The sequence below is a fragment of the Sapajus apella genome, unplaced genomic scaffold (assembly GCF_009761245.1).
Source record: "Sapajus apella isolate SASKATOON/1434 unplaced genomic scaffold, GSC_monkey_1.0 scaffold51, whole genome shotgun sequence".
NCBI classification, from domain to species: Eukaryota; Metazoa; Chordata; class Mammalia; order Primates; family Cebidae; genus Sapajus; species Sapajus apella.
The window spans coordinates 8,791,380-8,935,558 of NW_022436991.1; the positions used below are offsets into that span (position 1 = coordinate 8,791,380).

General features: G+C 43.0%; 3 protein-coding genes and 1 pseudogene across 18 annotated transcripts in view; 3 read left to right on the plus strand and 1 right to left on the minus strand.

Annotated features, from left to right (window-relative positions):
* Positions 1-12,869, plus strand: part of POLR3E (RNA polymerase III subunit E) — a 35,472-nt gene extending 22,603 nt beyond the window's left edge. For 9 of the 11 annotated variants that reach the window (XM_032242917.1, XM_032242919.1, XM_032242923.1 and 6 more), the window contains 9 exons: positions 24-144; positions 4,871-4,952; positions 5,229-5,288; positions 5,376-5,533; positions 6,133-6,194; positions 6,643-7,154; positions 8,555-8,632; positions 11,128-11,253; positions 12,095-12,869. In XM_032242917.1, coding sequence (XP_032098808.1) covers positions 24-144; positions 4,871-4,952; positions 5,229-5,288; positions 5,376-5,533; positions 6,133-6,194; positions 6,643-7,154; positions 8,555-8,632; positions 11,128-11,253; positions 12,095-12,151 — 1,256 coding nt within the window. In that variant the 3' untranslated portion in view covers positions 12,152-12,869. Of the gene's footprint in view, positions 1-23; positions 145-4,870; positions 4,953-5,228; positions 5,289-5,375; positions 5,534-6,132; positions 6,195-6,642; positions 7,155-8,554; positions 8,633-10,637; positions 11,254-12,094 lie in introns of those variants that run through there. The other 2 variants (XM_032242915.1, XM_032242922.1) reach the window with 2 other exon arrangements.
* A 14,023-nt stretch (positions 12,870-26,892) lies between these two features.
* Positions 26,893-104,026, minus strand: CDR2 (cerebellar degeneration related protein 2). Of its 2 annotated transcripts, none has more exons than XM_032242928.1 (5): positions 103,921-104,026; positions 46,539-46,651; positions 30,354-30,502; positions 29,933-30,097; positions 26,893-28,784 (listed from the first exon to the last, which is right to left on the minus strand). In XM_032242928.1, the coding sequence occupies exons 1-5, from the start codon at positions 103,940-103,942 to the stop codon at positions 27,926-27,928; spliced, it is 1,308 nt and encodes a 435-aa protein (XP_032098819.1). In that variant the 5' UTR covers positions 103,943-104,026; the 3' UTR covers positions 26,893-27,925. The 2 variants fall into 2 exon arrangements, with proteins under 2 accessions (XP_032098819.1, XP_032098820.1); XM_032242929.1 differs by lacking the exon at positions 103,921-104,026 and adding an exon at positions 57,105-57,475.
* On the plus strand, positions 49,821-50,581 carry LOC116526554 (annotated as a pseudogene).
* A 36,980-nt stretch (positions 104,027-141,006) lies between the features above and the next one.
* The window catches only part of METTL9 (methyltransferase like 9), a 50,162-nt gene continuing 46,989 nt past the window's right edge, over positions 141,007-144,179 (plus strand). For all 5 annotated transcript variants that reach the window (XM_032242932.1, XM_032242930.1, XM_032242933.1 and 2 more), the window contains exon 1: positions 141,007-141,424. In XM_032242932.1, coding sequence (XP_032098823.1) covers positions 141,023-141,424 — 402 coding nt within the window. In that variant the 5' untranslated portion in view covers positions 141,007-141,022. The remainder of the gene's footprint in view (positions 141,425-144,179) is intronic.

Here is a 144,179-nt window from a genome sequence, read left to right on the forward strand (position 1 = left end):
GATGTCTCCTGCTTCCTCCTCAGTGAAGGTCATGCCTTTCGCCAACTTGATGAGCCTCCTGGGCCCCTCCATCGATTCTGTGGCTGTTCTGCGGGGCATCCAGAAGGTGGCGATGTTGGTCCAAGGGAACTGGGTGGTGAAGAGGTGAGTTGCGGTTTTTTGTTTCTTCTTAAGGCAGAGTTTTGCTCCTGTTGCCCAGGCTGGAGCGCAGTGGTGCGATCCTGACTCACTGCAACCTCTGCCTCCGAGGTTCAAGCGATTCTCCTGCCTCAGCCTTCCGAGTAGTTGGGATTACAGGTGCGCACCACCACACCCAGCTAGTTTTTGTATTTTTAGTAGAGACAGGATTTCACTATGTTGGCCAGGCTGGTCTCAAATCCTGACCTCAAGTGATCCACCCACCGCAACCTCCCAAAGTGTTGGGATTACAGGCGTGAGCCACTGCGCCCGGCCTATGCTGTATTCTCTTAATGGGAGCATTTGCTCCATTTAAATCTAATGCAGGCCGGGCTCAAGCCTGTAATCCCAGCACTTTGGGAGGCCGAGGCGGGTGGATCACGAGGTCAAGAGATCGAGACCATCCCGGTCAACATGGTGAAACCCCGTCTCTACTAAAACTACAAAAAATTAGCTGGGCATGGTGGCGCGTGCCTGTAGTCCCAGCTACTCAGGAGGCTGAGGCAGGAGAATTGCCTGAACCCAGGAGGCGGAGGTTGCGGTGAGCTGAGATCGCGCCATTGCACTCCAGCCTGGGTAACGAGCGAAACTCCGTCTCCAAAAAAAAAAAAAAAAAAAATCTAATGCAGTTACTGGTGCTTTGGGTTTAAATCTACAGTGCTGTTTGTCCTGCCTATATTGCATTTAAACGTTTTTTAAATTGACAAATAATGTACATATTTATGGGGGGCAGTGTGAAATCTCAATATGTGTATACGATGTCATGATCAAATTAGGGCAATTAACATATCACCTCAAACATTTCTCATTTCTTTGTGTTGAGCACATTCAAACTTCACTTTTCTAGCTATTTGAAAATATACAATAGAGTGTTCTTAATTATAATCACCCGATAGTACCCTTTGTCCTGCCTACATTGGATTTTTATATCATTCTTACCATCTGCTGGATTCATTTCTGGTTTTTTTTTTTTTTCCTGCTAACTTGGAAGGCTCATATATTGATCACCCTCGTTAATTGCTGCTTTTCACCCCGTTCCAAACTATTCAGAGATCTTAGAGTATTTCATGTCTGTCCTTCTTTCTACTTATATGCTGCTGGATTGGGGTGTGTGTGTATTTTTAATTTACCAGTCTTCTCTATCGTTCCAATTTTAGTATATGTGCTGCCGAAGAGAGCACATGATTGGTGTGTTTTATTTTTTATTTTTTTATTTCTTTTGAGACAGGGTCTCTCTCACTCTGTCGCCCAGGCTGGAGTGCCAATGGTGCCGTCTTGGCTCACTGCAACCTCTGCCTTCCGGGCTCAAGCAGTTCTCCTGCCTCAGCCTTCCAAGTAGCTGGGGTTACAGGTGCCCACCACCGCGCCCGGCTAATTTTTATATATATATTTTTTTTTTTTTTTGAGACAGAGTTTTGCTCTTGTTACCCAGGCTGGAGTGCAATGGCGCGATCTCGGCTCACCGCAACCTCCGCCTCCTGGGTTCAGGCAATTCTCCTGCCTCAGCCTCCTGAGTAGCTGGGATTACAGGCACGCGCCACCAGGCCCAGCTGATTTTTTGTAGTTTTAGTAGAGACGGGGTTTCACCGTGTTGACCAGGATGGTCTCGATCTCTTGACCTCGTGATCCACCTGCCTCGGCCTCCCAAAGTGCTGGGATTACAGGCTTGAGCCACCGTGCCCGGCTAATTTTTATATTTTTAGTAGAGGTAGGGGTTGTGCTGTGTTGACCAGGCTGGTCTCCAACTTCTGACCTCAGGTGATGCATCTGCCTTGGCCTTCCAAAGTGCTGGGATTACAGGCGTGAACCACTGCACCTGGCCAGATATATGTTAATTCTCTATATTTTCAACCCCATAAGACATTACTGTATTCAGTCAGTCAATAAGCTTTACTCACATGTTTATGATTTAGTTATCATTCCTTTCTGCATCTCTGAGTTTCTATTGGGATCATTTCCTTCTGTCTAAAGAATGCTGTAGTATTTCTTTGAATGTGGGTCTGTTGATAATGCATTTCCTTGGTTTGTGTGTATTTGGAAATGTCTATTTCACCTTTGTTCTATAATTCTAGATTGGAGGTGATTTTCCTTTCCACCCATTGATGTAGTTTTGTTATATTCTGATTTAATTGCTTCTCTTGGCAGTTTTGTTCTTATTTCTTTGAAGGCAGTTTACCTTTGTTTTCTTCTGGCTGCTTTTGGGAATTCTTCTTTGTTTTTGGCTTTCTATGGGTTGATTCAGATGTGTCCAAGGGTAAAATTTTTTCTTTTTTTGAGACTGAATCTTGCTCTGTCACCCAGGCTGGAGGGCAGTGGCAAAAACTGCACCCTCCGCCTCCCGGGTTCAGGGGATCCTCCTGCCTCAGCCTCCTGAGTATCTGGGATTACAGGCGCCCGCCACCACACCCAGCTAATTTTTGTATTTTTAGTAGAGATGAGGTTTCACCATGTTGACCAGGCTGGTCTTGAACTCCTGACCTCAGGTGACCCACCCGTCTCGATCTCCCAAAGTGCTGGGATTACAGGTGTGAGGCACTGTGCCCAGCCCCAAGGGTGAATTTTTTACATACTCTGCTGGGGATCACAGGTCTTGAGTGTGTGGCTTGACGCCTTTCAGTAGTTTCTCTTCTCCTGTGAATCCTCCCCAAGACCCATCTCCCGCCTCCACTAGACTATCAGTTTCAAAGGACTGAGGATGTCTGTTTTGACTCCCCCTTTATGTCCCCAGTACCCAGGAAAATGCCTGGATATTAGCAATGCAGACCTTTGGTAAATAATGTGGCTACATTTTGCTTGAATTCTATTAATTCTAAATGGTGTAGTATAAACTATATTAATAACTCACTTTTTAAGGTGAGCAATGTGAGAAAATGTGAAATGCTGCTCATTTAAAAAAAAATGCAGGGCCGGGCGCGGTGGCTCACACCTGTAATCCCAGCACTTTGGGAGGCCGAGGCGGGTGGATCACGAGGTCAAGAGATCGAGACCATCCTGGTCAACATGGTGAAACCCCGTCTCTACTAAAAATACAAAAAATCAGCTGGGCATGGTGGCACGTGCCTGTAATCCCAGCTACTCAGGAGGCTGAGGCAGGAGAATTGCCTGAACCCAGGAGGCGGAGGCTGCGGTGAGCCGAGATTGCGCCATTGCACTCCAGCCTGGGTAACGAGAGCGAAACTCAGTCTCAAAAAAAAAAAAAAAAAAATGCAATGCCAAAAGCTTATCTCATAGTCGTGGATTATATTTGTGTTACGGCCACGTGGTGGCGCCCTTGTACTGCGCCACAGATGCCCAGCGCACTTTGTCAGCGCTTTGTGGCTGTCCTCCTGTGTTACATGGTTTTCATCACGGAAGGCTTTTGCAATGGTACATCACATGTTACATGGGACCACCTATGTATATTTATATCATGAAAGAATGAAAGCCAGAGGGGTCCTACTGTCACACACCTGAGGACTGTCACACACTGGCCCAGAGAGGCATGGGACTTGCCAAAAGTCTTGCAGCAAGGTAGCCGCAGAGCCGGGTTAGAGTCCAACCCTCGTGGCTCAGCCCTGGACTCTGCACCCAGTATGGCATGTGTTCCCTGGAGGTGCTGCTCCTCTTAGTTACTACGCCCTGTCCTGGGGACTATTAGGTAGGAACTCGGGGACTGTGGGCATTCTGTCTGTTCCGGTGCTTCTGAGCCCTGCTCTGCTGCTGCCCACACTGCCACGTCAGGGACCCCTGGGTGAGAGTCCTCTGTGTCCCTGTGAGGAGACAACACAAAATCCATGCCGCCTTTTAGTCACTGTGGCCAGACTGCTCGTTCTGTGCCATGGACAGGACTCTCATTCAGACACTGCCCCTGAGGACGGGGCTGTTACAGTTGAGCTCCCTGAATGCAGAGGTCATGGACCAGGCTTGTTACGTCAGCACACACTTAAGAGGTACCTTCACTGTGGTGGCAGCGATGAGCCATGTTGGCAGAGTTCCTGTCCCCAGAGAGAGTGGCCTTGCAGGATGAGCGACAGTTGGCTGCCCGGTGGACCTGAGCAGGGGCAAGGGGAAGGCCTGCAGCAGAGGGAGCAGCAGTCAGAACACACGCGGCCGGGGCTGACCTGGGCTGCAGGGCCTGCGGCTGGAGCTGGGTCAGGGCTACACTTGGAGAGCCTCGTGCCCTGCTGTCAGACCCTGGACTTTACCCTGAAGTTCCCTGAGCCTTGAGTGCTGGGCCTCTTCTCTCGCAGGGATAACACGCCTCCCCTGCCTCTGGCCTCGGTTCATACCTACCCTTCAGCAGGTGGCCAAGAGCTTGCGGATGGCTTCATCCCCTTTTCTCTTGGTGTCCTGCACAGGGACCATTTGTCTTCCAGCGTCTTGGGCTCCTTGAGGTCCCGGGCTGTTCCTCGCCTTGTCTGTCTCTGAGCCCGTGACCTCTCCCTGAACGCGCAGGGGCTTAAGATGAGGCTAGTGTACATGGTGGGTTGAGGGGTAATAAGAGGAAGAACTTTTGTGGGGGTGTGTGGGGTAGGGGGGTGCTTCTTTCCCATGTCTGTGTTCACAGATGTGGCTCCTGAGGGGAGCTCTCGGGGCTCAGACCAGTACTCAGCCCACGTTGGAAAGAGGCGTGGGCTGGGGCTCAGCCTGGAGGGGCAGCGGTAAAGGGGGCTCAGGACAGGGACTGACCCACCACCCTCACCTGCTTTGGCAGTGACATCCTGTACCCCAAGGACTCATCCAGCCCTCACAGTGGCGTGCCTGCTGAGGTTCTCTGCAGGGGCCGAGACTTCGTTGTAAGTACTTTGGGTTCTCTGGACCCATGGGAGTGTGGAAGAGGGGGGTGGTGATGCACGGTTTCTGAGAGGAGCCTGGAGCTCCCTTATGGAGGAGAAAAGGAGGGAGGCATAGAGATGAAGGGACTGTCTGAGGCCACACTGCTAGGAAGAACCCACGCCAGGAGCCCAGGTCTGTCCCAGGCTCTGGCTCCCAGGCCCACCAGGTGAGTTTTGGGGACAGTTGTGGGAGCAATCCGTGGCTGCCACTGGAATGCGCTGCTTCTTCTCCCTCAGATGTGGAAGTTCACACAGAGCCGCTGGGTGGTTAGGAAGGAGGTGGCAACAGTGACCAAAGTAAGTGTCTTTGTGGTCTGAGGCCCAGGCTGCTGCTGGAGGGGAGGGGGCCTGGCTGTGCCTCACCTCAGGCCCCCTCCCCTCCAGCTCTGCGCCGAGGACGTGAAGGACTTCCTGGAGCACATGGCCGTGGTGAGGATCAACAAAGGCTGGGAGTTCATTCTGCCTTATGACGGGGAGTTCATCAAGAAGCACCCGGATGTGGTCCAGCGGCAGCACATGCTGTGGACGGGTATCCAGGCCAAGTAAGCGCCTGCGGCCAGGGAGGGGCAGCCCAGTGGTCCCGGCAACCCCGCGTCTTAGGGGAGCAGCATCAGGGCAGATCCAGGCGGTTTCCAGCAACCCCGAGTCCAGGGGTGGGGAGAACTGTCAGGGCCAATCTGGGCAGTCTCTGGAAACCCCACATCTAGGGAAGTGCAGTTGGGCTGGATCTGGGCATGAAGGGCAGGTGGGGGGTCCGCGGGCAGCAAGCTCTCCCCACACTCATAATTGTTGCTGGCTGATCCTGCCCTCCTTTCAGTGCAGGACGCGCAGCCAGTACCCGGTCATCAGGGAGGTAGTGCTCGAAGGGCTCGGGGAAGAGGGATGTGATGGAGACAGGATCACTCAGGAGCGAGCGCAGGGACCTGGGGGCTGAGGGGACGGGAGAGGAGCGTTGCCAGGAGACTGACAGGTCAGAGTGGTGTGCGCTGCCAGAAGAGGGACCCAGGGGAGCTGGCTAAGCTCCAAGCCTGCGCTGTCGTCAGTAACCAGCGCGTCCTGGGCCCTAGGGGTTGGGTGTTTCTCTTGTGAAGCAGATGGTAGGAACATGGTTTAAAGTTAATGGGGTTACTCTTCTTTTCAGACTGGAAAAAGTCTATAATCTTGTAAAGGAAACCATGCCAAAGAAGCCGGATGCACAATCAGGTGTGTGAGGGGCTTTGGGCTGGGTGGCTCCGGAGGGGCTGCTGTTCTAGAGCTTGTCAGGCCGGGACCTGGAAAGGGTGGAGGGCTCTCACCGCTCACCCCTGACCCTCCTTCCTTTCCTGCCACCCACAGACCGCAGCTGGTCCCTTGCACAGCAGCAAAGCCTCAGGGATGGGGGCTTGCAGATTCCAGGGCCAGGTCTGGGTGCTAGACCCATTGGGTCAACAGAAGCAGCCGGGAGGAGCTGCTGGGGGGAACTTGGTGGCACCCATCTCCGCATCCATCCCTGGCACTTGGGGACATGGAGACAGTTCTCACTCCTCCACTGATGGGTGGCTGATTTCCGAGACCGGGATGGGTCTGCTTGCTTCAGCCCCACTGTCCCCTGCTGAGCCTTTGGCTTTGGCTCGCTGTGCCCTCCTGAGCATTGCCGCCTTCCTCCCTGCAGGGCCTGCCGGGCTGGTCTCTGGGGACCAGAGGATCCAAGTAGCCAAAACGAAGGCCCAGCAGAACCACGCGTTGCTGGAGCGGGAGCTGCAGCGGCGGAAGGAGCAGCTGAGGGCGCCGGCGGTCCCGCCCGGTGTGCGAATCAAGGAGGAGCCAGTGAGCGAGGAGGGCGAGGACGACGACGACGAGGAGGAGCCCATGGACACTTCCCCCAGCGGCGGCCTCCACAGCAGACTGGCCAACGGGCTGCCTCCCGGGCGGGCTGTGGGCACGGACAGCTTCAACGGGCATCCACCCCCGGGCTGTGCTAGCGCCCCCGTGGCCCGGGAACTGAGGGCCTTTGTGGAGGCCACCTTTCAGAGACAGTTTGTGCTCACGCTGAGCGAACTCAAGCGCCTCTTCAACCTGCACTTGGCCAGCCTGCCCCCTGGCCACACGCTCTTCAGCGGCATCTCGGACCGCATGCTGCAGGACACGGTGCTGGCCGCTGGTTGCAAGCAGATACTGGTGCCTGTAAGTAGAGCCCGCGCCGCCAGGCCTGGTGGATAAAGGAGGCTGCCCTCAGCCCCTCGGGAGGGCACCTGCGCAAAAAGGAGCCGTGGGGAGATGTCTGCTCAGCTGGTGAAGGCCCTGAGCCCTGCCTGTGGGGGAAGAGGGGAAGAATAGGGGGAACCAGCTGTTGGGAGGCCACGTGGGGACATGGGAGGCTGTTATTGGTGAGCAGCTGCTCTCATGTGGACCTAGATGTGACATAGGCAAGTCAGCCTCTCTCAGGTTCTATCCTCAGAAAGTGGGATCGCGGTGGGTTTTGTTTTGTCATAGAACTGCGGTAGGGGCTAAATATGGTGTCTGAAGGCCCAGCCTGTGGCAGGGCCGAGTGAAGGCAGGTCCCCTGCCTGGTTTCTCACCCCGCCTCCCCCGCCCCCGACCAAGAGCATGTGACCTTTTCCTACTAGCTTTGCCATTGTTTGTAATGATTTGACTTCCAAGGTCATTTGATGTTTGCAATCTGCAGATAAAGAAACTGAGGCTCCAAGGAGTGAAATGAGCATTTAAAGGTCTCTACCTAGGAGGTAGCAGAGCTGGACCTCAGCGTAGCGGCCCTGAGTTTTGAATGCTTTCTGCTAAGATGAGCCGAGTGCCTCCCCCCAGCTGCGCCAGTGCCGCGGTTTGGGCCTGGGTCCCGGGGGCCTCCCTGTGCATTGGAAGCAAGCTGACTAGCACAGCGCTGTGCTCTCAGCACTTGCAGTGCCAGGCCTTGAGTGTGGTGTAGCAAGCCCCCTGCCCCGGCTTTTCTGTCACTGGGAGGGGCCTTGACAGGGAGCGGTGGAGTGCGTGCCGGGGCCTGTTTCACTGCGCTGAGGATGGAGAACACCAGGTGCAGCTTGAGGGATGCGTTTTTGGTACTACTTTCCCACAAGGCTCAGCCCAGACCTGGCAGCAAAACGGGGTGAGGTGGGGCTGTGGCGGTCTCTAAGACAGTGTTGATGTTTGCATTGCCAAGGTCAGGAGTGCTTGCAGCCTTGGGTAATGATCTGAGGCCAAGGCCCATCCCCATATACAAGGAAAAGAAACTAGGACAGGAGGCTCTGTGGAGCCCATGCTGTGCTGTCTCAGGGGATTGGCCCTGCTGGCAGGCAGCCCCCTGGGTGAGGCCTTATGTGGGAAGTACTGGCAGGATTTGCGGCACCTGCCCGCTCAGCACATGGGTCTGGGTCTCCACACGCTCACCTTTCTTCATGAGTTGGGCCAGGCCAGGTAGGGTGCCTGCCTGAGATGAGTGAAGTTGTTCTGGGTTGCTGGAGTAGACCCATGTTCCTCAAACTGGGTTGGTACAGACAGGGAGGGGTGAGGCAAGCAAGTGGATCCATGGAGTAGGACAGACAAGCAACTCACACCTGGGTCTTGGTCAGTTTCCCCCACAGACTGCTGCTTCCCCGGATGAGCAGAAAGTGTTTGCCCTCTGGGAGTCTGGAGATATGAGCGATCAGGTGAGGTGATCTTCACTGCCATCTTCTCCAAGAGTAGGAGGGGTTTCCTGCACGGTTGCAGGCCTTGGGGGACGTGAGGACCTGAAGTGCAGCCACACATTTCAGATTTTCTGGCACACTCGGTTTTAGATGTTCTGCTGCAAGTCTGTACTCTGACAAAATAAGCTGTACGTGCCAATAATTTGAACCTAAACCAGTGGTTCCCAGATGCCAGTCTATGGTCCAACTCCAACAGAATAATCTTTTAAAAAATACAGGCTGGGCACAGCGGTTCATACCTGTATGGGAGGCAGAGGCAGGTAGATCACCTGAGGTCAGGAGTTTGAGACCAGCCTGGCCAACATGGTGAAATCCCTTCTCTACTAAAAATACAAAACAAAAACAATTAGCTGGGCATGGTGGTGTGCGCCTGTAGTCCCAGCTACTCAGGAGGCTGAGACAGGAGAACTGCTTGAACCTGGGAGGTGGAGATTGCAGTGAGACGAGATTGTGCCACTGCACTCCAACCTGGTGACAGCAAGACTCCATCCCAACAAAAACAAAAAAATGCCAGTTGGTCTGACCTTGTCTAGGTCCTGCTCCTAAGGTGTCAGAAAGGGGTGAGCAGAAGTCCTGCTGAGCTCTCTTGTCCCCAGCTGCCTCTTAAGGGGAGCCAGCTGGCAGGGTGAGGATCTAAAGGGCCGGGGCCTTTTCCTGAGCAAGCTTGGGTGCTTTTGGCCAGAAGAGGGCATCTGAAGTACTTTGATAACCAAAAGGAAAAAAGTAAATGCAGATTTTTTAAAAATCAAGTTTTTTCCCTGACAACTGCTAACAAAAAAGTAAAAAGTGTTAATAGGAAAGCTCTTGCACCGCCTGACCTGACTGCCACCCCTAGAGGTGACCACTTTTATTACTACTATTTTTTTAATGGAAACAGGGTCTCACTATGTTGGCCAGGCTAGTCTGGAACTCCTGGCTTCAAGCAGTTCTCCTTCCTTGGTCTCCCCAAGTGTTGGGATCATAGGCATTTAAATCACCAAAAGATACCACTTAAAGAGCTGCCCCATCTTTTAAAAAGTCAGCTTGTTAGCAATGGGCCTCCCGCTGTCGATGAGATTTAGCTCTCAACTATTTTAGGAGAATGTAGAGATGTAAAGATAAGTTATGCCAATTTTTTTTTTTTTTCTTTGAGGCAGCATCTGGCTCTTGCTCTGTCAGCCAGGCTGGAGTGCAGAGGTGCCGTCTCAGCTCACACCTCCTGGGTTGAAGCGATTGTTATGAGTCAGCCACCCAAGTAGCTGGGGTTACAGGCTTGTGCCGCCGCACCCAGCTGATTTTTGTATGTTTAGTAGAGATGGGGTCTCACCATTGTTGGCCAGGCTGGTCTTTACACTTATTTTTTAGTTTAATTGGCCATCATTGTTTATATGTGGCATTGTCATGGAATGAATTGCAAATCTGTTCATTTTAAGGCCAAACATCAGTAATATACAATGATTGCATTTCCTCATTCACTACTTCCTGTTTTCACTTGTGTAATGTTCTGAAAACGTGCGTACCAAGGATGATAACTTTGCTTAATTAAGCTAGTTCCCTGGAAGCTTCTCCAGTGAGACTGGCTCTTCCCCATGTCTGTTGCTGAATTCTAGAATCTCTGCTTCTTCCTTGCTTTAGCTTCTAGAGAGAGATGTTGTCTGCATTCTTTCATGTCTTAAACTGACTTGCTTTTAACCCTCATGTGTTACTATTTGTCTGGGCCTAGAATTTTAAGAGGCAAATAATTTACCTCTTAAAATTCTAGGCCCAGACAAACAGTAATACATGAAGCATCTTTAAGAGAGTTGCCCATTGTTTAAGTTTTCAGACTTGGTCTTTTAGATTTAGTCTGTAGTCTTTCCTTTATCCCAAACTAAGGAAGTTTTCATTATTCTGTATATCAGTACAATTTCAGATGTGCCCTGGTGTGGGTCATTATTATACTAGACAATTGAGTTCTTACAAAATTCTGTTAATTTGTTTTTTTCAGAATTCTTATGACAGATATTAGACATAGTGAATTCAATCTTTTGTATTTAATTATTTTGGGGTGTAACGTATTTTACGACATCCTGTTTCATGGATACATGGCATGTTTGTGCGTTTTCACACCAGTTTTGACACACTGTTCTCATCTCTGTGCAGCTTACATTGTGGCTTCCCCTGCCTGCTAAGTCAGATACACGCCTGCATTTTCCCATGCAGAAATCTGTTCAAGCCACTCATCCTCTCATGCTGGCATATATTTTATTTTTATTTATATTCAAGTTTCCACACACAGCATTACTGCCTTTATTTCTGTACACTGGCATGCTGGTTCTCTACAGATGACTTGGCTCATCTTTAACCAGAAGTGCTGGGTAAGGGTTTTTATCAGAGACTGCAACACAAAGTTACGTGCATGGCTTGGGTGTCTTGTTCGGGGATGTTTCTCTTTTTAGATCACTGTTTCCCATAATAACATGTTTTTGCTACTAAAGCATCGACAGGTTTTGCTTGAAATTTTTTCCAAAAATTACCGAGTACGCCGAAACATGATCCAGTCTCGGTTGACTCAAGAGTGTGGAGAAGATCTCAGTAAACAGGAGGTGGATAAAGTACTGAAGGTACATTTGTTTTGTGCATAACAATACCAAAGCCTCCGCAAGGGGCTGATGGCCTGTAGAAAGGACTCAAGTGTCTTTGTGTATATGAAATCAGGCTTCCCTGGGACCCCTCCCCAGACAGTCTTGTCTTCAGTAACTGTTAATGATCAAACAGTATAGTCACAGGGGAAAGAATATAGCCATGAGTGCTTAGTTCCCCTTTCTGGTTGGGCCAGTAAGGCCCCTTTCTCATCCCTCTCTTCTGTTTATCACTAGAGACAAAAACTAAAAACCATGGGTTCAGGCTGCTAAAAGAAAATAGAACAAAATAAGGTGGGTTGGACGAGCTTGGCAGTGGGTTGGCATCTTCTAACATGACAGGGCCTAGCTGAAAATCCTCACTCCACTCCCCCTTGAATTTTGGATGACTATCCTGATTGTTGCCATAGCCATATATATATATGACTTTCAGTAGAATCCATTTTTAAATTTAAAAAGGAATATCATGTTTACTATAGGAAAGCACCTAATGTACAACCTGTAATGCTTTTCTGAACTGAATGTAGTACAAATATCATATTTGCAGCAACACTGAGACATAGAAAACTGATGACAATGTCTGTTTTGATCTGTTTTTTAAGCACCCTGTTCTGGGCATGTCAGTATTTGTATCTTGTAGGCCCTCACTCTTAAAATACCCCTGAGAGGCTGGTAGTAACCATGGTGGTGTGCTTAGGCAGTTTTTGATTTCCCATTTGTATTGTATTCACTAATCATTAATCAAGTGTCGATACTGTGGACAGACTGTAGTTAACTCCCTTTCCTGCAAAAATCTGCACTTACTCTGTTTCTCTACTCATAGGACTGCTGTGTAAGCTATGGTGGCATGTGGTACCTTAAAGGGACAGTACAGTCTTGACAGTAGTAGCAAACCACTAACACAGCAAATCCAAGCCCAAGGATGTAGGGCGGAACCAGAAGTAAAGCCTCAACTTGCTTCAGACGACAGAGCAAGAGGAACTGACCATCTTATGGTGCAGTGGACAGAAGGGATCCTCCTCAGCCAGTGGCAGGCTCAGTTAGGTCACTCCCAGAAGAGACCAGCTGGGACCTTCTTTGCAGTACAATTTGAAATTCCTGATGTATTTTGCTTATTATTTGGTTTCATTCTCATAATAAAGAGAGTGTATACTGACATGGGCAGGATGATAAAAATTATGGTTTAAGATTTTTTTTTTGGTAAACTTAATGCCAACAAGGTCTAAGTTATGTTTACAACATGAAGAAAACCTCAAAAGTTTTTAATTTTTAAAATGCCTAGAAGACGATATTTAGTCTTGGATTATCTATCTGCTAAGACCGCCACCGATTTCATTAGACCAAATTGAATTGCTCTACTGTTGGGATTCTGTCGCCACTTTACCTTTGACAACAACCTACTTTATGTAGCAGTCTCAACTGTTTACACGAACCATAGCAAAAAAAATTAGAATCAAATCCATCTCCTCTTAATGTTTGCAGAAAGATGCAAACAAAACCAGGTAAGTATGGAACAATGTGTAAGTGAGGTAATCACACTTTGATGTAAAAATTTCTATTTTGTGTATTTTTAAAAATAAATGCTAACACTAAACTAGCATCATGGTGCTATCTTCAAATGGTTACAGGAGGGCAATCTTGGACTCAAGCATTACATGGATCTAGAGGGAATGGAGCCAGTGGAGTGAGAGAGCAGCACTGTCCACTAGGAATGGGCAAGTCACGCAATTTTGAAAGTTTCTAGCAGCCACATTAAAATAGTTTAAAAAGGTCATATTTTAGCATATTAGCCCCAAATATCTAAAACATCAACATTTAACAAAAATATTTACCTTTTTTTGTACCAAGTCTTCAAAATCTGGCATTTTACACTTTCCTCAACACTCTCAATTTGTATAGGGTCCAGCCTTACAGGGTCCTGTGAGTCCCTCTCTGCTGGTGCAGAGACGAGAAACTGGAAAAAAGACACCAAGAGAAAACAGAGTTTGGGCCCAGGGATCCACTGCCAACCAAAGTGTGGAATCCAGCAGTGGCCCCGAGTGCCTGGATGCTCTTTTATTTTCGTACAAAGCAGGGGGAAAGGCAGGTAGGATGAGGTAATGATGGTCAGTGATAGGGTCAGGTAAATAACGCATCTTGGAGACAGGGGCTCAAGACTTTGAAGCAGCTGAGGCGAGGAGAAAACCTAAGGCGTCAGCACTTTTTTCATACTTGTCAAGAAATAATAAGGTCACTAAGATTTATGTTACTAATTCTTACCTTCTAAGAAAAAGAGGAACCAGGTGCAGAAGCAGAACTTGCATGTAGACATGGAATGTGACCGCTGAAGCATAGCACCACAGAGAGACAATTAAGGCTCCGGATGTCTGTGGGCCTCCCCGACAGTCATCAGGCTTACCGGAAGAGCGGAGTTTTCTCCTCACTCCCTCAAGGTAGGAGATGTCTTGGCCATCTTGGACGTCTCCCTCCCTAGCTGGCTAAACAGCAAGCGCTTTCACAACATTGACACTGTCACACGCCGAAGGCGTCCTCCAGCAGCCCTTATGTGGGTGTGACAGAGGACTTACAGCATCTTGCCTTGGGGTCACCTCTTTTTCCAATGCCACTTCAGTCCCATACTTCTTGACCTGAGACTTATTAGTAAGATTAAAGATTATGTAGATGTGTACAGTTATGATTACATATGAATAGCTATGTGATTTATTATATATAAGAATAACTAAGTATCTCTAATTTGTTTCTAATTCTATGTTTATATGAGAATATGCTGAGGCTTCAGGCCCTTGCCTCAGCTCTTGCGGGGTTCCCCCCACCCCCGCCAGTTTGGACTAGCCACAATGTAAAGTGCTCAGATGCCACATGTGGCTATTGGCGACAGTATTGGATAGCACAGCCCTACAGATTGATAGAAAAAATGAGTAAGCTAGGTTGGGTAAGATGTGAATTTTGGTACATAAAGAAGGCTTTTGCCATCTTTTTTGTACAACACAGCCACTAATTATCTGAAGGTTTAAATGACAATCTATGCTATTTTCCCATTCCCCCCAAAATAAAACATCAATATTTTAGCTATAGAATCAGTAAGGTGGCCAGGCGCGGTGGCTCATACCTGTAATCCCAGCACTTTTGGAGAGGCTGAGGCGGGCAGATCACCTGAGGTCAGGAGTTCGAGACCAGGCTGACCAAAATGGAGACACCTCATCTCTGTTAAAAAAAAAAAAAAAAAAAAAAAAAAAAAAAAAATACAAAAAATTAGCTGGGTGTGGTGGCACATGCCTGTAATCCTAGCTACTTGGGAGGCTGAGGCAGGAGAATCGCTTGAACCTGGGAGGCAGAGGTTGCAGTGAGCCGAGATTGCGCCATTGCACTCCAGCCTGGGCAACAAGAGTGAAACTCCATCTCTAGAAAAGAATCACTAAGGCATTGATCAAGGATGTACTTTGCCAAATATGTATTTGGTAACATAGCTTAACAGGTTGATTGTATATTTTGCTCTTGATTCTAATTGTTAACATACATGAACCTGAAACGTAAAGTTACTAAAAGCAATTCGGAATATGTTGCAGCTATTACATCCTAACCTTCCTTCTCGCTTTGAAAGGGGAAATGCTCTTGTGGGACGGCACAGAGCATGTCAGTCCTGTCCCCTTGCAGAACTTAATTGGCCCAGTGGAGAAGTCAGAGCCTTAAATACTTACATTGATAAAAAGAATTTATTAAAACACCAAATTCAAATATCAAGAAAAAAAAACTTAAGGAATATAGTGGGGAACTATTGTTTTAAAAAAACTGAGGGAACTTTGAATGTCAGCAAGATGGCAGGACTTTCCAGCACTCATCCCCCTGCAGAATCATCAATTGAAATAATATCTACACACAAAAATACCTTCACAAGAGCTAAGGAACCACGAGAGATTACAGTACCTCAGTGTACCACAGAAATAAGACGAAGAGGACAGGAAGGACAATTTTACATTACCCAGCTTACCCTGCTCCCCAACCCCTGGTGGCACAGGGTGGAGAGAGATAACCTCCTCCACTTGGAGGAAGGAGAGGAAAGTAAACATTGAACCCCAAAATCATGCCAGGCCTGCACCCATGAGCTCACATTCTAGTAGACTCCCCCCTCCCCAACCCAGTCCAGCCCCATCTGAGTAAACCCCAGCACTGGGTTGGCCCTCATAGACCCAGGCCCTAGGCCAGCCCTCAGAGACCTAGCCTCCAGGCCAGTCTCTACATACCCTAGCTCCAGGCTGGTCTATATGACCCTAGACTAGCACCTACAATCCCAGGCTCCAGTACAATACCTGTGGATTCAAGCTATGTGCCTCAGCACCAGACTCCAGTGGACCCAGGGTCCAGGCACACACCTCAGTAAACCTCAATGCCAGGCAGGCCCTGGCAGACAGGCTCCAGAACAGTCCCAGTGAACCCAGGAACTGGGCCCACCCCTGCAGGTTCAGGCCTTAGGCTGTGGACCTAGGCTTCAGGTCAGCAGGCTCCAAGCCTGCCCTTGTGACCCAGGCTCTGGTTATAGATCCTGCAGACCCAATCAACTGGCCCACTCCACCGGACCTACGTTCCAGGATTAATCCTATGCATGCAAGCACCAAGCTCATCCATCTGCTGACCTAGGTACTAGGTCAGCCTGCCTAAGGACTCCAGCAGCAAGCCTGCCCACAGACCACACCAGACAACTTGCCCAGAATCTCCGGGCTCACTGGTGAAGGGTTGTTCCAGGCAAAGCCAAATTGCAAAGATTAGAATCAATCCTTACACTTCATCAAATGTACAGACATCAACATATGACACAAAGATTAAGATCAGGGAGACATGCTATCACCAAAGGAATAAAATAAAGCACCAGAAATCTACCCTAAGGAAATGGAGATTTATGAATTGGCTGACAATCCAAAACGGTTTTAAGGAAGCTCAGCAAACTTCAAGAAAATACATAGATTTAACTCAATAAAATAAAAAAACCACCAATCAAGAAATCTAATAGACTGAAGTTATGTTTTACAAACCATTCTGAAGCTGAAAAATACAATGAATGAAATGAAAATTGGAATAGTGAGCATCAAAAGAATTGATCAAGCAGAGAATCTATGAACTCAAAGACAGATTATTTGAAAATAAAGCCAGAGGAACAAAAAGAATGAAAAGGAATGCAGAAATAGTATGGGATTTATGGGCCAGCATCAAAAGAGCAAATATTTGAGTTATAGAAATTTACTATAACTAAGTTTATTACTAAGGTGAAGAAAGAAATGAGGGGTTACAAAATAGTAGCAGAAAACTTTCCAAATTTGGAGAAAGACATAAATATCCAGATGCAGGAATGCCAAAGGTCTCCAATCAAATTCAGTATGAACAAGACTATACCATGATATAAGCAGATTGTCAAAAATCAAAAGACAAAGGGAAGACCCTAAAAGCAGCTAGAGAAAACAAGCAGATCTCATATAAGGGAGTTCCAATAAGGCTAGCACTTCTCAGCAGAAACCTTACAGGCCAGGAGAGAGTGGGATGATATATTCAGAGTGCTAAAGGAAAACAAATTGCCAACCACAAATACTTTATTCAGCAAAACTTCAGAAATGGAGAAAAAGACTTTCCCAGATAGACAAAAGCTGAAGCAGTTAGTTCATCACCACCAGCTATGTGTTTACAAAAAATGTGCAAGGGAGTTCTTCAAGCTGGTAGAAAAGGATGTTAATTAGTAACATGAAAACATATGAAAGTATAAAACTGGTAAAAGTACACTGTCAAATTCAGGAATACTCTAATATGGTACTGGTGGTGTGTATATCACTTTAGTATAATGGTTAACAGACAAAACTATTAATAGCTAATTTGTTAAGGGATACACAATATAAAATCTGTAAATTGTGACATCAAAACCAAAATGGGGGGGGTAGAATTAAAAATGTAGTTTTAAAAGCAATCAAAGTTTTCTGCTTAAAATAGTCTGTAATCACTGTTTTACATAAGCCTCATGATAACCACAAAGCAAAAACCTGTAGCAAATACACAAAAGATAAAAAGGAATCAAAGCTTACCTCTAGAAAGAATAACCACAGGCCGGGCGCAGTGGCTCAAGCCTGTAATCCCAGCACTTTGGGAGGCCGAGGAGGGTGGATCACGAGGTCAAGAGATCGAGACCATCCTGGTCAACACGGTGAAACCCCGTCTCTACTAAAAATACAAAACATTAGCTGGGCATGGTGGTGCGTGCCTGTAATCCCAGCTACTCAGGAGGCTGAGGCAGGAGAATTGCCTGAACCCAGGAGGCGGAGGTTGCGGTGAGCCGAGATCGCGCCATTGCACTCCAGCCTGGGTAACATGAGTGCCCCTCCGTCTCAAAAAAAAAAAAAAAAAAAAAAGAAAGAAAGAAAGAATAACCACAAAGGAAGACCATAAGAGAGAAAGGATCTACAAAACAACCAGAAAGCAACAAAACAGCAGTAACTCCTTAGCTACCAATAACAGATAGGTAAGGAGTTACTACTGCAAATGTAAATGGACTAAATTCTACAATCTGGCCAGACACAGTGGCTCATTCCTGTAATCCCAGCACTTTGGGAGGACCAGGTAGGCGGATCATGAAGTCAGGAGTTTGAGACCAGCCTGGCCAACATGGTGAAAGCCCATGTCTACTAAAAATACAACAATTACCTGGGTGTGGTGGCAAGTGCCTGTAATCCCAGCTACTCGGGAGGCTGAGGCAGCAGAATCGTTTGAATCTGGGAAGGGGAGAGGTTGCAGTGAGCTGAGATTGTGCCACTGCACTCCAGCCTGGGCGACAGGGCAAGACTCCATCTGAAGAAAAAAACAAACAAAACTCAAATACATTTACTGTGAATGTAAATGGTTTAGCTCTTACATAATCCAAAGACAAGAGAGTGGCTAGATTAAAAAAAAAAAAAAAGAGAGAGAGATCTAACTATATGCTGCCAAAATGTGTCTCATATAACCTGCAAGGACACAGACTGAAAGTGAAGGAATGGAAAATAATATTCATACAAAGGGAAACCAAAAGAGAAGAAGAGAGCTATACTTACATCAGATAAACTTTAAGTCAAAACTATAAAATGAGACAAAGAAGGTCACTGTGTAATGATAAAGGGGTCACTTACCAATTGTAAATGTTCACCCAACATCTGAGCACCTAAATATAGAAAGCAAGTATGAATAGATCTGAAGGGAAAGAGTGTAATACAATAATAGTAAGTGATTTCAATGTCCCACTTTCAGTAATGGACAGATCAAGGCAAAAAAAAAAAAATCAATAAGAAATCATCAGACTTTAACTACACATTAAACGAAATGGACCTAACAGACATAAACAGGAGATTTCATCCAACAGCAGAATACACATTCTTCTCGAGCATACATGGAACATTCTCCAGGATAGATCGTGTATTAGGGCTCAGTCTTAAGTACCTTGAAACTAGAAATCAGTAACAGGAGGAATTTCAGAAAATTTACAAATGTGTGGAAGTTAAACATGTTCCTGAACCAACAAATGGGCCAAAGAAAAAATTAAGGAAAAAGTTTTTAAATATCTTGAGACAAAAATGGACACAAAACATGAAATACAACAAAAGCAGCTCTGAGACAAAGTTTATACCAATCACCACCCACATCAAAAAGAAAAGACCTAGATAAACAATGCAATGTGACACTGCAAGGAACTCGGGGGGAAAAAAAAAAAAAAAAAAAAAAAAAAGAACTAGGACCAGTTAATAAAAGGAAATAGGCCAGGTGAGGTGGCTCAAGCCTGCAGCACCTTGGGAAGTTGAGGTGGGCACATGACCTGAGGTAGGAGTTCAAGACCAGCCTGGCCAACATAGCAAAACCCTGTCTCTACCAAAAATGCAAAAAAATTAGCCAGGCATGGTGACATGCTCCTGTAGTCCCAGCTACTCAGGAGGCTGATGCAGGAGAATTGCTTGAACACACGAAGTAGAGGTTGCAGTGAGCCGAGACTATGCTACTGCACTCCAGCCTGGCTGACAGAGTAAGACTCCATCTCAAAAATGCATGCATACATACATACATACATGGAAATAATAAAGACCAGAGAGAGACTCTGTCTCAAAAATAAATAAAAGGAAACAAAGACCAGAGCTGAAAAAAATGAAAAGATCAACAAAACTCAAGTTGGTTTCTTGAAAAGAAAAAACTGACAAACTTCTAGCTAAGAAAAAAGAGAGAAGACCCTCACATATTTAGAAATGGAAAAATATAATCCCAGCACTTTGGGAGGCCAAGGCAGGTGTATCTCCTGAGGTCAGGAGATCGAGATCAGCCTGGTCAACATGGTAAGACCTCATCTCTACTGAAAAATACAAAAATTAGCCTGGCATGGTGGCAGGTGCCTGTAATTCCAGCTACTTGGGAGGCTGAGGCAGGAGAATCAAGTACTTGAGCTTGGGAAGGGAAGGCTGCAGTGAGCTGAGATCCCGCCAATGCACTCCAGCTTGGATGACAAAGTGAGAAACCTGTCTCAGAAAAGAAAAAACAAACAATAAAAATGGAAAAAAAAAGGCTGATTACAACTGATACCATAGAAATACAAAGGATCAGGCCGGGCGTGGGGGCTCACACTTACAATCCCAGCACTTTGGGAGGCCGAGACAGGTGGATCACTTAAGCTCAGGAGTTCGAGACCATCCTGGCCAACCCCATGGTGAAACCCCATCTCTACTAAAAATACAAAAACTAACCGGGAGTGGTGGCATATGCCTGTTATACCAGCTACTTGGGAGGCTGAGGCAGGAGAATTGCTGGAACCTGGGAGGTAGAGTTTGCAGTGAGCTGAGACTGTGCTACTGCACTCCAGCCTGGGCGACAGAGTGAGATGCCATCTCAAAAAAAAAAGAAAAAAAAAGAAAATTAGACCAATATCCTTGATTTACGCAGCTGCAAAAACCTCACCGGAACTAGCAAACCAAATTCAACAGCACTTTAAAAGGCTCATTGACTATGATTAAGTGAGATTTATCTTAGCCTGAGCAATATAGCAAAACCCCATCTCTACAAAAAAACCTTTTTTTTTTTTTTTTATTAGCCAGGTATGGTGCTACATACCTATAATCCCAGCTACTTGGAAAGCTGAGGCAGGAAGATTGCTTGAGCCCAGGAGTTCGAGACTGCATTGAGCTATGACCACCACTGCACTCCAGCCTGAGTGACAGAGTGAGATCCTGCCTCCAAAACAAACAAATGTGGATTTATCCTGGGATTCAAGGATGGTTCAATGGTTCAACATATGCAAATCAATAAATGTGATACACCACATTAGCAGAATGAATGACAAAAACCATATAATCATCTCAATAGATGCAGAAAAAGAATCTGAAAATGAACCACTATTCATGATTAAAAAATCAACAAATTAAGTATAGAAGGAATGCCCAGTCTTACCACATCCATTCAACAAAACACTGGAAGTCCTAACTATAGCAATTGCACAAGAAAAATATAAGGCTGGTGGCTCATGCCTGTAATCCCAGCACTTCGGGAGACTGAGCAGGTGGATCACCTGAGGTCAGGAGTTTGAGACCAGCCTGGCCAACATGGTGAAATCCCAACTCTACTAAAACTACAGAAATTAGCCAGGTGTGGTGGTACAAGCCTGTAACCCAGTTACTTGGGAGGCTGAGGCAGAGAACTGCATGAACCCAGGAGGCAGAGGTTGCAGTGGGCCCAGACCATGCCACTGCACTCCAGCCTGGGCAGTAGAGCAAGACTCTCTCAAAAAAAAAAGGGGGGGAGGGCATTTAAATTAGAAAAGAAGTCAAATTGTTCCTGTTTGCAGATGACATTTTACATATAAAAAATGTGTACATCTACATGCAAAAGAATGAAGTTGAACTGTCTATCTTACACCTTACACAAAAATCAACTCAAAATGGATTAAAAACCTATTTTTAGGCTGGGCATGGGGGCTCACACCTGTAATCCCAGCACTTTGGGAGGCCTAGACAAGCAGATCACTTGAGGTCAGGAGTTTGAGACCAGCCTGGCCAGCGTAGCGAAACTCCGTCTCTACTAAAAAAAATACAAAAATTAGCTAGGCATAGTGGAACGTGCCTGTAATCCCAGCTACTCAGGAGACTGAGGCAGGAGAATCACTTGAACCTGAGAGACAGAGGCTGCAGTGAGCCAAGATCACACTACTGCAATCCAGCTTGGGGGACGGAGCGAGACTCCATCTCAAAACCAAACAAAACCTATTTTAAGACCTGAAACCATAAACCTTTAAGGGAAAAAACAGAGGAAAAGGTCTTTAACATTAATCATGGCAATGATTTTTTGGCTGGGACACCAAAAACACAGACAACACAAGCATAAACAAACAGGACTACCTCGGCCAGGTGTGGTGGCTCACGCCTGTAATCCCAGCACTTTGGGAGGCCAAGGCAGGCAGATCACCTGAGGTTAGGAGTTCAAGACTAGCCTGGGCAACATGGTGAAACCTCGTCTCTACTAATAATACAAAAACTAGCTGAGTGTGGTGGCACATGCCTGTAATCCCAGCTACTCGGGAGGCTGGGGTAGGAGAATCGCTCGAACCCAGGAGGCAGAGGTTGTGGTGTACCCAAATTGTGCCACTGCACTCCAGCCTGAGGCAGACAAGAGTGAAACTGTCTCAAAAACCAGCACTACCCTCAAATAAAAGCTTCTGTACAGCAAAGGAAACAAACAACAAAATGAAAAGGCAACCTATGGACTAAGGCAACCTATGGATCTAATAAAGGGTTAATAACCAAGATATATAGGGAACTCTACTAATAGCATTAAAATGAATAACCTGATTTTAAAATGGGCAAACCATCTGAGTAGACATGTCTTCAAAGACATAAAAATGGCCAGTAGGGATATAGGTACTCAACATCACTAATCTTCAGGAAAATGCAAATCAAAACTATACTGAGATACCTCATGTTAGGATGGTTTTTATCAAAAAGATGAGCAGCAGCAAGTGGTGAAGTGGAGAAAACAGTACACTTGTACACTGTTGATCAGAATGCAGATTGGTGCTGCACTGTGTGGGAGGCAAGAATTCTACCACTGACCCACCAATGCCAGCTGTGTGCTGCACTGTGGAAAACAGTATGCGTGCTCTTAAAGACAGAACTACCATATGATACAGCAATCCCTCTTCTGGGCATACACCTAAAGGAAATGAAATCACCACCTTGTAAAGATATCTGTGTTCCCACATTCATTGCAGCAAGCAGTATTCACAGTAGCCAACATATGGAAACAGCCAAGGTGTCCATCAACAGATGAATGGATAAGAGAATTGTGCTATAATATACATGCATACCATGGAACTTCAGCACCAAAAAGGGAAGTCCTGCCATTTGCAACAACAGGGATGAAGCTGGAGGAGGACATCAAGTCAAATAAGCCAGACACAGGAAGAAAAATACTGCATGATCTCACTTGTATGTTGAACCTTAAAAACAAACATCATAATCATCATCATCAACAGTAAAACAGTGGTTATCAGGGGTGGGGGAAATGGGGAGAGGTAAGTCAAAGTTGCAGTTATGTAGGATGGACAAAGCTAAGAGATCTAACAGACAACATGAGGGCTTATAGTTAATACAATTGTATCCTATACTGGTAATTTGCCAAGAGAGTTGATTTTAGGTACTCTTATCTCTCTCTCACACACACACACACACACACAGAGGTATGTTATGATGGGTATGTTAATTTGCTTGATTGTAGTAATCACTGTATATATCAAGGATATCAAAACGTTGAATATATTAAATATATACAATAAGAACATAAAAGTATTTAGATAAGTATAAAACAAAGGAAGGGAAAAAGTGAAAATAAGTTTTATTTGATGAAACACCACCACCACAAAAATGTATAGTTCTTCTTTTTTAAGAGACAGGGTCCCACTCTATTTCCCAGGCTAGACTACAGGGGCTATTCACAGGTGTGGTAATAGTGCATTGCCTCAGCCTGCCACATAGCGGGGACTATAGGTGCACACCACTGTGCGTGTCTCATTTTTGATATAAATTCTTAAAACAGGAATAGATGGATTCCTGATTAATAAAAATCCAGCATTATGCTAAATCAAACAATAGACATATATTTTTAGGATTCAGATGAGCAAGTTTGTTCTCACCATATTTAACACTCTGGATATTTCAGAGCATTTAAACAAGAATAAGTATAAAAATTAAGTAGCCAAACAATATTTTTCCAGGTATGTCAGTCAAATAAGATACTCTCCATGAGAATTCAACAAGACAGCTGAAATCAATAGCTTTTCTATACGCAACTAGTCACAAAATATAACAGAAGAAAAATCTCATTTACAACATCCAAGAGATAAACCTTTAAAAATATGCGAGACCTAAATGGTAAAAATTTGAAAACTCAACGAGACACATAAAGACCATTTAAACAAATGGAAAGACATACAGCCATGTTTTTGGATAGAAGCCTCTGTATGATTAAATCTGTCCTTATTAATCTATTTCTTTAACTTGATCTCAATAGAGTATTAATTTCCCCTCAAGAACCAGACAAGCTAATTTTAAAGTTCATATTGGAAAAAATGCAAGGAAAAAAAAAATCCAGGAAAATTCTGAAAGAGTAATGAGAGAAGTTTAACTTCCCCTTAGCAGTTATGAAAATATAAATAGCCAAGGTACAGCAATTTAAAACTTCAAAATAAGACAATAAAAAGTAAAAATTTAAAATTGCATTAGGTACATGAAAATCAGATCCTAGCACAGAAATAGGTTAAAATTCACATAGATATTTAGTACTAATACGAGTGGCATTTCAAGTGATGCTGGATAGACTTCAGATGGATCAAAGAATTCTCAAACACAGAGAGAGACATGTTAAAGATTCATATACATAAAAGTGGCCAGGTGTGGTGGCTCGCACCTGTATTCCCAGCACTTTGGAGGGCCGAGGCAGGCAGGTCACTTGAGGCCAGGAGTTTGAGACATGGGAAAACCCCATCTCTACTAAAAATACAAAAAGTTAGCTGGGTGTGGTGGCACATGCCTGCAGTCCCAGCTACTCAACTTGGGAAGGCCGAGGCATGAGAATTGCTTGAACGCAGGAGGTGGAGGTTGCAGTGAGTCGAGATCACACTATTGCACTCCAGGCTGGGCAACAGAGTGAGATGCTGTCTCCACCCCCTCCAAAAAAATTCATACACAATTGCCTTTGGAGTTACCTTTGGGAGGCAAAGGCAGGGCAGATTTCTTGAGCCCAGGAGTTCAAGACCAGCCTGGGCAACATGGTGAAATACCATCTCTACAAAAACTTAAAAAATTAGCTGGGCATGGTGGCACATACCTCTAGTAGGAAGGCTGAGGTGGGAGGATTGCTGCGGCCCAGAAGTCCAGGGCTGCAGTGAGCCGTGTTCATGCCATCACACTCCAGACTGGGCAACAGCAAGACCTTCTCAAAAAAAATAAACAACAAAAAAATCAAGATAAAAATTAAGATAATCTGTGACAAAACATTTTCAAACTTCTAACTACACAACTGCATGCATCTTAAGTACTAGAGCTTTTTTTAAAAAATTGGCCAAGGAGACTACAAATGACTAACAGATTTAAAAATATTCAAGTCTTAATAGAAATGCAAATATAAGCTACAAGGAAAACACCATTTTTCTCCTATTAGTTTGGCAAAGGTCAAAAAGTTTCCTGGCACAAATATGAAAAAACAGACATCCTCATCCATTGTTAATAGGAGTATCAAATGCTGGATGACAGTAATGGCCAAATGCCTTTTTACTTAACTTCTAATATGTCTTCTAGACTCACAAATGTCCATAGATATACATAAGGCTGTTTTGCTACTACCAAAGAGTAGCAAAAGACTAGAAACAATCTGCTCACTAGGTGCTATTTAAACAAATTATTATATATTCATAAACTGGAATACTATGTAGCTACTAAAAGTAATGTACATCAACTAAAGATACATGGCTCAATAAAAATGTAAGATGCAGAAGAGTGCTATGCTCATTTGCTTAAAAATGCAGGGTGATAAACATAGCAATTGTGCTAATTTATGCACAGAATATTTTAGAAGAATATACACGAGGACTGGGCGCAATGGCTCACGCCTGTAATCCTAGCACTTTGAGAGGCAGAGACGGGCAGATCACCTGAGGTCAGGAGTTGGAGACCAGCCTGACCAATATGGAAAAACCCTATCTCTACTAAAAATACAAAATTAGCCAGGAGTGGTGGTGCATGCCTACAATCCCAGCCACTCAGGAGGCCGAGGCAGGAGAATGACTTGAACTCAGGAGGCGGAGGTTGCAGTGAGCCGAGATTACACCACTGCACTCCAGCCTGCGCAAAAAGAGCAACAAAACTGCATCTCTCTCTTTTTTTTTTTTTTTGGGACGGAGTTTCGCTCTTGTTACCCAGGCTGGAGTGCAATGGCGCGATCTCAGCTCACTGCAACTTCCGCCTCCTGGGTTCAGGCAATTCTCCTGCCTCAGCCTCCTGAGTCGCTGGGGTTACAGGCACGCACCACCATGCCCAGCTCATTTTTTGTATTTTTAGTAGAGACGGGGTTTCACTATGTTGACCAGGATGGTCTCGATCTCTTGACCTCGTGATCCACCCGCCTCGGCCTCCCAAAGTGCTGGGATTACAGGCTTGAGCCACCGCGCCCGGCCTCAAAACTGCATCTCAAAAAAAAAAAAAAAAAAAAAAAAAAAAAAAAAAAAAAAGGGAATATACATGAAACTGGTAAATAGCTGACTCCAGGGAGGAAATGGACTGAGAAGGGGTCCTATCTCCAGGCTGTCGTCTAGTACTGGTCCATGGCCTACTAGGAACCGGGCTGCGCAGCAGGAGGTGAGCTGCAGGTCAGAGTGAAGCTTCAGCTGTTTTTACAGCTGCTCCCCAACACTCCCATTTCCGCCTGAGCTCCCCCTCCTGTCAGCTCAGCAGTGGCATTAGATCCTCACAGGGAGCTCAAACCCTATTGTGAACTACACATGCGAGGAATCTAGGTTGTGCACTCTTTATGATAACTGATGGCTGATGATCTGAGGTGGAACAGTTTCATCCTGAAACCATCCCGTTATCTTGGGTCTGTGGAAGAAACTGTTCCACAAAGCCAGTACCTGGTGCCAAAAAATTGGGTACTGCTGCTTTACAAAATAAAATTTTAAAAAGACGTTTTACCTGTTTTTAAAAACTTACTCCAAAAGCAAAAGTAATTTAGATTCAATGCCCATTTTAATGTTTGAATATTATAGTTTCTTTGCTATGGTTGATCAAATGTTTTGAGAATCAATTAGTCACATGCTATCAATTCAGAACCAAGTCTGACATTTCTGAAATAGTGAAAATTAAGTAGAGTATATAAATTTGAAAATGTTTGTTCAGAGTAGTTTTAATGAACATTTAGCAATATGAGCAGAATTTGTGCTACTAAGTTACACAAACCCAAGGACTCTATTTAAAATAGGAAAAAAATCACTGTAAATCTTCCTAGCGATATTTGTTGGAAGAAAAAAAATTGAACAGTTGGTTATTAAGAGTGAAATGGATTATACTGAAAGTAAGACACAGTAGATCCATCTGCTCATTTTCATAGGTAGCTTTATTTGGTTTTTAGAAAAATATATACAATAATCAGAACCTCAGTTCTTAAATAGTTTTAAATTAAAAGTATACAAGTGAGAGGATAAGTATGTTTCCACAGTCAGAACACAAATACTGCTTAATAAAGTAGTAGACAGTAATTTCTTCAACAAGTCAAGACATTTACAGGAATGGTAAGAACTCTGCAACAGCAGCTTGTGGCTGGCAAGTCAGCCAGCTCAGAAAACAGGTAGAAGGGGAAGGGGTTTGATCTTTCCCCTTTAGTTTGAATTTGAAAAAGTGATGAAAGATTTACATATTCACCTATCCTAAAGGCTAGAGCTTTGAGTAAAAACATTTGAATGCAGGGCAGAGGCCCTCTAGGGCGTATGCTAACAAACTAACTTGGATCAAACCAAAATTTGCCAGCTCATTTTGGTATTCAGTTCGATTTGGCTATATTAAGATTACTTGTCAGTTACAGTTCAACTAGTTCAGACATAACAAAACTCAAGGACTTGGGAGTATTTGTTAATGACATTTCTTTTGGATTAGATCCCTGCTTTCTCTCAAACATTCTTCTTAATGAATTCACAGTATTCAAACAGTGTTTGCAAAAGATATTTGAGTTTGACAGCTCTCTGACTTTATATCGTTTTGCCCAAGGAAGCAATAGGAATTGCCTTAGCTTTGTTCCAACTTGGCCCTTTACCCCATACTGCAGTAACTCCAGGCCTACTTCTACAGAAGTATAGCTCTTCCCTCCACTGGTCCTTTTCAAGAACTGAAGTTTAATCAGTGCACCAGCCAGACGCCAGTTTGTCATAGGATTTCCTAGGGAGCTTAAATGGAAGTGGATCAGAGAACTGATCAGTCGCCACCTCCTTTCCTCATTGTATGCATTTTCTAAATAAGCAAAGCAATGAGGCGAATATCATGAGCAACATCAGGTTTTGGAGTGTACAAACACTTGTCTGAATGGGAGAGAGACGTGATAGGCAATAGGCAAATTAGTAGTAGAGCTAGAGGTTCAATTAAGAATGAGAGGAGAGTGATCGGTATTTTGTTCTCTGTTCATCTATTTCCTGCTTAGTTTTCTTGATGCAACTAAAGATCTCCTTAAACAATGCTTTGTATTCTGGAGGTGTTGTGGGGGAGCTGAGGGGCTCTGGGTTGACAGAGGCCAGTTCCCAGCCACTGGTGACAGGCTCAGACTGGACATTCACTCCAGTCAGGTCCTTGGCCGGAGCCCGGGAGGTCTGCACAGCCTTGTGTGACAGGGAGTCCTGTTCCCGTTGGCACTTCTTCAGCAGCTCTTCGTACTTCACCTTCAGGGCGCTGTACTGCGTGTCCACTTCGTGCAGAAGGGAGATGCCCCTCTGCTTCACAGCCTTGGCCCTCCTGATGCAGGTCTCCTCGTGGCCCTTCACGATGTCACTCCCTGCCAAGCTGCTTAGGATTGTCTCACTGCTGCTGCGCTTGAGAGGCTTTCTATGTGGTTCCGGCACTGTTAGGAACATCTCTTCCAGCAGGCTCTGGCTGGGCTCTTTGAAAGGAACAAACAGAGAGTCTGGCACCAGCTTCTCAACCCCATTCACAAATGGATGCTCTGACTGCAACATCTGTCGCATCTCTGCCACCTCGGCCTCCAGTTCCAGCGCCCGTGCTCGATAGGCACCTGTGGCTCCCAGCTGCTGCTCCAGTTCATTGTTCTCCTTTAACACGAGCCCATATTCCTCCTCCATAGTCACCCGCTTCTGCCGCTCCAGGCTCAGCTGGGCCTGCAACATTGTCACCGTTTTTTTCAAGTGCTCATTTTTTTCTTCATCAGGGCTTGGCTGACTTTGTAAGGAAGTGATCTTCTCAGCGAACACATGATCATACACAAAGTGTCTAGGGAAAAAAATATTGAAAGAATATATTACACAGGTCCACCAAGAATGAAGCAAGGAAGACTGGTGACTTTTTTCAACTAAATATATTTGAAGAGCTGTGACAGTGACTGATTTTTAGCCACACTGGAGTAGTGGCTAAAATGGAATTGTGTGAGCTGATAAATAAGCACGTGAAGGCAAACTTAATTTTTGCAACTAATATTTTTTTAATGTTAAAAGTACTAGAGAACATCCATTCCCTAAGAATGGCAGTATGACAATGACCTCACATGGGGAACCTTAAAAAGTACTGGTGCCTGGGTCCCTATCCACAGATTCCAACCTAGTTTGTCTGCTACCTGGCCTGAGGGTTTCTGAAGGCTCTCCGAATGATTAAAAATATGTAATTACGGTTGAATCACTACAACAGATCACTGTTGCTGTGGTGATTTTTAACCAGGTTCATTGGAATTGCCTAGGCAGCTTTTTACCCTCACCTGGAAATTCTGATTTAGGCCTGAGGGAATGTGTTGGTATCTGCAGTTTGAAAAACTCCAGAGGTGATCTGATATATAGCAGCCAAGGTTGAGTCCCACTAAATGAGCCACCTGGTTTCTCCTGCTCAGTCTGAGGCAGCTTGTATGACTATTATTTGTCTTTTTATTTGCTTATCTGCTGTTCCGTTAGACTGAAAGATCACAGGGGTAGGAACTCTATTTTGCTCGCCATCCCTCAGGTCTGGCATACAGCTTGCCATACAACAGGTGTTCCATAAATACTTCTTAAAGATTCCGACTTGTAACTCCAATTTATAAAGGCAAAAAAACCTCCTGTTCGTTTGAATGTTTGTTTCACCAAAATTTCTATTTTTCTTCACTCTAATGTAAAACACAACTCTCAAATCTATAGTGTATCAGAAGAAATTCATCTTAAACTATGATTTAACACATTAAAAGCACTGAAATAAGTGCTCTAAGACTTTCAAAACGAGAATTACTAATATCCAAGAACTGTATAATTTGTATATTTAAGTGCTTTTGTTCAAACCAGTGGTAGCTTAATAGCTAAGTGATGTTTCTTCAAATGGTAATTTCAATCTACTGGAATTCACAATGTGTTGACATGAGACAGTCCCTGCTGTAACTCCAGGGTAAGGCAGGCTCTTACTGGCGGAGGTCATATAGCTCCTTCAGACATGCGAAGCTGGGTGCAGCTTTTTCCTGGTCACACTTGCCCTGGCTCCTCATCCCTCGGCCAGACGACTTCAGCTCCTCCACTTGGCTCTGGAGGTGATCAATGTTGGTTTGCAGGCATTCAATCGTTTCAGTCAGGCTGTGAGGAACAGACAGAAGCCACTGCTGCTTGTCATATTCAATCAAGGGCAAAAGCAGTGAGGAGAGATTAGGTACAAGCCACTCACACAGGGCTTTCTTAATTGGAAAGGATGTCTATTTAATCTCCATTCTCCAAAAAGAATTAAATTAAACCTTATCCCATATTGACCCAAACCCACTGCAGCCATGTTCTATTCTAGTTTATACTAAAGAACTTCCCCCAGGCCTTCCTTGAAAGATTCTAGAAAATTTACCTCAGAATCTTTTGCTGTGAGGCCTTGCTGTCAGCAACTAGCTTCTGATTTGTTTCTTCCAGTTCCCTTGCTGTGACGTCTAATTGTTCATAAACCTTTGCATGTTGTTCGTTCATCTGCCGTAGAAGCTCTACCTGCTTGGTCAGATACTGTAAGAGAAGATCAGGGCCAGGTGACACAAACAGGTAAGATACCTGCTGTTCCTTGGCCGGGCGTGGTGGCTCACCCTGTAATCCCAGCACTTTGGGAGGCTGAGGCGGGTGGGTCACCTGACCAGCCTGACCAATATGGTGAAACCACATCTCTACTAAAAATATAAAAATTAGCTGGGCATGGTGGCACATGCATGTAATTCCAGCTACTTGGGAGGCTGAGGCAGGAGAATTGCTTGAACCTGGGAGGCAGAGGTTGCAATGACCCAAGATTGTGCCATTGCACTCCAGCCTGGGCAACAAGAACGCAAACTCCATCTCAAAAGAAAAAAAAGTTACCTGCTATTCCAACACCAATTCTCTATACCAACTATTGTCAGGGTGGAGGCTGGCATACAGTCTCTGTCTCTGGGCCCCCTGCCCTGCCAGCACCACCATGTGTTCCCCAGCCCAGAAGCTCCCTTAGACCCATTTCAGTTTTCTCCAGGCCTTCTCACATCAGCATGATTGATTCAATTGTTGGCCATTGGCGGCTGAACTCAATCTCCAACCCTTCCCTCTATCCAGAGGTTGTGGGGCTGGGATTGATACATCTAACCCCTCTAATCATGTGGTTGGTTCCTCTGGTGACCAGAACTCATTCTATCAGGAAATTCCAAGGGTTTTTTAGAAGCTCTATGCCAGGGACAAAGACCAAATATTAATTTTTATTATACCACAATACCACATATTTTAAGAAAAGAAGAAATTAAACTCCCTGTCTTCATAAGAAATGAGCACAGGCTATCCTTTATATGCTTAGCTCCTCTAATGCCCACCAATACCCCAGTGCATCATGAGGCTAATTTTCCAAAGCATATACCATGCATAAAATATTCAACCGAAAAATCTAAAGTGAGACATAATAACCCCTTAAAAGCATGTAACGTGATCAAAATTTAAGCAAGAACATCACATTTAACAGAAATAAAGTCTAACATGGAGGATTTTTACTTGGAAAAAAGATCAATTTCTCTGAGTGACGCATTCTGGACAAAAAAAATGAAAAGTATGTTGCTTTCACAAGAAAAGTATTTTAGCTTAATATGCTTCAAAGACCCCTGTTATTTTTAATTTTATGAGAATGCTATCACCTTATTCATGAAAAATTTATCAGAGGATTTATTCTGGTCCTGCTAAGACTGCTTCCTAAATGGCCAAGGATAAAGAAGAATAATCCCAACCTTAATGCTGCAGTGTAAGTCACCTTGATTCCCTCCCCTCCTCAGCTCTACCTGAAGACACTAAAACATAATATATATTCCAAAGAAAATATTCACAGTATTTCCCTGGACAGAACCAGAAAGAGAGAAAAGGTTTGAAGCATTGCTGATGAACAAATTGTAAAAGACTCAGAACTTGACTTTAAAAACACTCTTCTTGGCCACGTATGGTGGCTCACACCTGTAATTCCAGCACTTTGGGATGCTGAAATGGGCTGATCACTTAAGGCCAGGAGTTCGAGACCAGCTTGGCCAACATGGCAAAACCCCTTCTCTACTAAAAATACAAAAATTAGGCTGCTGTGGTACATACCTGTAATCCCAGCTACTCAGGAGGCTGAGGCATGAGAATCTTTTGAACCCAGGAGGTGGAGGTTGCAGCGAACCAAGATTGTGCCACTGCACTACAGCCTGGGCAACAGAGTAAGACTCTGTCTCAAACAAAACAAAACACCCTCAACACACTCTTTTTGAGGCTTTTTCTACAACTCTACAAGTATTTGCAAGGCTAACATACTTTGAATAATGGGCTAAATGGCACTCAACAGGCTGCTATTTAAACTGTTAAAAAAAGTATGTTGGGTGCAGCGGCTCACACCTGTAATCCCAGCACTTTGGGAGGCCAAGATGGGCAGATCACCTGAGGTTGGGAGTTTGAGACCAGCCTGACCAACATGGAGAAACCCCGTCTCTACTAAAAATACAAAATTAGCCAGGCATGGTGGCAGGCGCCTGTAATCCCAGCTACTTAGGAAGCTGAGGCAGAAGAACCGCTTGCACCCAGGAGGTGGAGGTTGCGGTGAGCCAAGATCGTGCTATTGCACTCCAGCCTGGGCAACAAGAGTGAAACTCCATGTCAAAAAAAAAAAAAAAAAAAAAAAAAAAAAAAAAAAAAAGCATAAATGGCTTTGTTTTCAAATCTACTTACATAACTCAGCAGCAAAGGGTTGAACAAACACTTAACCTCTCTAACTTCATCTTTCTCATCTAAAACTCTTGGGTCCAAAAGTGTTTTTGGAAAATTTAATTTTAGAAAGACAACATGATGCTGATACTTAATATACACCTGACACTTTATAATATCACCTGTGAGGTCTGGGCATCACCCTGTTATCAAGCATTAATATTTCTGCAACAATAAGTATGAACTAAGACTATAAACAGCCTCACATCAGTTCAGGTAAAGATCTGCTACCAAATGAATCAGCTGCAAATTTAAGGGAAAAAAAAAACCCTTGCTTTATAGAGCTTTTTGAGTTCAGAATTGTTAAGTGGTTGTGAATCTGTTAGTACCTACCATGTAGAACTGGCAGAATTAAATGCAGTGAGCACACAGCATGGTCTGTAAAAGCCTGTGTGTATTCTTCACCACCTCAATTCCTACCAGCTTCTTTTGGTCCTTTGGAAATCAACCACTAATTCTCATGGATGAAGCTTTTCAGAACTAAAGGAGGAGACTCTTAATCCTGCCCTCTGGCTAGCAATGTCATAGTAGGTTGTAGGTTCTTGTCAGTGTTGGAAATCTGTTCAATCTCTTAGGAACTGATGAGATTCCACGGGAATAGAAAAAAGGCTTAGAATCACAGGGATAAACATTAATAGCTGCAGAAATTTTTCAAGCTTTTTGATATCAAGTATAAATTATCAAGTACTCTTTAGGACTCAGAACCTCCTTTAAAAAGGCTAATATATAATTAATTTATTAATATACAACAGGAGCAGTTCCTCCCCAGTGACAACAACATACACATTCCCTATATAGGACATAGCTGCCCCACAAAGGACATGTGAAAGGCCGATTCATTAATGGGAGTCCTGGAATACATGGGATCAGAGAAGCCTGATAGGAGGCAGTGGTATAGTAGCTAAGAGCAGAGGCTTTGGAGTCAGAACCTGGTTTGAGGGCTTGCTTTGCCGTTTATAACTGGGTGACCTACAGCAAGCACATTTTTCTAAGGTGAGGTCTCCTCATCAACTACCTCATAAGGCTGTAAAGATGAATGTGTGTGTGGGAGAGACTGGACTATGTCACCCCAAAGCATGCATCACTGGCATAAAGACAAAGGTTCCTGCCTCCTCCCTCTCTACCAGGGATAACAAAGGTTAATGACTGACGACTTTAGACCTTTATGGGCCAGAAGACAGCACCAGAGGAATCCACACTAACAAGCTTTGCTAAGGGGCCTTCATCACCACTAATTTGCCTTCCCACGATTTGTGCCCCTTGACAAAGTCCTTCTCCTTTGTCTGGTCACTTCTCTAAAAACTTAGCATTCTTTGTTGAAGATACTACATATGCTGGAATTCAAAACCACCTTTGAGAATGACTCATTCCCTGGATATCTCTCACACATATATATCAAATATACATGTTAATAAGCTTGTTTTTCTCTTGTTAATCTTTTGTCACAGGCGGCCTTTCCAACTAAGCACTCATGGAGGCTAAGTAAAAAAATTTTTCCTCCCCAACATATGCAAATGTATACTTTACATAAAAGTTAATATATGTAGAGAGCTCAGCATGAGATTTGGCAGATGGTAAAATTGCTCAATAAGGAGGAGCTATTGTCATCTTTATTTATGTTAGGCGCCTTGCTTGCATAAACAGACCACCAAGCAGGCTTTGTGTGGGCAACAAGGATGTTTTATTTCATGCTTGGGTGCAAGCAGGCCAAGTCCGAGAAAGGAGTCAGGCCAAGTCCAAGAAAGGAGTCGTAGGAAAGGGGACTGGTTACAAAGGTTGGGAAAAATGGTTAAAGGTGACAATCTATTTTAGGGAGGAGAAGGGCATCACGGGATGCATGGTCACAAGGGTAGGGGTATCATAAGGGTGGGGGCTATCAGTTGCAAGCAGAGAGGAAGTGGGGTAAATTACATAGTTACAGGTGTGGGGGTCTTGAGAAACCTAATGTCTAGGGGGAGAATTTTCGCAAGGCTCAGCAGAAACAATGGTTGAAGGCTGCAGGGGGAGGGCAATCAGTTGAGGCAGGAACTAGTTGTCTCACTTCTCTTTGTGGCCATCCGGTTACTTCAGACTTTCTGGCTCCTGGAGACCATCCAGAGGTGTATGTGTGGGTCACCAAGGCTATAATGTCCAAGCTTGGACTCGGAGGCCTGACAATTTAAAGCTACAGTTTTCAAACTTTACATGTGCTAAGATTCACCTTAAAGATTTATTATTCAAGTGTAAGAACCTGGGTCCCTTTCCCTCAAAAGGCTGACACTGGAATAGAGACAGAATTCTGCATTTTTAGCAACAAACCCAGGTGATACTAGTACAAGCAGTCCACAGGTCACACTTAGAGAAATGTTGAACTTGGGCACAGAAAATCCTGGAAGACCCTTGCCCTGACCAGTATCTTTTTCTCTTGGATATAGAGACACAGGCATTCACTGGATCAATGACAACTCGTCAGCTTAATGCTCACCATCTCCTTGCCTATGGCTCAGCTTAGATGCAGTTATCCACCAAGATTAGTTTACATTTTAACTGTACCACATCAGCATTCTTCATCGTAACATTTCACTTTGGTATGTTCTTACAATCATTAATTCCCTGAAATTACTTAACCTCACTTGAGAGATCCTTCCTAACTTCTCAGTCCACCCAAATACTGAATTTCTACAGATGGCTAACATTATCCACTGCATTTTAAAATTTTCTATTGTGGGCCGGGTGTGGTGGCTCATGCCTATGATCCCAGCACTTTGCGAGGCAGAGGCAGGCGGATCACTTGAGATCAGGCGTTCAAAACCAGCCTGGCCAACATGGTGAAACCCCATCTCTACTAAAAATACATACACAAAAATATTAGCCAGGAATGATGGCACATGCATGTAATCCCAGCTACTTGGGAGGCTGAAGCAGGAGAATTGCTTGAACCCAGGAGGCAGAGGTTGCGGTGAGCCAAGGTCGTGCCATTGCGCTCCAGCATGGGCAACTAGAGCAAAACTCCATCCCAAAACAAACAAAAAAACCAAACCAACCAACCAAACAAAAAAATTGGCTTGGCATGCTGGTACACACCTGTAATCCCAGCTACCTGGGAAGCTGAGGCATGAGAATTGCTTGAACCCAGGAGGCAAAGGTTGCAATGAGACAAGATCGTGCCATTTCACTCCAGCCTGGACGACAGAGTGAGATTCTGTCTAATAAATAAATAAAAAAAAAAGGCTGGGTACAGTGGCTCACACCTGTAATCCCAGCACTTTGGGAGGCCGAGGCAGGCAGATCACCTGAGGCTGGGAGTTTGAGACCATCCTGACCAACATGGAGAAACCCTGTCTCTACTAAAAATACAACATTAGCCAGGTGTGGTGGCGCACACCTGTAATCCCAGCCACTTGGGAGGCTGAGGCAGGAGATTCGCTTGAACCCAGGAAGTGGAGGTTGCGGTGAGCCGAGATCGCACCACTGCACTCCAGTTTGGGCAACAAGAGCAAAACTCCATTTCAAAAATAAATAAATAATAAATAAAACTTTCTATTGTGAATAATCTCAAACATATGTACAAGCAAAGAAATGATTTAATGAACCCCCATGTACCCATCAACCAGTTTCAACAATTATCAACATAAAGCCAATCTTATTTCATCTCTAAGCTCCTATTTTCCTCATCCTGAAATCATTTTAAAGCTAATCCAAGACATCTCAACTCAAGTATACATCTTCATACATTTCTAGGACTTTTCATTTTAACCACAATTCCTAAGGGAAAAAAACCTCAATAATTCTTTAACATCTATTATGTTTCAGCATTTTTTCCCAATTGTCTCTTAGTGGTTTTTCCAGCTTCATTTGTTAGCTATTGGATTTTTAAAAAATTTATTTCGTGGCCGGGCGCGGTGGCTCAAGCCTGTAATCCCAGCACTTTGGGAGGCCGAGGCGGGTGGATCACGAGGTCAAGAGATCGAGACCATCCTGGTCAACATGGTGAAACCCCGTCTCTACTAAAAATACAAAAAATTAGCTGGGCATGGTGGCGCGTGCCTGTAATCCCAGCTACTCAGGAGGTTGAGGCAGGAGAATTGCCTGAACCCAGGAGGCGGAGGTTGCGGTGAGCCGAGATCGCGCCATTGCACTCCAGCCTGGGTAACAAGAGCGAAACTCCGTCTCAAAAAAAAAAAAATTTTTTTTATTTCACTTAGGGGAGTTATCTTTGACTTAAAGTTTTGGAGCTGCCCCACTGCAAGGTAAGAGTCTCTCTCCTCTAGCGCCTTTACTCTACCATCCCCTATGCTGCAGGAATGTACTTCTCCTGGCTGGCTCCACCTAAGCCAGCAGCTCTTAGTCTAGGGTCCATGGATAGATTTTAGAGGGTCTGCGAACCTGGATGAATTTAAAGGGTCTGAACAGCTACATCTTCATTTTTGCTAACTTCTAATTGAAATTTGGCATTTCTTTCAATTATTAATAGAGGGTTTAAAATTTAAAGGAGACCATTGGTTTGAACTGAGTCCCTGCCTTACGCCCAACAAACCAAACCAAACCAAAATGGAGTAACTTGTGCTAAAGTTCCATGTTAGCAAGGCAAAACAAAGTTGTTCATCTGACTTCCGAGAAATTAGAAGAGATAATAGCCAAACCCCCAAACATGCCAGTTTTAGCCAGCATAAGGGAGTTCCCTCTGCTTTAACCTTTACAGATAAATTAACTTTGAAACAATCCATTTTTTGTTTTCCGTTTCTGCTTTCCTCAGCTCTTTTCTGTCTATAAAACCAACTTCCTCTGCTCAGCTCATTGAAACCCTCATTCTCTAAGAATGAGGTGTTGCCCAACTTTAGAATCTCAAATAAAAGCCAATTAAGATATTTATACTATATTTGTTGTAATTTTGTCTTTTGGCAGAGGCAACAAACCACCAGTAGTTTTAGGTGTGTTTGTATTCATCACCAATAGAAATCACAGATATTTTCATATTGTACTATAGTTGCAGAAATCTTGATTTACTGCTTACTTTCATCACTATTTGAAATCATGGTAGTTTCTAGATCTTGTCATTAAATATGTTAATACATATCTATATTATTATATCACAAATTTACTTTTTTTTCAATATTTGATAGGTATTTCATAACAGATTTCCTTTGTAATTCAATGAATTTTAAGAGGATTATCAAAGATCTCATTAGATAATCAAAGGGATCCATGGCACCAAAGAAAGATTACGAACTCCAGTTATCCTTCTGGCCTCATTTCAAATGTAACCTCTTCAGAAGCCTTTTAAAACCACCTTAGGGCTGGTCATGGTGGCTCATACCTGTAATCCCAGCACTTTGGGAGGCCAAAGCAGATGGATCACAAGGTCAGGAGCTCAAGACAAGCCTGGCCAAAATGGGTGAAACCCTGTCTCTACTTAAAAACCTCAAACATCAGCCAGGTGTGGTGGCAGGTGTCTGTAATCCCAGCTACTCAGGAGGCTACGGCAGAAGAATCACTTGAACCCGGGAGGCAGAGGTTGCAGTGAGCCGAGATCACGCCACTGCACTCCAGCCGGGGTGACAGAGTGAGACTCTGTATCAAACAAAACAAAAAAAAAAGAAAACCCCCTTGGCTGGGCACTCTGGGAGGCCGAGGTGGGCAGATAACCTGAGGTCAGGAGTTTGAGATCAGCCTAGCCAAGATGGCAAAACCCCATCTCTACTAAAAATACAAAAATTATCCAGGTGAGGTGGTGTGCACCTGTAATCCCAGCTACTCTATTGGACAGGCAGAGGCAGTAGAATTGTTTGAACCTGGGAGGCAGAAGTTGCAGTGAGCCAAGATTGCACTGGGCAACAGAGACTCCAACTCAAACAATTCTACTGCCTCTGCCTGTAAAGACCACCTTAAATCTAAAGCACACCACTCTTAAGGTACCCTAAATTGATTTCTCTCAAAACAATATAACAATATTCAACTTGTTTTTGAGATGGAGTCTCGCTCTGCTGCCCAGGCTGGAGTGCAGGGGCATGATCTCAGCCTCCCAGGTTCAAGTGATTCTCCTGCCTTAGCCTCCTGAGCAGCTGGGATTACAGGCTTGCACCACCATGCCTAATTTTTTTTTTTATTTTTTTTTTTTTGAGACGGAGTTTCACTCATGTTACCCAGGCTGGAGTGCAATGGCACGATCTCGGCTCACCGCAACCTCCGCCTCCTGGGTTCAGGCAATTCTCCTGCCTCAGCCTCCTGAGTAGCTGGGACTACAGGCACGCACCACCATGCCCAGCTAATTTTTTGTATTTTTAGTAGAGACGGGGTTTCACCGTGTTGACCAGGATGGTCTCGATCTCTTGACCTCGTGATCCACCCGCCTCGGCCTCCCAAAGTGCTGGGATTACAGGCTTGAGCCACCGCGCCTGGCCAGCCTGACTAATTTTTGTATTTTTAGTAGAGACTGGGTTTCACTCTGTTGGCTGGGCTGGTCTTGAACGCCTGACTTCAGGAGATCCACCTACCTCAGCCTCCCAAAGTGCTAGGATTATAGGCATGAGCCACTCACCAGGCCAGTATTGTTGTCTTCTAATAATGGAATGCTCTATCTAGTCTATTCCTTACACACAGTAGGGACAAAAAATACTGGCAAAGTGACAACTGCTAGACTTTTCTTCACAACAGCTTACTGTGCTTGGCATAACTCAGACTGTGATATGCCAAGGGGAATTTAACAGCAAGATTTTGAGAAGAGCTTTGATTATACTCCTCTTGGAAAAACAGCCTATTAGCCACTAATTCTCTCCTCCTTTCTCCATTTATAGATTATTTCTCTATACTTATTCCCATGGCCCCAATCGCCCCTGCTAATCTGAAGGGGAGAGTTAGTTTCTACCAGCTACTAGATGGGTCCCAAGTTGTTGCTCTCTTTTAAAGATATGCTCAAGTTAGGGTTGTAGCCAACATCCTAGCAAACAGGTCAATATGCAAATAAGTGTAAAACGGCCATTTAAGAAACTATAGAAAGTTCTTCTTGTTTGATATATAAAAACCTGTGATACCTGTGATAACACAATTAAACCATTTAAGAACTTTGATATTTTGGTCTTGGGGACTTGGCTTTAACAACAATCTGAAGAATGGCAAGGAGCTTGTTTTCACATGGTAGGAGCTTAATCTTATTATACAAAACCAAAATTAATCAGAAAAGTCCTTCACTTCTCTGGGAATCAGTTATAGGGGACCTACAAAAGAGTCTGACAAAACCAGTCAGCAACTTAAAGAAAAATGATGCGATCTTTAAGCAAGTACTGATGGTAAGGCCAGACATCTAGGTCTACGGAGTCAGAGCTTTAAGGCCTCGTCTTGAACCCCTTACGTTACTATTCATTTTTTTCTCAATCTAGAAGGAAATGGGTTAGCTTATTTTCTGCCTCTCAACTCAAGGTACAAACATGCTGTTGACATGCTGTTTTTCTCTTTGATACATAGCCTCCAATGAATCTGACTGTCATAGTAAACAGGAAAGGGAGACATCTGAAGCCTAACAGTGGGGGAAGGGGATCATGGGGTAGCAGAAATGTAGGCTAAAATGTCAACTTATAGCAAGAGTATGAAAGGCAAAATGCCTTGGATTTATCTGTCTAGGAATTTGCACAGACTGTCACCTCAACTATGAGTACAAGGTTCTGGCTATGCACAAAAGCCACAAAAACAGGCCACCTTTACAACTGAGGCAAACCTTTAAAAAACAAAGGTTAGTAGAATTACATTAATACCTATTTGCAATTATGGAATCCTAACCTGGAATGCAGGGAAAGACAGAAACAACCCCAAATAAAAAAACACACAGAAATGGAGTGGAAATCTGGCTTGTAAGCAGTGTTGGGATTATCCTGAAATGAAGGATTATAGCCTAAATCCTCTGAATTTAGTATCAAAATCAACTTCCACAATAGTAAAGAAATATTTTCTGTTACTTTTGAAAAATCTCTTTCCCTTGATGAAAGTAATATAACTCCCCTGTAGAAATTTGGTGGGGGGAGGCATGAATATGAAAATAGAAACCACCTATAATCCCACTATTAAAATTGTGGAATTAGATTGTTTTTAATGTCTGTTTCTTCCAGTAATTCTGGAGGATTTATTTTTTCAGAATTAAGGTTCTTTCATGACTATAGTTAACAATATTTTACGGTATACTTCAAAATGGCTAGAAAAGATATGGAATATTCCCAGCAAAGAAATGACAAAAGTTTGAGGTGATGGATATCTCAGTTACCTAGATTTCATCATTACACATTGTGTGCTTGTATCAAAATATCACATGCACCCCATACATATGTAAAACTATTATATAGCCATAAACATTTTTTTGAGACGGAGTTTCACTCATGATGGAGATTCTCGAGTGCAATGGCGCGATCTCGGCTCACCGCAACCTCCGCCTCCTGGGTTCAGGCAATTCTCCTGCCTCAGCCTCCTGAGTAGCTGGGATTACAGGCACGTGCCACCATGCCCAACTAATTTTTTGTATTTTAGTAGAGACGGGGTTTCACCATGTTGACCAGGATGGTCTCGATCTCTTGACCTCGTGATCCACCCGCCTCGGCCTCCCAAAGTGCTGGGATTACAGGCTTGAGCCACCGCGCCCGGCCTAAATATTTTTTAAAGACTTTTTTTCACTACTAAAATTCTTAAAACATTGGTAAATTATGCAATAATTTATACTGTTCAAAATATATGCTTTCCATAATCTCATCCCCTCAGAAAAATCCTGTACCAAAGTAGTACAAGGATTATCACCATTCTGCAATGGAGCCAACAGAACCTGAGGGGTAATTCGCATGTCTAAATTCTCTAGCTATGTGCAAATAAAATTGAAGGCTTAAACCTGAATCTCCTAAAACAGACGCTAGAGCCCCTTCTGCCTCCCTTAAAAATCTCTACAGGTGGAAACCTACAGTTTAGGAATTATTAAAAGAGCTTTGTAAGCTGTTTCTCCTCTGTTAAAATACTGATTTCAACAAAGTATCAATGACCTACTGTGTGTGGAAAAAAAATCACTAAACACAGCAACAGCCTCACTGTTGCAATAGGAAATAAGGGTAAAGGAGAATAAAGAAAATCAATTAAATATCATATACAGTAGGATATTGATACGTGCAGTAAAAGCAGCACAAAATACTTTTTCATTTCCAAAGGGGACATGAACTCTTGAAAGAAGGGATGCCTTGAAGGCCAGACGATTTTGAGTGCTAGGCACAACTCCTGTGGGGGATAATACAGGTCTTTAAGCGAGAAGTAACCAAAACACATGGCTAGAGGCTGCTTACATGGTTGTAGGAAAATGTAAGTGAATCCAATGGTGTCTGACCTCATTACTCTCCAAAGCAAGAGTTCTCTCCTCTCCTCCCTCCATCCAGAACATAAAAGTTTGCTCTGGATTCTTAAAAAAAAAAAAAAAAAAAGTATCTCAGTTTTTCAAATTAGCACTGAAAAAAAGTAAGACAGGCTACAGGCTTCTCTGAAGCCAGTTTAACCATTATTTTGAATAGTTTGTTTAATCTTTATTTTTATATTAAAAACAATGCCTACCAAAAATACTAATCAATTTTTAGGAGGATTGTTTGAAACTCTCCAACAGTCTTTGAAAGAATATTTGTGGTTCTACTTACAAAATACCCTTTGGCAGTGTCCAAGTTGTCTATTTCCATAATAAGTCAGAGTCTTAGGGATTTTGTCCTAGTATTTTCACCAGTTCCCTGCACTACTTTTCATTTGCTCAGAAAAGTTTGTTCCCACACCATTTTTTGTACTGTCTCATTTTAAATTTCTCTGTTGGTAGGTTAGGAGATTTTTTGGTTTTCAACTACATATTTTTCTGAATTTAAAAAAAATCATGTATTACTTTTTTTTTGAAATGGAGTTTCACTGTTTTGCTGAGGCTGGAGTAAAGTAGCGCAACCTCGGCTCACTGCAACCTCCACCCTGCGGGTCCAAGGGATTCTCCTGCCTCAGCCTCCCAAGTAGCTGGGATTACAGTCAGGCACCACCACCCCCAGCTACTTTTTCTATTTTCAGTAGAGATGGGGTTCCACCATGTTGGCCAGGCTGGTCTCGAACTCCTGACCTCAGGTGATCCACCTGCCTCGGCCTCCCAAAGTACTAGGATTGTAAGCGTGAGCCACCGTGCCTGGCCATGTATTACTTTTCTAATCTAATTCCCAATAAACATCCTAAACAGTTAAGTTTAAAATCTGTACAAGTGATTCCATTCATGTGAAGGTCAAAAACACACTAAACTTATCTAGGGTGATGGGATTAGGATGCTGGTTCACTGGGTGGTGACTGGATGGGCTGATAATGCTCTCAACTCCTTATCTAGGTATAGCTTGCATGGGCATGTTTACTTTATGAAAATTCACCTAACTATACTTCTAGGATTTGTGCCCTTTTCTGTAATGTAGATTTCAATAAAAAGTTTAAGGTAAGGAAAAACATGTTGAAAAGGTTCAAATTCAGGAAGGAGCCCTTATAAAGTTTACAGGGCCTCCTGAAGGTTGCAATAAGAGGAACACAATGTAGGGGTCATCTTTTAGCAAGGAAGTAGGTTCTTTGGTTGCCCAGTGACTTTTATAAGAGCACTGGGCATTCTTTGTTTTAGACTATTAGAGAGGCCTCAGAAATCTACATTGTGATCTCTACGTCTGCCCAGGCACAGTTGTGATGAAGCAAGCAGAAAGGACAGTCTGTGGGAGTCCCCTGGCTAGTAAGTGGGCTTAGCCAGTACTGCCATCTCATCTCCCCTACTGACACTGTAAACTTACATTCAGGAAGCAACTCAGGAAAGAAAAAAGAATGTCAACTGTAAAGGTGGTGAAGAAATCTAAGATAGTGATTATTCTTAGCCAAAAAGCAGTTTTGGATAAAGAATAAAATAATGCATTATGCAATGCTCGGATCTAGGAACCAGTAGACTACATATTACGAATACAAAAGACTCATGAATATGTTTCTCAAAATATTCCAAGATCATGGTCTGAACTGGATTATTTCACCTCCATGATGCTTTGCAAAATCTTTTTATTCTTTTTTTTTTTTTTTTTTGAGACCAAGTTTCGCTCTTATTACCCAGGCTAGAGTGCAATGGCGCGATCTCGGCTCATCGCAACCTCCGCCTCCTGGGTTCAGGCAATTCTCCTGCCTCAGCCTCCAGAGTAGCTGGGATTACAGGCACGCGCCACCATGCCCAGCTAATTTTTTGTATTTTTAGTAGAGACGGGGTTTCACCATGTTGACCAGGATGGTCTCGATCTCTTGACCTCGTGATCCACCCGCCTCGGCCTCCCAAAGTGCTGGGATTACAGGCGTGAGCCACCGCGCCCGGCCCTTTTTTTTAAATTTTATTGCATTTTAGGTTTTGGGGTACATGTGAAGAACATGCAAGATTGTTGCATAGGCACACACGTGGCAGTGTGATCTGCTGCTTTCCTCCCCATCACCCACATCTAGCACTTCTCCCCATGCTATCTCTCCCCAACTCACAATATCTTATGGATAATATTAGATGGCGAAGTGTTATTTGTAGATTTGGAGACTCTTAGATATCTTTGGATACTTGCAGAATAACAATGATCTGTCTTAAATGTCTAATTATCCTTGATAGCACAGAAAACACAGGGAGAAAGATAACTCAGATCATTAACTGTTTGTAATCTCCTACACTAATCAATAGGCATCATTCTCCCAACAAATATTTACACTTCTTTCATCTACACTTGAAAGATATGCTAAAATAAGTATCAGTCATACTGTTTTATAAATGCTTTAACAGGAAACAACAATACAGTGTATTAACTGTTAGCAATAGCTGGGCCTCAGATAAACCTCATAGACTACGATAATACAATTAAGACTGTATCTCTACATAAATGCAAAGAGTGGTGATTGTTTAGGACTATTTTGAAATCTCCCAATGAGTTGGAAAACACAATCTAAGAAACAAAGCAGGAAAGAGTTCCTTGACCACATCGAACATTTGGCTGGCTTAATAGTTTTGTTTTTAGACTAGAGGCAGGGTCTCACTTTGTTGCCCAGGCTGGTCTCAAACCCTAGCCTCGAGTGATTCTTCCACTTTAGTGTCCCAAAGTGCTGGGATTATAGGAAAGACTGTATAATTCTCTACTTGTTGAATTCCCTGGATAAGGAAATAATCAAAGCTTTATGAAGTACTCATTATAAAGAACTGCTTCAATGTTCTAGAGTTTTTTACATTTTTCTGTGCACAGACACAAGAGTCCTGGGTCTACTGTACCAATTTGAGGGGGAGGAACTTGTAATTTAAGTACAGACCCTTCAGACCCTTTCTACGGGGAGCATGGGTTGGGACATGGAGAAAGGTGTTCTGATGGGACACTTTAATATTCACCATTATCTTCTTTCAAGTGGCCTACATATAACTTGAAGGGGACCATTTATAAGATTAGCAGCATGGAAGACCATTTTAATGCCTTAATCTAGCATCTTTCATTTTACTTTGTTAAGCTAGGTAAAGGGTATTATTATTTTTTTTTTATTAAGACAAGGTCTCGCTCCCATCACCCAGACTGGAGTGTAGTAGCATGATCATGGTTCGCTGCAGCCTTGACTTCCTAGGTTCAGGTGATTCTCCCACCTCTGTCGCTCCAGTAGCTGGGACTACAGGCACACACCACCACACCAGCCTAATTTTTGTATTTTTTGGAGAGATGGGGTTTCACCAGGTTGCCCAGGCTGGTCCTCAAATTCCTGAGTTTAACAATCTGTCTCCTTCAGTCTCCTGAAGTGCTGAGATTACAGGTGTAAGCCACTACACTCAGCCAAAAATGTAGTATTTTAATGATAAAATATTCAGCAAAAAAGTAAACAAATTAAGATGATGGCAGAGAAAAAGCAACATGTATTTTATGATTATTTCAATGGAGCAAAAAATTTAAACACATTATGAAATCAGGAACTATAATTTTTTTTTTTTAACTTTTAATCTAAACCCAAATTTAGGATATGGTTTCATAGTAGGTGGGAGGGATATGCCACCAAGGAAGTATAAGTTCCCTCTCTGGTAGGAAGTTCAACAGTGTGGGTAGTCTTCTTTCTTAAGCTAGGTGGTGGGTACGTGGATATTCACTGTATTGTTCTCTTACACTATTCTGTGTATCTTAAATATTGCATTTTTTAAAAGACAAAAACCTGAAAAACTAAGTATAATATTCATAGCTTCAACTGGCCCCACACACTGGCAAACACTGGACCATTTACTTCTAGTACACTTTACCAACGGTGAAGACAGAAATCACTTTCATCACAGTGATTTATGTGTCGGGAAAGACTAAAGGTAGAAATCAACCTCGCTTCCTCTTTGATGGTTCTTATTCTCAAAAAGTCTATCTTAAAAAATTATATGCGGCCGGGCGCGGTGGCTCAAGCCTGTAATCCCAGCACTTTGGGAGGCCGAGGAGGGTGGATCACGAGGTCAAGAGATCGAGACCATCCTGGTCAACATGGTGAAACCCCATCTCTACTAAAAAATACAAAAAATTAGCTGGGCATGGTGGCACGTGCCTGTAATCCCAGCTACTCAGGAGGCTGAGGCAGGAGAATTGTCTGAAACCAGGAGGCGGAGGTTGCGGTGAGCCGAGATTGCGCCATTGTACTCCAGCCTGGGTAACAAGAAAAAAACTCCGTCTCAAAAAAAAAAAAAAAAAAAAAATTATATGCTATTTCTAATTGCAAATGTTATTTTAGCAGTATGTTATTGGCATAACAGCAACACACCACCAAAGTGTCACAAGTATAACTCTCCTGCTGAGTGAATTACCTCAATTTCCTGTAACTGCTCCTGATTGGTTGTATACATCTGCTGAAGAGAGTCCTCCAACTCTGTGTTCCGATCCAGTAATGTCTTCCCAAGCTCAGCAGCAAGTTGGAGATCTAGCACAAAAAATGAATCTTAGAATAATACAAATGATCTCACATCAACAATTTATATTACCCAGTCCTTCAAAAAAGAACATGCAGTTTAAGTCACATCCCAATCGAAGGTGGAGTGGCACAGAAGGAAAACATGAGTTCTACTTAAAATTCAGTTAAACTGAGTCTTCCAGCAGGTCAAGTATTCTCTTATGTACTCCTACGTGTAAGAAGTGAAAAAAAGTCATCTACTTTATGGAGATTTAGTCATTAGTTCAGGAATGATCATTCTGCAGTGTTACTTCTAAAATCCTATTTGCTAGTAGAATGAACGTTTTCATATCTTGACAGTCTACTTTTTTAAATGGATCCCTGAGCCAAAGTATAGGTGAAGCTTTCAAAAATCTTTAAAGTTCCCATGAATCTGGCTGCTGTGAATACACCTGTTAGTTTATTGCCATATATCCTGGACTCCTAAGGGGACTAAAAATTATTATATCAAGAAGCGGAAAAATACATCAGCATTAAGAGCACTGCCCCAGGTCATTCTTTCTACTTCTCTTTATGTCCTTCTGCAAGATAAGCAACCAGAAAATAGCAATGTGGTTTTCGAGGTAACTATATGTCGGTAGCTCATACTTCCATTTAGCACAGAACCATATTTTATTTTAAACCTGCTTTTTTCAACTCTTTCTATTCTTAGGCATAATGTCCATAAAACAGGATTTGTTTATATTATACTCACTCCCAGAAATGAAAATTTAGTTAACAATACAAGAAAGGACACTAGTTGTAACATAGGTCATTGAAATACTTCTTTGTATAGTAAATCTTACGGAGCAGTCCTTTGATACAGTGGGAAATGCACTGCACTCTGGGCAGGAAGGTCTCAGGCCCAGTTCTATCATTTATCAGAGCACTTTCAATATGGTGACTTCAGGGGCCCCTATAGTTAGTATTCTGCTTTAGAGAGATGGCTATCTTATCAAGATAAGATTGTGACAATCAAATGAAGTAATAAAGGAGTACTTTACAAATTAAGTTGCGATACACACGCAAAGTACTACTAACATTCATTGACTCACAAATCAATGTTTTTGTCGCCAGGTACTATACTATACTAAGCATTAGCTACAGAATAGTGAATAGAATGATGTCCTGCTTTGCTGATATTTCCAGATTAGTGGAGGAAGCCAGATACCAAATGAGCAACTAAACTTACAAACCTATAAACACTATTCATGCATGCATGCATATACTCAATAATAGCAGACACTATTCCAGGCACTGGGATGGTGCCCAGGAGCCATAAGGAACTCACATTAAAAAAAAATCCCCACCCTCGTGAAAACATATTCTACTGGGAGAAACAGCATTATAAAACATGACCGCGAGAAGAGGTACAGGAGTACGGATGTGGGAAGCTGAAATTTAAGAGCATGTGACCAAGGCCACATTTGAATCAAGATGTGAAGGAACGAAATCAGTGACCTATATAGATCCATCTAGGGAAAGAGCACTCCAGGCAGAGGCAAGGCAAGTGCAAAGCCCCTGGGAGGAAGCATGATTGAGCCATTAAGGAGGCCAAGGAGGGTGGAACAGAATCTTTTGGGCTGGGGGAATGAGTCAAACCAGAGGGGCTCCAAGATGGCCAGTTTGATAAGGGCCTAACTAAAGAAGTCAAGAGTTTGACTTTTACCCCCAATGCAAAGGAATCCAGTGGAGGCTTGACAGGATCACTCTGTCTACGATGTAAACACAGTGAATGGGACAAAGGTGGGAGCAGAGTGACAGAAAGATACTGCAATTACTTGGGTGAGAGATGATGGTGCTTGGACCAGGATGGCAGAGATCAAGATGGAGAGAAGGGGCAGAATTCTGACATGTTTTGAAAGTAAAGCTAAAATCTGTTGACCAACATGAAGTCTAAAAGATAAAGGGGGGGAAAAACCTGGATTTGGTGATAATGAACAAAAGGCTTTCTTTTTCTGTCTCTTTATTAGACACGGTCTCACTCTGTTGCCAGGCTGGAGTGCAATGGTGTGATCATGGCTCACCACAGTCTTGGACTCCTGGGCTCAAGTCATCTTCCTGCCTCAGCCTTCTAAGTAGCTGAGACTACAGGCATGTACCACCAAACTCAGCTTACTTTTGCATTGATTTATTGTAGAGACAGGGTCTTACAATGCTGCCCAGCATGGTCTCAAACCTCTGGCCTCAACAGATCCTCCCACCTCAACCTCCCAAAATGTTAGGATTACAAGCATAAACCACTGTGCCAAGCCTAGGGCCCAATTTAGAAAGGGAGATCAGGGAAGATCTTTTAGCTGAAGCTTGAAGGATGAAGAACTTGCCATGAATTTGGCATATTCTCCAACCTAACAAGCAGCCAGTACGATAGAAGCATGAGGGATCAGATCATACAGGATTTTATAGCCCATGGCAGGTACAGTTTAAATTTTATTCTAAGTATGATGGAAAGTAATCTCAGTTAATGTAATAAAAGTATTATGAAAAAAAATATTTGTCATAAAAATAAGGAAGCTCACTATATAATGATTTTTAAACTTAATTTTTGAAGGGTGATAAATAAGGCTTAATGGCTACCCACCACTACTGATAGTAAAACTTAACCTAGAGTAAATGGTAACAACAGCATTAGCTGTTGTTATTTGGTAATGCCCACTAAAATGCATAATTAGGATTCTACTTGGGTAGTTTTCACTCTGGAGAAAGCAGCAAAACTTATCACACCCAACTCCAGATTATTTAAAACATTTTACATCCATTTCAATAAAACAGTATACTGTTGGTAGATGGGTGCTAAAATATACTCTCATGTGATTTCAGTATTAACAGTATCTATTACTGTCATTACATTAAGACTTTAGAGGCCAGGTACAGTGGGTCATGCCAGCAATCCCAGCACTTTGGGAGGCTGAGGCAAGTGGACTGCTTGAACTCAGAAGTTCCAGACTAGCCAGGGCAACATGGTGAAATGTCATCTCTACTAAAAATACGGTGAGGCCCTGTTTCAAAAGAAAAAGATTTCTGTTAACAAGTCTATGAAATGACTTGTATTTACAAAACACAGAACTTTTACAAATAGCTCAAGGCATTTAAGAGACGTTAGTCTGGCGCGTGCGCTCGGCTCCATCTGGTGCGGCTGTGGCCAGGAGGCGACTGGAGTATGTAGGCCCCGTTTGAGGAGCGGAGTGGGGTGGTTCTGTGCGGGACCCCGTGGGGCCAGTGGTACCAGACCCTGGAGGAGGTGTTTATTGAAGTTCAGGTGCCGCCAGGCATGCGCGCCCAGGATATCCAGTGCGGCCTGCAAAGCCGGCATGTGGCGCTGGCGGTGGGCGGCCGCAAGATCCTCAAGGGCAAACTCTTTGATTCTACAATAGCTGATGAGGGAACATGGACTTTGGGTAAGGATAGAAAAATGGTTCGTATTGTTCTTACCAAGACAAAGAGAGATACAGCAAATTGTTGGACTTCTCTACTAGAATCTGAATATGCAGTTGATCCTTGGGTACAAGACCAAATGCAGAGAAAGCTTACATTGGAGAGATTCCAAAAAGAAAATCCTGGTTTTGACTTCAGTGGAGCAGAAATCTCAGGAAACTACACTAAAGGTGGACCAGATTTCTCAAACCTTGAGAAATAACTGCTTTTTCTCCTGCGTTCTGTGGATGCTAGCAGATATTGCCAACTTAATCAGAGGAACACATTATGTGATGGAAGAAAAATGGGGATGCCTACAGTTAACAAATTACAAAATATATTTTAAAATGGTTCTAAAAATTGCATTGAAACATGATTTATGTAGGAAACATACTATGCGAACTATTCTATGGATATATGGTAAAGTTTTTTTGGACTTGTTTTTGCTCAGCATGAAGTTTTATATGTTGCATTTTACTAATTCCATATTTAACCATATTTTTAATACAAAAGAACACTGGAACATAGATCATGTGAAATGAAGGATGCCTTCAGGGAAAATTAACTTTTTGATAAATACAATATTCAATAAAGTTTTCTAACTAGGAAAAAAAAAAAAGAGACGTTAGTCTTTTTCTTAACCATTTTTACTTTTTTGGTGTGTGACGAGTCTCACTCTTGTCTCTCAGGCTGGAGTGCAATGGCATGATTTTGGCTCACTGCAACCTCCGCCTCCCAGATTCAAGTGATTCTCCTGCCTCAGCCAGTCAAGTAGCTGGGATTATAGACGCCCACTACCACACCTGGCTAATTTTTGTATTTTTAGTAGAGATGGGGTTTCACTATGTTGGCCAGGCTTGTCTCGAACTCCTGACCTCAAGTGATCTGTCTGCCATAGCCTCCCAAAGTGTTGGGATTACAGGTGTGAGCCACTGCACCCAACCTACTTTTTGTTTTCTAGAGACATTAGTCTTTTTATCTTTAAAGGTATTTAGTCCAGTTTCTCAGATGAGACAACCTGAACCACAAAGCTATTAACTGACCAGATAGATCTCCAAGGTGAGTCACAGATCAGACAGAAACTCTTAGGTCAACAGTTTCTCACTCTCACCATGATTCTTGTTATTCTCATCTGCAAAGTTTTAAGGCAATTGAAAAAGAGGTCCACAGGTTTCTTTGAGAATACAAATTTTCCCCTAGTTGAGGTACTTAATTTCTTCTACTTGTTTTCACAGATTGCAATGAGAAACTAGAGTTCAACTATTTGGGTTTTTATTGCCTGCTTTGCAAGTGAAAGCACATACAACCCCAGGCAAGTTATTATCTTGTTTTCACCAAATAAGGAATTATGTATGGCTGAACATGTTCCAGCAAAAAATTATTTTGCACTCACAGGGTGTGTAATTGTATATACGTACATAGACCCACATGGAAGCTACCACACTGTATTAAGTATAAAAACATTACTGGCTGGGCATGGTGGCTCACATCTGTAATCCCAGCACTTTGGGAGGCTGAGGCGGGAGGGTCATGAGGTCAGGAGACCGAGACCATCCTGGCTAACACGGTGAAACCCTGTCTCTACTAAAAATACAAAAAATTAGTCGGTCATGGTAGCACGTGCCTGTAGTCCCAGTTACTCAGGAGGATGAGGCAGGAGAATCGCTTGAACCCTAGAGATGGAGGTTGCAGTGAGCCAAGATTGTGCCACTGCACTCCAGCCTGGGCAAAGAGTGAGTCTCTTATCTCCAAAAAAAAAAAAAATTACCTAGGTATTACTTAAGTCTTTCCTTCTTAAAAGTGTAAAGTGGTGAGTATTCTTCACTGGGAAGGATCACATTCACCAAAGATGCTCTTAACTGGCAATCAAAATCTGAGCCAAGGGCTGGGTGTGGTGGTTCACACCTGTAATCTCAGCACTTTGGGATGCTGAGGCGGGAGGACTGTTTGAGCCCAAGAGTCCAAGACCAACATGGACAACATAGCAGGACCTCGTCTCTTATAAGAAGAAAACAAACAAAACAAAATCTGAGCCAAAAACTCTCCCAAAATCAAGACTGACTTGTGACTATCACCAATCTCTTTCATTCAGTTATGGAACTATCTGTGCTACTTAAGAGCAGCCAGGAACCTCTTCCTTGCTCCTGCAGAAAGAGATGTCAAGAACAGCACTAGAATTTGAGACTTGTCCTTATCTCAATCCTTATTTTCAGTAAAACAAAGCACCAACCTGGTTCAGAAACCTGAAGTCTCAATCTCCTAAATATTTCATAGGCTGGTAAGGATAGAATTTTAACAAGTCTCAACTACAAGAAAGCTCCTGTGAAGTCACACTATATAAGAGGATATTACTTCATCTGTTAGCTTAAAGACACCAGACTTTTTTTGGTCTTTAAAAAAAGTTCATTTCCTGTTGAGTAGCAGCTGGCTTCCATAACTGAAAGAAGCCAAAAGCTGGCAGTAAGCCCAAGAAGGTTTTCTAAATAATTAGTGGAGGGAACAGAATATTGAATGTCCTTTATAGTTTTAATTAAGACACAAAAGAAAAGGAAATAATATAGTTTCGAAGCCTTGTACACCTGTTCATCTCTATAGGATTACAAAAAGAATTTTCATTAAGAGGGTCTTTTCTAAATCCTATTGAACCGGCCTGGCTTAGGCAACTACTAAAAATACCATAGATTTATTGCAGGCTTCAGAATTGCAACCTATCAATACCTTCATATATTTAATATTCTCTCACTAATGAGTCTTTGTAGGAAATAATACATTTTTAATGGTGCAAACTGTTAGTTTTAAACAGATATTCATTCAGCTCTATGTTTTAGGCAAAAAATGAGCACTGGTAGCCAAGTAATTTTTTTTAAAGAACCTTTCTTCCAGAATTTTGAAACTTTTAAATCCCACTGTGATTAAATTTTTCCCATTTTACTTTAGTTTCTTAAAAAAAAACAACATATTCTCATGATAGCTGGTAGTCTGCTGAGTAATTTAACAACATTAAGGCTGAAAGCTTTTCCTATTACAAAGTCAAATGCGTCATTTAGTGATGCTTCTGTTTAACTCCTGTTGCCAACGTTACTATAATCGGGAAAGCAGAAAACCTGAATATAAACATCAAGAAAAATGATGGTGTCAGTTTTAATAACCCTCCAAACAGTGATTCAGCAAAATAGTTGTACACAAGGAGGATGTACTCATCCTGAAATTTTTGGATTCCTTTAAACTAAGAGTTCATTAACTGATCCACATAACAGAAACCTGACTCCTTTTTCTAAGTTTGCACAGCTCACCAAATGACAATTATAATAGCAGCTGGTTTAAAAGAAAATTCAATCTCTGAAGTCTTTCCACCTTGTTCTCAGGGGCATGTTTCAAAGCAAGCACCATCATTACCTGCACTGAAGGCTCCTGCTGTCCCAGAAAAGATCTTACCCACAGAGATTATTGTCAGTATTCCTACCGTGCCAACTCAGCCCTCTGACAAAAGACAGTCTCTTCATCAAAGTGTTCTGTAACAGCAAAGGGTTTTCTCCTCCTGCCTACACAAAAGCTTTACATGTTTCTAACAAGGTATGAATAGCAGACCAGAGTTTACTGAGGTTAGAATGTTCCAGCAATTTCAATTTAAAAAAGAATATCCTAGGAAACTTTGATATAAAGACTCAATCTATTAAGATCATGGCTTCTACTGCTAAAGGAAAACATTTTGTAGTTGTAAGGTTTTGAGAACAGGATCATAAAAAGTCTTTCTGGCCGGCCCGAGGCTCACACCTGAAATCCCAGCACTTTGGAGGCCGAGGTGGGTGGTTCACAAGATCAGCAGATCAAGACCATCTTGAGCAACATGGTGAAACTACATCTCTACTAAAAATGCAAAAATTAGCTGCGTGTGGTGGTATGCCCCTGTAATCCCAGCTACTCGGGAGGCTGAGGCAGGATAATCGCTTGAAGCTGGGAGGCGGAGGTTGCAGTGAGCCGAGAGCGCACCACTGCACTCCAGCCCGGGGACAGAACGAGACTCCGCCTCAAAAAAAAAAAAAAAAGTTATTTTCAGCAGTTCTCTCCAAATAAGCCTTGCTCAGTAATAATGAGGATGTTAAAAAACTGCAGACAGATGCCTGCACATAAAATCCCACTAGATCTGCTGAATACTTCTGTTTAACAGGGCAGACCTGCTCCCAAACTTAATTCAGCAACAAGTGTCTACTGAGGACCTACAATGTGCCAGGCACTGTAGTGAGCCCATCCCATGAGGTGGCACCTCCAGGCTTCTCCAGTGAATAGATTTACTGGAACATTCACTCTATGGGAGTAGGAGTCCTGCCTATCCTCCCGTGTGGGGAGGCGCTATAGCCCCACTGCCTAGATGAATACCTGGCATAGAGCAGATAATACATTTTTAAGAAATGAATGTTTTAAAATCTGTTAAAAGCTTAGGAGTTAACATATAATTTAGTAAAACTGGGGAAAGGATACCCTTTTATTCACATTATAGCCTTTATTTTTTGACAGGCCATATTCACAAGTTATAATTGTTGGAATTTCACATCCTCTATTCATACCCCATATAGTTACGACAGAGGATTATGTCAAAGTCCACTGTGATAACGTAACAGCCCTTTGAAAAACACAGAAATGCAACTGACAGTAAAGAGGTTCAGACCTGTGTGTTGCTTTTTTTGAGATATAATTTCATTCTTCTTGTCCAGGCTGGAGTGCAATGGTGCCATCTCGGCTCACTGCAACCTCTGCCTCCCAGGTTCAAACGATTCTCCTGCCTCAGCCTCCAGAGTAGCTAGGACTGCAGGCGCCCGCCACCACGCCCAGCTAATTTTGTATTTTTAGTAGAGACAGAGTTTCACCATGTTGGCCAGGCTGGTCTTGAACTCTCAACCTCAGGTGATCCGCCTGCCTCTGCCTCCCAAAGTGCTGAGATTACAGATTTGAGCCACTCTACCCAGCCCAGACCTGTGTTATTAAGGTTAAACTTGAAAAGCTAATGACTTTATTTTGATCAGAGGTTAAAGAGAATTCCACCTGTAACCCTGACACGTTGCACTTGCTTCTCAACAGATTGAAGTGTTACAGGTGGTTGTTCCTAACAACCTCCCACAGCGGGAGAATGCAGCGTGGACTAAGGCACCTGATGGAAGACAGCCATGGAAAACAATTTTGTGAGTGCTTCAGTTTAGTTCAACAAATATTAAAATCGAGCTTCCAGTATGTACCAAGTATTATGCTAGATGCTGGAAATACCTGAAAAAGGAACCTACCCCCTCTATTCCCTTAAAGATTTATGCTTCTTAAATACAGGAAAGAAAAATATTTAGTTGTGATGATACAAATTGCTTAAATTACAGGGAAATATTGCAATGGCACAATGGTTGCCTCATAAATCCTGGAGAAACTATCAAACTAGGCCATCAATCCTTATGGGGAAATCTGAAAACTCGTTTGTTAAAATGTATGACAAATTTGTCTTTTGGACATAAAGAAGATGGTGCCGAACACTGCACTGCAACCACTAAGTAGCTTGGACTCTATAAGCGTAATAAGGTGAATTACTTCGGTTAAAGTGATTGCATGTTAATTTAAGAAATTATCTTCCTCCAAAAGAGGTGCTTATTATCCTTTTCTGACTTATTCAAGTCTAGATTCTTCTGCCACGTTCTGTGGTTAGCATGAACAAGCATCATGATCGCTTAATATTCAACTAAATGAGATGTTAATTTTCACTGCAAGATTAGAGCTGAAAGCATTTACACAAAATTACAGAAACTGAAGATGCCTGGAAAAATTCCTGAGGATTGTTCAGTATTCAGCACAGCGGTTACGAATGTTTGTTCTGGAGTCTTAAGGGGAACCCTAGCACTCCCCAACATTACTACCTCTATTGTGCTACCAGGATTAAATGAGCAACTGTGTTATGGGCTTATCAGTGTTAGGCACATAAAAAGTGTTTCCCAATTGCTAGCTCCTATTAGTATGGAAAAAAAAGGGGGCCTACTGGTCCCAAAGTGTGGGCTGCTCTACGATTGTTCTCTGGAGACACCACCGGCAGGCCTGTATCTAAGTGAAAGCTGGCGTGCAAACTGAAGTGACAGAGGTAGAAGGGCTCTTCTGTCGTTTCAATTGGCATCTGGTGAACTATGCCTAACAGCTTAACGCCCAACTGAAAAAAGCTGTAAACTAGGATGGTAAAGAAGAGATGGGGTTTGAGCAGTGACTACAATTCCGAGTGTGTGGGTTCAAAAAACACTCCCTCCCACACTTAGCTTTAGGCAAGCCACTTAACCGTTTTAACCTCCCCTTTCCCATCTGAAAAATGGGGTAACAAAAGTTACTTTCTTTCAGTGTAATTGGTGTGTTTGTATCTCAATGGATAAATGCTGGAGGGGATGGACTCCCCCGTTCCCCATCACGTGCTTATTTCACAATGCGTGCCTGTATCCAAACATTTCATATACTCCATAAATACATACACCTATTATGTACCCTCAAACATTAAAAAATAATTTTTAAAAAAGTTACTGTCTCCTAGAGTTCCGTTACGTGCGGAGTGCACAGCTCCCGCTAGCCACAAAACCACCACCACCTGCAGCGGCCGGCCCTCCGCGCTGGCCAGGCAAGGCGCTGGGCTCGACAGGCTGCGAGGGGGGCCGCTTCCCGGGTTCGGCCACTTACTGCGGGGCACCTGGCTCATCTGGGTCTGTCTTGGAGGAATGCAGTGAAGATTAAACCAGTTAATCCACGAAAAGCGCTTAAAACGGTGCCTGGCGCGCCGCTGGCCCCCACGCGCCCCGGGGCTGATATTGAACTGCGCATTTGCAGGGCCGTGGGCCCCGCGCCGAGGCTTCCTGCGGGCGGGACCCGCGGGCACCGCCGGCCCCACCGCCAGGTGCGCCCGAGCCCTTCCCGGCACCTGCATCCTCCGCCGCCAAAGAAAGCAACTTTTTAACAGTTCCGTATCGGGGGCCTCCCGGGCCAGGCCGCCGCCCGCCCGCCCGCGGGGCGCCCCCGCCCTCACCTTGCTGGAGGTCCTGGTGGTCGTACCACGGTTCGTCCTCCTTCATCTCAAACTCCTCCACCAGGTTTTCCGCCAGCATCTCGGCTGGGTCCTCCGGGGGCAGCGGCTCCCACAGCCGCCGTCCTGCCTCAGCCGCTGCCCCGGGCTCTCCCCCGGCCCCTCCGCCCTCAGCCAGAGCCGCCCTCGGGCGGGACGCGCCGCAGCCCAGGCTCCGCCACGCCGCCTCAGTCCTGCTCCCGCCGGCGGCCGCTGCCGACCGGCCGGCTCCTTGACTCGCCTCGCGCCACCCAACGGCCCCAACGGCTGGGCGTTCCGACGTGAGCGCCCCTAGCCGGCTCCTCACGCCGCCGCCGGGCCCAACGTGGCACTTTGGCAGAACCCTCCCCGGCCGGGGATGCGATTCAAACCCCCGGCGGCGCCTCAACCAATCGGGAGCGGGCCGCTGGCCGAGCGGCAGCGACTTTGCCCAATCGCGTCTCTCCAAAGGCGCGCGGCTCGCCCGGTCTCGAGCGCAAGCAGCCAATGTCGGGCCCGGAATAAACAAAGAAGGCGGGGAAAGAGTGAAGGGGTGCGGCCGAAAGCCCGCCCCCTGATCTGTGCGGTGCGGCTCCTAGGAGCGCGTTCTGGGTTCTGGGCTGTGGAGCCAGCAGCGCCGCGTCCTACCCCTGTGGTGGGTGTCCCGAGGCCGGCGCGTCAGTGGATAGGCAGCGCGGGCCGGAGGGTCTAGAATTCCGACCTCTGAGAGGCGAGCGGTTGTCCAGGGAAGTCCTTCGTGCCGGCGGGAGGCGCAAGGGTGCCAGAAGCCCTTGGTCCACCGCCCGCTCGCCCCCTCTCGCATCTTGACTCAGATTTGCTCCGAATCTGGCGGGGAAACTCGGGGTCGATCGGCAGTTTAGGGCTAAGAAAACGCCCATTGAGCGGTAGCTTTTGTCTCCTTGACATCTGAGCCCTGGGAATTGTACTGACGCTCCCTAAAACTGTGGGCGCCAGACCCCTTTGAGAATTTGGGGCGGGGACGGATGCCCGAAGCTGTCCACTTGGAAGGAAAAAATTGCAAACAGTGTTGCATACGAGTTTTAAAAGGTATCCATAGACCACAAGTTAAGCATCTGGGGACGTGACATTGCACCTGGAGGGGACAGGCTGCAGCCCCATCACTTGGTAAGCAGCGAGGCAGAGCACGCTGTCTTGTCCTCCACCGACAAAACCCAGCAAATACTGCTCGTGGGTTAAGCTTTTAGCACCATCTTGCAGACAAAGCACCGAAACTCTTAAGCAGGATGACAGACCTGAAGGTCAATGTTCTCTCCTTGACGTAAAGGCAAAGGTGCAGCCGATGGAAGACAGCAGAGCCAGTATCTTGCTAACTTTGAGCAACGAAACAACAACAACAAAATCGAGGTTTAAGTATATAATTCAAAGATTATCTCTAGAACATAAGGTAATAATTGTTAGAAGTGGAGAGGAGTGTTAGTTAAATCCTGATCTATTTTAGCAGTGAGTCGACAGATAATACCTTACATTGATAATCCAACAAATCGTTTCCACAAATACGGAGGGAGCTGCCAGAACTGAAAATGGGAGCAATTAAGAGTTTCCCTAAGGGGAGGATTGAGTTGGGGTTGGGGACTTTTTGTTATAAACCCTTCTGTAATCTTACTTTTTTAGATACTTGCACAATTAAAAATAAGGGAAATTGTAGGGAATGAATTGTAAACTCAAGGCTACTTTTGTCTTTCTGTGTAAAAGAATGAAGACTTGGGTAATTTGAAAGAGGGGGAAAACATCCTAAATAATTCTTGTGGGTAATAAAATTTAGGATGTCTCTCTACCTCCCATCTTTGCCCAGATCAGTGTAATCTCACGCTGATGCCTTATCGAGCGGCACTCGACTCCAGGGTTACCTTACACAAAGGCTGTAGGCTACTCTGGAGAAGTCTTGCCAAGGACAAGAAAACTTCCTCACTGTGGAGTTGTTGCCTGAAGTCCTTAAAGGCGACTGCTGAATAGAGTGGAAAGCACAAGGGACCTCGAGTGAGAAAACCTGGCGTTCTTGCCATACTTAGTACCAGCAGAGAAGCCTTTTCACAAACAGTTTACAGGAAAGATGATTATGTTTGCCTTGCTCACAAAGCTATGTGAATCAAAGACCCTGAAAGCAAGTATTTTGTGCTCTTTTTATATGTAAGGCTGTGTGCTTGTGACGGATACTGTAAAAGTGCAGGTACCCTTGAGGACCAATTATGAGCATCAAAATAATCATAGTAATGGATTATAAACCATTGAATGAAAGAAGAATCCATGAGTCCATACTGATATAAATAAATGAGAGAGAAAAGAAAGCTTTCTTACAGTAGGATGCCAAGCAAAAAATGTAGAAGTAACAACAGTGTTAGAAAGTCATAATAATAATAAAAGAGGAATGGTAAACTCACAAAACCCTTTCTTCAAAAAGACAAAATGTTACTGGTGCACCTGTAGTCCCAGCTACTTGGGAAGCTGGGGTGGGAGAATTGCTTGAGCCCAGGAGTTCCAGGTTACAATGAACTATGATAGGTGACAACAGAGCAAGACCCTGTCTGAAAAAAAAAAAAAAAAAAAAAAAAAGGCCCAGTGCAGGGGCTCACGCCTGTAATCACAGCACTTTGGGAGGCTGAGGTTGGGAGTTTGAGACCAGCCTGGCCAATAAGGTGGCCCATCTCTACTAACAATACAAAAATTAGCCAGGTGTGGTGGCACTCACCTGTAATCCCAGCTATATAGGAGGCCAAGGCATGAAAGTCTTTTGAACCTGGGAGGCAGAGGTTGCACTGCACTCCGGCCTGGGCAATAGAGTGAGACTCTGTCTCAAAAAAAAAAAAAAAGGAAAAGAAAAAAAGAAAGAAACTGAGGTCCCATGTGAAGCCTCTTCTACTGCCCTAGTTCATATTCAGATGGAGATACTAGTTCAGAGTTCAACTAAGATCACTTAAAACCAACTATCTTAATCACTACAGATAGAGCCCTTTGGAAAGAGAGCAAGTTGGGTTTAGGCATTGCCAATGGTGATTTGTGGAAGCTGAAGGGCTAGAATCATGCTCCTGCATGATTCTTATCACTGATCCGCAAGGTTGAAAGTGCTGACTGTTTGCTCCATGGAAAACAAGCTCATTTTGACTTCAAATGTGAATTGAAATATTCTTTTTTTTTTTTTTGGGACGGAGTTTCGCTCTTATTACCCAGGCTGGAGTGCAATGGCGCGATCTCGGCTCACCGCAACCTCCGCCTCCTGGGTTCAGGCAATTCTTCTGCCTCAGCCTCCTGAGTAGCTGGGATTACAGGCACGCGCCACCATGCCCAGCTAATTTTTTGTATTTTTAGTTGAGACGGGGTTTCACCGTGTTGACCAGGATGGTCTCGATCTCTTGACCTCGTGATCCACCCGCCTCGGCCTCCCAAAGTGCTGGGATTACAGGCTTGAGCCACCGCGCCCGGCCCATGAATTGAAATATTCTTTAACAATTCTCCATTTTTTTTTTTTCTTTTAAGAGTCTCACTCTGTGGCCCAGGCTGGAATGCAGTGGCACCATTTCTGCTCACTGTCACCTCCACCTCCTGGGTTCAAGTGATTCTCGTGCCTCAGCCTCCTGAGTAGCTGGAATTACAGGCATGTGCCACCACATTTGGCTAATTTTTGTGTTTTTATAGTAGAGTTGGGGTTTAGCCATGTTGGCCAGGTTGGTCTCAAACTCTTGGTCTCAAGTGATCTGCCTGCCTTGGCCTCCCAAAGTGCTAGGATTACAGGTATGAGCCAGTTCGCCCAGCCAACAATTCTCCTTTAGAAAAAAAAAAAGAAAGGTGGAGAATTAAAGTTACTGATAGTTTAAAGAAGCAGAAAACCCCACAAGTTTTATGTCTTTTGGTGTGTTATTGGCTTCTTCTTAAGGAAACTATTTAAGGAAACTTCTTTTCCCCTGGAAAATTTTGAACAAAAATTGCATTGAAAAACTTGTGTCAGTTTCCAGTGCTAAATTTGGAGGGATTTCCATTGTTCTTTTAGAGTCTACTTAGTCATAGATTAGAAGCAACCATAAGTAACCTCTTCAGCGACATTAATATTATTTGGTTTAGTAGGTTAGTAAATAACTACCCAAGTTGATTCCAAAATGAGAACTTTTTTTTTTAAACTGAATGTTTAATACATTTGTAGGAAGAGAAGGAATGGAGTAAGGATTAAAATAATTACATTAGACATTTATGTAAAAGATGTTTCATTTTTCAAAGACGTTTCCCCCTTTTCCCTATCTTTTTAAATCTTCCTCAGAGCAATAAATAGTAATTACTACATTGGTGGACAAGCTGCTCCACTGTGTTGGACAGTAATTATTACATCTTTATGTTTCACATCGTTATTACCTCCCAAAATTCTACCTTCATTTTCCTGCACAGTTTCACTGCACTCTCTCACAATATAATTGTATTCCACTCAGAAGAGCCCAAAGAAATTAGAGCAAACAGCAGTCAAATTCACATGAATTAGATAGAGAACTAAAGATTTTAAAGTGCTGATTTAGTAATATAATGTCTATTAGGGTAAGCTTTCTATTTAATCATATTATTAAAACAGCAATAATAGAAATGAAAGCTACATCAATGAAAAAGGAACTTAGGAATGAGGTCATTAAAATAGCTAACTACGGCCGGGCGCGGTGGCTCAAGCCTATAATCCCAGCACTTTGGGAGGCCGAGGCGGGTGGATCACGAGGTCAAGAGATCAAGACCATCCTGGTCAACATGGTGAAACCCCGTCTCTACTAAAACAACAAAAAATTAGCTGGGCATGGTGGCACGTGTCTGTAATCCCCGCTACTCAGGAGGCTGAGGCAGGAGAATTGCCTGAACCCAGGAGGCGGAGGTTGCGGTGAGCCGAGATCGCGCCATTGCACTCCAGCCTGGGTAACAAGAGCGAAACTCCGTCTCAAAAAAAAAAAAAAAAAAATAGCTAACTACATTTTACATACAGATGTTTATTACCTGATTAGTATCAGGTAAATATCCAGACTTCTATCCTGAAGTCTGGTCTCAGATAAAAAGAATCATTTAATAATTCACCATTATTTAATGAACTTGCCCAGCTTAAGTAACCATTGCACCATTTTGCTACTTTTTAAGTCTTTCTGTTTTTTTTGTTTTTGAGACAAGATCTCACTCTCACCCAGGTTGGGGTACAGTGGTAGTCAGCTCACTGAAGCTTTCACCTCCCAGGGCTCAGGTGATCCTCCTACCTCAGCCTCCCTAGTAGCTGGGAGTACAGGCATGTGCTACCACACCTGGCTAATTTTTGTATTCTCTGTTGAGATAGGTTTTCACCATGATGCCCACGTTGGTCTTGAACTCTGGGCTCAAACAATCTGCCTGTCTCGGCCTCCCAAAATGCTGGGATTACAGGCCTGAGTCACCATGCCTGGCCAGCTTTTTGTCTTCTATATAAAATATTTTGTGATAAGCAAGATCAGATTCAGAAATCCTTTGTCTTTGGTTGTAAAGAGAAAATGGTCTTGTTCTTTTGTGTTTTATTGCTATGATAAAGTCATGTACGGTTTTTAGGTAGCAATGGGGGCTTTAAAAAATTGTAAGAAGTGATTTAAGGCAAAATATTAATGGCTCCTTTTGCAGAAGGTAATAAAGATTTTTACTTCCTCCATGCAATATGTAAAAACAAAGAGAAGTTCAGTTTTTTTGTTTGTTTGTTTTTTAAACAGTGTCTCTGTCACCCAGGCTAGAGTGTAGTGGCACGATCTTGGCTCATTGCAACCTCCACCTCTCAGGATCAAGCATTCTCCTGCTCAGCCTCCTGAGTAGCTAGGATTACAGGTGCCTGCCACCACATCCAGGTAATTTTTGTATTTGTTTTTCCTTCCTTCCTTCCTTCCTTCCTTCCTTCCTTCCTTCCTTCCTTCCTCCCTCCCTCCCTCCCTTCCTTCCCTTTCTTTCTTTCTTCTTTCTCTTTTTCTTTCTTTCTCCTTTCTTTTCTTTCTTTCTTTCTTTTCTTTTCTTTCTCTTTCTTTGTTCTTTCTTTCTTTTCTCTCTCTCTCTTTCTCTCTTTCTCTCTCTCTTTCTTTCTTTCTTTCATAAAAAGGGTGAGGCGGTGCCTCACCTGGGAAATGCAAAGGGCTGGGGAACTCCCTCTTGTAGCCAAGGGAAGCCATTAAGGACTGTCCCCTGTACTCCAGCCCAGATACTGCACATTTCCCATGGCCTTCACAACCGGCAGACCAGGAGATAATTTTTGTATTTTTAGTAGCAATGTGGTTCCACCATGTTGGCCAGGCTGATCTTGAACTCCTGACCTCAAGTAATCTGCCCACCTCAGCCTCCCAAAGTGCTGGGATTATAGGCATGAGCCATCACACCCAGCCAAGAAGTTCAGACTATAGAGTTTTTCAAAATGCCATTGAAACCTTATATTCTTACGTTTCATACAGGCTGGGTACTTAAATCTTTGAAAAAAATTTTGAGTTAAACTCTCAGAAAGCTTATGGACTTTTGCAGAATTATAAGTTTACAAATACCTGCCATGTGTCTTAATTATAGATCAGATTAGAAAGGTATGGCATGATTCTTTTTTTTTTTTTTTTGAGATGGAGTCTCGCTCTTGTTACCCAGGGGAATTGCTTGAACCCGGGAGGTGGAGATTGCAGTGAGCCGAGATGATGCCACTGCACTCCAGCCTGGCAACAGAGCGAGACTCCATCTCAAAAAAAGAAAAATGTTGGCTGGCCTCCACACCATAGAAGTTTTGAAGTGCTTAAGAACTGCATCATGATGAAAACAATCAGATTTGTATTTTTTTATCATTACAGGAGAACCTACAAACATTTTAAGAATTCAAGTGCAAGGCTGGGCATGGTGGCTCATGCCTGTAATCCCAGCACTTCGGGAGGTCAAGGCAGGTGGATCACCTGAGGTAGGGAGTTTAAGACCAGCCTGATCAACATGGAAAAACACTGTCTCTACTAAAAATACAAAATTAGCCTGGTATGATGGTATGTGCCTGTAATCCCAGCTACTCGGGAGGCTGAGGCAGAAGAATCACTTGAACCCGGGAGGCGGAAGTTGCGGTGAGCCAAGATTGTGCCATTGCACTCCAGCCTGGGCAACAAGAGTGAAATTCTGTCTCAAAAAAAAAAAAAAAAAAGAATACAAATACACGTGGGCAAAATATTCTTTATTCTGCAGACAATGCTTGGTATGTATATGGGTTTGATAACCCATTTTTGAATAATTTTAGGACCCTACCACTCATAGAATTAGAGTCTTTGTTTTTTTTAATTTGAGAGAGTGTCTTGCTCTGTTGTCCAGGCTGAAGTACACTGGCGAGATCATAGGTCATTGCAACCTCAAACTGCTTGGCTCAACCAATCCACCTACCTCAGGCTCCCAAGTAGCTCAACCAATCCACCTACCTCAGCCTCCCAAGTAGCTAGGACTACAGGTGTGCACCGCCACACCCAGCTGAATTATAATCATTCTTGGGTCTACTTGGTGCAAAGTGAAGTGTAGGAACCTTGAATAATTTGGTCATTTGACCCAAATGCCCACTTCTTCCTTCTGACTTGTCCTCTTTTTCCCTGAGAAATTTGGCAATGTAGACAGAACTGCTTGCTTAATTCTGTTTCTGTATCTCCAGAGTTGAAACAGAGGCCCAAGGATTACTCAAGCAAGTAACATCCTTTGAGTTATCTGAATTTGTGTCTGTTTTCTGACTCAGTAAGATGAGGAGAACTGGCTAAATATTCCAGTAAGCCAGGAATAGAACAGAAAAATCATGGTATCCTCTTTAAACTATAGTCAAGGTCAAAAGGAAGATGAATCTATGCCTTCCTCTTGCTTGGTTAGCCATTTCCTGTTTCCACTTATAAAAATCAAAGGGTAAGACAATAGGCTAGCTTTAAGAGAGGCCTGTACAAGGATCTCAGCAAGGATCAGAATTTGTTATTTCTGTACCCATTGTAGTTATGTCCTTGTGGTCAAAGCTACAGAAGATCATGGATAAGTCTTCAAATGCAAGTCTGTACTACTGAATAAACAACTTTATACTAAGATGAGGGGCTTATTTTCTTTTTGACTTGAGCAAAAGGCTGTTACCTTGTTGTTCTGTTTCTGTTGCACCCTCCCAAGTAGGGAGGATAATAATGGCATAAACATATCTCCTTGACACTAGTTGACCATGTCCAAGCTTTTGGATAAATACCACTTTATTTCACATATTTTTTTGAGGTGGAGTCTTGCTCTGTCGCCTAGGCTAGAATACAGTGGTGCCATCTCAGTTCACTGCAACCTCTGCTTCCCGCATTCAAGTGATTCTTCTGCCTCAGTCTCCTGAGTAGCTGGGACTACAGGTGTGCGCCACCATGCCTGGTTAATTTTTGTATTTTTGTGGAGATGAGGTTTTGCCCTGTTGGCCAGGCTAAAATCCCACTTTATAAGTTCAAAGATATATTAAAAATATAAATGGAGTCATACTCTATGCAAACTTGGTTTCCCGGCAAGCATCTCAAAAAATATTGAGTGAGGAAGAAAGGTGTTAAATCAGGTGACATACTCACAGCTAGTAGGTTTTAGACTCTTATTTAACTAAAATTAAGTACCAGCCAGCAGTGTTTTGCCCCCTTTCCACTACTGCAAACAGTGAATTTTAACCTTTTTTTGTTTTTAAAAAAAGGGAAGAAGGGTTCCTCTGCATGGAAAATGACACTTTTAAATATCTAATCCATTGCTTGGGCATACTCTGTGATGACATTAGGGACTGAAATGCTGAATTCTGTCTTCAGTTTCTACTATGTGAAACTTTTTCTACATCTATAAAAGATTTCAGAAGTGGCCTTTTATCAAGCCCAGGTGAGATGAAATTTTTACTGTCCTTTCACATAGGACAGATCTCCTTCCTTTGAGGGAAAAATACGTTTATATTTTTTATTTTATTTTTTGAGACAGAGTTTTGCTCTGTCACCTAGGCTGGAGTGCAGTGGCAATATCTCGGCAATATTCCACCTCCCCAGTTCAAGTTATTCTCCTGCCTCAGCCTCCCAAATAGCTGGGATTATAGGCCCACACTACCACGCCCAATGAATTGTATTTTCAGTAGAGATGGGGTTTTGCCATGTTGGCCAGGCTGGTCTCCAACTTCTGACTTCAGGTGATCCACCCGCCTCGGCTTCCCAAAGTGCTGGGATTACAGGTGTGAGCCACGGCACCCAGCCAGAAAGAGAAATTTTTAAAAAATTGCTATTTAAAATGTAAAGGCATTAGAATTTAAAAAGTAAGCTTAGGTTGTCTGGAAAATTATGTGGAAAAATCCATATTATTACTAAGATATCCTCTCTCTCTCTCTTTTTTTTTCCTCTGACACTTGGTCTTGCTCTGTTGCCCAGGCTGGTATGCAGTGGTACAATCAATGCTCACTGCGGCCTTGACCTCCCTGGGCTCCAGCAATTCTCTTGGCTAATTTTTATTTTTTATTTTTTGTAGAAATGGGAGTCTCACTGTGTTTTCTAGGGTGGTCTTGAATTCCTGAGCTCAAGCAATCCTCCTGCCTCAGCCTCCCAAAGTGTTGGGATTACAGGCATGAGCCACCGTGCCCAGTCCTAAAATATTCTGTTTTGAAAAGGCCCACAGTATTCACAAATTATATTGTAACTCATTACCAATTAGGTGGTCAGGCTGGAAGAGTTTATGGTTTTAAAGCCCTTCTATTTTATAATGTTACTCATTTATTACCAGTAATAACATACTAATTTAGATTTATTTTGAGATGCCAAACATTGATTTTTTTTTTTTTTTTTTTTTTTTTTGAGACGGAGTTTCACTCATGTTACCCAGGCTGGAGTGCAATGGCGCGATCTCGGCTCACCACAACCTCCGCCTCCTGGGTTCAGGCAATTCTCCTGCCTCAGCCTCCTGAGTAGCTGGGATTACAGGCACGCACCACCATGCCCAGCTGATTTTTTGTATTTTTAGTAGAGACGGGGTTTCACCATGTTGACCAGGATGGCCTCGATCTCTTGACCTCGTGATCCACCCGCCTCGGCCTCCCAAAGTGCTGGGATTACAGGCTTGAGCCACCGCGCCCGGCCCCCAAACATTGATATTTTAACCTTTCCTAATGAAATTATGTAAAACTATGCCTTGGTGTAAACAGGCCATCAGTCTTTGAGGAGGCATGGACCAGCCCTGTTTGCTGTTGCTGTAATGCAGTCTAGCACAATGATTGAAAGCACACGCTGTGGGGTCGTCTACCTTGGGTTAGACCCTGGCTCTGTTGTTTAATAGCTAGGCAAGTTGCTTAATGTCACTGACTCTCAGTTTTCTCATTTGTAAAGTCAGAGTAATATAGTACTTGCTTCAGAGGATTGTTTTTTGTTTGTATGTTTGTTTGTATGTTTGTTTGTTTGTGATGGAAGTCTTGCTCTGTCACCCAGACTGCAGTGCAGTGGTACGATCCTGGTTCACTGCAGCCTCAACCTCCTAGAATCAAGCAGTCCTCTCGCCTCAGCCTCCAAGTAGCTGGGACTACAGGTGCACACCACCATGCCCAGCTAATTAAAAAAAATTTTTTTTGTTTTAGAGATAGGGTCTCGCTATGTTGCCCAGCCTGGTCTTGAACTCCTGGGCTCAAGCAATTCTGGATTGGCCTCCCAAAGTGTTGGGATTACAGATATGAGCCACTGTGCCCGGTTAGGGTATTTAAGGATTTGATAAAATAATGCATGTAAATACTTACACAATGCCTGAACACAAAGTGAATGCACATTGGCTTTTTTTTTTTTTTTTTAGACGGAGTTTCGCTCCTGTTGCCCAGGCTGGAGTGCAATGGCGCGATCTCGGCTCACCGCAACCTCCGCCTCCTGGGTTCAGGCAATTCTCCTGCCTCAGCTTCCTGAGTAGCTGGGATTACAGGCACGCGTCACCATGCCCAGCTAATTTTTTGTAGTTTTAGTAGATACGGGGGTTTCACCGCATTGACCAGGATGGTCTCGATCTCTTGACCTTGTGATCCACCCGCCTCGGCCTCCCAAAGTGCTGGGATTACAGGCGTGAGCCACCGCGCCCGGCGCACATTGGCTTTTGAGTAGTATTCACTGTTACTAAATTTTTCAGCTAGTTCTGAAAACAATGAGCTTTTCTACTGATCAGCTTTGGTTACTTCATATAAGTCAAAAAAAATCAGGTCATTTTTGTCTTATACTGAGTGCAGTAGTTTATCCTACTACACTGAAATAATCCTGTGTGGTTTTTTTCTTCCTAATTTTAATGATCTGGAATGTTCTTAATGACCTGACTGGATATTTTCACAACAACTCTAAGGCCAAATGCTGTTCAGGTCATCATATTTCTGTCTTATACTGTGTACCTTTCTATGCAGTAGCCTTCCTGCTTCCATGGTTCCCTTGGAAATACTATCAAGAAGGTGACTGGCTTGGTGGAATTCACCTGATGGTATCATTATATGCTTTTGATAGCACGCTCACCTGTGTCCAACAAGCCCAATGTAAACTGTTCGCAGAGATTTTCACTAGACTGAAAGTTGGCTTCAGCTTATTAAAATTGACCAAGTGGCATCACTTGCAGGCTCTACCAGTATCCTTTTCTGTGGCATGATCTCCAATAACATGGAAATTTTGCCCCTTTTCCAGGCCATTGTCATTGTCATTGCTTTCCTTGCTGCTGCCAGCCTTTATGCTAGGATGTATAGACGTTTCGAACCTAAAAGAAGCCCCGAAGAGAACCTCCTCTTGGGATCTGAACAGGATCTCGCCGGGACCCCTGTCATCTTATCCGTGAGACCGATCTTGTCCCAGAAATACTTTTTCTGATCATTAATTTCTTTCAAGTCTTTCATTTAACCTTCTTCAGCAACTTCATGATGATCTTTGCAGATAATCTCATTCCCAGAGATGTTCTTTATTCTTCCATAAGGAGCATTATGTATGGGGCAGGCTTTATTTGCCCACAGGTATGAAATAATTCTTTATGTTCTTTATGATTATTATAATTATGTTCTCTATGATTTATAATTTTTGTGATAATTTTTCCTACAGGGATTAGAGATTTAACTCTTAGCTGGGTGATATTATAAACCTGATTTTATCAATAGCTTGGGGATGTGGCACACAGTTTTTTTGTTTGAGACTCCATCTCAAAAGAAAAAAAAAAAAAAGAGAGGCCGGGTGCGGTGGCTCAAGCCTGTAATCCCAGCACTTTGGGAGGCCGAGGCGGGTGGATCACGAGGTCAAGAGATTGAGACCATCCTGGTCAACACGGTGAAACCCCGTCTCTATTAAAAATACAAAAAATTAGCTGGGCATGGTGGCGCGTGCCTGTAATCCCAGCTACTCAGGAGGCTGAGGCAGGAGAATTGCCTGAACCCAGGAGGCGGAGGTTGCGGTGAGCCGAGATCACGCCATTGCACTCCAGCCTGGGTAACAAGAGCGAAACTCTGTCCCAAAAAAAAAAAAAAAAAGAGAGAGACAAAGGAAAAAAAAAGAAAGAAACCCCAATGAGAACTGAACAATGTGATATTTTAAACATTTTTGCTTTGGAATTTTGTTCCTTTCAGCTTTCTCCTTTAAGCCTCCGCAGAACTATGGAAGAAAACAGCTTCCTGTGAGTGTGTCGTTTTCCTTTATTTGGATGTTTAAGATTTCTTTGACTATCACATGGAAGAAGAGTTAGTCAAATTTAAGAACACTTGGCTAAAAGCCTAAGTCCTGGAATTTCAGAGCACTATTAGAATTCCATGGTCATAACTATTATTGTAGAGATCACGTCCTTTTCAAAAAATACTAGTCTGTTGCTTATTTCTTCTTTTTTAAAAAATTTCGCACTAAAAAAAATATTTGGTTCCAATGCAGTCTGCTGCTTATTATACCATTTGGAGAGCCGATATGTTGTTCCCCTTAACCTAAATATATCCTTTAAAAATATGACTTCACCTCACCTGTAATATAGTTTTTTCCTGTTTTCACAAATGATAAGCAAAACATCTTGGCAATACTCTTCAGGGAACAAGTTATTCTAGATAGACTAGTTTTTACTGTTTACTAGTTTTCAAAAATCGTTAAGCCATTTGGGATAGAAATGGTTCCAAAATGTTTTAAGTGTTGCCACAATTTCTTTTATTTTTTTATTTTTTTCTTTTGCTGGACAGTTCAAACCCAGTGAGCCACAATTTCTTTATTTTTATTTATTTATTTATTTTTTAGAGACAGTGTTGTACTCTGTGACTCAGGCTGGAGTGCAGTGGCACAATCATGACTCACTGCAGCCTTGATCTCCTGGGCTCAAGCTTTCCTCCTACTTCAGCCTCCTGAGTAGCTGGGACCACAGGCATGCACCACCGTGCCCAGCCAAGATTTTTTTTTTATTTTTTGTAGAGACGGTTTTTCAAGACCAGCCATGTTGCCCAGGCTGGTCTTGAACTCCCGGGCTCAAGCAGTTCTCCCACCTCAGCTTCCCAAAGTATTGGGATTGCAGGCATGAGCCACAGTGTCCAGCTCACCAAAATTTCTTAAGCAAAGTATATAGGATAGAATTTGCCTGTCTGCTATTATCTCAAGGTCTTTATAATTACCATATATGCTATAATAACGGTAACCCACAGTTTTGAGTGTTTACCATGTGCCATGGACTATTGCCAAGCACATCATGTACCTTACTTGACGTGATCCTTATAACAATCCTGGAGGAAGATATTCTTATTCTTACAGATGAGAAAAGGGAGGTGGTATCTTTAGAGCTGTGTACTTTAAGATTCTGTCTCTAAAATGTACTGTGCTTACATCATTTATTTAGCAGAGTATATCAAATGGAATTTCACGTCTGGTTTATCAATTTAGTTCCAGGTATTGTGTGTGCATGAAAAAATGATGCTCTCCTTTCAAAAAAATTTGAAGTTTGTGAGGCTGTTTGCTCCTCTGTTTAACCACCCAGAATGGGAAGCTGCTTGAGTTCCTGTCTCTACTTGTTATTTGCTATCAGGTTCTGGCCTATACATGCCTTCTTACTCTAAATTACATATAGTACTTGCCTATAGTTTCTCCTCTTCACTAGGTTAAAAGAAAATGTTAAATTCTTATGTGAGGCTGGGCGTGGTGGCTCACGCCTGTAATCCTGGCTCTTTGGTAGGCCAAGGCAGGCGGATTGCTTAAGCCCTGGTGTTCAAGACTAGCCTGGGCAACATGATGAAACCCTGTCTCTACAAAATATACAAAAGTTAGCCAGATGTGGTGGTGTGTTCCTGTAGTCCCAGCTATTCGGGAGGCTGAGGTAGGAGGGATCACCTAAGCCTGGGGAGGTCAAGGCTGCAGTGAGCCAAAATCATGCCTCTGCACTTCAGCACAGGCAACAGAGTGAGACCCTGTTTGTCTCAAAACTAACAAACAAAAACTCTTGTGTAAAACGAAAGGTAAATCTTTTTCTTTCTCAGCTCAAGGACATCCAGGAAAGACAGATTTTTAAAAACAGTTTTGTTGAAATGATTTACGTACCATACAATGACTCATTTAAAACATACAATTCAGTGAATTTGAATATATTCATGGAGTTGAGCAACCAGCACTATAATCACGTTTAGAACACTTTTATCATCCTGAAAAGAACTAGTCAATTCTTGAAGGTTTGAAATTCTTGAAAGTACAATACCATTGCATTTTCCCCTCATCCCCTGGGTACCTATCATCAATCTACCTTCTGTCTCTATGGATTTGCTTGTTCAAGACTTTCATATAATTGAATCTCATAATATGTGGTCTTTTGTGACTAAGCTTCCTTCACTTAGCATTTGTTTTTACATCAGGTGTAAGTTGATGTACACTTAGCATGTTTTAACACTAGCTTCCTTCACTTAGCATTTTTTTTTACACTAGGTGTAATCTGATATACACTTAGCATGTAGCATGATCTCAGCTCACTGCAACCTCTGCCTCTTGGATTCAAGCAATTCTCCTACCTCAACCTTCCGACAGCTGGGATTACAGGCATGTGCTACCATGCCTGGCTAATTTTTGTATTTTTAGCAGAGATGGGTTTTCACCATGTTGGCCAGGCTGGTCTCCAACTCCTGACCTCAAGTGATCCACCCGCCTTGGCCTCCAAAAGTGCTGGGATTACAGGCATGAGCCACTGTGTCCGGCCTCAGGCTGGTTTTCTTTTTAAGGAGTTGAATAAATAAAGGAGAAAACAATGAACAAATGGTCTGTCTCCCTAATAACTGTTGTATAGGTCTGTCACTCTTCCACATTACACTCCCCAGAGAGGCAGAGGAGCAACTGGGTTAAGAGCATGGATCTGCAGTCTGCCCAGGGGGAGCCTGGCTCTCCACTTACTAGCTGTGCAACCTGGGTAAGTTACTCAACTGCTCTGTGCCTCAGTTTCCTCATCTGTAAAATGAGGATCAAAATAGTACCTACTGGGCTGGGCGCCATGGCTCCCAGTACTCTGGGAGGCCAAGGTGGGAGAGTCGCTTGAGCCCAGGAGTTCAAGACCACCCTGGGCAACATAGTGAGACCCGGTTTTTTAAATAAAATATTAAAAAATTAGCCAGGCATAGTGGCACATACCTGGAGTCCCAGCTACTTGGGAGGCCGAAGTGGGAGAATCACTTGAGCCCAGGAGGTTGAAGCTGCAGGAGTGGTGATTGTGCCACTACACTCTAGCCTGAGTGACAGAGTGAGACCCTGTCTCAAAAAAAAAAAAAAAAAAAAAAAAAAAGTGCCTACCTAAGGAAATTATTATGAGGGTTAAATGAATTAAAACATCCAAAGTACTTAAAATGGTTCCTGGCACAAAATAAACCCTCTAAAAATTAGCTCTTATTATACAATTGACTCAATGTAGCAGTTGTCTATTAGACTTTCACTGTGAGCATGGCACTGCCTTCATCCCTCTGTTTTGATGTAGGCTCCTTTGGCATAGGTTTGCCAACACTTATGTTGGAACACACTGTTATATGGGGAGCCAAAATCTTTCATTTGTAGAAGGCTTTATTTTAGTTTTTTAAAAAAGGCAGTCTTTCTCTTTTCTTTCATGATTTTTGTAATACTACTAATCATTGGCTTATATCTTTTTATATATTGGACACAAGAAAAATAGCTACCAATTATTAAGGGCCTTATATGTTGAGTATGGTGCTAGGTAAGAGAAGACAAATGGGGGAGAGTGAGAGAGCGAGACTAAGAGTGAGAGAGAGAGAGAGAAAAAAAATTTGTGTTGGTGGGGAAAATGCCTCTTAGATAAAGTAACTTGTCTGTGAAGACATAGCTGGGAAAAGTGGCAAAGCTGGAATTTAAACCTAGGAACATCTGATTTCAAAATCTTACACTTTTTAGCCAGGCATGGTGGTGATGCCTGTAGTCAACTACTTGTGATGATTGCTTGAGCCCAGGAATTTGACACCAGGCTGGGCAACATAGTAAGACCTTGTCTCTAAGAAAAAATCTTGCACATTCCACTCTACCACATATTTCTTACATTATTAACTTCTTATATTTTGTATGTTTATGTACTAGAGATGGAGAAGCAGCAGCTGCATTTCAGTATGTGGAAATGTGTTACTTTAGAGTATTATAATAATATTTAAGAATAAAATTGGACTTCTTCCTGGGGTGTTTTATATACTTTCTCTTACAGAACTCTAAGAAATGCCTTGGACCACATGAATCACTGATTCATTGTTTTTTAGTACCCCAAAAATGAACTCTTGTTCCTTGAAAGTAGAAAAGTAAGCCAAAAAACTCAGTCGGCGGGGAAAAACCCTTATTAAAGTGCATCTGTATTCTATTTACATCATTCAAAATTCTCTTCTAATTATAATGCAAATACATTTGGTTGGTGAAAACTTTTCAGGGATAAACAATGTATGCTTTTTTATTGAAAACAAAGAGTATCTTCTGATCTTTGTTAATGCATATATGTATACTTAGCATAAACTTTAAGTCTAGAACAGTGAACTTTTTCATTGGTAGCAAGAAATGCAAAAAATCTAAGCCTCAGCTCTTAAAATGAATCTATTAAAATGATAAAATAAATAAGTTAGGCAGGACACAGTAACTAGGAATGCTAAACTCTTGTTTACCTCTGATGCTTGATTTTAGGCTAAAGAGTACATTTCAGGAAGATGCGGTGGCTCATGCCTATAATGTTAACATTTTGGCAGGCTGAGGCAGGCAGATCACTTGAGCCTAGGCGTTTGAGACCAGTCTGGCCAACATAGCGAAATGCTGTCTCTACTAAAGATATAAACGTTAGCCAGGCGCAGTGGTGCATGCCTGTAATCCCAGGTACTCAGGATGCCAAGGCATGAGAATTGCTTGAACCCGGGAGGCAAGGGTTGCAGTAAGCCAAGATCACAGCACTGCACTCCAGTCTGGACAACAGAGTAAGATCCTGCTTCAAAAAAAAAAAAGAATGTTACTATTCAGAATCAATTTTTGATATATATGGATAATAATGGCATTTCTAAGCAGGATAGTTGTGTGTTTCAACTGATAACTATAATTCAGAAACAAATTTATTTATTTTTTACCTATTTTTTGAGTCAGGGTCTTCCTGTGTCACTCAGGTTGGGGTGCAGTGGGTGTGATCATAGCTCACGACAGCCTCAACCTCCTGGGCTGAAGCAATCCTCCCACCTCAGCCTCCCTAGTAGCTGGTACTACAGGCGTATATCACCACGCCCAGCTAATTTTTGTGTTATTTGTAGAGACGGAGTTTCGCCATGTTGCCCAGGCTGGTCATGAACTCCTGGGCTCAAGTAATCCTCCTACCTCGGCCTCCCAACATGCTAGGATTGCAGGCAGGAGCCACTGCACCGGGCTAGCAATTTATTTTGCAATAAGAACCTTTATTTTGTCATAAGCAAGAGTAAGTAAGCTTAATAATGCATGGAGTTCCATCTTAACACACCATTCTGTTTCCATTTCAGTGCCTTGTACTTACTGATCAGTCCTGTCTGAAGGAGTTTGATTACTGTAAGATTATCTTAATTTCTTTCCACCTAGAAGTAACAGCTTCCATTGTAATGTTACTCCTGGGACAGCAATACTATTACTGTTTGGCTCTTTATCTCACTATTATCATGTAAGTAAACGCTGGTTCCAGTCCCAAAATTACACTAAATTTTACCATTCACCCTTTCAAGCAGTGAAACATTTTTGATCTGCACTGAGTTTAATATTCATTTCTAGGCAAGGTCATTGTACCTTTCTGATAAATTGTCTGAATGTTAACGGCTTGTTTTTTGAAGGAATTTCATACATTAAATTTTGTAGTAAACTTACTGTTTTTTAACTCACTAAAAATTTTACTTGGAAGGCTGATGTGGGAGGATTGCTTAGGACCAGGAGTTTGAGACTAGGCTGGGCAACATAGTAAGACCCCATCTTTACAAAAAAAATTTTAAAATTTTTGATGGCATATGCCTGTGGTCTGAGCTACTCCAGTGGCTGAGGTAGAAGGATCATACCTGAGCCCACAAATTCAAGGCTGCAGTGAGTTATGACTGTGCCACTCTACTCCAGCCTAGGTGGTGGAGTGAGACCCTGTCTCAAAAAAATACAGTAAATGCTGCTGCCACATATAAAAGAGGCTGAGCTTCGATTCCTCCTTCAAATCTTCCTCCTATTTCTGCGACTTCTCCTCCTCCCTCAACCACCCACTCTGCCTCCATCACAGGCATCTCAAATTCTGCATGTCCAAATCAAGGATCTTGCTGTCAAATCTGCTCTTTTGCCATTATTTGCCATCTCAGGAAATGGCTCTGCCATCTACTTGTTGCCCAAGTCAGAGACTGAGAAGTTGTCTTTGCCTTTTCTCTCTTCTTTGACATCTAGGTCCAACACACTGCTAATTATTAGCAGTTTTATCTCCCTAATGTGCCTTGAATTCACCCCTCTTCGGTTCCACTGACATTCCTGTAGCTCATCTCTTACATGGAATAGAATATGGTCTTCCCATATGACCCCCTTGTTTATACTCTCCAGTCTCTCCAAATCATCCCATATTGCTTCTAGATAACATGCCCTTCCTTTGCTTAATAATCTTAAGTGCCTTCTCATTGCTTTCAGCATATTTCGAAATGATGACATATGATATCGTGCTATATAGTCCCTCTTTACCTTTTCATCTTCATTTCTTTTTTCTTTTTTTTCTGAGACAGGGTCTTGCTCTGTTGCCCAGGCTGGAGTACAGTGACATGATCATGGCTCACTATAGCTTCCACCTCTTGGGCTCAGGTGATCCTCCCACCTCAGCCTCCTAAGTAGCTGGGAATACACGTGTGCACTACCATGCCCAGCTTAATTTTTACTTTTTGTGGAGATGGGGTTTTGCCATGTTACCATGTTACCCAGGCTGGTGTTGAACTCCTGGGCTCAAGCGTCTGCCCACCTTGGCCTCCCAAAGTGCTGGGATTACAAGTATGAGCCGCTGTGCCTGGCCTTCATCTTCATTTCTTGTTACTCCTCAATTTACACCGTACTCTCTGCCATACAGAAATACGTTGCAGTTCCTGTGCAGACACCTCTGTGTCTGGAAGATGCAGTTCCCTGTATCTTCCCCATTTCTTGTTTGGCTCTCTCCTCATGTGTCTTAGGCCACAGCTCATGTATGTGCTTTTCCAGGAAGCCTTCCCTGATTTCCTTATCTGGATTAGGTACCCCCCTATACGACTCCAGTGCCCTATGCTTATTTCTGCTGTAGTGTTTTCCCTTCTACCTGCGACTACCTGTGGTCCCCACTGGACTGAGTTTATTGTGAATAGGATCTAGTCTTTTATCACTTTTATCACCATTACTTACTGTAGCTCCTGCAAATAGTTGGTCCTTAGAAAATGTGTTTTAGGGCCGGGCGCGGTGGCTCAAGCCTGTAATCCCAGCACTTTGGGAGGCCGAGGCGGGTGGATCACGAGGTCAAGAGATCGAGACCTTCCTGGTCAAGATGGTGAAACCCCGTCTCTACTAAAAATACAAAAAACATTAGCTGGGCATGGTGGCGCGTGCCTGTAATCCCAGCTACTCAGGAGGTTGAGGCAGGAGAATTGCCTGAACCCAGGAGGCGGAGGTTGCGGTGAGCCGAGATAGCGCCATTGCACTCCAGCCTGGGTAACAAGAGCGAAACCCCGTCTCAAAAAAAAAAAAAAAAAAAAAAGAAAGAAAATGTGTTTTAGGCCAGGCATAGTGGCTCATGCCTATAATCCCAAAACTTTAGGAGGCCGAGGTAGGAGGATCACTTGAGCCCAGGAGTTCAAGACCAGCCTGGGCAACATGGCAAAACCCTGTCTCTACAAAAATAAAAATTTAGCTAGGTGTGGTGGTGCACACCTGTAGTCCTAGATACTCAGGAGGCTGAGGTGGGAGGATCACCTGAGCCCAAGAGGTGGAGGCTGCAGTGAGCTGAAATCATGCCACTGCACTCCAGCCTGGGTGACAGAGTGAGTCCCTGCCTCAAAAAATAAAATAAAATTTTGTTTGTTTTTTTGTTTTATTTGAGACAGAGTCCCACTCTTTTGCCCAAGCTGGAGTGCAGTGGCATGATCTCAGCTGACTGCTCTCTCCACCTCCCAGGTTCAAGCAATCCTCCTGCTTCAGCCTCAGAGTAGCTGGGACTACAGGCACCAGCCACTACACTGGGCTAATTTTTGTATTTTTAGTAGAGACGGGGTTTCATCATGTTGGCCAGGCTGGTCTTGAACTCCTGACTAATCCACCTGCCTCAGCCTCCCAAAATGTTGGGATTACAGGCCACTGCACCTGGCCAGAAAATGTGTTTTGAGTGAATGAATTAATAAATTCTATTCCAGGTCCCTGCTGGAAGAACTTGAGAAAATTTTCATGAAGATATATTTGCATTTTGAACAAACTGGTAGTAGAGACTGTAATAATTGACTCAAATGATTGAGTCTCTATGAAACTTTAAGACATTAGAATCCCACGTAGATAACTATTCTATAAGTCTGTAAGAGTGCCCCTGGCTGTATAATATATAAAATGACATTTTATAGTAATTTTTAGAATGAAAATTTTTGTTTGCTTTTTTCACTTAAGCCATCCCCCTCATTTTTATTCTTCTATCATAATTAAAATGCTATATGCCCTTTCCCAGTTCTTAACTTATCCTATTTTTGATATCAAGAGAAAGATGTCTGTGTGATGAATTTCCCTGGCATGTCCTATCCTTTCGAATCTATTAATAATTTAAGCAGATTAAATGAGTTTAGTCATTTGGGATGAGGAAAAAGCATAAAAATCATTTAAAAATTTTCCAAGTGAAAGTAGTTATTTCATTTTTAAAAGAGAATTATATATTAATGGATATAATATAATATTTGGGAGGATATAAGTGTATGCCTAATATAGCTTTCCTTTTTTTTTTTTTTTTTTTGAGACGGAGTCTCACTCTATCACCAGGCTGGAGTGCAGTGGCACGATCTTGGCTCACTGCAACCTCTGCCTCCTGGGTTCAAGTGATTCTCCTGCCTCAGCCTCCTGAGTAGCTGGGATTACAGGCGTGTGCCACCATGCCCAGCTAATTTTTATATTTTTAGTAGAGATGGGGTTTCACCATGTTGGTCAGGCTGGTCTCAAACTCCTGACCTTGGGATCTGCCTGCCTCAGCCTCCCAAAGTGCTGGATTACAGGCTTGAGCCACTGTGCCTGGCAGCTTTACTTTTATAGTATATAATTTCCTCTTATCTTCTTGCAAATCAAATGTTGACTTTCATTTTCTTCTTTTTTAACAAAAGCTATGCCTTCTAGATGTAAAATTTTCATATGTGTTTTAACATTTTTTTCTAGGGTGATTTTGCAAGCTTCAGTTTCATTGTTTATCCTGCCACTAGCTGACATGGTCGATGCAAATTTACTAAAGTTCAATCAGCAGTAAGTATATTTATTCAAATGTTAGCTACAAAAACATCACATGTAGGCAGGACCTATCAAAGTCTGCATATCTCAGTTATATTATCACTACAAATCACATATCTGAAAGAAAATCATAAGAGGCATCGCTAGGAACCAGGGGCCAGAATATAATAAGATATCCATGCTTGTTTGCCCTGGGCAACTTTTCCCCATTTCCGAAAGGACATCACAGTTTTTCATTTCTCAGGTTCACATAGTGAATATTACAACAGGGTTAAATCTCAGAAACCAAAGTGAAATCTCAGTTAGCTTTATGTTCTACATATGGCAATATGCCTTATTACACAGGGCGATTGGGCAAAATGACCTTCACTCTGTGACACTGCAAGAATTAAAATTAAAAATCAAAGTCCATCTTATTCTTTCTTACTTGAGAAAGCCTAAGCTGATGAGAGATTCCATTCTTTGGTATGATTATAAGCATTTTAGATCAGCTATAAAATGTACTTGATTGACAAATATTTTCTTTTTTTTTTTGAGACGGAGTTTCACTCTTGTTACCCAGGCTGGAGTGCAATGGCGCGATCTCGGCTCATCGCAACCTCCGCCTCCTGGGTTCAGGCAATTCTCCTGCCTCAGCCTCCTGAGTAGCTGGGATTACAGGCATGCGCCACCATGCCCAGCTAATTTTTTGTAGTTTTAGTAGAGACGGGGTTTCACCGTGTTGACCAGGATGGTCTCGATCTCTTGACCTCGTGATCCACCCGCCTCGGCCTCCCAAAGTGCTGGGGATTACAGGCGTGAGCCACCGCGCCCGGCCGGCAAATATTTTCTGATATGTGCCCTATTTTACAGATTAGAGAGGAATGCATTATTTTAAGACAGAGGCATATTCTTTATTAGTTCTGCCAAAATGCTTATACTGCAAAGCCTCTTTTTTTTTTTTTTTCCTGAGACAAGGTCTTGCTCTGTTTCTCAAGCTGAAGTGTGGTGGTGTGATCATAGCTCACTTCAGCCTCAAACTCCTGGGCTCAAGGGATCCTCTAGCCTCAATCTCCCGAGTAGCTGGGACTATATAGATGCATGCTACCATGCCCAGCTAATTTTTAAATATAGGTATGTCATAGAGATAGAGATCTTGCTATGTTGCCCAGACTAGTCTTGAACTCCTGGTCTCAATAGATCCTCCTGCTTGGCCTCCCAAAAGTGCTGAGATTATGGCTGTGAACCACTGCACCCAGCCCTCTCTTTAATTTTTAATGCAAATTAAATTGAGGAGAGATTTGTCAGCTACCTGAATTTCTATTTGCATAATTCCTTTCCTGTTGCAAGGTTTTGTTGCTAGCTCATTTTTGGGGTGAGAAGCAAGGTGGTGAGCTTCTTACAGTCCAGGGCCATGACTTCACTTATGTCTCCTTCGTGTCTGGAAAACTGAACAGCTCAAAACTCCTTTTGAATGAATACCTAAACAAACAATAACTTCAGTAAACATCTCTCACCTTTCAAATTCCTTTTGAATTAGATAGGTTACAAATAAATAAAATGTCTTGAACAGTGGGAAAGGGAAAGGCAATAACATTTACCAAATGCCAATGTCCAAATAAGCTTGCATGGCTGTTTGCTCATTCAGGTCTTGCAGCACCCTTGAGTGGTAGATATTGACTTGACAAATATTTATTGATTTTTTTGCTTTGCATCAGGCAATGTGGTAAATGCTGAGGATTTAATACAGTAGGTCTTGTAGTGAACTCTCCAAGTTATCTGATGCTCTTCCTTCTCTCTAAAACAGGGGTCTCCAACTCCTGGGTCACAGACCAGTATTGGTCTATGGCCTGTTAGGAGCTGGTCTGTATAGCAGGAGGTGAGTGGTCAGTGAGCAAACATTACTGCCTGAGCTCCACATCCTGGCAGATCAGCGGTGGTATCAGATTCTCACAGGAGCGCAAATCCTATTGTGAACTGCGCATGTAAGGGATCCAGGTTAAGCACTCCTTGTGAGAATCTAATGCCTGATGATCTGTCATAGTCTCCCATTACCCCCAGATGAGACTGTCTAGTTGCAGGTAAACAAGCTCAGGGCTCCCACTGATTCTACACAATGGTGAGTTATATAATTATGTCCTTATATATTACAATGTAATAATAACAGGAATAAAGTGTACAATAAATGTAATGCATTTGAATCATTCCAAAACCAACTCCCCTGGTCCAGGAAAAATTATCTTCCATTAAACTGGTCCCTGGTGCCAAAATGGTTGGAGACCATTGCTCTAAAACGTACTTATTCACATGGTGTGCACTAGGTTTGTGACAAAATGGCTACTCTTGAGGACACGTGTACTTTTCTACTCCCATGATTTAGTGTATCCTTACCAAGGGTCAGTGCTTTTCATTTCATATCTATTAATGTCAGATGTACTTGTTACGGTAAGTGCAAAATTTAATTGCACTTACATTTTATAACCTTAAGAAATAGATATGGGAAATGAAAGTTACTTTTATGAAAATTAAGTTGAATATTAAGCTTTCTAAAGCTAGAAAGACTCAATAAAGATTGAATTGTAGGGCTGAGCATGGTGGCTCACACCCGTAATCCCAGCACTTTGGGAGGCTGAAGCAGGAGGACTGCTCAAGGCCTGAAGTTTGAGACCAGCCTAGGCAACATTAAAGAAAAAGAAGAAGAAGGAGGAGAAGGAGGGAGGAGGGAAGAGGGAGGAGGGAGGAGGAGGAAATAAATAAATAAAATTAATTAATTAATTGAGTTGTAAATAATTACTATCACATTTGATGTAGCAGAAACTAAATATTTTTGGGGGAAAGTCACAGAAATCTAAAGATATTTTATACTGAGTTTGCTTCTTAAATGACTTTAGGTTCTCTTTATAACTGACAGTAGAAACTGCCTATCATGTAATATGGATCCTATTTATACAAGAAAGATGGCCCAGCACTTTCATCAATGGACCTATACTCAATGAAAAACCCAAAGAAAAGATTGATGAATGAGTATAGTTAAGTTAAAATGGAATGGTTAATGTCTCTTCTTTTAAAAATGATTTTATTTTGGCTGGGCATAGTGGCTCATGCCTATAATCCCAGCAATTTCAGAGGCTGAGGTGGGCAGATCATGAAGTCAGGAGTTCGAGACCAGCAAGTTCGAGCCAGCCTGGCCAACATGGTGAAACCCCGCCTCTACTAAAAATACAAAAATTAGCTGGCTGTGGTGGCACACGCATGTAATCCCAGCTTTGGGAGGCTGAGGCAGAAGAATCGCTTGAACCCAGGAGGTGGAGGTTGCAGTGAGCCAAGATCACACCATAGCACTCCAGCCTAAGTGACAGAGTGAGACTCTGTCTCAGAAAAAAAAAAAAAAAAAAAGAGTTTTTTTTTTTTTTTTTTTTTTTGCTTGAGGAGACTGTCTCACTAATCGTATTGGAGAAGACAAAAACCAGTGAGCAAAATCAGGCATATCCTCTGTCCTCATGATACTTTAGTCTAATGGGGGAGAGAGGTAGCCATTATACTGTCAGACAATCAAAGTTATTTCCATTTTCATGAAACTAAGACTTTCCAGAAATTAATGTCCCCAAGGTAATATAACCAGCAGACTGAAGAACAGAGGATCAAACCCAAGCTCTTATTATAAAATTAAACTTCCTTTAATTCTCAGGCCTTGTCTTTCTTTTATTTTTTTTCCCTCTCTTTCTTCTTCTTTCTTCTCCTTCTTTTTTCTCCTCCTGAGTTGCAAGGTTTCCATCATTAGTTGAAATATGGGAAGATTTCAGTTTATTCAGTCAATGCACTTGATTTACTTTACATGACATGATTATTTAAAAAATTTTATGGAGGATTCTTATCAGGAATACATTAAAGGAGTCCTTAATAAAACGTGGGCAGAAAAATGTAGGCACGAATCCCAGTTTTACCATTTACTAGCTGTGTGACTATGGATGAGTTAATCTGCTTTCCCATCTCTAAAACAGAGCTGGTAATATTTCACTCATGGGATTGTCATGGGATTTAAATGAAATAATAAGAGCACATAACACAGTACAGGACACAAATAGCACTCACTTAATGGGCCTGTAACAGATGTGCTGTGTCTTCTCTTTGGATCTTAGTTTCTTCATCTAAGAGGTTCTGCTGGGTACAGTGTCTTACACCTATAGTCCCAACACTTTGGGAGGCCAGGGTGGGAGGATCGCTTGAGTCCAGGAGATTGAGACCAGCCTGGGAAACATGGAGAGATCCCATCCCTACAAAAAATACAAAAATTAGCCAGGCGTGGTGGCACATGCTAGCAGTCCCAGCTGAGGCTGAGGTGGGAGGATCACTTGGGCCCAGGAACTCAAGGCTGCAGCAAACTAAGATTGTGCTACTGTACCCCCGCCTGGGAGACAGAGTGGGACCCTGTCTAACAACAACAAAAAAGGTTCTGGCCAGGCACAGTGGCTCATGCCTATAATCCCAATACTTTTGGGAGACCACTTTGGGAGGACAGCTTGAGGCCAACAGCTCGAGGCCAACAGTTCAAGGCCAACATAGGCAACGTGGCAAGACTCTGTCTCTAAAAAAAAGAAAAAGAGGCCAGGCACGGTGGCTCACCCTTGTAATCCCAGCACTTTGGGAGGCTGAGGTGGGTGGATCATGAGGTCAGGGGTTTCAGACCAGCCAGACCAACATGATGAAACCCCGTCTCTACTAAAAATACAAATATTAGCTGGGCATGGTGGTGCATGCCTGTAATCCCAGCTACTTGGGAGCTGAGACAGGAGAATCGCTTGATCCCAGGAGGCAGAGGTTGCAGTGAGCAGAGATCACGCCACTGCACACCAGCCTAGGGAATAGAGCAAGACTCCATCTCAAAAAAAAAAAAAGAAAAGAAAGAGAGTTAGGTTTTAGGTTTTTCCCACCATGGCACATGTGTACCTACATAACAAACCTGTATGTTTAGCACAAGTATTCCAGAACTTAAAGTAAAATTAAAAAAAATTTTTTTCAAAGAGTAAGGTTTTTCTAGTCTTATAATATTTTATAACAAAAAGGTTAATATTTTATAATACTATACTATTTTTATTGTCTACTTAGGATCAAGGAAGACTTCATACACAAAGAGATCCTTGATACAAATTGTATATATGGAGATATATATATATATATACACACACACATATGTAATTCATATGTGATATAGACCCATGCTATTTTTGTCTGTTCCAAGTCACCCCTTCCCTCAGTGGTTTTTGGCATTAATGCTTTGTTTACCAAACCTGCCCAGTCTTTAGTGCCCATGGTGATACTCTCCAGTCTAAACTAGTATGAATATGAAAAGACAAATAGCAGGTAAAGTAAAAAAAAAAAAAAAAAAAAAACCTTTTGAAATAACATGGAAGAAACATGAAAACAAACATAACCTTTTACATTAATTACTAAGCAATTATCTTGACCTTTGGATAGTATTAGTCACTAACTCGTATCTTGGGTAAGCTATAATAAAAAGTATTAGTGTCAAATTCATAAGAGTATCTTTAAGTAACTCTTTAAATTATGTACATACTACATGCCTTCACACTAAGCTACATATTGGTTACTTTAAGTTATTCATTCATTTATTATTTCATTTCACAGATGTTTTTGAGTGCCTGCTATTATAATCCAGGTACAAAGGTCCTACAGGATGAATATGAACCTTCTAAGGGGTCATACAGATGACAAATACTGTGATAAGGGACCCACCGGAAGTATAATGAGACTGTGGTAATTCAGAGAAGAGATTCCTATCTGGTTTGCCTAGGGTCAGAGTGAACTTCACAGAAGAGAACAGTTTCTTCAGCTGAGTTTTGGAGGCTGAGTGGGATTTTTCTCCTGACCATGGAGGAATGTGATTCCAAGTGAAAAAAAAAAAAAACAGCATGGAAAATATTTTGAAGCATGAGTAAACTTGCAATAAGCTATTCATTTATTCATCCAATAAATATTGAGAGCCTATCAAGTGTTGAGCTCTATGATATGGCAACGAGGTGTAGCAGTAAACAAAACGGCAAAAATCTCCACCCTCATAGAGCTTACATTCTATTGGGAGGGAGGCAGACCAAGAAATGAAGTAAGTAAAATATACAGTATGTTAGATGGTGATTAATTCTCTGGTAAGAAATAAAGCAAGAAAGAAAATAGGAAGGTTGGGGGAGGCTATATATATATATATATTTAAATTCAGAGACAGGGTCTCATTCTGTTGCCTAGGCTGGAGTGCAGTGGTGCAATCATAGTTCACTGCAGCCTCAAACTCCCGGGCTCAAGTGATCCTCCTGCCTCAGCCTCCCAAGTAGCTGGGACTACAGGCAAGTGCCTCCATGCCCAGCTAATTTTTTAAAGTTTTTTTTTTTTTTTTTTTTTTTTTTTTCTGAGATGGAGTCTCACTTCATTGCCTAGGCTGGAGTGCAATGGCGTGATCTTGGCTCACTGCAACCTCTGCCACCCAGGTTGAAGTGATTCTCCTGCCTCAGTCTCCCAAGTAGCTGGGATTACAGGCACCTGCCGCCGTGCCTGGCTAATTTTTATATTTTTAGTAGAGATGGGGTTTCACCATGTTGGCCAGGCTGGTCTTGAACTCCTAACCTCGTGATCCACCCGGCTCGGCCACCCAAAGTGCTGGGATTACAGGTGTGAGTCACCACTCCTAGCCATCTTTAAAAGTTTTTAATAGAGGCGGGGTTTTGCTGTGTTGCCCAGGCTGGTCTTGAACTCCTGGACTCAAGTAATTCTCCCACTTAGGCTTCCCAAAGCACTAGGATTACAGGCGTGAGCCACTGTGCCCACCCAAAGCTGCATGTTTAATTAGAGTGGTGGGGAAGCCCTCACAAAGAAGGTAACATTTGATTAAAGACCTGAAGGAAGATGGCAGGGAAGCAGGGAGGCTCTCCTGGGGAAGAGTTTTCCTGGAAGAGAACACAGCAGGTGCAAAGGCCCTGAGGGGCAGCATGCCTAGCATTCTAGCTGGCAAGGAGGCCAGCATGGCTGGAGCAGAGTAAGCAAGAGGGAGGGCAGCAGGAATGTGGAGGGAGGCCAGATTGCATAGGGCCTTGCAGCCCTGTTTGTTACTTTGATTTCACCATAAGGTGAAGGAGATGGTGAAATAGTGAGGGATTGACTGATTTAGTAGCTTTTGTTTTTCAAAGCAGTTTTAGATTCACAAAGAAGTTGTGCCAAAAGTATACCCTATCGCCACACATGCACAGCCTCCTCCATCATCAACATCCCCCACCAGAGTGGTACCTTTGTTACAATTGATGAACCTACACTGATACATTATTAGAACCCAAAGTCTGTAATTCACATTAGAGTTCACTCTTGGTGTTGTGCATTCTATGGGCTTCGGCAAATGTATAATGACATGCATCCATGATTGTAGTATCATAAAAGATAGTTTCACTGACCCAAATGTCCTCTGTGCTCTACCTATTCACTCCCCAGTGACCTCAGGAAACCAGTGATCTGTTTTACTGTCTCCCTAATTTTGCCTCTTTTTTTTGCTCTTGTTGCCCAGGCTGGAGTGCAGTGACATGATCTCGGTTCACTGCAACCTCCACTTTCCGGTTCAAGCGATTTTCCTGCCTACGCCCTCTAAATAGCTGGGATTACAGGCATGCACCACCACGCCCAGCTAATTTTGTATTTTTAGTAGAGATGGGGTTTCTCCATGTTGGTCAGGCTGGCCTCTAACTCCAGACCTCAGGTGATCCGCTCACCTTGGCCTCCCAAAGTGCTGGGATTACCGGTGTGAGCCACTGCGCCCAGCACAAAAGTTTTAAAAGTTGTACAGTAATCTACATTCAACTATTTACAACCTACTGTATTAATTTTATCACATATTAATCTATCCATACTTCTATAAATCAAACCATCTTATTTTTCCTCATAACTTTTATTATAAAATTTTCCAAATATAAAAAAAAGCTTTAAAGAAAAATACAGAGAAAATAAATTCATATACCTACTTCTTAGATTCATCAATTGCTGACATTTTGCCATATTTGGTTTATCTGTATCTCTGTGTATATGTGAGTTCTGTTCTCTGGACTATTTATTTATATTTTTATTTTTAGAGATGGGATTCTGCTTTGTCGCCCAGGCTAAGAGGGAAGTGGTAAAATCATAGCTCATTGCAGCCTCAAATTTATTTTATTTTTTTTACAGATGGGGTCTTACTGTGTTGCTCAGCCTGATCTCCAACTCCTGGCCTCAAGCGATCCTCCCACCTCAGTCTCCCTAGCTTTTGGGATTATAGGTGTGAGCCACCGTGTCCAGCCACTTTATATGTTGAAGTCTGTGTCATGTCATGACATAAGGTGCTTTCTCATTCTCATTTTTTTTTTTTTGGAAAAAGGAAAGAAAAAGAGAAAGAAAGAAAGAAAAAGAATGAAAGAGAGAAAGAAAGAGAAAGGGAAAGAGGGAGAGAGAACGGGAGTCTTGCTTTATTGCCCAGGCTAGAATGCAATCTAAAAATGGGTATTAAAAACCCCTTTTATGTCAATAATTGTGCTTAACAATGGAGACAGGAAGGCATAAGGGAGGAAAATAACAAAGAAGCAGCCAACCAATATTTCATTTAAACCTGTGAAATGCTATGCAATTACTGAGGAGTGATTTACTTCCAATTATGTAGTCACTTTTAGAGTAGGTGTGATGTGGTACTGAGAAGAATGTATGTTTTGTGGATTTGGGGTGGAGAGTTCTGTAAATGTTTATTAAGTTTGCTTGGTCCAGGTCTGAGTTCAAGTCCTGGATATCCTTGTTAATTTTCTGTCTCGTTGATCTGTCTAATATTGACAACGTGATGTTAACGTCTCCCACTATTATCGTGTGGGAGTCTAAGTCTCTTTGTAAGTCATTAAGAACTTGTCTTATGTATCTGGGTGTTCTTGTATTGGGTACGTATTATTTAGGATTGTTAGCTCTTCTTGTTGCATTGATCCTTTTACCATTACGTAATGTCCTTCTTTGCCTCTTTTGATCTTTGTTGCTTTAAAGTCTATTTTATGAGAGGCGAGAATTGCAACTCCTGCTTTTTATTATTTTTTTGCTCTTCATTTGGTTGGTAAATCTTCCTCCATCCCTTTATTTTGAGTCTTTGTGTATCCTTGCATGTGAGATGGGTCTAGATGCAGCATACCGATGGGTTTTGGCTTTTTATCCAATTTGCCTGTCTGTGTCTTTTGATTGGCGCATTTAGTTGATTTAAATTTAGGATTCATATTGATATGTGTGAGTTTAATACTGCCATTTAATGCTAGCTTGCTGTTTTGCCCATTAGTTGATGTAGATTCTTCATTATGTTGATGCTCTTTACCTTTTGGTATATTTTTGGAATGGCTGATACTCGTTCCTTTCTATGTGTAGTGCTTCTTTCAGAAGCTCTTATAAAGCAGGCTTGGTGGTGATGAAATCTCTGAGTACTTGCTTGTTCACAAAAGATTTTATTTTTCCTTTACTTATGAAGCTGAGTTTGGCTGGATATGAAATTCTGGGTTGAAAATTCTTTTCTTTAAGGATGCTGAATATTGGCCCCCACTCTCTTCTGGCCTGTAGGGTTTCTGCTGAGAGATCTGCTGTGAGTCTGATGGGCTTCCCTTTGTGGGTAACCTGACCTTTCTCTCTGGCTGCCCTTAGCATTTTCTCCTTCATTTCAACTCTGGTGAATCTGACGATTAGGTGCCTTGGGGTTGCTCTTCTTGAGGAATATCTTTGTGGTGTTCTCTGTATTACCTGGAGTTGAATATTGTCCTGCCTTGCTAGGTTGGGAAGTTTTCCTGAATAATATCCTGAAGAATATTTTCCAGCTTGGATTCATTCTCTTTGTCACATTCAGGTACACCTATCAAACGCAGATTAGGTCTTTTCACATAGTCCCATATTTCTTGGAGACTTTGCTCATTCCTTTTTACCCTTTTTTCTCTAATCTTGTCTTCTCGTTTTATTTCATTGAGTTGGTCTTCGACCTCTGATATTCTTTCATCTGCTTGGTCAATTCGACTGTTAAAACTTGTGCATACTTTGCGAAGTTCTCGTATTGTGTTATTCAGCTCCATTAATTCACTTATATTCCTCTCTAAATTGTCTATTCTTGTTAGCATTTCGTCAAACCTTTTTTCAAGGTTCTTAGTTTCTTTGCATTGGGTTAGAACACGTTCTTTTAGCTCACAGAAGTTTCTTCCTATCCACCTTCTGAAGCCTGATTCTGACAGTTCATCACACTCATTCTCCATCAGGCCTTGTTCCCTTGCTGATGAGGAGTTGTGATTCCCCTGAAGGAGGAGAAGCATTGTGATTTCGGATGTTTTCAGCCTTTTGTGCTGGTTTCTTCCCATCTTTGTGGATTTATCCACCTGTCATCTTTGTAATTGCTGACTTTCGGATTGGGTCTCTGAGTGGACATCCAGCTTGTTGGTGATGATGTTATTTCTGTTTCTTTGTTTTCCTTTGGCGGATGCCCCCTCCCCTACAGAGCTGGACCTTCCCGGGTTCCTTCAAGAACATTTTTTTTTTTTTTAAGAGACAGAGTCACTCTGTTGCCCAGGCTGGGGTGCAGTGGCGCAATCTCATCTCACTGCAAACTCCACCTCCTAGGTTCAAGCGATTCTCGTGTCTCAGCTTCCCAAGTAGCTTGGATTACAGGTGCCTGCCACCATGTCTGGCTAATTTTTGTATTTTTAGTAAAGATGGGTTCCAACATGTTAGCCAGACTGATCTCGAACTCCTGACCTCAAGTGATCTGCCCGCTTTGGCCTCCCAAAGTGCTGGGATTACAGGTGTGAACCATCATGCCTGACACACACACACACACACACACACACACACACACAAATATATATGTATAAAATATATATGTATACATATATAAATAATATATTTATACATAAATATATATATTTACATATATATTTGTTTTTCTGAGACAGGGTCTTGCACTGTCACTCATGCTGAGTATGGTGGTACAATAATAGCTCATTGCAGCTTTGAACTCTGTGCTTAAAGTATCCTTCTGGCTCAGCCTCCCTAGTAGCTGAGACCGAAGGTACACAGCACTGTGCCTGGCTAATTTTTAAAAATTTTTGTAGAGACAGGGTCTCACTAGATTGCCCAGGCTGGTTTCAAACTCCTGGGCTCAAGTGATCCTTCCTCCTTAGCCTCCCAAAGTGCTGGCATTACAGGTGTGAACCATAGCACCCAGCCTTCTCTGAACCATTTTAAGTTAAATTCCAGATCTAATGGTATGTCACTCCTGATAGTTAACCATGCATCTCCTAGAAATAAAACCATGGTTATTGGACAGTTTTGAGCATAGCAGTGACCTGATTTGACTTAATTTTTTTTTTTTTTTTGAGACGGAGTCTCATTCTGTCACCCAGGCAGGCTGGAGTACAGTGGGCGATCTCAGATCACCGCAACCTCCTCCTCCTGGGTTCAAGCGATTCTCCTACCTCAGCCTCCCGAGTAGCTGGGATTACAGGTGTGTGCCACCACAACCAGCTAATTTTTGTATTTTTAGTAGACACGGGGTTTTGCCATGTTGGCTAGGCTGGTCTCAAATTCCTGACCTCAGGTGATCTGCCTGCCTCGGCCTCCCAAAGTGCTGAGATTAAGGCATGAGCCACTGTGCCCGGCTTTGACATACCTCTTAACAGCATCTCTTGGGCTACTGTGTAATGAACAGACTGAAAGGAGTCAGGGGAAGTCACATGGAATCTGTTGATTAGTGGCATGAGGTACATCACATTCAATGGCAGTTAGAGGGGGTGAAGTCGAAAAGGCAATCAGGGTTGATGTGGAGGATCTGTACACTGGATTTAGAAGATGTGTAAGATTTTAATCCTATACATTAGGGTTTCACAAATATGATGGATTTTTGACTTTCGTTATATGAGTATGTACTAATATTTACTCAATATTTTTCTTTAAATTTATTTTAAATTACTAACTTAAAAGAAATCTTAACTGCCATAAGCAAAAGCATCCATAAAATAATTCATTTGGTAGATTTCAATTTTTGTAACACAATTAAAATAACCGTTAAAAAAAACTGGCTGGGTGCAGTGGCTCACTCTTGTAATTCCAGCACTTTGGGAGGCCAAGGCATGATCACCTGAGGTTAGGAGTTCGAGACCAGCCTAACTAACATAGTGAAACCCCATCTCTATTAAAAATACAAAATTAGCTGGGCATGGTGGTGGGTGCCTGTAGTCCCAGCTACTTGGGAGACTGAGGCATGAGAATTGCTTGAACCCGGGAGGTGGAGGTTGCAGTGAGCTGAGACTGGGCCACTGCACTCCAGCCTGGGTAACAAGAGTGAAACTCCATCTCAAAAAATAAAAAATAAAAATAAAAATAACTATTGTGTATCATGTGAAAATTATCATGTGTGCCAGCAGGGGTCCAGATGCTATACTTTGAGAAAGGCCACTCTAGGTAAAGGGAAATCCCTGAAGATTTTAATGCATGAGACAAACACCATCTGGGCCGGGCATAGTGGCTCATGCCTGTAACCCAGCACTTTGAAAGGCTGAGGCAGGTGGATTGCTTGAGCCCAGGAGTTCAAGACTAGCCTGGCCAACATGACAAACCTCCGTATCTACTAAAAATACAAAAATTAACTGGATGTGATAGTGCGTGCCTATAGTCCCAGTACTCGGGAGGTTGAGGTACAAGAATCACTTGAACCTGAGAGGCAGAGGCTGCAGTGAGCTGAGATGGTGCCACTGCACTGCAGCCTGGGCAACAAAGCAAGACTCTATCTAAAAAAAAAAAAAAAAAAGAAAAACGTGACCTGAATTTTGTTTTAGAACAATCTGTTTATGATGTAAAAGAAGCACTGAAGGCTTAATTACAAAGTGGAAAAGTGAACAATTAATTACGAGTTGCCTACTACATAATAAGTGCTCAGAATATGAAGATAAATAAAATAGGTTGCTGCCACTAGCTGTCTACAATCTAGTAAAGGAGACACATGAGGAGAGATTTTTGCAGCACAAAATGGTAGATACTCTGATTAGAAGTACATATAAAATATAATGGTGGCTAAAAGGTGGGCATGATCATCACTGTCTTGGGAACCAAGTCCAGGAATGCTTCACAGAGAAAAAAAATGCTTCAGCCAGGTTTCAATGGAGGTATAAATACTGTGCATGGGGCCAGGTGCCATTGCTGATGCCTATAATCCCAGTGCTTTAGGAGGCTGAGGCAGGAGGATCCCTTAAGGCCAACAGTTTGAGACCAGCCTGCGGAACATAGCAAGATCCCATCTCTACAACAAATTTAAAAATTTGCCACCACACAGCTGTAATCCTAGCTACTTGGTAGGCTGAGGTGGAAGGATTGCTTGAGCCCAGGAGCTGGAGGCTGTAGTGAGCTATGATCGTGCTACTGCACTCCAGCCTGGGTGACGGAGCAGGATCTTGTCTCAAAAAAAAAACAAAAAACACTGTGCATGGAGATTGGATGTACCCAGTGAACAGAAACAGCATGTACAAAGCATAGACATATAAAATGATAAATGACATAGCATTCATTCAACAAATATTAACACCTACTATGTACCAGGTTTTGTGTGAAACCCAAAGGAAAGAGGCAAAAGATGCAGCCCCTACTCTGTATAAGCTCACAGTCAATTATAGTGAGAATCCTAATGCTGGGTGTTAGGTGTTATTACAGATGTGAGTGTGGGCTGTTGAGGGAGTGCCCACTGGCTTAGTGTACAATTCAGACTAAGGAGCAAAGAAATGATTTTGAAAATTCATAATAGCAGGTAGTCTGTGCAAGCACAGAGAGCCATGAGGTTGGAGACATGCTTGGAGGAATGGCTGATGGTTTAGTAGTAGAGCTTGAGAAGTATACACTTGATCCTAAAAGGAATGGAGCATTAGAATTATTAAACCAAGAAGTAGTAGTATCAGATTGGACTTTTAAAGGATAACCCTGGGCTGGGCATGATGGCTTATGCCCATAATCTCAGCACTTTGGGAGGCTGAGGTGGGCAGATTGCTCAAGATCAGGAGTTCAAGACCAGCCTGGGCAACATGGCAAAAACTCATCTCCGCAAAAAAACAAACAAACAAAAAAACACTAACCTGGTGTGGTGTCACGCACCTGTAGTCCTAGCTACTTGGGAGGCCAAGGCAGGATAACTGCTTGAACCTGGGAGGTGGAAGTTGCAGTGAGCTGAGATCACACCACTGCACTCCAGCCTGGAAGACAGAGCCAGACCCTGTCTCAAAAAATAAATAAGTAAAAGATTACCCTATAGTGTGTTTTGAAGGGATGTTAGCTGGATTGCAAAGAACAGTTGGAAGGTTAACAAAGCGCTTTTATATGAGGAATGCTGGTTTTACTGGTTAATACTGTGCATAGGGCCAGTGTGGTGGCTCATACATGTAATCCCAGCCCTAAGCAGTGGAACACAGAAGGCAAAAGGAGGCTGACATGAGAGATTTAGGAGTTAGAACTGCAGACCTCAGTGATACTTGATTATAGAGGAATGGCTCAAAATTGGGTAATTGTGGTTAAGAAATGAGTATCTGAATGAAGGAAGTGAATGTCGACTGTCCTGGATGGCATTTCTTCTGTAGAATATAAAGCTAATACTCTTTCTCAGACTCAGCTTTTCCATCTTTGAGGTGACTGTTTTCCACCTGAACTGGGGACATTCCTTGAAGTCTAAGTAACAGAAAAAGCCTCAAGCAATATTGTAGTAGAAAACCCTGGTGACAGTCAAGTGTGGTGGCTCTCATCTGTAATGCCAGCACTTTAGAAGGCCAAAGCAGGAGGGTTATTTGAGGCCAGGAGTTTGAGACCAACAAAGCAAGGCCCTATCTCTACAAAAGTTTTTTTTTTTTTTTTTTTTTTTAATTAGCCGGGAGTGGCGGCACATGCCCCTACTCCCAGCTACTCAAGAGGCTGAGGTAGGAGTATCACCTGAGCCCAGGAGTTTGAGGCTGCAGTGAGCTATGATCTCACTACTGCACTCCAACCTGGGCAACAGAGTGAGACCCTGTCTTGCAATCAATCAGTCAATCAATCATTGGGCTGGGCTCGGTGGCTCACACCTATAATCCTGGAATTTTGGGAGGCCGAGGTGGGTGGATTACCTGAGGTAGGGAGTTTGAGACCAGCCTGGCTAACATGGTGAAACCTGTCTATACTAAAAACACAAAAATTAGCCGGGTGAGGTGGTGTGCACCTATAATCCTAGCTACTTGGAAGTCTGAGGCAGGAGAATCACTTAAACCCTGGAGGCAGAAGTTGCAGTGAGCCGAGATCGCGCCACTGCACTCCAGCCTGGGCAATAGTGAGACACTGTCTCAAGTAAGTAAATAAATAAATAAAAATTCTTAAAACCCTGGTGGCTAAAAGAGGACAGGAACACAATCTGGAGTAGAAAAGACCCAAAGCCCTGTAACTCCTGTTATAGCTTATTTGCTGATAGATGTCAGAGCAACTGAGGAACAGTGAGTGTGTTTTTAACCTATCCCTCTGAATTTTCTTAGTATTCTCAAAGAACACAAAAGCCCTAAAGCAATAATTCATAACTTGGTTGCACATTAGAATCACTTGGAGCTTGAAAAATTCCTGATGCCCAGACCACACCCTAGATCACTTAAATTAGAATCTCTGGGGCGTGAGATCCAGGTATAAGTAGTTTTTAAAAATATAGAACAATATTTCATTTCCTTTATTACTTAGTTGTATGGTTAAAATAAGAATAAATACAGTGGAATGACTTCATGTGAAAAATACTTCATTATACAATAAACAACCCTCATGCATTTCAATGTTGCCACCAATAACACTAAGGACTCCCACTTCTATTTATTTCTGATCATCACTGCCCTATACCCCACCCCCAGCTCCATCAAGCTTCAACAGGCATCAGTATTTTTCACAGCCCCTGGCTTATTCCATTGTGCAGCCAATATGGGAATCTACAGATTGACTTCCTTGGAAACAGAGACTCTAGAGACTAATTCTTGTTGGCTCAGCCATAGACACGTTGGCAGCCAGACACACTGGCACACCAGTCTTATGGTATTATAAGCATTTTTAGAGGTATAAACTCAGCACACTCAAGTGTCATTTATCTTTGAGTGATAATTTAACACTTGGCATTTGGTGGCCTTACATAACTAATGCCTGACTGAAAATGTCTGACTGAAGTTCACAGGTTAATTGTACACTTAGCAGGATATGGTTTGGTGATAAGAGAATTCTTTGAGATTCACCAGTGTAAAGAATTTAGCAAAAATGTGACTGGGCGTGATGGCTCTCGCCTGAGGTTGGATCTCTTGAGTCCAGGAGTTCAAGGCCAGTCTGGGCAACATGGTAAGACCCTGTCTCTGCAAAAAATACACAAATTAGCCACAAGTGGTGCTGCACACCTGTAGTCCCAGCTACTCAGGAGGCTGAGGCAAGAGAATCGCTTGAGCCCGGGAGGTCAAGACTGCAGTGAACTGTGATTGCACCACTGCACTCCAGCCTGGGCAACACAGTGAGATCTTGTCTCAACAACAACAAAAAGTATTTAGCAAAAATATCTATTTGAAACAAATTTCATACTTATGCATATGTTTTCTAATATCAAATTATTATTTTACTGTTAATATGCTCAGAACTGTATAGCTCAGGGGTATGATTCTTCCCACTGACATTTTCAAAAGATGGTCTATGATTCCTTGATACAGTTAGAGAAATGTTAGTTCTCCAGGGAAGAGTATTTTACTACATTTTATAGATCTATTCATTTAATAGTGACCCAAAGATATACTATCCAGCAGCCAGTGAATGGAACAGTTAAGTTTGTTAGTGGAGATCTATAACTGGGATAACTAATTGGGCAAGAAAATCAATATATAATCTCTTCTAATTACCTGGGATAAGGTACTTCATGTAGTAAAGTTAGAAATGGGTTGTCTTAATTGCTTTATATATGCAACTCCTATTAAAAATTTGTGGCTGGGCCCAGTGTCTCACACCTATAATCCCAGCACTTTGGGAGGCCTAGGCGGGCAGATGACTTGAGCCCAGGAGTTCGACACCAGCCTGGGCAACTTGGTGAGACCCCCGTCTCTACAAAAATACAAAAATTAACCAGGTGCAGTGGCACACACCTGTAGTCCCAGCTACTTGGGAGGCTGAGGCTGGAGAATCACTTGAGCCCAGGAAGCAGAGGTTGCAGTGAGCCAAGATTGTGCCACTATGCTCCCGCCTGGGTGACAGTGAGACCCTGTCTCAAAAAAAAATAAATAATAAACAATGACAATGAAGTTCTAGTATATTAAAGGAAAAGGACTATCCTTTTCACTAGGCCCACTAAGCATGCTTGCATTCTTTCTTCCGCAAACATTTATGAGTGCCTACTAGTATTAGCGCTGGAGTCCTAATACTTTTTTTTTTTTTTTTTGGGACAGAGTCTCACTTTGTTGCCAGGCCGGAGTGCAATGGCGCGATCTCGGCTCACTACAACCTCCACCTCCCAGGTTCAAGTGATTCTCCTGCCTCGGCCTCTCGAGTAGCTGGGATTACAGGCATGCGCCACCACGCCCAGCTAATTTTTGTATTTTTTCAGTAGAGACGGGGTTTCACCATGGTGGCCAGGATGATCTCGATCTCCTGACCTTGTGATCCGCTTTCTTCTGCCTCCCAAAGTTTTTTTTTTGTTTTGTTTTGTTTTTTTAAAGAGACTTGCTGTATTGCCCAGGCTAGAATGCAGTGGAATGATCATAGCTCACTGCAGTCTCAAACTCCTGGGCTCAAGCGATCCTCCCACCTCAGTCTCCCAAGTAGCTAGGATACAGGTGTACAGCACGATGCCTGGCTTTTTTTTTTTTTTTTTTTTTTTTTTTTTTTTTTTTTTGAGACAGAATCTCACTGTTGCCCAGGCTGGAGTGCAGTGGCATGATCTTGGCTCACTGCAACCTCCGCCTCCTGGATTCAAGTGATTCTCCTGCCTTAGCCTCCCAAGTACCTGGGATTACAGGTATGTACCACCATGCCCAGCTTATTTTGTATGTTTTGTAGAGACAGGACCTCACCATGTTGCCCAGGCTGGTCTCTAACTCCTAGGCTCAAGTCATCTGCCCGCCTTAGCCTTCCAAAGTGCTGGGATTACAGGCATGAGGCACCCTGCCCGGCCCTTAAAACTAATTTTAAAACTGCTTTTTGAAAACAAGTGCTTTCCTAAAAAAAAGCAACAGCCTGGATATTCTTAGGCAAGAGCTGGCTCCTGCTTGTTTAATGACCTCTGTTCATATTAGGACTAAACTGGTGGTTTTATGAAATGTTAAAGGTTAGGTTATATAGGAAGGAATGAGCTAATCTTATGTATTATACTTGGGGCTGGTGGACTTTGTTCTTTCAAATTATCAATTCTGTATCATATTCTTGATTCTGCTGTAGTTCTGAGATGCTCCACTGTAAGTTTCTTATTCTTTCTTTTTCTTTTCTTTTTTTTTTGTTAAGAGGGCCTTGCTCTGTCACCCAGGCTGGAGTGCAGAAGAGCCATCATAACTCACTGTAGCCTCAATCTTCCAGTCTCAAGCAATCCTTCCATCTCAGCCTCCCAAGCAGCTGGGACTACAGGCACATGCCATCAAGCTCAACTAATTTTTTTAAAACATTTTTTGTAGAAAAAAGGTCTCACCATTGCCCAGGCTGGTCTTTTACTCCGGGCTTTAGCCTCCTCCCACCTCAGCCTTCCAAACTGCTGGTATTACAGTGTGAGTCCCCAGACCCGGCCTAGGTGGCTTAAACAACAGACATTTATTACTCACAGTTGTGAAGGCCAGGAAGTGTGAGATCAGGGTGCCAGCATGGTTGGGTTCTGGTGAGGGCTGTCTTTCTGGCTTGTAGACAGGAAGCTATATTCTTGTTGAGAGAGAAAAAGAGGAAAGAGGATGGGGGAGAGGGAGGGAGATGGAGAAGGAGTGGGAAGGGAGGGGGAGAGAGAGAAAGAGAGCTCTCTGGAGTCTCTTCTTATGAGGACACTAATCCCATCGTGCAGACCCACCCTTATCACCTCAACTAAACCTAATCACCTAATCAGGGCTGTCTTCCTGGCTTGTAGACAGGAAGCTGTGTTCTTGCATGGGAGAGAGAAAAGGAAGGAAGGGGATAGGGGGAGGCTAGAGTGCAGTGTCAGGACCATAGCTCACTGCAGCCATGACTTCCTGGGCTCAAGCAATTCTCTCCTCCCAGCCTACTGAGTAGCTGCGACTGCAGGCACATGCCACCATTTCCAGCTAATTATTATTTTTATTTGTAGAGACAAGGTATCGCTATGTTGCCCAGGCTGGTTTGAAACTGATTACTCCCTCCTTGCTTCAACCAAAGTGTTGGGGTTATAGGCATGAACCACCATGTCCCGTTGTAATTTTTTTATTACTGTTTTTACATATTATTGACCTATAAAGCCACTGAAGCATAGAGCCTTGAAAGGAAAGAAAAAAAAAAGCCACTGAAGCATAGAGCCTTGAAAGGAAAGAAAGAAAAAAAGAAAGAAAGAAAAAGAAAGAAACAAAGAAAAAAAGAAAAACCCTCTTCCGAATTGCTTATGTAGCCTACTGTCAGGTCAACTAAAAAAGCTAGAAATAGCCAGCAGTTAGAACATTCCATGTATTCTGACTGTCAAATTTTATTACTTTGGTGAGATATGACTTACCTCTTTCGGCACTATGGTTTTTTTCAATTTTTTTTTTTTTTTGATATGGAGTCTTGCTCTGTTGCCCAGGCTGAAAGTGCAGTGGCACAATCTTGGCTTACTGCAACGTCTGCCACTCGGATTCAAACGATTCTTCTACCTCAGCCTCCTGAGTAGCTGAGATTACAGGCATGCACCACTACACCCATCTAATTTTTGTATTTTAGTAGAGATGGGGTTTTACCCTGTTGGCCAGGCTGGTTTTGAACTCCTAACCTCAAGTGATCTGCCCACCTCAGCCTACCAAAGTGTTGGGATTACAGGTGTGAGCCACCTCACCCAGCCAGCACTATGTATTTTATAAGACAGTATTAAAAAACATATGCCCAAATTACAACTCCAAAAAATCATATATATAAAAGCATACTCATTTGTTGGCGTTGCTGAAAGGAGCATTGAGATAATCGCTTAGTCTTTGACAAAGTTCTTTAAATTAAGTCCAGTTGCTAACTGTAATGAACATGAATACTTGTAGCATCCTAAATTATTAAGAATATGTGACCCAAAAGATTATGGCTCATGCCTATAATCCCAGCAGTTTGAGAGGCTGAGGCAGGAGGATAGATTGAGCCCAGGAGTTCGACACCAGCCTGGGAAACATTTTTTGTAGAAACAAGGTCTCACAGTTGCCCAGGCAGATCTTGAACTATTAGGTGCTTGATGGGGTTTGTCAAAGACAATCCCTTCCAGCTGAGGGTGTCTTAACATTTCCATTAAAAGCATATGACCACCTTCTTAGAAACTGTTTTCCTTCTGATAAGTTTGTATTAGAAGCACCATTTTATTTTTCTTTTATTTCCTTTATTTTATTTTATTTTTGAGACAGAGTCTTGCTCTTTCACCCAGGATGGAGTGCAGTGGTGTGATCTCAGCTCACTGCAGCCTCCGCCTCCCAGGTTCAAGGAATTCTCTTGCCTCAGCCTCTCAAGTAGCTGTGACTACATATTTGAGCCTCAAGGCCCGGATAATTTTTTTTTTTTTTTTTACTTTTAGTAGAGACAGGGTTTCACCATGTTGGCCAGGCTGGTCTTAAATTCCTGACCACAAGTGATATGCCCAACTTGGCCTCCCAAAGTGCTGGGATTACAGGCATGAGCCACCGTACCTGGCCACCATTTTATCCTGAAGAGATTTTTAGTTCATATCTAAGTAAAAACCTCAGCTTAGCTCAAACTCACCAGCTGTGTAACTTTGGGCAATTTAATTAACCTGTCTAAGCCCCAGTGTCTTCTTGAGGGGTGTTGTGACATTAGTAGCAGTGAGGGAAACGTTCCAACAGAGTGCTATGGATTAAATTGTGACTCCCCAAAATTCATATGTTAAAGCCCTAAACCCTAATGAGATGCTATTTTGAGATGAGGCCTTTGGAGGTGATTAGGTTTATTTGAGGTGATGAGGGTGGGCCTGCATGATGGGATTAGTGTCCTCATAAGAAGAGACTCCAGAGAGCTCTCTCTCTCTCTCTCTCTCTCTCCCCCCACTTCCCCTTCCTTCTCCATCTCCCTCCCTCTCCCCTATCCTCTTTCCTCCTTTTCTCTCTCAAACAAGAATATAGCTTCCTGTCTACAAGCCAGGAAGACAGCCCTCACCAGAACCTAACCATGTTGGCACCCTGATCTCACACTTCCCGGCCTTCACAACTGTGAGAAATAAGTGTCTGTTGTTTAAGCCACCTAGGCCGTGTCTGGGGACTTACACTCTAGTCCCGGCAGTTTGGAAGGCTGAGGTGGGAGGAAGCTGAAGCCCAGGGTAAAAGACCAGGCTGGGCAATGGTGAGACCTTTTTTCTATAAAAAATATTTTAAAACATTAGCTGGGCTTAGTGGTATGGGCCTATAGTCCCAATTGCCTGGGAGGCTGAGATGGAAGGATGGCTTGAGCCTGGGAGATTGAGGCTACAGTGAGCTATGATGGCTCTACAGCACTCAAGCCTGGGTGACAGAGCAAGGCCCTCTTAAATAAATAAATAATAAGCTACTCAACCTGTGCTATGATATTTTGTTATGGCAGCCCAAGCTAAGACATAGGGCTAGGCAAGTAGTAAGCCTTCAGTGCATCTCACATCATTCTTCTTAAAAGGGACATGTTAGGCTGACCCTAGAAAGGAGAAATTCCATCGCTGTTCTTGAAGTAGCAAACAGTTTATATGAACTCAAATTTTCTTGACCCTAATTCAAAAGAAACTATACAGACACAGGCTGGGCACCGTGGCTCACACCTGTAATCCCAGCACTTTGGGAGGCCGAGGTCAGGAGTTCGAGACCAGCCTGGCCAATATGGTGAAACCCTGTCCCTACTAAAAAAATACAAAAATTAGGCTGGGTGCAGTGGCTCACGCCTGTAATCCCAGCACTTTGGGAGGCCAAGGTGGGCAGATCACAAGGTCAAGAGATCAAGACCATCCTAGCCAACATGGTGAAACCCTGTCTCTACTAAAAATACAAAAATTAGCTGGGCATGGTGGCACGTGCCTGTAGTCCCAGCTATTCGGGAGGCTGAGGCAGGAAAATCGCTTGAACCTGGAGGTGGAGATTTCAGTAAGCTGAGATTGTGACACTGCATTCTAGCCTGATGACAGAGCTAGACTCTGTCTCAAAAAAAAAAAAAAAAAAAGAAGAAGAAAAGAAAAAAGAAAAACTATACAGATACATCTACCTTACTGAGGTTTCACATTCTGAGCTCCTCTTTTCTCTGCAGAGGTTCCTTCCTTCCCTCCTGCCTTCCTTCCTTCCCTCCTTCCCTCCTTCCTTCCTTCCCTCCCTCCTTCCTTCCCTTCCTCCTTCCTTCCCTCCCTCCTTCTTCCCTCCTTCCTTCCTTTTCTTCTTTCTTTCTCTCTCTTTCTTTCTTTCTTTCCTTTTCTTTCTTTCTTTCTTTCTTCTCTTCCTTTCTCTCTCTCTTTCTTTGTCTTTCTTTCGAGATAGGGTCAGTCTTGCTATGTTTACCAGGCTGGTCTGAAACTCTTTGCCTCAGGTGATCCTCCCACCTCAGCCTCCCAAAGTGCTGCAGTTACAGGTGTGAACCACTGTGCTCTGCCAGGGCTGTCTATTTTTATATGAATGACCGTAAAGTTATTTCACTGATGCCATCAAGAAGCAACTTTATTAATTTTACATGTGTTTGAGCTGATGTTGATAGCAGAAAAGTGGAAAGGAGCCAGACTTTGCTTTAGCCTTGTGATGTAGAAGATCCTAAAGATGACAGGATTCAAGGTGAGAGTATAATCATTTATATGGCCCCCTTCACCTCACAGAGCTGAATTTACCAATAGTTTGGCAGGTATCAGTTAGGAAAATGAAGTAAAGGGCTCCAGATAGTAATATTTTAGAATTCTGTTACCTGTGGGTGGATTTTTTTTTCTTTTGAAAACAGAAGATTAGGCTGGGTGCAGTTCCTCATGCCTGTAATCCCAGCACCTTGGAAGGCTGAGGCAGGCAGATCACTTGAGTACAGGAGTTTGAGACCAGCATGGGCAACACAGCAAGACCCCATCTTTACTAAAAATAAAATTTTTAAAAAAGTAGCTAGTTGTGGTGGTGGGCACCTATAGTCCCAACTACTCAGGAGCCTGAGGTAAGAGAATTGCTTGAACCCAGGAGACAGAGGTTGCGGTGAGTCAAGATCATGCCACTGCACTCCAGCCTGGACAGCAGAGCAAGACTGTCAAAAAAAAAAAAAAAGAAAAGAAAAGAGAGAGAGAGGAAGGAAGGAAAGGAAGGAAGGAAAAGAAGGAAGGAAAGAAAGGAAGAAAAAAAAACTGAAGATGAGTTGGGCATGGTGGCTCACACCTGTAATCCCAGCACTTTGGGAGGCCAAGGCAGGCAGATCACTTGAGCCCAGGAGTTCAAGACCAGCCTGGGCAACCTGGCAAAATCCCGTCACTACAAATATGCAAAAATTAGCTGGGCATTGTGGCATGCACCTGTAGTCCCAGCTACTTGGGGGGCTGATGCAGAAGGATCATTTGAGCCCCAGAGGCACAGATTTCAGTGAAGTATAATTGTGCCACTGCACTACAGCCTAGATGACAGAGTGGATTCTGTCTCAAAATAAAAAAAAAAAAAAGATTGTGAGCAAAAATTGAATGCAATTTTTTTCACAAGCAGAAGTATAATGGTTATTACAAAAGATGATATTAAGTATATTTATTATCTCTTTGTCTCCAACAGAATGTAAGCTTTGTTAAAGGCAAGGATCATTGTTGATTTTACTCTGTATCCCAGGCACCTAAAACAGCAAGTTTGTAATAAATATTTGTTGAATGAATCAAAGCCTAAGCAAGACTTCAGGTTCATTTTTCTATCAGAGATTCATTTAAAAATGTTAAGGAAATAAGAGGTGAAGACATCCTAAAGACATAATACCCGGAGTAGTCAGTAGGTTCATTGATACCCCAGAGGAAAATATGTAATGTTACAGAGGAAAATAAATTCTCTGAAATCACAGCATCTCTCCTAGCTTGGAATTACATTTTAGCAAAAAGACCAAGGAACTCTTCCATGAAACATCAAGTGATTCAATGCAGTAGTAGAAAAATCACCAGTACTTTTAAAGTGGATGAAGCCATTAAAATAGTTGCAACCTCCGTAGTCACCATGCAAGCCTGTCAGTGTTGGGTCTTAGACCACAACACGGTAGTTATCAAATTGCTTTATTCATCAAAATGTTCATTCTCCTAGCTGCCTTGAACTTCCAGCCTAAGGCTTTCTCTCTGCAGGGTTGTCAGCGTGCTCATGCAAGGCTTTGCCTCTGCAGATTATCAGAGGTGTACTTCGTGCCCCTCTCACCATGAAAAAAGGGAGAAAAAGACAATTCCATTTCAGAGATAGAAAATCTCCCAGAGAGAACCCCTGGCAGCTGGAATCCATTTTTAAAAATATATATATTTCTGAAGCTGGAATCTGTTACAACTACAGAACGCTGAAGGATAATGGGGTCCTGCTGCTAACCAAATGCTGGAACAAAAAGCACAGAGGTGCTGCTGCCAGGCAGAGATGGGGCTTTTCATGAAACCTTGGGTCTCTGAGCACATATTGTAATAATTCTGTGACTAGCAGCTCATGGCCATGGCTTCATGGCTTTTTACCTGTTTAAAGGTCTTGATCAGGCCACTTCCTATTTTAATGTTTGAGACATGACTGATTTATGCTGCTTCAAAGTAGAACTTGGGTTTCTATTACCTTTTTGGCACCTTGCACCCATTGTTGGCCTAGTTCTGCCATCTCGTCTGTCTCGTTGTTCCAGTCAGTAAACAAAGTCCAGGAGACGCGTCATGCTTGTGAACACCTGCAACATCAAGTTCAAAAGTACAATTGTGACCTTGCTTGTCATTCTCAAAATCTGGTCTCAGCTGTTTCAAACCTCCTGTGTCTTTACTGTTAGTGGTCAATTAGAAATCACTGAATCCTTTCCCTAGAGTGGTCAGAGGTAGCCAGTTTATGGTAATTTGAGCACAGGTGACAATTGGAAAGGTGCATTATTCAAACCACTTTGGCTGCAAGTAGCAGAAATTAAACGCAGGCTAGCTTAAACAAAAAAAAAATTTGGACTGGCACGGTGGCTCATGCTTGTAATCCCAGTACTTTGGGAGGCCGAGGTGGGTGGATCACCTGAGGCCAGGAGTTCTAAACCAGCCTGGCCGACATGGTGAAACCCTGCCTCTATTATAAATAAAAGTTAGCTGGGCATGGTGGCGGGTGCCTGTAGTTCCAGCTAATAGGGAGGCTGAGGCAGGAGAAGCACTTGAACCCAGTGAGTGGAGGTTGCAGTGAGATGAGATGAGATGGTTCCAGCTCACTGCACTCCAGCCTGGGCAATATGAGCCTAGGACTTCGAGACTCTGTCTAAAATTAAAAAAAAAAAAGGGAATTTTTCAGCTCCTGTAAGTGAAAAGTTATGCAGATTCAGATCTCAAATTATGTCATGAACTTGTTTCTCTGACTTACCCTCTGTGTTGTGTATCAGCTTTTCATTATATAGCAGCCAGATTCTTCTATGTTCACATGGGGCTAACAGCCCAAGATGGTGAGGAAACAAGCACTTTTGTTGCAGTAGCACAGAAAAAGTCCCCAGATGGATGCTAATGGGCACTGTATGTGTCAAATGCTCATTGCTGAGGCAGTAATTGAACCCCGACACGTGGAGTCATGACCAGATCTGACCAGATCTGGGCATGTACCTGACCTTGGGGGTAGAAGTGGGACAGTCCAGCTCTACCAACTCTTAAGGACTGAGGCAGGTTTACTAGAGAAAAGAGGAATGGGTATTTCGTACAGAAAGAAATTCAGGCAGACAAAACACCACATGCCTCTTGAATGAGGTTTTCCATAGATAATTGAGGTGGAGTAGAAATGTAAACACACTTTGACAGCATTATCAGTATGTGGTGACTGGCCCAGCCTTTGACCCTGGCCTCTGATTATCTCAAAGCCATTAAAGTAGCAGCAGAAGAGCCGAGCGTGGGTAGGTAACTATCAGTTATTGGACAAGTGAAGGGTGGTCTTGAGGAGCAGTGGGTGGGAGGGATGGCCATGTCTAACAAATGTCATCCAGTTCAGAGCACCAAGGACATTCCCAGCTATGGCTTTTATCTTCTTTATTTTTCTTTTAAGACTGGTCTTGCTCTGTTACCCAGGCTGGAGTGTAGTGGCACAATTTTGGCTCACTACAACCTCTGCCTCCCAGGTTCAAACAATCCTCCCAACTTGGCTTCCCAAGTAGATGGGACTGCAGGTGAGCACCACTACACTCAGGTATTTTTTGTATTTTGTGTAGAGACGGGGTTTTGCCATGTTGATCATGCTGGTCTTGAAGTTCTAGGCTCAATCAATCTGCTTGCATTGGCCTCCCACAATGTTGGGATTATAGGCATGAGCAACAGCACCTAGCTCTAGCTATGGCTCTTAAAGGAGGAGGTAGCAGTGGCTGGAGGTTTTGCACATACTGTAATTCTAGGCAGAACCCTTCTAGTTAATGCCTGCTTGTCCTTTAGAACTCAGCTCAAATATTCCTCTGGGGAGCATTCTCTGGCATCCTCTTGCCCAGCGTGAGCTAGACCCTCTAATAATGAGCTCTCATTTAATACTTTCATTTTCTATCATAGCACTTTCTACAGTCATCTTATGTAATTATGTGTAAATCAAATTTACTTATGATTATTTAAGTAAGATCTATCTCCTGTACTAGGAGGTAGGCTACAGGAAGATAGAGACTCTATCAGTTTCACCTACCATTGAATACCCAGTATTTAGTCCAGTGCCTAGCACATTAATAATCACACCAGCCCTATTTTTTTTAGATGAATGAGTTATATACAGAGGTTCTGGTAATAGTCAATGGTTCTAAAATGAAAATGCAACAAACTACCTCTTCTTTTTCTGTCATATAGTTTGACTTTTCCACATCTTTCCTCAATTGGCAGAATTAATAAGGTGCTATTTTACATAACCCATGTAACCAAAAAGAAGCTGCAGACTAGATAGTCAGCCTCTAAGTAATCAAGAGTCCCCTTTTACTGTGCATAATTTAAATGAAAAATACGATCAATCTAGAATGTAACTGAGAACCATAGGAATCTTTGGGCTTCATGAAAGTTCTCAGTAGAAAATCAGGCCATGTCATTTCTGAATATTATTGTTAACCCTGGTTTCCTCTTGTAAACTCTAAGTGTGTTGAATGAAAATAAGCTTAGTACTAGAAAGGAATGCACGAATCCTTCCACTTGTTTAAAATCTGTTGGATGGGCCAGATGCAGTGACTCACCCCTGTCACCCCAGCACATTAAAAGGCCAAGGTGGGGGGATTGCTTGAGGCCAGGAGTTTGAGACCAGCCTGGGCAACATAGTGAGACCCAGTCACTATAAAAAAATAAAACAAATTAGGTGGGTGTGGTGGCATGTGCCTGTAGTACTAGCTATTTGGGAGGCTGAGGCGGGAGGATCACTGGAGTCCAGGAGTTCAAGGCTGTAGTGAGCCATGATTGTGCCACTGTACTCCAGCCTGGACAACGGGGAAAGACTCAGCCTCTAAAAAAATAAAATAAAAACCTGTTGGATGGTAATACCAAGACTAAGGTATTATGAGTACACACATGTATGTGCCTATTCTTTGTGCCCTTGTCCCCATCCTTGGTCCTCTGTTGTAGCTGTTGCACTTTTCAGCAGGCATTGTGATCACAGGTTGACATGTCAGCTTCCTCTGGTATAAGCAACTGGAAGGTAGGGATGACTCAGCTGTCCATCATTTGAAAGAATCAGAATTGTTTAATACAATCTCTCACTTTTTTTGAGACTGAGTCTTGCTCTATCTCCCAGGCTGGAGTGCAGTGGCACGATCTCAGCTCACTGCAGCCTCCACCTCCCAGGTTCAAGCAATTCTCCTGCCTCACTCTCTTCAGTGGCTGGGATTACAGGTGGCCACCACACACCCAGCTAATTTTTGCATTTTTAGTAAAGATGGGGTTTTACCATGTTGACCAGGCTGGTCTCGAACTCCTGACCTCAAGTGATCCACCTACCTTGGCCTCCCAAAGTGCTGGGATTACAGGCATGAGCCACAGTGCCTGGCCACAATCTCTTACTTTTTAAATGGTTTCATAGATAAAACTTTTCCAACTCCCTTTGTTAGCGGATTTGAATTAATAAGAAGCCATTGGAGAAACTAGCTATGTTTTCTATCTTTTTTCCCCCCAGTGCACTTTTAGATTTTCATGATGCTATGTTTAGTTTGATTTGCCTGGTCCCACTGAGCATTGCAATAATTCAGATTCTGGAATGGAGCCCATTTTCAATCAGAAATAAAACAGACTATGTGGGGACTCTTTAAGGCCAACACTGCTGTTATGGGATTCAAACAAAACTTCAAGTGTTTGTTCTTATAGAATTTACATCGTGCCAGAAGACAAAACTGTTCCTTTTAACCTCTAATGTGTTTAGAAAACAAAGCAAATAAAACAAAAAAGAAATCCAACAAGCTTTAGGGCTTTTTGACTCTCTCATTAGAAAGTTAAATATCAGGTGTAAGCCCTGACTGTTAGCTGTTTCCAAGCGGTCTTGCAGCTTGGACACAGCTGTAACTCTTCATCAATGTATTACCATATGTGAATTGCTTTGGCTTTCCCAGAGCCCACGGGGCTGTGCATGCCACTTCCTTTTATTTTATTTATTTATTTTTTTTGAGACGGAGTTTCACTCTTGTTGCCCAGGCTGGAGTACAACGGTGTGATCCAGACTTCCTGCAACCTCCACCTCCCAAGTTCAAGCGATTCTTCTGTCTCAGCCTCCTGAGTAGCTGGGATTACAGGTGCCTGCCACCGCGCCTGGCTAATTTTTGTATTTTTAGTAGACACGGGGTTTCACCATGTTGGCCAGGTTGGTTTTGAACTCCTGACATCAGGTGATCCACCCGCCTTGGTTCCCAAAGTGCTGGGATTACAGGCATGAGTCATTGCACCCAGCCTGTTTTTTATTTTTTCGAGAAAGATTCTTGCTCTGTCACCCAGGCTAGAGTGCAGTGGTACCATCTCGGCTCACTGTGACCTCTGCCTCCCAGGTTGAAGCTATTCTCATGCCTCAGCCTCCTGAGTAGCTGGGACCACAGGTGTGTGCCACCATGACCAGCTAATTTTTAAAAAATATTTTTCTATTTAGAATTTTTTAATTTTATTTATTTATTTTTCAGAGACAGGGTCTCATGCTGTTGCCCAGGCTGGAGTGCAGTGCTGCAATCACAGCACACTGCAGCCTCATTCTCCTAGGCTCAAGAGATCCTCCCACCTCAGCATCCCAAAGTGCTGGGATTATAGGCTTGAGCCACCATGCTCAGCTCCTTTTATTTTCTTAAACCTCATGTTGCTTCTCTGACCAATTTTATTAGTGAGACAATGGTTTTTTATTCTTATTATTAATACTGCATCATCATCATTATCTGTAGATTCATCTGTGATTGATAGTGGAGGTCACCATATAACATGATTTCAACATAAATGATAAAGTACTGTAATCAAGATAGCATGATGCTGACATAAAAACAGACCATTGGGCTGGGCGAGGTGGGTGGCTCATGCCTGTAATCTCAGCACTTTGGGAGACCGAGGCAGGTGGATCACCTGAGGTCAGGAGTTTGAGACCAGCCTGGCCAATGTGGTGAAACCCTGTCTCTAGTAAAAATACAAAAAATTCGCCAGGTGTGGTGGTCCAAACCTGTAATTCCAGCTACTGGGGAGGCTGAGGCAGTATAATCACTTGAACCTAGGAGGTGAAGGTTGCAGCGAGCCAATATCATGCCATTATACTCCAGCCTGGGCAACAAGAGTGAAAACTCTGTCTCAAAAAAAAAAAAAAAAAAAAAAAAAAAAAAAACACACACACAAAAACAAACAAACAAAACTGACCAGTGGAACAGGATAGAAAGCCCAGAAATAAACCCAGGCATTTACAGTCAATTGATTGTCAACAAAGATGCCACAAACACACAAGAGGGAAAGGACAATCTCTTCAATAAATGGTGATGGGAAAACTGGATATCCACATCCAAAATGAAACTGGGCCCTTACCTCTCATGGTATATAAAAATCAATTCAAAATGAAGTAACAACTTAAACAGAAGGCCTGAAACTGTAAAACTACTAGATTAAAACAAAGGAGAAAACTCCATGGCATTGGTCTGATCAATGATTTCTTGGGTAGGACTCCAAAAGCATAAGCAGCTAAAGCAAAAGCAGATGAAAGGGATTAGATCAAACTAAAAAGCTGCTGAACAGCAAAGGAAATAATTAACAAAGTGAAGAGACAACTCACAGAGTCAAAGAAAGTATTTGCAAACTATACATCTGATAAGGGGCTAATATCCACAATATATAATGAACTCAAACAACTCAATAGCGAGAAAACCTGACTAAAAAATAGGCAAAGGATGTGAACAGACTTACTATTTCTCAACAGAGGACATATGAATGGCCAAAAGATATATGAAAAAAATGTTCCACATCTCTAATCATTAAGGAAACACAAATTAAAACCATAATGAAGACCAGGCGCGGTGGCTCACCCCTGTGGTCCCAGCATTTTGGGAGGCCAAGGCAGGTGGATCAACTGAGGTCAGGAGGTTGAGACCAGCCTAGCCAATGTGGTGAAACCCCATCTCTACTGAAAAATACAAAAATTAGTGGGTGCCTGTAATCCCAGCTACTCAGGAGGCTGAGGCAGGAGAATCACTTGAACCTAGGAGGTGGAGGTTACAGTGAGCTGAGATGACACCACGGTACCCCAGCTTGAGCGACAGAGCAAGACTCATCTCAATAATAAATAAATAAAGCCACAATGAGATATCGCCTCACACCTATTAGAATGACCATTATTGTCTGGGTGCAGTGGCTCACACTCATAATCCCAGCACTTTGAGAGGCCGAGGCAGGGGAATCACAAGGTCAGGAGATTGAGACCATCCTGGCCAACGTAGTGAAACCCCGTCTCTACTAAAATACAAAAAATTAGCTGGGCAAGATGGCATGCTCCTGTAATCCCAGCTACTTGGGAGGCTGAGGCAGGAGAATCACTTGAAGCCAGGAGGCGGAGGTTGCAGTGAGCTGAGATTGTACCACTGTACTCTAGCCTGGTGACAGAGCAAGACTTCATCTAAAACACACACACACACACACACACACACACACACCAAAAACAACCAAAAGGCTATAATTAAAAAAACAAAAGAGGTTGGTTATGGCACCTAGGCCTGTAATCTCAGCACTGGGAGGCTGAGGTGGGCAAATCTGCTTGAACCCAGGAATTTGAGACCAGCGTGGGCAACATGACAAAACCCACTCTCTACAAAATAAATAAATAATACAAAACATTGGCCAGGCATGGTGGCCCAGGCCTGTAGTCCCAATTACTCAGGAGGCTGAGGTGGGAGGATAACCCAAACCCAGGAGTTTGACGCTGCAGTGAGCCATGATCAAGACACTGCACTACAGCCTGGGCCGCAGAGTGAGACTTCTGCCATGGTCATTTTCAAGATATCAATGTGATATCGCTGAACACAAATTTGGAAATTGATGAGCAATCACATACCATTAGAAAGTATTTCCACCAGGCTGTCTCAAAAAAAAAAAAAAAAAAAAAGACAGGCCATGGCAGTGGCTCATGCTTATAATCCCAGCACTTTGGGAGGCTGAGGTGGGTGGATCACTTGAGGTCAGAAGTTCAAGGCCAGCCTGGCCAACATGGTGAAACCCTGTTATACCAAAAACATTTTTTAGAAAAATTAGCCAGGCATGGTGGCACATGCCTGTCATCCCAGCTACTCGGGAGGCTGAGGCAGGAGAATCACTTGAACCCAGAAGGCAGAGGTTGCAGTGAGTCGAGATTGTGCCACTGCACTCCAATCTGGGTGACAGGATTAGATGCTGTCACAAAAAAGAAAAAGAAAAAAAAGACAAAAGATAACAATGGGTGGTGAGGATGTACTGAAATGGAAACTCTGGTACACTGTTGGTGGGAATGTAAATTAGTACAGCCACTGTTTTGGAAAATAGTACAGAGGTTCCTCAAGAAACTAAAAATAGAATTACCATATGATCTAGCAATTCCAATTCTGGGTATTTACCCACATTATCTGAAGTCAGTATGTGAAGAGCTACCTGCATTCCCATGTTTATTGCAGCACTATTCATAATCGCCAAGATGTGGAAGCTACCTAAGTAGACACATTAGTAGATAAATGGGTAAAGAGAATGTGGTACATAGACACAATAAAATACTATACAGCTTTAAAAAAGAAAATTCTGGCTGGGTGTAGTGGGTCATGCCTGTAATCCCAGCACTCTGGGAGGCCAAGGCGGACGGATCACAAGGTCAAGAGATTGAGACCACCCTGGCCAACATGGTAAAACCTTGTCTCTACTAAAAATACAAAAATTAGCCAGGTGTGGTGACAGGCACCTGCAATCCCAGCTACTTGGGAGGCTGAGACAGGAGATTTGCTTGAAGCTGGGAGGCAGAGGTTGCCGTGAGCTGAGATCGAACCACTGCATTCCAGCCTTGTGACAGAGCAAGACTCCATCTCCAAAAAGAAAAAAAAAAAAAAAAACAGAAAATTCTGTCATTTAGCACAATATGGATGAACTTCGAGAACATTATGTTAAGTGAAATAAGCCAGGCACAGAAAGACAAATATCACATGATTTCACTCATATGTGGAAACTTTTTTTTTTTTTGAGACAGAGTTTTGCTCTGTTGCCCAGTGATGCTACCTTGGCACTATCTGCAACCTCTGCCTCCCGGGTTCAAGCAATTCTCCCACCTCAGTCTCCTCAAGTAGCTGGAATTACAGGCGCACGCCACCACACTCAACTAATTTTTGTATTTTTAGTAGAGACGGGGTTTCACATGTTGGTCCGGCTGGTCTCAAACTCCTGACCTCAAGTGATCTGCCCATCGTGGCCTCCCAAAGTGCTAGGATTACAGGCATGAGCCACCATGCCCAGCCCATATCTGGAATCTTAAAAAGTCAGTCTGATAGAAGCAGAGAGACCATAGTAGTGGGCAGTCATGAGGCTCGGGAAGCAGGAAGGATAAGGAAAGCGAAGTTATTGGCCAAAGGGTACAAAATTTCAGTTAGTAAGAAAAACTTTTCATGATCTTTTGCACAACATGTTCACCATAGTTAATAACAATGTATCGCATATTTCAAAATTGCTAAAAGAATAGATTTTAAACATTCTCACCAGAAAAAAGGAGGAGGTGAGGTGATCAATGTGTTAATTAGCTTGATTTAATCTTTCTACAATGTGTGTATATATATATCAAAACATCACATCGTGCCCCATAAATACATATAATTATTGCCAATTAAAGAAATTGGCCAGGCATGGTGGCTCACACCTTTAATCGCAGTACTTTGGGAGGCCAAGGCAGGTGGATCATCTGAGGTCAGGAGTTCAAGACTCGCCTGGCCAACACAGTGAAACCCTCATCTCTATTTTAACCATATAAAAATTAGCTGGATGTGGTAGTGGGTGCCTGTAATCCCAGCTACTTGAGAGGCTGAAGCAGGGGAATCACTTGAACCCAGGAGGTGGAGGTTGCAGTGAGTCAAGATCATGCCATTGCATTCCAGTCTGGGTGACAAGAGAGAGACTCCATCTCAAAAAACAAACAAATGAAAAAAGAAATTAATTTTTAAAAATAGTTCAGGCTGGGCTCAGTGGCTCATGCCTGTAATCCCAGCATTTTGGGAGGCCAAGGTGGGAGGATCACTTGAACTCAGGATTTTAAGATCTCAGCCTGGGCAACACAGTGAAACTCCATCTGTACAAAAAATGCAAAAATTGCCTGGGCATGGTGGCTTGCACCTGCAATTCCAGCACTTTGGGAGGCTGAGGCAGGCGATTGCCTGAGCTCGGGAGTTCAAAACCGCCTGGTCAACATAACAAAACCCCCATCTCTATTAAAAATAGATAAAATTAGCGGGGCGTGGTGGTGGGTGCCTGTAATCCCAGCTGCTCGGGAGGCTGAGGGAGGAGAATAACTTAAACCCAGGAAGTGGAGGTTGCAGTGAGCTGAGATTGCACCACTGCACTCTAGGCTGGGGGACAAGAGCGAGACTCTGTAAAAAAATTAGCCAAGCTTGGTGATTCATGCCTGTAGTCCCAGCTACTCAGGAGGCTGAGGCAGGAGGATTGCTTGAACCCAGGAGATTGAGGTTGCAGAGAGTGGAGATCATGCCACTGTATCCCAGCTTGGGTGAATAAGATTCCATCTCAAACAAAAAAAGGTGCAAAAGATCAGATTTGGGAAATTCAGAGACTAGAATGAGAGAATAACCCAGATTTATATGGCACATTGTCTTAGGGTCAAGAGAAAGGAATTTAATTTCAATGATTTTAAAGAGGGTTTTTTTGAAGTATACAGTAGACAAACTCGTAGGCATGCAGGAATAGGAAATCAGGGTTAAGCCACACAAGGACTGGAGTGGGAAAGGCAGGAACTGAAGTGACTTTCACTGTTTCTGACACCTCTGCTTCATTTCTCTATGTGTGTGTCTGTCTCTCTCTCTCTCTTTTTTTTTTTTTTTTTTGAGCTAGGGTCTCACCCTATTGCCCAGGCTTGAGTGAAGTGGCCTGATCTAAACTCACTGCAACCTCTGCCTCCTGGGTTCAAGCAATTCTCCCACCTTAGCCTCCCAAGTAGCTGTGTGCAATTGACCACACCTGGCTAACTCTTTTGTATTTTTAGTAGAGACGGGGCTTCACCATGCTGGCCAGACAAGTCTCGAACTACTGACCTCAAATGATCTACCCACCCACCTCAGCCGCCCAAAGTGTTGAGATTAAAGGTAAGCCACTGTACCTGGCCTCTCTCTCTGTCTCTCTCTCTCTTTCTCTGTCTCTCTCTTTTTCTGTCTCTTTGTCTCTCTCTCTCTCTCTCTCTCTCACACACACACACACACACACACACACACACATGAGTTCAGTCACCACATTCATCTAACTGACTCGGCTGTAATCCCAGCTACTTGGGAGTCTGAGGGAGGAGAATCGCTTGAACCCAGGAAGTGGAGGTTACAGTGAGCCGAGATCGAGCCACTGCACTCCAGCCTGGGGGACAAGAGTGAGACTGTGTCTCAAAAAAAAAAAAAATTAGCCAGGCATGGTGGTTCGTGCCTGTTCAAATTTTCTTAGCCAAGAGTTATCATCAGCTCAGATGAGACACATGTACACACTGGTGTGCCGGAAATGCTTAAAACTCTTTGAAAAGAAATATTATGCATTGTATATATATGTAACTTGACTATAAATTTTATGAATCAACAGAGTCACAAAATCCAGACTGTGAATAAATGGTTTGATTACTATTCAAGTCACTCATGTCATTGACCAAGGAGTGTAGTTCCAACCTAAACGTTGTTTTATATTTTTGTTTATCTTAATGAATAAGACAAAAGTGAAACAATGAATACCCACTTCAGAACTTCATTTGGTCACCAATGATGTGTGCAACTTCTTTGCTGAATTAAATGATAGGTTTTGAATATTGGCAAGAATATTTCCTTAATTTGTTGTGCATTTTGCAGTGTAATGGCTAAAGAAATCACAGTTTTGAGTTCAATCTTTATAAGCATCTTTTTTACTGCTTTCTAAAGTCTAGACCAGGGGTAGGCAAACTAGTCTGTGGGTCAAATCCAACTTACAGCCTGTTTTTTTTTACAGCCTGAGATCTAACCACCAAAGAGGCAGAGACTGTATGTGGCTCACAAAGCCTAAAATATTATCTGGCTCTTTATAGAAAAGGTTTGCTGATCCGCTTTTCAGACAATTAATAAACCAAAGCAATAATTTATACTGATTTCCATTGTATAAATGCTTCTACCATGGCCAGTTTCAAGATAGCAATGTGGTATCACTGAACACAAATTTGGAAACTGATGAGTAGTCACATACCATTATAAAATATTTCCATCAAGCTGGGCATGGTGGCTCATGCTTGTAATCCCAACACTTTGAGAGGCCAAGGCAGGAAGATTGCTTGAGGTCAGGAGTTCAAGACCAGCCTGGACAGCATAGTGAGATCTCTACAAATAAATACATAAAATTTATCGGAGTGTGGTGGCGTGCACCTGTAGTCCCCACTACTTGGGAGGCTGAGGCAGGAGGACTGCTTGAGCCAGGAGTTCAAAGTTGTAGTGAGCTGTGATCACACCACTGCACTTCAGCCTATATATCTATATATGTATATTTCTACCATATAAATATAACAGATATTAATAAACTTTAAGAGCATAAATAGGCCGGGTATGGTGGCTCACGCCTGCCTGTAATCCCAGCACTTTGGGAGGCCGAGGCGGGTAGATCACTTGAGGTCAGGAGTTCGATATCAGCCTCATCAACATGGTGAAACCTCATCTCTACTAAAAAAACATAAACATTAGCCAGGCATTGCGGTGGGTGCCTGTAATCCCAGCTACTCGGGAGGCCGAGGCAGGAGAATTGCTTGAACCTGGGAGGCAGAGGTTGCAATGGGCTGAGATCATGCCACTGCACATCAAATAGAGTAAGACTCTGTCTCAAAAAAAAAAAAAGCATAAATAATAGTAAAATGTGGTAAAATAATCAGGAACTAATGAGTTTTCAGTATTTATCACTTTTATATTTAACATAATTAATTTTATACACACACACACACACACACACACACACACACACATAGATGTGGAGTAAGACTCCATCTCAGAAAAAAAATTAACAGGCAAACACACTAGGCAAAGTTGCAGTGACTGTATTCATTGTAGACAAAGTGGACTTCAGAAGAAGGAATGTTATCAACGATAAAGTGGAAGATCACATTATGATAAATGGGTCAATTAATCAACAAGCTAAAACAATCCTAAATGTGTATGTGAATAATAACAGAGCTTCAAAATGTATGAAGCAAAAACTGATAGAAGAGAATGGAGAAACAGACAAATTCACAATTACATGTAAAGACGTCAATACTTCTCTTTTAGAAATTAACAGAAAACACTGGGCCTGGTGTCTCATGTCTGTAATCCCAGCACTTTGGGAGGCTGAGGTGGGATGATAGTATGAGTTCAAGAGTTAGAGACCAGCTAGGGCAACATGGTGAGATCCTGTCTCTACTAAAAACAACAACAAAAAAAAAAAAAGAGAAAGAAAAAAGAAAACAACAACAACAGCAACAACAAATTAGTCGGACACAGTGGCATGTGCCTATAGTCCCACCTACTTGGGAGGTGAGACAAGAGGATCATTTGAACCCAGGAAGTTGAGGCTGCAATCAGCAGTGATCACACCGCTGCACTCCAACCTGGGCAACAGAGCAAGACCCTGTCTCAAAAAAAAAAAAAAAAAAAAAGAAAAGAAAAAACAACTCCACAAAAAACAGCAAAATCAAACAAACAAAATAACAACAACAACAACAAAAAACAATGAAACAAGTAGACAGAAAACCAATAAGTATATAGAAGACGTAAGCAATTTTTTTCTTTTTTATGTTTTCTTTTTATTTTTTTCTTATGTAAGCAATACTCTAACAAAACTTGACCCAATTAACATTTATAGAACACACTGCCCAACCACAACAAAATACACATTTTTTTTTCAATGCAAATGGAACATTTACCAAGATAGACCTTCTTCTGGGAAATAAAGGAAACCACAACAAATGTAAAAGAATAGTAATCATAGAAGGTATCTCCTTTGATCACAATGGAATGAAATTAGAAACCAATAAGAAATATACTTGGGAAATTCTCAAATATCTAGAAGTTTTAAAATATACTTAGAAATAACTCATGAATCAAAGAGGAACTCACAAAAGAAATCAGAAAATGTTTTGAATTGAACAGAAGTGAAAAATGTAATATATAAAAAATCATGGGATATAACAAAAACAGTGCAAGGTGGGAAATGTTTGGCATAAAATGCTTATATTAGGAAAGAAGGGTCTTGGCCAGGTGTGGTGGCTTACCTGGCCAATACCTAAAATCTTAGCACTTTGGGAGGCAGAGGCAGGAGGATCATTTGAGCCCAGGAATTTGAGACCAGGTTGGACAATATGGCGAAGTCCCATCTCTACAAAAAATACAAAAATTAGCTGGACATGGTGGTATGTGCCTTAATATCAGCTACTTGGGAGACTGAGGTGGGAGGATCATCTGAGCCCAGGCGGTCAGGGCTGCAGTAAGCTGTGATCATGCCACTGCACTGCAGCCTGGGTGACAAGACAAGAGCCTGCCTTAGGAAAAAAAGAAGAAGAAGAAAAGAAGAAAAGAAAAGAAGAAAGAAGAAAGAAGAGGAACAGAAGAAGAAGAAGAAGGAGAAGAAGAAGAAGAAAAAGAAGAACAAGAAGAAGAACAAGAAGAAGAGGAGGAGGAGGAGGAGGAAGGGGAAGAAGAAGGGGCTCAAATCAATGATCTATGTTTTTATTAAGAAGTTAGAAAACTAGAAAAAGGAGAGTAAATTAAACCCAATTTAAACAGGAGGAAATCATAAAGATCAGAAACCAATAAAATTTTTAAAAGTAAGTCAATTATGCCAAAAGCTGTTTCTTTGAAAATACCAGTAAAAGTGATAAACATCTTGCCAGACAAGTCAAGAAAAAAAGAAGACATGAATTTTCAGTATCAGAAATGAAAAAAGGGGCATCAGTCCAGATTCTGCAGCTACATAAAGGATAATAAGGAAATATTATGAAATCTTTATATCAATAAATCTGACAACTTAGATGTTTTCCAAGGAAACTCCAGACCCAGATGGTTTTACTGGCAAATTCTACCAAATATTTAAGAAAAAAATTTACCAATTTAGCACAAACTCTTTCAGAAAATTGAAGAGAACACTTCTTAGTTCATCTTATCAATATTATCCTGATACTTCAATCAAAGACATTATAAGAAAATCATAGACCAGCATTCTTCATGAATATAGATTTAAAAAGTCTTCAACAGAATATCAGCAAATCTAATCCAGCTAATGTGAAAAGGAAAATAAATACAACTAAATGGGGTTAATTGTGGAATGCCGTGTTGATTCAACACTCAATGTTTAAATCAACCAGTGTAATTTTACATATCAACAGAAAAAGAGTAAAAGCCCCATGAAAAAAGCCCCATGACCATCTTACATGATGCAGAAAAAGTGTTTGATAAAATGAAATATCCACTCATGCTAAAAACTGTCAGCCAGCTAAGAGTAGAAGTGAAATTCCTCAACCTGAGAAAGTCTTCTACAAAAAAATGTGTGGTTAATATCCTAATGTGAGGTGATATTACTGAATACTTTTGTTCTAAGATTGGGAACAAGGCAAGGATATTTGTTTTTTCACTTTGATTCCAAATTATACTGGAGATGCTAGCCAGTAAAATAAGACAAGAAAAATAGTTTAAAGGTACACAAATTTTCAAATTTGTGTAGAGTCACAAGATACAAGGTCAATATATAAAAATCAATTGTATTTCTACATATGGGAATGAACAACTGGAAATTTACATTACTATTATTATTTTTAAGAGACAATGTCTTGCTCTGCCACTCAGGCTGGAATGCAATGGTGTAATCATGGCTCACTGCAGCCTCAATCTCCTGGGCTCAAGTAATCCTCCCACTTCAGCCTCCTAAGTAGCTGGGACTATAGGTACATGCCACCATGCCCAGCTAATTACAAAAAAATTAATTTTCTTTTTTTTTTTGTAGAAATGGAGTCTTACTATGTTGCCCAGGCTGGTCTCAAACTCCTGGCCTCTGGCCAGTCTTGGTGGCTCACACTTGTAATCCCAGCACTTTGGGAGACAGAGGCCGTGGATCACTTGAGGTCGGGAGTTCCAGACCAGCCTGACCAACTTGATGAAACCCTGTCTCTACTAAAAATATAATACTTAGCTGGGCGTGGTGGTAAGTGCCTATAGTCCCAGCTAGTCAGGAGGCTGATGCAGGAGAATTGCTCGAACCTGGGAAGTGGAGGCTGCAGTGAGCCAAGATCGCACCATTGCACTCCAGCCTGGGTGACAGAGTGAGACTCCATCTCAAAAACAAAACAAAACAAAACAAAAAACTCCTGGCCTCAAGTGATCCTCTTGCCTCAGCCTCCCAAAGTGGTGGGATTACAAGTGTGATACACTGTGCCTAGCCAGCAATACATATTACTTTTTTTTTTAAAATTATCACAACAGCATAAAAAAAGAAAAAGAAAATACTTAGGTATATATCTTTAAAAATATGTGCAAGGTGTGGATGATAAAAACTAAAAAGCACTGATGAAAGAAATCAAAGAAAACTTAAACAGATATATATTGTGTTCATGATTAGGAGACTGAATATTGTTTAGGTGTCCATTCTCCCTATGCAATCCAATCAAAAGCTCAGAAGGAAATTTTCTAGAAATTGACAAGGTGATTATAAATTTTATAAGGAAAAGCAAACCAAGTAGTCAAAAACAGTTTTAAAAAGAACAAAGTTGGCTGACTAAAACTGCCTGATTCCAATACTTATTATAAAGCTACAGTAATCAAGTTAGTATGGTACCTATGAATAGACAGAATGGAGAATATGGGTACTATTCCCTATAATGTATGAAAAACTAATTTTTGACGAAGTGCAATAGCAATTTAATGGAGGAAGGATAGTATTTTCAACAATTAGACATCCAATAAAAGAACAAAAGGCTGGGTGCCGTGGCTTACACCTGTAATTCCAGCACTTTGGGAGGCCGAGGCAGGTGGATCACCTAAGGTCAGGACTTTGAGACCAGCCTGGCCAACATGGCAAAACCTCATCTCTACTAAAAATACACAAATTAGGCAGGCGTAGTGGTGCACACCTGTAATCTGAGCTACTTGGGAGGCTGAGGCAGGAGGATTACTTGCTCCTGGGAGGTGGAGATTGCAGTGAGCCAAGATCGCGCCACTGCACTCCAGCCTGGGTGACAGAGAGACTCAGTTCACCCTCCCCCAAGAAAAGAACAAAAATGAATCTCAACCCATACCTTGCACCAATGGAGTTTAGACCTAAATGTAATACTTAAAACCATACATCTTTTAGAATAAAACCCAGGAAAAAATCTTTGTGACTCTAGAATGAGAAAATTTTCTTAAATATGATACCAAATTGCAAACCGTAAGGGAAAAAAATTAGTAAGTTTGATTTCAAAATTTAAAACTTCTGATCTTTGAAAGACATGGTTAAGAAAATGAAAATGTGAACCACAGACTGTAAGAAAATACTTAAAAAACAAAATGCCTATTTGATAAAACTTGTATGTAGAATATGTGAAGAACTGTCACAGTTCAATTATAAAATGACAATCAACCTAATTTTAAAAATGGTACACTGGGCACAGTGGCTCTTGACTATAATAATCGCAGTACTTGGGGAGGCTGAGGATCACTTGAGGCTCAGAGTTCAAGACCAGCCTGGACAATGTAGCGAAACCTCATCTCTACAAAAAATTAAAAATTAGCTAGGTATTGTAGCATATACCTGTTATCCCAGTGACTTAGGAGACTGAGGCGGGAGAATCATCTGAGCCCAGGAGTTGGAGGTTGCAGTGAGCTCTGATTATGTCACTGGACTCCAGCCTGGATGACAGAGACAGACCCTGTCTAAAAAAATAAAAAGGCAAAGTTTGTAATATAGTAGTTAGGCTTTGTTTCCCTACCCAAATATCATCTTGAATTATTGCCGGGCACAGTGGCTCACGCCTCTAATCCCAGCACCTTGGGAAGCCAAGGAGGGTGGATCACCTGAAGGTTGGAAGTTCGAGACCATCCTGATCAACATGGTGAAACCCCATCTCTACTAAAAATACAAAAATTAGCCAGACGTGGTGGTGCATGCCTGTAATCCAAGCTACTAGGGAGGCTGAGGCAGGAGAATCGCTTGAACCCAGGAGACAGAGGTTTTGGTGAGCCGAGATCACGCCATTGCACTCCAGCCTGGGCAACAAGAGTGAACCACCGTCTCAAAAAAAAAAAAAAATTATAATCCCCATAATCCCCATGTGTCAAGGGTGGACCAGGTGGAGGTAACTGGATCAGGGGGACTGTTTCCCCTATGCTGTTCTTATGATAGTGAGTCTCAGGAGATCTGCAGGTTTTATAAGCATGTGGCATTTCCCATGCTTGCACTCACTCCATCCTGCTGCCCTGTGAAGGTGCCTACATCTCCTTTGCCTTCTGCCATAATTGTAAATTTCCTGAGGCCTCCCCAGCAATGTGCAACTGTGAGTCAATTAAAATTCTTTCCTTTATATATGACCCAGTCTCAGGTACTTCTTCATAGCAGTATAAGAATGAACTAACACAGTTTATATTCCATGAATGACTTGAAAAAACAAAATAAAAATGGGCAAAGCTTTGAACAGACACTTCACATGGAAGATACGTCCATGAAAAGATGCTTAACATTATTGGTCATTAGGAAAACGCAAATTAAAACCATAATGGGACATCTCTACATAACAATTGGAATGGCTGAAAACAAAAACAAAAACAAAAACTGAATACTAACTGCTGACAAGGATATGGAGCATCCAGCACTCTCGTATATTCGTGGTAAGAATTAAAACAAGCCGGGCGCGGTGGCTCAAGCCTGTAATCCCAGCACTTTGGGAGGCCGAGGAGGGTGGATCACGAGGTCAAGAGATCGAGACCATCCTGGTCAACATGGTGAAACCCCGCCTCTAATAAAAATACAAAAAAATTAGCTGGGCATGGTGGTGCGTGCCTGTAATCCCAGCTACTCAGGAGGCTGAGGCAGGAGAATTGCCTGAACGCAGGAGGCGGAGGTTGCGGTGAGCCGAGATCGCGCCATTGCACTCCAGCCTGGGTAACAAGAGTGAAACTCCGTCTCAAACAAAAAAAAAAAAAAAAAAAAAAAAAAAAAAGAATTAAAACAATACATCTACTAAACAGTTTGACAGTTTCTCATAAAGTTAAATATACAGCTGACATATGATCCAGAAATCCCACTGCTAGCTTTTTTCCCCAAGAGAAACAAAAACTTACGGCCAGGTGCGGTGGCTCACACCTGTAATCCCATTTGAGACCAGCCTGGCCAACATGAGGAAGCCTCACCCCTACTAAAAATACAAAAATTAGCCCGGCCTGATAGCACATGCCTGTAATTCCAGCTATTTTTGAGGCTGAGGCATGAGAATTGCTTGAACCCAGGAGGCGGAGGTTGCAGTGAGCCTACATGGTGCCACTGCACACTCTAACCTGGGCAACAGAGCAAGACTCTGTCTCAAAAAAAAAAAAAAAAAAGAGCGAGAAAGAAAAGCTTATGTTCACACAAAACATGTGCACCAATGTTTATGGCAGCTTTATTCATAATCACCGAAAAATGAGAAACAACCCAATGTCTTCCAACTGGTTAATGGGTAAACAAATTGAGGTACACCTACACCAGAGAATACTACACAGCAATAAAAAGACTTTTTACTTATACCATAGTATAAATGAATGTCAAGTGCATTGTGCTAAGTAAAAGAAGTCAGACTCAAAAGACTATCTACTGTACGATTTCATTTATATGATGTACTAAAAGAGGCAAAACTATCAGCGTAGAAAACACAACAGTGATTGCCAGAGCCTAGAAGTGGGAGAAGGACTGACTACAAAGGGGGACAGGGAATTTTTTTAGGTAATGGGAATATTCTGTATCTTGGTTTCAGTGGCGATTACACAGTTACATGTATTTGTCAAAACTCATAAATTGTACACTACACATGGTGAGTTAAAAAAAAAAGATGTACAGGCTGGGCGCGGTGGCCCATGCCTGTAATCCAAGCACTTTGACAGGCCGAGGCACGTGGATCACCTGAGGTCAGCAGTTTGAGACCAGCCTGAACAACATGGTGAAACCCCATTTCTACTAAAAATAAAAAAATTAGCCAGGGGTGGTGGTGGGTGCCTGTAATCCCAGCTACTCAGGAGGCTGAGGCAGGAGAATGGCTTGAATCCGGGAGGCAGAGGTTGCAGTGACCCGAGATTGCACCACTGCACTCCAGCTGTGTGACAAGAGCGAAACTCTATCTCGAAAAATAAATAAATAAATAAAATAAAATTAACGGAAACTTGGCCAGGTGTGGTGGCCCATGCTTGTAATCCTAGCATTCTGGGAGGCTGAGGTGAGTGAATTGCTTGAGCTCAGGAGTTCAAGATCAGCCTGGGCAACATGGCAAAACCTCTCTTTACTAAAAATACAAAAACTGAAGTGGGAGGATTACCTGAGCTTGGGAAGGTCGAGGCTGCAATGAGCCATGATCAAGACACTGCACTCCAGCCTGGGTTACAGAGACCCCATCTCAACAACTACAAAAAATTTACAGATTGTAAATATTGTTTTCAATTCATTTTTGGAAGGTAGTCCTGAAATAATTCACAAATTCCACTTAACAAATGGAGCAGGCTGGGCACGGTGACTCATGCCTATAATCCCAGCACTTTGGGAGGCTGAGGTGGTGGGGGGATCACTTGAGATCAGGAGTTCGAGACCAGCCTGGCCAACATGGCGAAACCCTGACTCTACTAAAAACACAAAAATTAGGTGGGCATGGTGGTGAGCGCCTGGATTCCCAGCTACTTGGGAGGCTGAGGCAGGAGAGTCACTTAAACCCAGGAGGCAGAGGTTGCAGTGAGCCGAGATTATGCCACTGCATTCCACCTCGGTGACAAGAGCAAAACTTTGACTCTGGGTGCGATGGCTCATGCCTGTAATCCTAGCACTTTTGGAGGCTAAGGCGGGTGGATCACCTGAGGTCAGGAGTTCGAGACTAGCTTGGCCAACATGGCGAAACCCCGTTTCTACTAAAAATATAAAAATTAGCTGGACTTGGTGGCACGTGCCTGTAATTCCAGCTACTTGGGAGGCTGAGGCAGGAAAATCACTGGAACCTCGGAGGCAGAGGTTACAATGAGCTGAGATCACTCCAGTGCACTCCAGCCTGGGCAACAGACAAGATACTATCTCAAAAAAACAAAACAAAACAAAACAAAACAAAACACAGTGGCTCATGCCTATAATTCCAGCACTTTGGGAGGCCGAGGTGAGAGGATCCCTTGAGGCCAGGAATTTGAGACCAGCCTGGGCAACAAGGCAAGACCATCTCTGCAAATAAATATATATATATTTTTTGAGATGAAGTTTTACTCTTGTTGCCCAGGCTGGAGTATAAGGGCACAATCTTGGCTCACTGCAACCTCCATCTCTCAGGTTCAAGCGATTCTCCTGTCTCAGCCTCCCGAGTAGCTGGGATTACAGATGCCCACTACAACACCATACTAATTTTGTATAATTTTATTAGAGACAGGGTTTTACCATGTTGGCCAGGCTAGTCTCAAACTGCTGACCTCAGGTGATCCACCCGCCTCGGCCTCTCTAAGTGCTAGGATTACAGGCATAAGCCACTGTGCCTGGCCTGCAAAAAAAAATCTTTTACAAAATTAAATAAATAAACACTAGGAGGCAGTAGAGTATTTTGGTGAATAATGTGGGCTCTGTAACCAGACTGCCTAGTCAAAAATCCTGCCTCGGCCAGGCGAGGTGCTGTAATCCCAGCACTTTGGGAGGCTGAAGTGGAAGGGTCACTTGAGCCCAGGAGTTTGAGACCAGACTGTGCAACGTAGCAAAACCCTGTCTCTACAAAAAAAATCCCCAAAATTTGCTGGGCATGGTGGTGCATGCCTGACGTCCCAGCTGCTCGCGATGCTGAGGTGGGGGGATCACTTGAGCCCAGGAGGTGACGGTTGCAGGAAGCAGAGATGATGCCACTGCACTCCAGCCTGGGTGATGAAGAAAGACCCTGTCTGAAAAAAAATATATCCTGCCTCGACCACAACCACTTATTTATGTATTCACTGTAAAGGCAATGGGAGCTTTCTCTGCCTTGGATTCCTTTCTGTAAAAAGGTGGTAATAGGTGGGGCATACTGGCTCATGCCTGTAATTCCAGCACTTTGGGAGGCCAAGGCAGGCAGATCATGAGGTCAGGAGATCGAGCCCATCCTGGCTAACATGGTGAAACCCTGTCTGTATTAAAAATACAAAAAATTAGCCAGGTGTGGTGGCACACACCTGTGGTCTCAGCTACTTGGGAGGCTGAGGCAGAAGAATCTATTGAACCCGGGTGGTGGAGGTTATAGTGAGCAGAGATCGTGCCACTGTACTCTAGCCTGGGTGACAGCGTGAGGCTCTGTCTCAAAAAAAAAGAAAAAAAGGTGGTAATAATATTATCCATCTCATTTATCTCATTTGATCATTAGGAGGATTAAAAGAGATGGCATATGGGCCAGGCGAGGTGGCTCATGCCTGTAATTCCAGCACTTTGTGAGGCCAAGCTGGGTGGGGATCACCTGAGGCCAGGAGTTTGAGACCAGCCTGGCCAACATGGTGAAACACCATCTCTACTAAAAATACAATAATTAGCCAGGTGTAGTGGTACCCACCTGTAATCCCAGCTACTCGGGAGGCTGAGGCAGGAGAATCGCTTGAACCTGGGAGGTAGGGGTTGCAGTGAGACGAGATCACACCACTTCACTCCAGCCTGGGTGACAGAGTGAGACTCTGTTTCACACAAAAAAAATAAAATTAAAACTTTTTTTATTTTATTTTTTTATTTTATTTTATTTTTTTGAGACGGAGTTTCGCTCTTGTTACCCAGGTTGGAGTGCAATGGCGCGATCTCGGCTCACTGCAACCTCCGCCTCCTGGGTTCAGGCAATTCTCCTGCCTCAGCCTCCCGAGTAGCTGGGATTACAGGCATGCGCCACCATGCCCAGCTGATTTTTTGTATTTTTAGTAGAGACGGGGTTTCACCATGTTGACCAGGATGGTCTTGATCTCTTGACCTCGTGATCCACCCGCCTTGGCCTCCTAAAGTGCTGGGATTACAGGCATGAGCCACTGTGCCCGGCCCTAAAATTAAAATTAAAATTAAAAAAATAAAAGAGATGGCATACGAATTAGCTGGGCATGGTGGCGCGTGCTTGTAATCCCAGCTACTCAGGAGGCTGAGGCAGGAGAATTGCCTGAACCCAGGAGGCGGAGGTTGCGGTGAGCCGAGATCGTGCCATTGCGCTCCAGCCTGGGTAACAAGAGCGAAACTCCGTCTCAAAAAAAAAAAAAAAAAGAGATGGCATACGAAAAGCACTTAGCACAATGTCTGGCACTTAATGTGTGCTGTCACTGTTCTAACTGACATGTGGTACCCTTGCAGTACTGTTATAGGAGGCTTTCTTTTATGGAGAGTAGGCTGTCGCCCAGATCGAGAATGTCGCAGGGTAAAAATACATCTATTTCCATTTCATTTCTAGAGTTTTTTTCTTCCCAGGTGCTTCACAGTAAACTGAGCAAGCCTCACACAATGAAACAAAGCAGGCGTGTGTGTGTGTGTGTGTGTGTGTGTGTGTGTGTGTGAGTGTGTGTGTGTGTGATGAACATACAGGAGGAAGAAAGGCAAGGATTTTGATTTCAGGTCATAAGAAGGTGATAATTTGTCAAGCACATACTTCTCAAAAGAAAAGATCATCTCCATTTATAAATGTTGTCATGGATATAGTACTATTGATAATAAATGCTTTCTGATTTTATTTATTTATTTATTTTTTTGATACAGAGTCTTACCCTGTCATCCAGGCTGGAGTGCAATGGCGTGATCTCGGCTCACTGCAACCTCTGCCTCCTGGGTTTAAGCAACTCTCCTGCCTTAGCATCCTGAGTAGCTGGGATTACAGGTGCATGCCATCACGTCTGGCTAATTTTCTGTATCTTTTGTAGGGATGGGTTTTCATCATGTTAGCCAGGTGGGTCTCAAACTCCTGACCTCATAATCCGCCCACCTCGGCCTCCCAAAGTGCTGGGATTACAGGCATGAGCCATCCTGCCTGGCCCTGTTTCTTGTTTTATGGAGCATTATGGAACTCTGAATTTGTGAGACTTGGTTTTTTCAAGAAAACAGGCCAGGTGCAGTGGCTCACGCCTGTAATCCCAACACTGGGAGGCTGAGGTGGGTGGATCACCTGAGGTCAGGAGTTTGAGACCAGCCTGACCAATATGGTGAAATCCCATCTCTACTAAAAATACAAAAAATTAGCTAGGCATGGTGTTGGGCGCCTGTAATTCCAGCTACTTGGGAGGCTGAGGTAGGAGAATAGCTTGAACCTGGGAAGCTGAGGCTACAGAGAGTCGAGATTGTGCCACTGCACTCCAGCCTAGCGACAGTGTGAAACTCTGTCTCAGAAAAAAACAAATAAAATTATACCACTTCCCTTGCATACTAAGTACAGATATATTTATATTACAGTTTGGAAAAAATTCATGTAATTCATAATTCACTAAAGAAAGTAAGCAAGTGATGGTCCATACCTTTACACATGGGTGGTCTTGATTGCTTAGCATTTTTATTTATTTTATTTTTATTTTTTGAGACAGTGTCGCTCTCTCACCCAGACTGGAATGCCATGGCATGGTCTCGGCTCACTGCAAACTCTGCCTCCTGGGTTCAAGCAATTTTCCTGCCTCAAGAGTAGCTGGGATTACAGGCGCATGCCACCACACCCAGCTAATATTTGTATTTTTAGTAGAGACAGGGTTTTGCCTTGTTGGTCAGGCTGGTCTCAAACTCCTGACCTCAAGTGGTCCACCTGCCTCGGCCTCCCAAAGTGGTGGGATTACAGGTATGAGCCATTGCTTTCAGCCGATTGATTACTATTTATAAAGACAAGGTAGTTGAGGTTATGTGATTTTTCCAAGATCACATGGAACGTTTAAAGGAAATAACTAGAATGTCGGCTTCCTGCCTCTTGATGTAAATCAAGCTTGTCCAACCCATGGCCTGCGGGCTTTGAATGCAGCCCAACACAAATTCATAAATGTTAAAATTATGAGATTTTGGCCAGGTGAGGTAGTTCGTGCCTGTAATCCTAGCACTTTGGGAGGCCAAGGTGGGCAGGGCAGGTCACCTGAGGTCAGGAGTTCCAACTCCTGACCAACAGGGCGAAACCCTGTCTCTACTAAAAATACAGGACATGGTGGTGCATGCCTGTAATCCCAGCTACTCAGGAGGCTGGGGCAGGAGAATCACTTGAGCCTGGGAGGCGGAGGGCAGAAGTTGCAATGAGCCAAGATCATGCCACTGCACTCTGTCTGGGCAATGGAGGGAAACTCTGCCTCAAAACAAACAAACGAAACCACATTATGAGTCTCTTTCACAATTTTTTTTTTTTTTTTTTTTTTTGTTTTTTTTTTTGGTGGAGGAGTCTCTTTGTCACCCAGGCTGGAGTGCAGTGGTGTGATCTTGGCTCACTGAAACCTCCACCTCCCAGGTTCAAGCAATTCTCCTGTCTCAGCCTTCCAGGTAGCTGGGACTATAGGCACGTGCCACCATGCCCGGCTAAGTTTTGTATTTTGAGTAGAGACAGAGGTTTCACCATGTTGCCCAGTCTACTCTCAAACTCCTGGCCTCATGTGATCTACATGACTTGGCCTCCTAAAGGGCTGGGATTACAGGCATGAGCCACTGCGTCCAGCCAGTGTTAGTGTATTCTATGAGTGGGCCAAGGCAATTCTTCTTCCATTTCGGCCCAGGAAAGTCAAAAGATTTGACACCTCGACCCCTGATGTAAAGGTTTACCCCAATTTTGTTGGTAAAGATAGAGCTGGTGGCCAGGTACAGTGTGGCTCACATCTGTAATCTCAGCACTGGGAGGCCAAAGCAGGCTGATTGCTTGAGACCAGGAGTGTGAGACCAGCCAACATGCCAAGACCCTGTCTCTGTGAAATAATACAAAAATTAGCCAGGCATGGTGGCACGTGCCTGTAGTCCCAGCTACTTGGGAGGCTGAAGTGGGAGGATCACCTGAGCCTGGGGAGGTGGAGGCTGCAGTGAGCCAAGATTGCACCACTGCACCCAAGCTTGGGTGACAGAGTGAAACCCAGTCATATATATATATATATATATATATATCCACATACATGTATATACACATACATATATACATCATGGAGCCATATAGGTATACATATGTGTATGTGTATAATAGATTTGAGCGGCTGGGCATGGTGGCTCACGCCTGTAATCCCAGCACTTTGGGAGGCCGAGGTGGTTGGATCATGAGGTTAGGAGTTCAAGACCAGACTGGCCAACATGGTGAAACCCTGTTTCTACTAAAAACATAAAAATTAGCCTGATGTGGTGGTGCCCACCTGTAATTCCAGCTACTAGGGAGGCTGAGGCAGAGAATTGCTTGAACCAGGGAGGTGAAGGTTGCAGTGAGCTAAGATCATGCCACTGCACTCCAGCTTGGGCAATACAGCAAGACTCCGTCTCAAAAAAAAAGAAGAAAAAATAATTTGAGCAAAGACATGTAAACCCACCTTTAAAAAAGGTAGGCCCCCCCCAACAGCCCATTCTGTTTTCCTCCTATCACATTTAAGTCACGTGTATGAGATCATGAAGCAGGTGATAATTTGGTAGTTTGTCAGTGTGTTTCTGAGAGTGAACGGTTCACAGCTGATGAGTATCCAACAGAACCAATTACACAGGAGATTGAGGAGTGACCGTTATGGCTGTGACGGTGCATGATCTCAAGTTTTCAATCAGAGACCTCCTAAGGAAAAAAGAAAAAAAAAAAAAGGCAGGCCTCAAGCCAAGATTTGACAGGAGGAAAGTATAACATATTTATAGAAATAACAGCTCATTGGGGGTGGAAGGTAGGGAGGAGGTTGGTCAGCCATAAAAACATAATTTCTATAATTTTCTGTAGAGACAGAATGTTACCATATTGCTCAGGCTGGTCTCAATATGGTCTCTTTACCATATTGCTCAGTTTGGTCTCAAACACCTGGGCCTGAGCAATCCACCTGTGTCAGCCTCCCAAAGTGCTAGGATTACAGTCATGAGCCACCGTGCCCAGCCTATATGTATGTTTTAAAGTATGGTTCTCAGACAGCAATTTTATTTCTTTATTTCCAGAGATTTTTCAGGGCAATTTTATGATTAACTCCATGTACAGCCTAATATGTCACAAAGATCTAACTTCATTTTTTTTCTTGAAACAGCCTTTAACATATATCAAAAATATAATATATTCCAGATACTTATGTCCAATCAGATATAAGTTCTAAATAGGGCAAAGTATCTAACAAATGCCTGATGTCCTCAAATGTGCTATGATTTACCATCTGTCAAGATGAAAATACACCCATGTATATGTGGCTATTTAAAGTATCACAGGCCGGGTGCAGTGGCTCATGCCTGTAATCTCAGCACTTTGGAAGGCTGAGGCGGGTGGATCACTTGAGTTCAGGAGTTTGAGGCCAGCCTGGCCAACATAGTGAAACCCCATCTCTACTAAGAATACAAAAATTTAGCTGGTGTGCTGGTGTGTGCCTGTAACCCAGCTACTCAGGAGGCTGAGATAGGAGAATCGCTTTAACCAGGGAAGCAGAGATTGCAGTGAGCCGAGATTGTACCACTGCACTCCAGCCTGGAAGACAGAGCAAGACCCTATCTCAGTCAATCAATCAAGTATCACAATGGGCCAGGCACAGTGGCTCACATCTGTAATCCCAGCATTGGGAGGCCGAGACAGGTGGATCAGTAGAGGTCAGGAGTTGGAGACCAGCCTGGCTAACATGGTGAAACTCTGTCTCTACTAAAAATATAAAAATTAGCTGGGTGTGAGTGATGGGTGCCTATAATCCCAGTTACTCAGGAGGCTGAGGCAGGAGAATTGCTTGAACCCAGGAGGCGGAGGTTGTAAGTGAGCCAAGATTGTGCCACTGTTCTCCAACCTGGGTGACAGAGCAAGACTCCATCTCGAAAAAGAAAAATAAATAAATAAAGTATCATAATGGGCTGGGAATGGTGGCTCATGCCCGTAATCCCAGCACTTTGGGAGGCTGAGGTAGGAGTATCACTTGAGGACAGGAGTTCAAGTTTTCCTGAAAAGGTAGACTTTGGAGGGAATTGAAGGATAGGAAATTGAAGAGGAAGCACTAGTCCACATAGCAAGATCCTATCTCTGCAAGAAAAAAAAAATCATAATAATGGAAAAATTCCAGCACATGAATCAAATAGGATGTTGCAGATTCTAAACATGAATCCAATGTACTATCAAAACTATACAAAGATAACTTAGATTTTTTTCCTGAAGTATGCTTTCATTGAATAATTATAATGAGCATTGTAGATGTGGTAAAAATTATCTGTAAATATATCTCCTTATGAAAGCAAAAACTGCATATAATGAACCTAAAGCAATTCGTTTAAATTGTAAGACGTCTGTCCAAAAAGCAGCAAATTTGGCTCCACTGTCATTTATAGTTTTGGTTATAAAAACGGATTTATCTTGGAGGGAGAACAGACTGTCCTATATTTCATGTATAAAAAATTACATTTTATTGTGGTTCCTGAGCAGAGCCAGCTTCTCCATGTCCTCTGGGGTGGTGTGAGGCGGGGAAGGTACAATCTGAATAGGAAAAATTCTTCATGATGGGGGAGAACTGCTAGCCTCTAATGCTTAGCAGCTGTCACATCTCAAACTTCTCCAAAAGACTTGAGCATAGAAAGCTAATTAACTTAGGCCAAGCTTGGTATCTCACGCCTATAATCCCAGCACTTTGGGAGGCTAAGGCGGTGTTGAGTTCTGGAATTGGAGACCAGCTTGGGCAACATAACAATACCCTAGCTCTCAAAGAAATACAAAAATTAGCTGAGTGTCATGGAAAGTACCTGTAGTCCCAGCTACTCAGGAGGCTGAAGCAGGAGGATTGATTCAACCTAGGGGGGCTACTGTGAGCTGTGATCATGCCACTGCACTCTAGCCTGGAAGATAGAACATTACATTGGTCTTAAAAAAAAAAAAAAAAAAAAGAAGACATCATAAAGGGAGATGAAAACTGTAGTGGGAGTTTTACAACGCCACAGTTTTTGTGATCTGATAGCCAAATATGCCTTTCATCTGATTGAATGAGTTGTGCACATAATACATTTGAGGAAGATACTGTTAGTTGTGGCTATTAAAAATCAATCATAGTTTTCACCAGAGAAGGGAGATAGTTCTCTCTGATTTTCAGATTGGTTGATTGCTCAAGCATCCTCTTTCATAAATGTATTCTTCCTCATTTTGTGACCAGTTTTGGTTATGCAAAAAGAAAATGGTGGTTTTCTTTCATGCCAGCAGAGATGTGGTTATTTTGTGGTATGTTTTACAAACTCTTTAAGATCACTTATGTTTATGTATACACACATTTGGTCTACTGTAAAAGATTTACATTTTAGGTTTTAAAAGATTTCTCATAATACAGCACACTTTCCCCCATGTATTTCATATAAACCATAAGTTTGAATGTTTCATAGTCACAAAATAAGAAGTCTTCATAGTTTCAAAATAAATACCCGTGTTGCAGTGAATTAGGTGGAGAGGAAGCAGTCATTCAGAAGACCAAGCCCCCATACATACAAGAACAGCAATTAAGAGGCCAAGGATAGGGTTGTTTTGAAAGAATATTTAAAACAAGATAAAAGATATTTAGACCTTCAAAAATGCCCTAGAAACCAAATGAAAGCAACAGCCTTCTGTCTTTTATCAGTGCTCTGACTCATAGACTTGCCATTAGTAGGACATTATTTAGTTGAAATATATATTTAAAAATACTTATATCCCTTTAAGTAGCTTAAACTGCTGTATGTGAGATGTCTTTTAAGGATTCAGAAGTACAGGCAGAAGGATCTGCATAAATATTGAAGTGGCTGATTTTACAGGTAAAAAAAGTGAATCATGGCCAGGCACAGTGTTTTATGCTTGTAATCCCAGCACTTTGGGAGGCTGAGGCAGATGGATCACTTGAGATCAGAAGTTCGACACTAGCTTGGCCAATATGGTGAAACCCTGTCTCTACTAAAAATACAAAAAATTAGCTGGGCTTGGTGTTGCATGCCTGTAATTCCAGCTACTCAGGAGGCTGAGGGAGGAGAATCGCTTGAATCCAGGAGGCAGGGGTTGCAGTGAGCTGAGATCATGCCACTGCACTCCAGAGTGAGACTGTCTAAAAAAGGAAGGAAGGAAGGAAGAAAGGAAGGAAGGAAGGGAGGGAAGGAGGGAGGGAGGGAGAAGAAAGAAAAAGAAAGAAAGAAAGAAAGAAAAGAAAAGAAAGAAAGAGAAAGAAAGAAAGAATCACAGGCGGTGTTAAACTGAACTAGTAAATTTCCTTAAGGTACCACATGGCTCTTATTTGATACCAGTTGTACCACTATCAGTTAGAATTAATCAATTTACTTATGCTCCATCAGGTTAAAGCCCTAAATGTCATAAAGAAACTTGTGCCTTTAAAAAGAACAACTTAGGCTGGGCACGGTGGCTCACGCCTGTAATCTCACCACTTTGGGAGGCCAAGTTGGGCGGATTACCTGAAGTCAGGATTTTGATACTAGCCTAGCCAACATAGTGAAACCTTGTCTCTACTAAAAATACAAAAAAAGAAATGAAAAAAAATTAGCTAGCATAGTGGTACATGCCTGTAGTCCCACCTACCTGGGAGGCTGGGCAGGATAATCACTTGAACCTGGGAGGCGGAGGCTGCAGTGAGCTGAGATCACACCATTGCACTCCAGCGTGGGTAACAAGAGTGAAACTCTGTCTCAAAAGAAAAAAAAAAGGACAACTTAGGTGGTATAAAACATGTATACTTAAAATGCCTGATTTAGATGCCAGGCATGGTGGCTCATGCCTGTAATCCTAGCACTTTGGGAGGTTGAGACAGGCAGATCACTTGACTCCAGGAGTTCAAGACCAGCCTGGGCAACATGGCGAACCCTGTCTCTATAAGAGAACACAAAAACTAGTCGGGCATGGTGGTGTGTGCCTGTAGCCCCAGCTACTTGGGAGGCTGAGGCAGGAGGATTGCTTGAGCTAGGAAGCAGAGGTTGCAGTGAGCCAAGATTGCATCACTGTACTCCAGCCTAGGCAACAGAGACCCTGTCTCAAAAAAAATAATAAAATAAAATAAAATAAAATGCCTAATTAACACAATTCATTCTGCTTGAGAAGCTGATTCTTTTGGTGGAGCCCAGGATTTAGATTGAAGAACTCTCCCTAATGAATCTGTCTTATAGTAGACTAAGTTTGAAGTAGATAGTTGTTCATCTCTTGGACTGCTTAAGTAACTTGTGCAAGGAGAGCTAGGTTCACATCTGCCTTATGTTCCATAATAACAACCATAGCTACTATTTGAGAGCTGACTACATATAGGGCATTGTGTTAACAGCTGTCGAGACAACTCATTTTTTTTTTTTTCTCCAGAACTCGATGAACACATGTGAGGGACGTTGTGATTCCTCACATTCTAGAAGGCTCTGAGGAGCAGTCAGGTAGGAGGTGGGACTCAATGGGACTCAACTCCAGAGGTGGTGCTTGGACACTGGAGTAGACACTGGACCAGATTAAGAACTAGCCAAAACAGGCCCTGGGCATAATTAGCTTTCAATCAGACATGTTCACAAGTATGCCATGTCTATTTACTATTGCCATGCCAACACTCAACAGTTACTGTCCCTTTCCATGGCAATGATCCAACGACCCAAGAGTTACTGCCCCTTCTCTAGAAATTTCTGCATAAACTGCTCTTTAATCTACATGCAATTATTTATTTATTTACTGAGACAGAGTCTTGCTCTGTTGCCTAGGCTGGAATGCAGTGGCATGAGATCTCAGCTCCCTGCAACTTGTGCCTCCCAGGTTCCAGCAACTCTCCTGCCTCAGCCTCCTGAGTAGCTGGGATTACAAGTGCACACCACCATGCTTGGCTTTTTATATTTTTAATAGAGATTGGGTTTTACCATGTTGGCCAGGCTGGTCTCAAACTCCAGACCTCATGCTCCACCCACCTCGACCTCCCAAAGTGCTGAGATTACAGGCGTGAGCCACTGCGCCCAGCCTCTACATAAAATTAAAAGTGGGTATAAATATGGCTGCAAAGCTACCCTGAGCTGCTACTTTCTGCTTATGGGGTAGCCCTGCTCTGCAGGAGCAGTCACGGACCTGTAACACAGCCTCTTCTTCAATAGTATAATCTGTTTTCTTCTATTTCTGGCTTGCCTTTGAATTCCTTCCTGGCAAGCTAAGACCCCAGAGGGCTAAGCGCCACTTTGGGGCTTGCCTGTCCTGCCTTATCTCCATTTCTGTTGTCACAATTACTGGGGATACCTGTAGTCCAGGAGGAACTTGGGCAATCTGGAAGCTTTCAGTTTTAGCAAGGGGATGTCAAAATGACCACAAAGCACATTTCCTCAGGGCAGCTTTCCCTGAACACTCTCCTTCCCCCATGCCCTTCAACCTCAATTAAGTCAGAGCTCTCTAAGTTCTCCTAACAATATACAAATCCTTTCTGGCTCTCAGTAGTTTGCAATTATGTATTTGTCTGCCTCCTTATTAGACAGTAAGCTCTATGAAGGTGAGACATTGTGTTTATTTTACTTTTTATTCCTGTAAATCCAGGGCCTGGTACCCAATAAATATGTATCGCATATGAGAAAGTGACATTTCTTTGTCTTTCTGGTGATATTCCTGTCATAAACTCAAACGTGTGAGATTGATGAGGAAGGAAATCCTGGGAGTTCAGAAGGTTTTATAAGCAGGTGAAATGCCCTGACCAGTATAGACTGGGTAGATAGGTGAGCCAGCTGGAAAGAATTTTATATATCAGAGGGGAAAAGGCTTTCCTACTAAAACGAGGCATCTTTGACAAATAGGTAACTTGAGTTTACTGCCTGATTTTTATTTTATTTTTTGAGACATGGTCTTATTCTGTCATCCAGGCTGGAGGGCAGTGGTGCGATCATGGCTCACTGCAGCCTCCACCTCCCAGGCTCACTTGATCCTCTTGCCTCAGCCTCCTGAGTAGCTGGGTCTACAGGCACATGCCACCTCACCTGACTAATTTTTGTAGGGTTTTTTTTTTGTTTTTGTTTTGTATAGACAGGGTTTTGGGTTTTTTCATGTTGCCCACGCTGGTGTAGAACTCCGGGGCTCAAGCCATTTGCCTGCCTTGGCCTCCCAAAGTGCTGGGATTACAGATGTGAGCCACCGTGCCTGGCTCATTTTGTGTTTTTAGGTTTGAATGTTTTATAGTTATGTGTTTGTTTATTTTGCTCTGTTTTTGGAGACAGACTTTTGCTCTGTCACCAAGGCTGGAGTGCAGTGGTATGATCTCAGCTTATTGCAACTTCTGCCTCCTGGGTTCAAGTGATTCTCGTGCCTCAGCCTCCCAAGTACCTACACAACCACACCAAGCTAGTTTTTTTTGTTTTTTTTTTTTTTTGAGATGGGGTTTCAACATGTTGTTTAGAGTGGTCTTGAATTCCTGGCCCCAGATGATCCTCCTGTCTTGGCCTAATTTTGTGTTTTATATTCTTTTCCTCACTCCATTAATTTTAAATGTCATGAAGATAGACACATGTGTGAAGATAGACACATTATTAAGAGAAGCTATCTTCATGAGTTCTAAGAGAATTTTTTTTTTTTTTTTTTTTTAAAATGGGGTCTCACCCTTTTTCCAGGGTGGAGTGCATGGCGTGATCTCGGCTCACTAAAACCTCTGCTTCTTGGGTTCAAACAATTCTCCTGCCTTAGCCTCCCAAGTAGCTGGGACTACAGGCGTGCACTACCATGCCCGGCTAATTTTTGTATTTTTAGTAGAGAGAGTTTCACCATGTTGGCCAGGATGGTCTCGATCTCTTGACCTCATGATCCGCCTGCCTTGGCCTCCTAAAGTGCTAGGATTACAGGTGTGAGCCACTGCACCCGGCCAAGTTCTACAAGAATGTTTTACGGAGAGGAGCTTTGCAGAGACCAAAGTCTCTGACAGATAATCAGGCATAAGATCCTCGTTTTTTTATTTTTTAATTCTTTTTCTTTTTTTGATCCTCCGTAGACTAAGCATCATCTGACAGGCATAAGATTCTTATAGGATGGCAACCTAGATCCCTCACATGGGCATTTTACATTAGGACTGAGCATCTTTACTATGATAACTTTGGTTGATGTTTTAGAGTCTAAAAAACTCTCAGATCATCTAATTCTCACAGATGTCTTGTGAAGCAGACAGCTCAGAACAATGGCTGTTAGTTTACAGACGAAGAAAGAGAGGCTCAGGTGAGGCTAATTTATCCAAGTTAAAGTAAAAATAAATTAACATTTTTTGAGTGTTTACCATATGTTGAGGCACTTATTAAGCCCTTTATATTGAGTATATAATATGATATTCACCACATCCCCATGAAATAGGTGACCATTATTATTATTTCCATTTTACAGATGAGACAGACATGTAGAGGTCAAAGAATTTGCCACAAATTGCATAATCAAGAAGCATAGAGCCCAGTTTAAAATCCAGATAGTCTGGCTCAAAGTGCAGCTAAACTACTATGCTAATGAGTAGCACTGGGAGTTCTCCAATGAAGCACACTGTGTTATTTGTATTTGCTACTAACATCTTCTAACTCTTGGTTCAATTCTGCTACTTTAAGCTGCTTTTTTTTTTCTGAGATGGAGTCTCACTGTGTCACCCAGGCTGGAGTACAGTGGTAGAATCTCGGCTCACTGCAACCTCTGCCTCCTGGGTTCAAACAATTCTCCTGCCTCAGCCTCCTGAGCAGTTGGGAATACAGGCATGAGCCACTGTACCTGGCCTAGGCTGCTTTTTTTTTTTTTTTTTTTTTTAAAATAGCCTGTCTGCAGTTCTGCCTTGACTTAGAATTTATCAGCTGGAGCCCACAGTGATATCATTGCATAAGATTGAAGTTATATCAACTAAATTCTGATAAAAATCTCCTACATTAATTAATTTAAAAACATTGTTGAGTACATTTGCTAATTTTGTTAGAGGTGCTCATTGCTTAATAACTACAGGGCACATTCTATTTAATATACTGGGAAAAACATACATCTTTCTCTGAAGGTGTACAAAACAATATTAAGAAGCATAAAAAATATCTGTTCATATTAAAATGTGATATGAGTTATTATTATTATTATTATTTTGATACAGGGTCACCCAGGTTGGTGTGCAGTGGCACAATCTCAGTTCACTGCAACCTTGGCCTCCTGGGCTCAGGTGATCCTCCCACCTCAGCCTCCCAAGTAGATGGTCTACAGGTGCACGTCACCACAAATTTTTGTATTTTTTGTAGAGACGGTTTCGCCATGTTGCCTAGGCTGGCCTTGAACTCCTGGGCTCAAGCCATCCACCTGCCTTGGCTTCCCAACATGCTGGGATTACAGGCATGAGCCACTCCACCTGGCCTACATGAATTCTTTTTAAATCACTATCTCTTCAAGGAGAAACAATCATCAATATGTTTTATATCCTCTATAGAACCAAGCTCTCTACTTGTAAATTCTCTTAACATGATACTTTGCAATTGAAAAGAGAACATAAAAACGCCATACTTTGTAGCTTTGAAGAAGGACAATAACAAACAGCTTTTGCCTAGATCTAGATAGGAAAGTGATCCTTCAAAATTTTGGGTCCGTATGCAGGGCTGTGACCCAAGTGGGACACCTGGGGTCAATAAGCAGAGTTTGGTGCAGAGGGTCATTTGTGTGTCTTTTGAACATCACTGACTGCATCTCAAGTTCACACTAGAATGAATATTTACTCATGTTTGGCTTTTTGTGTTATCTTGCCTCTTCCCTTCTCCATTATGGATAATTGAGGTTTTAATATAGGGTAGTGACATTCTAGTAGACGAAGGAAGGGGGCAGTCCACAATGGGCAATATGAACTTCTGCTTCATATGTTTACTCTTGCTGTTTTCCTTCCTCCTCATTTGTAATTCAGGAGGCTCTCTGAGAAGAGACAGCAAAGCTTCTTAGATGGATCGAAGGACTGTGAGCTGGGATACCAAATTCTATGAAAAGGTCAGCTATTGAATTTGCCCGCTACCTTTAGGCAAGTCATTTGATCACTGGGTGCTCTGGTTTCTTCCTGTGCCTGCTAAATGTAAATAGCATGGGTTTGAGTGTTTTGTGCTTGTTCTATTTTAAATGTATGGGTGATTTATTTTTCCAGGCCAGTTGCTCAGATATAAAGCAAAGTCTGCTCCTTTGAGATGTTAAGCTTGGTGGCAGTCAACTAACCCCAAATCCTTCTGACTATAGCAGCCATCTACTTGCATCTTGTTCATCTGACAACGTTTTGCAATCTCTGAGCTACAGCTCTACTGGCTGACTCTATAGCTGGGGCATACCTTTTTGTCTCCTTTGTCTTCAGAAAGGAAATATGTCATTTTATGCACTCCTGCTGCTTTCACCCCCACTTTAAAAAGATGAAGGCTTCTTTTTGTGACAGAGGTGCTTTGTCCGTTACACAGATCCTAAGAGACAGGAAGGAGAGGTGATATAGTGAATAAACAGTTATTGGGCATATTACCATAGTTCCTTTTTGATGATTTGGGCCAGGACCACTAGAGGTTTGAAATAGATTTAATAAGGCTTGGGCTTTTTGAGGTTTTGGCAGGAAGCAGTCAGGGGGTATATTGGAGAGAGCACCAAATACTGCCTCGCCACTCACCCTGTGCCTTTTTGTTGTTGTTACAGCCTGTTTCATTAGGCGACAAGATATCTTTGCTAGCCAAAGGTGCCAGGCTGAGATTCTTAGAAGCTAATAAAAAGAGATGTTGGGTAAGGAATGATTTTGTTCCTCACCTCATTGTTTCATAAATGAAAATCTCTGATGTGCAACATGGAATTAACCAAAAGGTTTACTTCTTTTGTTTTGAACTGAAATAAGACACATTTACATTATTTCTGGTGCAGTTAAAAGCACTTTCCAAACAAACCTAGGAAGGTATTAGAGACCCCCACGAAATACGTTCCTCCTTAATTATGGCTTAGGTGTTAGCAGGAAGAACTGCAGACACAGGAACACAGTGTAACCCTTCAGTTCTGAAACGTTGCTAGGTCTCCTTGTGCTTTAAATGATCAAATAAACTTCCGGGTTAAACACTGCTCCCAGAGCTGCATTCACTCCAAGAGTTTTGGGTCCAATTTGCCTGTGTTAAGTTCAAGGAAACAAGGTAGCCAGGGAGTCTAACTTGGGGTCTTCATTCTTTCACAGGGCCATCAATACATCTAAAACATTACTTGTGGGTACCCCAGCTGCAGTAGCTTGCCCAAAAGGCAGAGTTTTCACTCATTCCTTAAGAAACACGTAGCCAGGAACTTCTCAGGTTTGGGGAACTGGGTAGGTGAGTAGTGTGGTGCAGGGGAGTGAAGAGAAGAGGGGGTCTGGATGGTCAGCTCTAAATGTAAATTGGAAACTACGCATCCGAGCGGTTAACTAGCACTAGCATCGTTCATCTCCAGGAAGAACCTGCGTGTATGTACGCACGAAAGGAGGAAGACTCTCCGCTTTGCGCCTGGGGGGTCAACTGCCCGACCCTGTCAAAGTTCCGCCGCGGAGTGGGATGAGGGTCGAGAGTTAACGACTAAGGGGAGAAAATACTAGAGGTCCTTTGAGCACCACCTTGGAGGAACAGGGAGGCTGCAGTTACAGCCTTCGAAAATGATCTCCCCAGCCCTCAAAAAAATTAAAAGCACCTCCGCCATTACCAGAGGCCGAAGCAGGGCCGGAATACGGGGACGCGCTCCGGGCGGATTCGCGCACCCGGCGGATTCGCGCTCCTTTTGTCCCGCCTCCCAGCCGCCCGCTCATTGGACAGAGGGAGCGCGCCGGGGGAGAACGCGCCGCGGCCGCTCGTAAGCGCTCCGGATGGAAACGGGTGCAGGCCGCAGCGGCGTTCCGCGGCCGGAAGGGAAGGGGGAGGTGCCGAGGCTGCGCGCCGGCTGCTCCTCCCCACCCCCAGCCTCGGCCCTGAAGAGGGCTGGATGGGCAAGTCGGGCACGATGGCTCGAGCCCGGGCGGTGGCGGCGGTGGCTGGGGGCGGCGGCGCCTGCTCCTCCTCGCCTCGGCGCCGGCGGTGATCGGAGCGAACGGCCGCGCCTCCCGATGAGACTGCTGGTGGGCTGGCTGTGCCTGAGCCTGGCGTCCGTGTGGCTGGCGCGGAGGATGTGGACGCTGCGGAGCCCGCTCACCCGCTCCCTGTACGTGAACATGACGAGCGGCCCCGGCGGGCCGGCGGCGGCCGCGGGCGGCGGGAAGGAGAACCACCAGGTACGGGCCGGGGCCGGGGCCCGGGCGGGGGCGTGGCGGCCCGGCCTTCCCGCGCTGGGCCTGGCTATTGTGCGGGGTGGCTCTGCGAGGGGGCGGCCCGGCCCTCGCCCCTCCGCCTCGGCCACTCGGAAAGTTTTCCCCGCGCCTTCCCCGCCGGGCGTCGGCCCCGCGAGTCCCGGGCACCCGGCCCTGGCCCCGCGAGCGCCTTTTGTTCCGCGGCGCAGGCGGGGCATGGCCTCCCCTTCCCCCTCCCGGGCCCGAGCGTGAGCTCCCCGGAGCCCCGCATTGTTCCTGGGTCCCGGGCGGTGACTGCGGGCGCCCGGCGGCGGGACTGGGGAACTTTGGGGCCAGAGCGTGGCAGGGGGTGCCCGCTTGGCACCGAGGCCTGGGACAGAAGAGACGCGGCGAGATCCATTATCGCCGAGAAACGAAATGAAAAGCCAGCCCCTCTTTTTGTCTCGTTGAATCCCAGAACATACAAAGGATCATAAAGAAGTGTACCCGCACATCTAGAGCCATTGAACTCTCCGGGCTGGTTCGGGTGACATTTCCCCTTAAAGCACTTAAAAAATGGGTTTGACAGGTCGTCGCTCCCATCCTGCGGAACCTTCCCCTCCTACCTAGCAGAGAGCTCCTTTAAACTTGGATTTAGTCAGCGGGCTGGAAAGGTTGTGTGTGATAAGGAGGAAGATGATGCAAGTTTTACAGGAAGGGTTTTTAAAACGGAACGGGGCGGGAGGGAGTTGTAGTTATCCATCGTGAGCGATGCGCTGTGACCGGGTAGGTGGGCTTTTCATTAGCTCAGTCTGTGCCACTTAAACGTGTACAGGTTTAACGGTAGAATTAAGTGAGATATTTTGTGTTTGGCCATAACATAGTTTGCAGTAATGTTACTTTCATTGAAAAGAGGCTTTCGAACTCTGCCAGAGTGTTGGCTTGTCATAGCTAGCATTTATAGTGCATTTTGCTTTTCCGGAGAGCACTAATTATTTTTCCTATCATCTTGTGTCTCGTCATTTTCATATATTTCTCATTTTCCTATATTTTTTTTAATTATGCCAGGTGTTCAGAGAATTTACACCCAGGTTGATTTCATGTGTTTTAATGAGGGTAGAGAATTGTCTAAGAAGGAGATAGAGCAATTTATTTAGAAAAGTAGCATTTAGTTTTTAGTTTGTAATATTTATTTTGGACTTTTTTTTTTCTATTTTTAAAGGAGTCCTAAATTTCTGTAAATTTTTTTGAAAGCCTCCAGCCGTTGGAGTTTTTTAGGTGCAATATCAATATAATTGATCACTTGTATGATTCTGTTAGGAATGTACGTAAACTTAAATTGCAAAACCACATTTATTCCTATAGATTATTTATTTAAACTAGTTCATTCTTACGGAGACAACTCAAAGTACGGTACTGTTAACTGTATAGTTATCAGAATGTCACATATGGAACAATGGTGTAGACAATGAATTAGAAATGTCATTTTTAACATGTTTAAGCAGTTGATAGAAATAAGGTCCTGGATAGGAGAAAAAGAGGTTTATCTCCATTGATGTGGAATTATGGTTGAGTCTCTCAGCTATTGGTAATTTTAACACTTATCATGATTACCTCTACTTCAGCAACTTGATATGTTTTCAGTGCTCATAAAAGATTTGCACTTATTTTAAAAATTGAAACACTAATTAAACACTGTGGTTTGTATAGAGGCGGAATTGCAGCTATAGACATAGCCTCAGTATCTCCCAGCAGAGGATACTTTCTAATTGTGTACCTTTTTAAAGCTGAATCTGTTAGGTTCTAATGAAAACTGACACTGGTTTCAGATATATTTATTTCAGAAACTGTATTTATATTCTATGTGTGTGAGTGCATGAACCCCTTCACTAACAATTCAGCAGATAATTTCTTTAGGGTGAAGACTTAACATGGTGTTTTCTGAATATTTGGGGGAGGGGTCAACTCTTTTCCTTACAATAATGAATCCAGGCCGGGCACAGTGGCTCACGCCTGTAATCCCAGCACTTTGGGAGGCCGAGGCGGGTGGATCACGAGGTCAAGAGATCGAGGCCATCCTGGTCAACATGGTGAAACCCCGTCTCTACTAAAAATACAAAAAATTAGCTGGGCATGGTGGTGCGTGCCTGTAATCCCAGCTACTCAGGAGGCTGAGGCAGGAGAATTGCCTAAACCCAGGAGGCGGAGGTTGCGGTGAGCTGAGATCGCACCATTGCACTCCAGCCTGGGTAACATGAGTGAAACTCCGTCTCAAAAAAAAAAAAAAAAAAAATAATGAATCCAGACATATTTTGACATGAATACATTCATATTATGAAAAGAATCATCCATGAATGAAGATTAAAATGAACAGAAGAAAGGTGTGTAGAAACCACCATGAGATAAAGTAGGAAAGTGTCCATTCTGCACTGTGGCTGAGTTGATCGTTTTTTTCCACTTAATATTCCGGGACCCTGGGTTTGCCTTATAACTTCATTACTTGTGAAGTAACTGTAACTGTTTTTCCTTCTTCAGATTAATAGTTTTATACAGGGTCTTCTAAGTGTTCATTTGGGTGTGTGAGTTCCCTAGCTAGCCACATCTGGTTCTTTTGGCGTTTCATAAAAGTAGGGTTGTGGATTTGATTGAACCATACTTAGCGCAAGTTTTCCTTCTGGTTATTTTATTAAGGAATTATGATGGAGAATTCTGTGGTTAAAAGATCTTAGGAAATGTTTATTTATTAAAAGTTTCTATTTTG

Excerpts from the sequence above, each read along its gene's own strand:
- CDR2 (XM_032242929.1), bottom strand. The coding sequence starts at position 57,183 with ATGCTGGCGGAAAACCTGGTGGAGGAGTTTGAGATGAAGGAGGACGAA. Across the intron at positions 30,503-46,538 it reads AGCAGTTACAGGAAATTGAG|TATCTGACCAAGCAGGTAGA; the intron begins GTAATTCACTCA and ends CTTCTCTTACAG. Across the intron at positions 30,098-30,353 it reads TCACAGCAAAAGATTCTGAG|CCTGACTGAAACGATTGAAT; the intron begins GTAAATTTTCTA and ends TGTTCCTCACAG.